General features: G+C 39.5%; 3 protein-coding genes across 3 annotated transcripts; 1 reads left to right on the top strand and 2 right to left on the bottom strand.

Annotated features, from left to right (window-relative positions):
* Positions 1-13,556: 13,556 nt before the first annotated feature.
* On the bottom strand, positions 13,557-17,305 carry LOC148013411 (putative F-box protein PP2-B12). Its single transcript, XM_087668063.1, has 2 exons — positions 16,916-17,305; positions 13,557-15,182 (listed from the first exon to the last, which is right to left on the bottom strand). The coding sequence occupies exons 1-2, from the start codon at positions 17,303-17,305 to the stop codon at positions 14,727-14,729; spliced, it is 846 nt and encodes a 281-aa protein (XP_087524189.1). The 3' UTR covers positions 13,557-14,726.
* A 43,418-nt stretch (positions 17,306-60,723) lies between these two features.
* On the bottom strand, positions 60,724-119,598 carry QQT1 (P-loop containing nucleoside triphosphate hydrolases superfamily protein). The gene is made up of 9 exons (XM_087668441.1): positions 119,219-119,598; positions 119,003-119,127; positions 108,717-108,791; positions 62,796-62,899; positions 62,535-62,691; positions 62,313-62,400; positions 62,172-62,244; positions 61,958-62,088; positions 60,724-61,239 (listed from the first exon to the last, which is right to left on the bottom strand). Exons 1-9 carry the CDS (start codon positions 119,308-119,310, stop codon positions 61,200-61,202), a joined length of 885 nt encoding a protein of 294 aa, XP_087524567.1. The 5' UTR covers positions 119,311-119,598; the 3' UTR covers positions 60,724-61,199.
* LOC148013410 (uncharacterized) lies at positions 96,609-97,190 on the top strand. Its single transcript, XM_087668665.1, has one exon. The coding sequence runs from the start codon at positions 96,609-96,611 to the stop codon at positions 97,188-97,190; it is 582 nt and encodes a 193-aa protein (XP_087524791.1).
* Positions 119,599-144,179: the final 24,581 nt, after the last annotated feature.

Genomic DNA, 144,179 nt, shown 5'->3' with positions numbered 1-144,179 from the left:
TCGGGAACTACCTCTACCAATCAAGCAATGATAGCCAAACTTAAGTTAGTTGGCCAGGCTCGATTATGGTGGAAGCAATGGTGCAAAGATGAAGGTGTTTCTGAAGCCGCTGTTACTTGGGTTCAGCTGAAAGATGCTGTACGCAGACGATACCTTCCGCCAACCTACCAGACTTTGAAGATGAATGAATTCTTCAGGCTAAAGCAACTAGAATTAACTTTGGAAGCTTACTACTCAAAGTTTGTAACCCTACTAAAATACGCACCACCTATGGATATTGCGCAGCAAGTATCCAAGTTTTGCCATGGCCTAAACACTCCTCTAAACCACCGTCTTGAAGCAATGCGTCCAACAGACTTGCAAGACGCATTACTCCGAGCGAATCCAATCGTCCAAGAATTTAAATCGGAAAATTGTAGTAAAGATGACTCTCGAGATCTAGATAAGAGATGCCATACATGTGGAGAGATAGGGCACATCCGTAGGAGATGTCCCTACCGTCAATGTTTCCATTGCAATGAGCTAGGACATGTCCAAGTAGACTGCCCTGACTTAAGTCCAAAAGATACGGAGTCTCCAAGAAAACGAAGTTACACAAGTGCAGTCTTCGGATATATAGAGGAATCAGATGAAGACAAAAGCTTAGAACCTACTACACCACTTCAGGATTTTTAGAAATCCTAGAAATTTTGTCGACATGAAATACTACTTGTATTGGAATAAACTTTACTCTTGTAACTACAGTTAACTTGAGTAATATGAGTTGCATCTATTTTGAGCCTAGAACTTGCAAATGATTAGAGATACTCTGGCAAGGAATGATAGTCATAATGTGCAATGAATTTCTCTTAAGTCATTTCTTCTCAACTAATATAGATTGGGTCTTACCAGAATGTCGAAGCTTGGAAGTACTCTTTAGTATTACAAGCAAAGCCAATTGTCCATGGAGCTCAGTCCCGAACGAAGGGCAGGACAATCTGGAAATGTAGTTTCCAAGATAAAGGACCACTCCAATCTGCTAAAAGAATCCTAGAACACTTTGGTCTAAAGAAGAAAATCTTACTAAGGACAACCAAAAATCTTGTGACCACAAGTGATAAAGCTCCGCGCTGTTTCTATTGCAGGGAGTTAGGTCATTTCAAAAGGGAATGTCCAAAGCACCCTAAACACCGATGCTCTGAGTGCCACAACATTGGACATAACTATATCAATTGTCCCAATGGAACTCGAAGAGAACTTGAGCTTACAAGAAATAAGCCGTACAAGCTCCAATGATCTAGAATATATCAAGTGCTTAGGAAAAACCTAGAAGATATCCATGAGATGTAACTACAATAAATTTTCTATTGTAACCAAGACTCAAATATATCAAATACCATAGGTTGTTTTTTTCAAAAGACCGTATGTTTGTGACAAATCAGAGTAGTGCAACAGAAGCATGGTGTTCCATAACCCACATATTCCAATATGATACCCCCTGTTTCTCTCGAGATGAGGACATCTCGATTTCTCTAAGGGGAGGAGGATGTAATATCTCCGCACAATAAAAGTTAGTTGGTTGGTTCGTAAGTTAGTTAGTCAATTAATAAGTTAGTAAGATTACTAACTAAAGACTAACTAAGGTAAAAACTAACTAACATTAATTATTGATAATTTTTATTTAATTTAAAATATTTTATTTAGAAAAATCAAGAGTCGTAAATTCGATATTTTTCTCGAATTGGCAAAGACCGTAGCTACCCTTCACGTAAATTACAAGGTGAACGAGACTTATGAGTTATATTAATCATTAAGTTCATGTGTATAGTTTAGAAGGTCCAAAAACATTAGAATTTGGACAAAACTAGTATATTTTAGATATTTTAGATATTATCCTAAAAGAAAAAGATATGGAGATTTTTAGAACTGGATGTCATTTAAAAAGAAAAGACAAGTGATATTTTAGTTAGTTTGAAGATTTTATAAAATGAAAAATAAAGAAAAGTGACTGGCAAAATCGCGCGCGCCGCGATCGCAGTTTACAGGCAGTAGACAGCACTTCGAACAGAGAAACGAAGAAAGAGTGAACTGAGAGCTTTCTAACCAAGTGTCTTGGGGTTTTACCCCCCTTTCGGAGCCAATGGAACCATCAGATTTATGATCTGAGCATCAGATCACTGATCTTTCCAAGATCCCCCTCCACAAAGAGCTCCACTCCTCAACCACAAGCCCTCTTCTCTAATTCACTATAAATATGAGGCATGGGAGAGGCATAAGAAGCATAAGGAGACACCGAGAGGCTGCAAGAGAGAGGTAGAGAGAAGGATACCCCTCCAAGAGATTGTGAGGAAAAGCTTGAAAGAGAGCTTGAGAGAGAGAGAGAGAGAGAGAGAGAGAAGAGAGTCACCCCGAGAGGCTGCAAGGAAGAGAATTAGCTCAATTCCCTCTATCTCGGTCCTCGACTTAACCATCTTCTCTTATGATCTCCCATCTTGAATCTATTCTACCTTCTTAATCTCTTGAGTCTATTTGCGGACGATGGCCTCCAAGCAAAGAATGTCGCGTGTGGATGACAATCCTGCAACCAGCAAAAAGGCTTCGGGCAAAGGCATCACCGTCAATCCAACTGCGGTTCCGGTCGTAAGTAATGTATTTTCAAATTGATTGATGCTTGCTTTGATTCTCGTATGAGATACGTTAGGCCCATACTATTGCACGAGTATAGGTAATGGGAAAGGATAAATTTCATCTCGCCTACTCGAAAGATGGAGTTTGTGAAATGCATATATCAAGGGTAGATAATTGCACCTAGTTACATATGACTTATTTGCTAGTAGAGCAATTACAAGGAAGAATCAGTCAAGCATTGTGAATGGCATAGTCATCAAAAGAACGACATTAAAAGATTGGGCATACAAGTGCTAGATTAAAGTATAGTCAAGGGTTATAACTAGCATGATTGCTAAAAGAATATGACGTTAAGAATCATGAATAGAGAAGTACTAGTTTAAAGTTTAGATACTTCAAAAGTACTTAGCCTAAGAGCCTAGGAGTCTAATTACTTGAGATCATCTCACACTTATCTTATCAAGTATTTACATGTTATGCCTATGACATGTTTGATATATGAGGATAAATTTCTATTTGCCTCATGACTTGACTAAGAGCTAGTACAAGAAATTGATCATAAGGGTTAAAGCTAGGATGTCTTGAGATCCGTTGGATAAGGATGACTTTTGCCAATCCAAATTCAGGGTTGGGTTATCAATCAAGGTAAGTGACCTATAGAACTTACATCATGAATAGTGTTTGAACCCTTAACATATGCCCTAGCCGAAGGAAGGAAGTGTTAAGAACATGTTTGCATGGTATTGCTCTTAGATCCCAAGGGAGAGAGCAAATATACGATGGAAATGTTATATCGTCCATTCTTGCATTGTTTGGAAAGAATGCAATTGGTTTTGTTGATTGATCGAACAACATCCTAAATGTTTTCACATTCAATTGGTTGTTAGTTATTGTTTGGATGATTATTCCAAGTGCTTGTGATTTATGGTAAATGCATGGCAAGGGTCTGTGATGACAAAGTCGCCATGGGATTAAAGGAATGTTTTCTTGGAAAATGATATTAGGTTGATTGCCTTGTTTGTGCTTGATTCTTAAAGGATTTAATTAAGGAAGGATATATTGTACGGGTGGATCACCTCCATGGTCGCACCGCGTATTAACCCGAAAGGGCACTGCTCGATTCACCGGCCGAAGGTCGAGTGGTGAAAAGGCCAACCACGGGTATGATGTTTCGCTCCTAGACAGCTTGTGGGTCAGTTGGAGCTCTGGACACCCCTTGCTAGGTCAAGAATGGAGTTGAAGACCTCCGTGGCCCCCAATATCTGGGCATGTTGGGAGATCCTATTCTAGATAAAGGATTGAGTTTGTGGTGCCATGTGAATTGGACCAGTTACTTCTGCATGGCAGAAGGGATACTTCTGTTGGACAGAAGCGAAACATAATTTCTCCTGTATGGGCGGGAGACAAAGATTAACTTGAAAATAAGTTAAGGAACTTGTTTGATCTTGTTTGTCAATAGATTGCTTTGCTCTGTTTTCGTGTCTGTGCTATAATTTACGCAAACGAACCGTGTTCCCTAAAAGGCTTAATTAATGAAGCTGATTTTAAGTGTCACACATAAATGTGGTAGGACCTAATTAGAAAACTAAAGCTATTAAGGGAAGCGGGTGGGCGGAATCCCCGACGGGTCCGTCCTACGGCAGGGTGGTCCCAGAGAACTGGGAGGCTTCTCATAAGTTTTTATCGTCATTCGACCTTTAGGTATTGATAGGTTAGAACCCGATTCGTGCTGTTTTAGGGGACCGGAATGGGACTATGCCCTATGGGCAGAGAGGTTGAGCAGCGCATTCCTCTCGTTTCCCATTCTCTTTGAACCAAGTGCGGCATGGGTCTGCTTCGGATTGGGTATCTCTGCGTAAAGTAGGATGTCCAAAACCCGGTGCTAGAATGCTAATAGGAGACCTTGACAACTAGGAACCCGAATTTCAGGTCGATCCTAGTGGGTTCGGTCGTGAACGTTCCGTTGCGAGGCGGATTCGGGAAACCCTAGGCGACAAAACTCGGAACATTCCTTGGGAGTGCCGGGCAGCGACGCTTAGATTTGTTTCTCGATAGACCGCTAAAAGAGTGCCTGGAACGCCGATGGGCGGGCACCTCACAAATTGGAACCCATGATTCATGGACTCTAAAATAGTGTTTTGTTTTGTTCTTATACCAATTGGTTCATACTTAGATTCTAACTTAATGTGGAGATGATAGAGAGCTCTTTTACCATTGTTATAAAGATCATTTGATGATTAATCCATAGCTAAGGATGTGATCTGCAACTTTGAGTAGGAATACTATGTGAATTCGAAAAAGAAGAAGAATGAGAAAGTAACTAGTAAGGAGAAAAAAAAAAGAATAAGAGAATAAGAATGGAGGGAGATAACCCAATGTCAAAAAAATTTCAATTTAATATTCACTTTCACTTCTATCAAGAGAAGATAGGATCTTTATTAACTCAATGATTATTATTTTTATGGTAGCCTACATTTCTAGGTTTGATGCAAGCCATAAGGATATTATGATAATGACCTTTTAACAATTTTAGATATGTTTATTTATCAAAATATAAACTTTTTAAAAAACCCCAAGATTATTCTTATTTTCTAAAATATTTTCTCTCCCTAAGATCTCTTACAAGGCATTTTCAAGACCTCATATCTCCCCTAGTGGTTGCAATTCATACTAAAATGTTGTTATGTATACTAAACACAAAGGTTGGTTGCAAACATTGAAATTTGGCACAAACTTATTGGTCATGCAAATGTGCAAAGACTAAAATTAATGTCATCTAAAGGGCTGGTTTAATTGCAATTTTGAGTTGGATTACATCAAACTTATAAAGCATGTAAATTTAGGAAGCAAGTAAGATAACCTTTTCGCATGATAAAGATGTGAATAAGAATATACTTGATATTGTGCATACATATGTTGCAGGTTTATGTGAAATGTATCTCTTGGTGGCAATAAGAATTTCATTACTTTTATTGATAATTTCTCTAAAAAGTTGTGGGTATAAATCTAGAAGAAAAGAATGAAGTGTTTGAGTATTTCAAAATTTTCAATGTTATTTTTGAAATAAAAAATAGACTTAAATGTATATTTGGGATCAAATGGAAGAGAAAAATACCTCTCTAATGAGTTTACTTAATTTTTTAAAGGTCTCATAGAATAAAGCAATAGTTTACATATAGATCTATCCCACAATAAAATGGGATTGCAAAAAGAAACAATGTGTGTTATAGAAGTTTCATGACCATTGATGGTTGGAAAGAATGTGTCAAAGTATTTTTGCTATGAGACTCTACGTGTTTTTTTCCATAATGAATAGAACTCTCACAGCTACAATTCATGGTTTGACTCATGAAGAATGTTTTATGAGTAAGAAGCCCGATGTGTCACACTTAAAAGTGTTTGTTTATATTGTGTATGTTTATGTGTATAATGAGTTGCATAAGAACTTTGATCCAAAGACTAAAAAATGTATCTTTATTGGATGCTCTATAGAGCAAAAACGGTAGCGTTGTTATAGTCGTGTCACACTCCTGAGTTTAGAGTGAGGATATTACTTTTTATAAGATTAACATTTGATATGCATCTATTAGAGATACATTTGATTGATTATGCTCATGATCATGATAGTCATGTGAAGACAAAAAAGTTGGATTCATGGAACTATAATGTACCAAAGATATTATCTAGTAGTAGATTTGTAGGTATGGGAGACTAAGGGGTAGCCCCTCATTTTTATGTGCATCTAGTAGTGTTGCAAATAATGACAAAGGGGAGAAGAAAGTGTCAAATAATAATGATGCATCTACTAGTCATTCAATTCTTGATCAAGAGTCTAGTGGGTCAAAGAGTGGGGATGATGAGCTTAGCATTCCTTGAGTCAAAACACCAAGTGTACAAAGAGCAAATGATAATATAAAGGCTGCATTAAGTGATCCAATGATATATAAGTCTAGGAGGGTGAGACACTTGTTAAAAGATTTGGTTTTGAGGATTATGTAGCTCACCATTATATCCTTATATGGTAAAGGTGGTTGAGGATGTTAAGCCCACTTGTATTGAGGAGGACGTTGGTCATGCTCATTTGGATGCATCAATGGATGAGGAGATGGTTGCATTAGAGACCAATCAAACTTGAGATCTAGTATCATTTTCTAAGGTCAAGAAAGCTATTGGTTATAACTGGGTCTATAAATTACACATAATGCAAATGGTTCTATTAGTAGAGGTATAAGGCCAAGATGGTTGTGAAAAGCTATGTTCAAACACATGGCATAGACTATGAAGAGACATTTAGTCAAGTTTCTAGGATGGCAATTGTCAATCATGTGATTACTTTGGCAATTTCCAAAGGTTAGAGTTTGTTGTGGATTGTTGTAAGAATGCATTTTCCCATGGTGACTCACAAAAAGTATATTTGGAGCAACCAATATGTGATGAGGATTTTAAGCATCCCACATATGTGTGAAGGTTAAAGAAGGCACTCTATGGGCTAAGGCAAGTACCTAGAGTATGGTATGGTAAGATGGAAGAGTATCTTATTGACATTGGCTTGTATTTTTTAATGCTAATAACTCACTTTATGTGAAAAAGGGAGATGCGGGTTTGGTTGTTATTGTCATCTACATGGATGACTTGATTATTTCAGGTAATAGTAACAATGGGATTGTAATATCAAAGGGACTTTTGGATCAGAAGTTTGAGATGAAGAATTTGGGTGAGATAAGGTATTTTCTTGGTATTGAAGTGATTATAAGTACTGATGATATGTGGTTGTCCCAAAGAGAATATTTATTGGATATGTTATCCAGGTATGGTATGACTTTGTGTAAACCTCTTTCAATGGAGCAAAATGTAAAGTTGGGTGTTAATATTGGGAATGAGATAGATGTCTCTACTATATTTAAGTACTTATGAAGCCTCATTTTGATGCAATTAGATACATATTGAGGTATATGAAATCCACCTTACATTATGGACATTTTTATGAGGTCAGTTATGTAAGGATGTATAGGTATTTGGATACACAAATGAAAATTGGGATAATAGTATGTCAAAAATAAGATCTACTAGTAGATTCATACTTTTACTTCGTAGTGTATCAATTACTTGGAAAGGGGGAGGGGGGGGGGGGGGGGGGGGGGCTACATTTGCTTTATCAAGTACAAAGGCTAAGTGCAAAGATGCTACTATGGCAAGTATGGCCACAAAATTTATTTGTTGATTTAGATGTGTAGGTAGATGGTCTAGTTGTGATTCATTGTGACAATATAAGCAATATATAGTTGGCTAGGAACCATGTGTTCCATATCGAGACAAATCACATTGAGGTGCATTACCATTTTTTGAGAGAAAAGATACTTGCATGTGAGATCAAATTAGTGCATGTCAACTCACAAGACCACATAGGTGACATTTTCACAAAAGCATTATATGTAGAGAAGCTTCAAAGATTTCAAAGATTACTAGGAGTTGTAGAGATGCAATTGAGCTTGAGAAGGCGTGTTGAGATGGCAAGCTCAATACGTGTGAACATTGATTATTTCCTTCTTAGCTAGATGGTTCCACATGTCTATAATTAGAAATGGTCATTATGATTCTCACATTGCAACTAACTCATCATTTATATTATATTTTTTCAATTACATCTATCTATAGTTTGCATTGTTATAGTGCGAGTTAATTAGTATAGTCAATTATGCAATGTTTGACTTAGTAGACTACTTTCCTTTATGTTATATCTTATCTATACTTTCTTACAGTGTATAATATGTAGAATAAGATAGAAAAACTAGCAAGAAAACGTTTTGGCCTCCATCTCTATTCTTGTGTTCTTGAGTGAGCTCCTCCTTGCATGTATTATATGTGTTTGGTGTAATAGTTTGAGCAACTCCCTTGCTATGCAATTCATGACAAACTATAGATTAGATTGGATGAAGAAAAAGACACTCACCAAGAGTGCCTGTGAAAATCAACTCAATAACTTCAAGAACTCAAGGCTTAATTAGAGGATGGAAACAAAATATGTGAAGAAATAAAGACCAAAATGCAAGGCATTGAGGCAATGCAAAGGCAAAATGAAGAAGCAAGAGCCTGATTTGCAGAGCTAACAATTTAAGCAAAACAAGAAAGACCAAAGTTAGTGCTTTAATAAGGGAACTTGAAGAAGCTCATCATGCACAATTAGAATTAAAGGCAACATTTACAAGATTGCAAACTATGATAGAGACAAGCCTTAGAAGAGCAGCTATGAACGTCGAAGAAGGGGCTAAAAGAGCACATGAGGAGATTCTTACAAAGATAGTGACTTAGTAAGTTCACTTCACAAAGAGGGTCAGATCAAGGAGCAAGTGGTTATATACAAGGGTGTGATCTCCTTGCAGCAAGAAATGTACTAGAATGCCATAACGATCACGCCAATAACCAAGTCTAGTAATGTGGAGGAGTTAAAGGCTCAACCTGCCCCTGCCCTTTCCAACACTGGTTTAGTGTAGCACGACTTTGGTAGGGAGTTCAAGTCTTTAAATTATGAGCCCACCAAAGAAAGAGTGGTGGATCATCTCCATCTCATGGGCTATAGAGTTTTGGAACCAAGAGAGATGGGACTTTGATTGCTTACACCTTGCCTAGTGAAACCCAATTGCCATTAGCAGAGGATGCACAACACTACCACACTACCAAGAACAACAGAGATGTGAGATTATAGCAGTGTTTGATTTCAATGTCTATCAAGAGCCAAGGTTTAGAAAAGTTTTACCCATGAACACTACATAGGTACTCATCATGGCAAGGGAAAACATAGCAAAGAAGTGGCCTAATCAATAGGACTCGAATACATTCTATGAAGCTTGAAAACTTGAAGGGAATAGAAAGACGTGTCTTGGAATGAAGCCTTAAGAAGCATAGAAACTACAACTAGCATAGATGACTCTAGTTTGCATTTTGCTCACTTCCCTATGAGTGGGTTGATTTACTCTACTATCTATATCCAAGAAGGCACAACAAAGAATATGATCCCCTACTTCACAAAAGTTACAACTTTCCAAAAGTTTCTAATGTATAAGCTATGATACCAAAGAAGCTCTATCTATTCCAACCAAGGGATCTCAAGTTGTCCTTCGATAGCCTTGTCAATAAATTTAGCTGACTGCATAGACCCATCTTTTATCACTACATATAATTAACTTTGATTACTAGTTAAGTTACTACAATAGCCACCTACTCCATATGAAGATGGTCTAAAACCATTATTTATTTACATGAATGCTAGGATAGGTTGTATTCTCCACTATATAACCTTAGGGCACATCAAGGGTCCTAGGATGGCTCAATCGACCTGTCATCCTAAGCTTAGAACTACTACACTACCAATTCTACACCAATTGGGACCTTAAGTGTGGGAAACACTCTATACTTTCTTAGAGTCGATCCCCCAGTCATACCTGCATGAGTACGTTTGTCACTTGAAGATTAATGCAGTCACATCTCCAAGAAGAACACATTTAGTTGCAAGTACTTTTGAAGTCCAATCAAGACTAACCCTTCAACATCAATGTCCTACATACCCTTCACTTCTTTTCTCCATTCTTCTTCGACAACACCACACAACAACACCATCCTCTACAAGCAGGGTCACCAACTACAACTTCAACCACCACATACTAGAGTACCAAAAGCAATCTCTAACTTCATCATCAAAGACAATTGCCACTCAATTAACCAAATTTCTATCATCCAAGCATTCTACATCTATGGTGTAAGCTTCAACGTGCTACCTTATTATGGTGAGTGCTAGGCAATTGGCACTCATCTAAGAGGGGGGTAATGTTAATCATAAAATACAAAGGAAAAAGTCAAGGAGGAAAATATAAAGCCAAAACAAAAGTTGAATTCAAAGTGCCAAAATTTAGTTTCAAAATGAGGATTATTTTTTCATGCTTCATCATATTACTTTAGGTGCTTGTGAGTCAAGCTCACTCCCATGTAGGTCGTAATACTACTTGAGGATAGATTAGACAACCCACAATGGATGTGATGATTGTGGGAGTGTAACCCTATTCTCTCTTTTCTAAGACTTGATTTAATTAACCTAAGTTGTAAGCATTAATTAAAAGAGAACCAATTGTGATTCACAAGAGTAGATAGGGGCCCAACTTGGCTAAATACCCTAACTCTATTGGAGCAAAAACCTTACCCCAACCCTAGTACAAAATGGAAACCCTAACCCTGATGTATAAAAGGAAAAAAGTGAATGGGGCACCCTATCCTTCTATATGCAATCTTTGAGATACTATCACCATCGCCTGAATGATTAGATTGATTATTGTCACCCATCTTTTGCAAGCATTACTTGAGAGAGAGAGATTTTGTGTGTGTGTGTGTGTGTGTGTGTGTGTGTGACTAGGGAAAGTGAAGTTCATACCCATCTCTTGCTTCCCTTATATCCTTTCCCTCTAGTTTCCATAATGTGTTGGGTAAGAGGTCCAATTTGGAGTTCTGTGAGAGTGGAGGGACCCAACAAGACAAAGCTCTTCTACTAATTCCTCTTCTCTATCTTCCTCTCAATGGTGGACACGCTCGATGTGGATGCAAATGAGTTGAGGCATTTGCTTGTGAAGCATATCGCTTAGATTGTGGGACCAACTACAAGCCTTCAAGCTTTCGAGCTAGGTAAGTAGGTGAGTTTACTACACCTCTAAGCCATTCTTGTGCTTTTTGCTCTTGGAATAGAAAGAAAGGATACTTGGTTGGTCTGGTATGAAAGTATGAGCCAACAAGGTGAGAGAGTTGAGCTGTAGTAATCGAAGCTCTTGAAAAAATAAGAGTTCTATTCAATGTGCCATCGTTGAGCATTGATGCCAACAACATAAACATTACCCTTTTAGGGTTTTGTAGTCTTGTTATACATAGGAGAATATTATTTTCATAAGGTTATTTGGGACCTTTATACAAAATATACTCAATTGAATATGAGATAAAGTGGTTGTCTCATTGTGAGCATTATAGGAGCATGTTTTTGTTGAATATCAAGATTTGTAAGAGTTGAAGCAAGAGAGCTTTACAAATTTCAAAGGTGATAGGATACTCTACTAGTGTAAATAACAATAATATATATTAATGACCTTAATACATGCCCTTATCCCACTTTCTAAGCTACACCTAATCAATCAACTACCCATCTCTAATGCTGCTACTACTTCCCAAACACAAGCTTTCTTTTGTTAATTAGACAAGAGGCACACACACGCATGTGCGTGCGTGCGTGCGTGTGCGTGTGTCCCTATTTTTAATGCTCTTCTATAAAAAGAAGAATGCACCATTCAAACCCACACAACAAAGAAACATTTATTACCAAATACTAGTCATAAAAATGCCCCCTATAGTGCACCATCAACTAAGCATGAACATGAAGGCATTACTAACAAAGGGGTGCATTTGCAAAATTGGAGATATATTGCACCTCAAATCCTATCCCAATCCTCCCAACTCCAATAAGATGTGTCTTACAAGGTAGTCAAATCATGGCCAATTGAGGTGGGAGATTGAAGGCATGCCCCAACAATAAAAAACATTTTGCATACCAAAAACAAATGATTCAACAAAGGCATCTTATTTGAACTCCTAGGTTTTTGCAAGCTTAGAATGATGTGCTTAAGTTGTAATAACTTTACATATGCTTGGCAAAACACTTCCCCAACAATGCAAGTGTATAATGCAAATAATGGTGCAATGGAAAGTGCAACAATTACAAGAAGCACATCTCAAAAATGCTTGTCCCAAAGAAGCAAATGTATATTCAAACTTGTAAAACATCTATGTCACTTTATGAAATTATGTATTGCTTTGGATTATTTTCATCTCCCTAATTTTCAACATATTGCTAAGCTATCCACCACATTCATCTTCTGTAGAAAGCAAACTTGAGAAGAACATGTGTGAAGCCTTTGTATTTTATTGTATCCTTAGTTCCAGCACGTCACTTAACAATTAATTGAACTCATCCACCGTAGCAAGCCTACTTAGGAAAACCAACAAACTTCTCAATGACAATATTCTCACACTGAACATTTTGCTTTTGAGATTTTGATTGGAACATATCCACGGATTACTATCCCACCTCAACAAATTGATCCATCTCAAATTAAGAGAACATCTTGAGGCTCATGCACATTAGGTTTCCACTTCTTTACAAATTTCCAGCATTACTTCTGGTTTGTAAGGCCTTTGTTGCTGTCATAGTTAAAGTCGTACAAGGAAAAGCATCAATGTCTACTAACAAAAGGGTCCAATGAGAGTAAGATATAACTTCATGTAAAAAAACTAAAAAAAGAAACTTGTAGATACTCTAATGTCAAATATGAGGTCCCTCCTTAAATTTTGCGACATGCAAAAGGAATCTATTTCATCATTTGGAACATTATTTCATTGGCTCACATTACCAAATCCAATCCTTGTTACACCAAGGAAACTTGTAAACTAATTTGGAATTGGGAGTCATACCTATGAAGCACTATCTAACATACATAAACATATTTTTATTTATTACTTCAATGACATCAAGATTCAATCACCAAATGTCTTGCTTGGAAGTCTTTCGGAAACATTTCAGCACTACAAAGTATTAGAGCTTTCAATGATGAAAGCACCTTGTTTGGTTGTACACTTTATTAAAGTAGGGATTTTGGTAGACCATTGGTAAATTCTCCACCGTTGCACCAACTAATTATGTGCAAAAGGACCAGCCCTACAAAGTATTCAAGCTTTCAATGATCAAACCACTAATTATATGGACAAATGCATTATTAAAGTAGAGATTTTGGTAGACCATTGGTAAATTCTCCACCCTTGCACCTACTAATTTTGTGCAGAAGGACCAGCCCTATCAGGCAAGTAATGCTGATAACTAAAAAGAATTGCATTTCATTGAATATAACAGCACACGATAAACAGACCACCTACTCCAGAGGTATGCCATCTTAATGACAGTCCTATATACTACTACAATCAAGTTTGGTTTCTTATCACAAGAATCCACTACTTTTCTTTCAACTCCCTCTTTAAAGCAACCCATGGTACCTGAGGAATTGGTAGCTTACAAGGCTCCATTACAAAAATTGAGGCTTTCCTAATAGTTTATTTTGTATCTAGAATCTTTACACCTCATATTTGTATATTCAATGGAATGACCAAAAACCTTCCTCTCAAGGAGTGAAATTGGAAGACTATCATGGGGTTGAGACATGCCAAACAGATAGAAATTTTACTTTTATCTCATCATTTTCTCACATTGTAGTAGATGCTGAAAGCAAACATTTATAGTGACTTGAGAGTTAATTTGTGTCATTTAATGTACACTCTACATTTACATCATTTTTGGCTCTCAACCATATGATCACCACCAGTAAACGCCAGTTCTTTCACATGCCAATTTCATCATCCACACAAGGAATGCCCATGCCAATTGCCAAGCATGTACAGCTTTTCAATTGCCAATCCCCATGAACAGCCACAACATGCGAACATGTCACAGCTGTACCCAGATTACACTGCAGTCACTGTACACGTTGAAATAGTTGCCAACAAGAAGGCGACCAATCTGTCCAACACACTTGGGAATAAACCCCAACCCTTCATCCATGGAGGTTGCCCCTTCCCTGGTGGCTGCAAACACAGTATTGTGAGCAATCCCTGGATACAGACACCTCTGTAGTTTGCAAATATTTTTATCCATGGGGGTTGCCCCCTTCCACTGTGGCTGGCAAGCATAGTAAAACCAGTAGCTGCTATAGACACCTCCACAATGCACACAAATACCGAGGTGCAAACTGTCGAGGTATGGCAGCTGAACAATAACTGCCCATTGCTTTTCCACAAGCAATGAAACTTGAATGTTGTGGAGTCCAAGCCTTGACACACTGGTTACTTTCAGCAATTACTGACCTGGGCCTTTGTATAGCGAGGAACCTTGCAAACACGCGTCCGCATACATAGAAATACTTTCTCAATCCATAGTTACAGTTATAGCAGCAAAAGCTTGAAATGGACATATATATAAAGCGTCATGCCTTTCCCCCTCCACTAAACAGGGGACTACCATGATCAATTATTCATTCACGAGAAAATTAAAAGACACCAGGCCGACCTCGTACACTCTCCAAACTTCTATCAGGCTGGTTACTGCAAATCATGTCTTGACAATCTGAAGGCCTCAGAATCAGGCAATCAATAAAGAGCCCCCCTTTCCAGAAGGAGCAATCAATTTCTTGGATTCCAAATACCATATTCAGCTCACAAACCTTCCCACCTCTCCCCTGAAGTTCTATCTGGCCCACCTCAAATTCAAACCATTTCTCAAACCCATTGCCTGGAAGCTGGCTTAAATTCAGCTCCTTTTCCAAAGCAAAACCTGAATATGAGAGAAAAAACCTGAGAGGCCTCTTCCAGTTGAGAAAATGAACTTGCCCACCTTGTGGATTCACAACCTTGAGACGCCAACAGACTGAATATGTGCCGGGTGGCAAGGTGATCTTCCATCTCCCAGTCACTTCAAGCCAACACACTGCTATCAAGTGTGCAACCTGAAACATCAAGTATTGCTCTTTGGAATCAATATACAAAAGATACATAGAAGGCTAAGGCAGTACTCCTCAAACGAGTCAAACTTACAAGGAAACCACAATTCTTGAGAGGAGCTTTGGTCCCATATACCAGCAAACGACCAGTACACATAAGAGTGGATGAAATGAAGGTGAATTGGCTTCAGCTTCAATTTGAGCTAATGGGAAAATGGGGATGGATCAAGAACTCAACACGGAACTTCAAATCGACAAAAGAAATAAGAATCATCATACCCAAAATCAAATCCAATAAAGCCATGACCACTTGAGATGTCACTATATGGAACTTAAAACTGAACATATGACACAACAAGCTTAAAATAGTTCCCCTTTAATATCTTGTCATATGGACTCCAAGATTTCCACTCAGGAATCACTATCAATCCAAGATTTCGCTGATATCTCAATAACAAATGCCAAAAAATGTGAGTGCAAGGAACATTCATCAGGGTTAATGGTGCATCAGCATGTCCTCTCTCCATCCTCTCCTGCATTTCTCTGGCCAGGGGCATGTAAGGTGAACACAGCAGAAGGGTTTGCTAAGATCAGATTGGCCTTCGGCAAATCAAAGTTAAGATTTGAGAAAGAATTTTCCTCCTCCTAGCCCTATTTGCTACCCACTCCTTTGAGATTAGGCTCCTGCTCCTTCACCGTGGATGACACCATCAATCTCACTTATTGTCACAATGTCCTTTGGACCTGTAGTTCTTATCAAGCAACAAAGAGCTTAGGTAATCAAACAAAGGATTAAGAGTCATGCTTGAGCCCTCACCCCCAACCATGTCATAGTCCAGAAAATACTTATTGAGAACCAAACCATGCAACTAGGAAGAAGTGAGAGCTGCCACCAATGTGAGCAATTGATTGTGCAGACCTTGGCTACCATGAGGACAAACCTGATATGAATATTCACAGCCAGCCCTTCATTCCTCCTTGTCCTCCTCCTCTTCTTGCACTAGCAGCTACAGCACATCTATACACTTTCATACTCCAGCTATTCTAGCCATTCTAACCATCTCTACTTCACCATCACCTACACTTTAAACGCCGTGCTAGGTCACATTGGATACAACCAATGTAAGTGCATTCTATCTAACATTCTTTGTACACAATTACTTTCTTTTGCAGCTTCCAGCCGACACATTTATGTAGCATTTTCCTGCATGTCCATGACATATGTAAGCTCCACAAAACCTTGAGAATGCTGAAGGTTTCAAGCTGATAAATCGGTGGCAAGCTTCCACCACCCCTCTCCCCAACCCAAAAAAGAAGACACTACGAGAAATAGACAAGAGGCACACTGCCTTGTAAGACTTTGTCAGCCCTACAGCCAGCCTCCATAACAATGTCTCTATTTCATTCCTCATCGACCTTCAAAATTCGAGAAGCAAATGTCATTAGCAATTGTCAAAAGCTTGAACCGGGTGTTCAGCATGCCAAGAGCATGTAAGGCTGTTTATGACATGGAAGAATTGCAAGAAGGTTTTCCATGCAGATTGTTCCAAAATTCTGTAAGCTGCAGCTGATTAGGGCACAAATGATTTGCACGATAATTTGCATTGAATAACGCGGACACATCCCATCAAAACAATCATCTCGATAGTCGAACCACCACAAATTACAATGGGGAAAAATTTGGTTTGGCACAGAGCACACAATGAACATGCAGCTAATATCAGATTAAGAACCTGTACCTTGAAAAAACAGGAGCTTTTGGAGGGTTCCCACTGCCAGAAGCGGGTATCGTCTCCCCAAGCAATCCCCATGGCGGCAGCAGACAGAATTCGACAGACACCGCCGGTTTTGCGCAACAGCCAGTATCGCTGCTTGCCATGGTCAAGACGGATGCTGTCCTGCGAGAGGATGCAGTAGGCAGCCCGCGCGCTCTGTTCCGCCAGTGGCAGCAACGCCAGGCCCTGGCAGATGTCCCTGTAGTCGGAAGGCAGCAGGTTCTGCCATGCGATATTGGACCTTGCTGCAGAGGCGAAGGCTCTGCACACGCACGCGAGCCTGCATGTGTCCGCGGGGGAGGTCCATGACAGTATTAACGCAAGACAGTCCTCCGACAAATTCAACACACTCATGGGTTCCTAATCCTGCCCCCCACACGCACACCCACCCAGCCACACCCTCTCTCTCTCTCTCTCTCTCTCTCTCTCTCTCTATTACAGCCCTTCACCTAAGTGTTGCTGCATGGGACTCAAGTTACTCTCTCTCTCTCTATCTCTCTCTCAATTAGGGAGGCTACATAATCCGGCCAAAACTCTCCATGGTTAAAATGCACCTACCTATCACCAATCAAAGACGAGGGCGCATTGTGGCATGCAAGAGCATTGCCCTTTGAGAGAGAGAGAGAGAGAAGGGGAGAGTCTTTATTTTCTTTAATTTTCTAACTAGGTTGACACATTCAACTAAGTAGAGGAATATGAAGTTTCATATACAATTCTTGCATGTTTGTTATGTAGCAGTTTTACTGATTGTGTTTAGACATGTGACATGTTTTAAAGTGAAGTACGTTTGTAAATAAGATTTAGTGTTGTTTAAATACATAGAGAATCTCGAAAGGAGTATATATGCTTATATAGTTTGAGTCACTAATCATGAGTTTGAACATTCACTTTTTTTTGCTATGTTAAATGAGGTTTCTTCTCTTCAAAATACTTTTTGCATCTTGCTAGGTGTCTATATAGGTTGTTGTACCCTGTCATGGTTGCATTTTTCTTACGAATGGTGGCATGCTCAAAATTTCTAGATTTGTCTATGCTATCAACTATTGCTTCTATGTTAACCTCAAAGTTATCCTTGAACAATTGGAATGTTTCTATGACTTTCTTCATTTTCTTGACGGGAGTTCTTTCGTATTGTTGGACTCTTTTCTTTTTTTGGTTGTCTATCCTACGTACTCCTTGTTGTTCTTTTTACATCTTATGTTGTAGATGAAGTACTTGCTTTTGTGTCTGTGCATTGATGCTTTTGGATTAGCTCGTGGGTTTTGGTTGTAGATGGTGCCGTATGATATGGAAGTACTTGAGCTAGTGGCAGGACTTGTAGTGGTTGAGGCTGGAAGTTTAGCACTAGCAGAATTTTGGTTTCTTCTCGGTTTGCTTCTGTCTGCATTTTTGCGAATGAGGAAAGTTGATATTATTAGTTTAGTTTGTTTTTAAATATTTGAGAAGAAGTCGTGTTTGAGAACTTGCCTATTACATAGATTATGTTGATAAATGAATCGGACTTGGAACTGTATTTCTAGTGGTGTAGACCTCTTTGCCCAATAGGTATGTGACCTTCTTGATTCTTATTATAGGATTGTCACAACCGTAATTGTAGTGGTTCTTTTTCATGTAATCTTCTAGTATGTCCTTGCCTTGTTTTTCCATGACTTCTACCAAATTGGTTGAGCAAGATGTTAAATCCATAGTGCAGCAACTCCATTTGTTCTTGTATCCAGAAGCGCTTGGGCCGTGCTTGTTCGTAGTGGATTATCAACCGAGTCTTCTTACTCAAGTTTGAGCCAATTGAGTATGTCTTTGAGAAGTCTTGCATGTTAAGTGCATATGAGTTAGCGTTGTTGTTTCAAGTAAAAATGAAGCTTGTGAAGTTTATAGGAGGTTGTATACTAGTAGTTGCAATCTTGTCATCTGATGCAAGACGCAGTTCATTGTCAAAATTTTGAGTGGATGTGGCCATCAGTTTTTGGAGGTTGTTGTATATTGCGAAGCTGTTGACATATGCTAATGGCTTTTGCCAGTTATGTTTTCCATTCTCATCTAGTTTGTCATTACATATGTGCGATTCTATGTATTTGTAGGACAATTCTTGATCTAGCACTGGGTGTTTCTGTGGTTTTGAATGTATAGTTGGAACATCTGCATGCATAGGTCAATGTGGATAGGTGAAGTAATATACTTGTATTTTCATACATACTAGGTATCATTTGGATTGTACGAACCTCATCTGGAGTCATCTTTGCCTTACGAGTGACGTGTATCTGTAAAGGAGAAAATGAGAAAAGTATTGTAGTATGTTAATAAATGTATTAGTAGGACGATAAAATTCAAAAAACACATTAATATATTAACAACATTTGAAAGAAGGTTTAGAAGATTGCTTTATTACTTGCTACAAGAAGCATATGAGATTGTTGTGTGATGGAATGTGCTATGTTTAATCTTCTTAACCTTCTTTCAAACAACGTTTGAAAGAAATTCGTTGTTTGAAACAAGGTTTAGAAGATTGCTTTATTAGTTGCTACAAGAAGCGTATGAGATTGTTGTGTGATGGAATGTGTTGTGTTTAATCTTTGTTTGTTTTTTGTTGAGCTATGTTGTTTCTCTACTTGAGTCATGGTGTTAGGAAAGGTGTCAAAGCAAAGACATATGGATCTAGAAGGCCGATGATATGTAAATTTCTTCTTTTGGTTACATGAGAGAGCATTACGTATAGCAGTCCAAGTGCGAACACACTTCTTATGTATAGAAGTGTTTTTTGGTCGAATGTGGCTCCTTACGATTTGTGACCAATGATCGTGTATGCGAGTGTTAATGAGAACATGGATTTATAGTACCACTTGCTATTCAATACTTTGTGTTGGTACTTACTGTGCCACAAGGTGAATCGTTGGTTCGTTGAGTGGATCGTGACTTGGATTCTTGATATCATTTTGTCGTTTGATGTGTCAATATGATTGATCTTACACATCGCACAGTTTGTTGCACCTATGGTAAGGTCAATATTCTTAGTTATCATTGTAATCACTCCAACTGCTATCTCCTCTATCTCGTGGAAGTTGTTGTCATGTACCCAAGTTTGCAATGTTGGCTTGTTGTTTAAGTTCATCTGAACTTTAACAATGTGGATCTATTCGACTGCATAGTATTTGTGTAGAATTTGCTTGTTGTAGCTGTGAACATCTTCCTTGTGTGTGCATATGATTGTTGTTTTTTGGCCAAGAAATCTAGGACATTCTTCTAATCAATCATGCCACTAATGTAAGCATTCATGTATCTCTTGCTTTGTTGGACAACGATGCCTAATCACTTATAGAAACCATAGGAATGTGAGGTCGTGTGTGCATGTTTTGGATAGTATATTGCTTTCCATGTGCCCAGTATGATGAGCAGGTGATGTGATATTGTTTGCAGAACTTGGTTTGATGGTTGCATATATGTGGTAACTGTGCAAGTTCACCAAATAGTATCACAATCTTCTTACTGAATAGACTCAGCGGCAAGCCTTGGAAAACACTAACTATCTGGTATACTATTATATCAAAAGTTTTTCTTGTTAACATGGACATCTCATCCATGATGATTGCATCAATTTCTCTTATTACAATGTAGCATTTGTCCGTCTCTTGCAACTATACAAGATATTGATATGCACGTATTGGTATCTTGAACTGATATTGGATTGTGGTGGATAGGTTGCATAGTCTGGTTGTAATTGTTCATATGCTTACTATAGCAGTACAATCTTATTCCTAGTAATGAGGTTGTAGCTATAGTAACGCATAAGGAAGCTATATTCCACTTCCTGGTGTGCCATTGAAGATGTGTAGGCTGTATGTCGCATCGATGTGGTGGTTGTAGATGGCTTATTGCTCTATTGTTAAAGTACTGTCAGGAATTGTTCAGAACTCTTTTGTGAGTTGTAACATCTTTATCCATATTGATGCAATGCTACTTTCACAGTCTCAGAAGCTGCTAGAGGTATTGTTAATGTTGTTGGGTTGTCTTTTTGAGGTGAGCAAGTTTCTTTACGTGTAGTCTATGATGAATGTTTTGAGGTCTTTCTCATTGGCCATGAGACCATGGAGTTGGCACTCAATGTAGTATGATTATGCTGAGTTCTCGGTGCTTATTACTTCACTCTTTGACCTAAAGCTTGTTCGTTTTCAGTAATGTGTTAAAGAATAAACCTTCAAATTGGTGGCCTAGCTAAAAATTGGTGAATTGTACCAACCTCATATGCTATTTGTGCAGAGGAACTATTGATGTACTCAACAGAATCACTTCATGTGACTATCGGTGTAATGTGTCCACATGTTCCCTTCAGGACACGTCTTAGTAGTCCATCAGAAAGGAGGTCTAGAAAGCTTCGCCCGGCACTCCCATAAACTGTCACGGGGTTTGCGATCTAGGACTTTCCGCGTCTGCCACATAGCGGAAGTATTCTAGCCGTTCCCACTTAGGACCGACCTAAATCAGGGTTTCCACTAATGGTCATTTCCTAAACGGCAACTAGCGTCGAACCCCGAGCGAACTACTTTACACAGAAACGCCAGGGCCAAAGTGGATTCACGCTGCACTTGGTTCAAGGAGAATGGGAAACGAGAGGGATGCAAGGCTCGACCTCTCTGCCATAAGGTATAGTCCCATTTCGTTCCCCTAAAACAGCGTAAACCGGGATTATTATAACCTAGACTCTAGGTTAGTGCCCTTGCTATTCATTTCCTTTGAGAAGATTTCATTGATGTCCATTATGATTGAGAAAAGTTCCTGGCCAATTGAGACCACCCATCCGTAGGACGGACCCATGGCCACATCCACCGCACTTTCCTCAAGTTGTTTTAGTTGTTTAATTACCTACCATATTTAGTTGGAAAGGCATCAAGCAACTTCCTTAATTAGCATGTTAGACACTGGTTCCTTCACATAATCTGAGCACTTGACATAGAAAAACCGTGTCAAACAAGTTCCTTTTCAACGGGTTATCATATTTATATTTTGGAATACATTCATAAAGTCCAGCCCGCAGGCTTATCCATAATCCGCCCGAAGGCTATCCAGCAATCCACAAGGATTACTAATCCAAGATTCCACTTGTAGACTAGTATGCGGGCCTCGAGATCCAATCCCGAGTCACGTTGGCCTCTTGTGCAGGGCTCGAAAGGCGAGGGATTTACTGCCAGAGTCCCCCCTAGCACCCAACCGTCCTCCTCTCCAAGTAGTGCCCAACGGAGAGACCTCACGTGGCGGGTTCGGTCCACGTTCCCGGCGCGGCTAACAACCCCCCATGGTTAGGGTTAGACAGACAGTCGGCAGTAACTAAGGCTGCCTCTCCCTTCAGGCCTTCAACCTGAAGCATTAGATATCTTTTCATCCTTTAGTTCCTTGAGCAAACAAAGCAAACAATGCTCTCTAAACTGTTACAAGCACAATCATTTCCAGTGGTCCTTATTTGGCCAACTGCTAAGGAGTGAATCCTTCTCTCCGGATGCATCCAGCATTTGATCCGGGATCAATTGCGACTTGGCAAGATCCCCAAGGGTTTGTTTGTTAACCCTTATGTCCTTGGGTTAGGGCCGTACCGTATTAACCCAACTTAACCAATACCTTAGGTTTTATGTATAGTAAATCATGGTGACCATGTCACTCCAAATTATTAACTTGGTCCTTTGCTTCCAAGCAAATACCTAATTCCCTTATCTTGGCAACTTTTCCCAAGAAAGGTGATATAACAGGATGACTATTCATCCTCTTACAAGTTAAACTTGCGCAAGAATTTGCCAATCTCATTCTGAGGAATTGGCCATTCTCTTGTGATCGAACCACAAGTTCATGCGACGTTGCAACTTGTTGCACAAGTGTCGCATCTATTCCATGGGATTATTTCACCCATCGAATGGCGTCTTTTGGTCACAGAATCATGATTAGATAAGAAACAGGGTTTAGGGTGTCTTCATATCCAATCCATTCCCAATTGCACTAGGCCGACATCGTTCGATCCTAGGGTTCCAACTCAATCCGAGTTTCATCTTTTTAATGAGTGATCGTTAGGGTAGAAACCCTAGATCGTTTCTTGCAAGTACGTCCTATTGTCCTTACATTCCGTGAATGTGGGCAGGACTTTGGGGTATGAGAGTTTCGACTTGGCAATAAGTGTGACTAGGTCAAGTCCTTAATGTGCTAAACCCTAGTTAGCACTTGGAGTATATTGTATCAATTTAACCATCCTAAGCGAATCCTTTGCGGTTTAGGTGTTTTGGGTAATCCAATTTCCTTGTCTTACAACAGGGACGAACTATTCCTAAAGATATTGTCTTGATCAAAGAGAGAAAAAACTAGTTGCATTACATCATAATTCATGTAAGCACGCGATTCATTTCCTCTAGATTCGCAATCCCTAACTTTTCTTGTTAAAACCAAGCACATGTTAAAATTCGCATAACTTCCATTGATCCTACTAGGACATGCATTCACGATTCATGCTACTAAGCTTTTAAGGTTTTATGTTAAAATGAACCATGCAACCTTTCCCTAACTACATTTCTGAATGAAATATTCATATGCTGAATTAGCATTACGCAACCTTTCCTAACTACTACACAGTTAAATAAGATTTATGCCAATTGAAGCTAGAGTTAACCTACTTCATGTAGCCCCTAGAATCTTTCAATGCCTTGCAATTTCCTATGGTTGATAACTACTTTTTTTAATGAATCATTACGAAGAAGATTTGTCTAAAAATTGCGACATGCGACTTAATCTTTCCATGCATAATCAAAGGTGTACTACAATAATTTCGACTTTGTAATGATAGTTATTAGTTGATCTAGATTCCTTACCTTGCAATGCACAAAAGCAACTTACTAAAAATGCATAGACATCTTATGTTCTTTTTCATTCATTCCATTGGAAAATACAAATGACCAATATCCAATCATGAGTTACTTCTTTTAAAAATAGCCAATGTAATTCATTCGCATCAAACTAGGTGGATTTGACAAGCATAAGTGCATCCTAATTCCATGAATTAACCATGCATAATTGCAATACCTCGACATAAATCAAAAATAGGAAGAAAACCTGGACTTGTCGGTTCGGTGAAATATCCACATGAATATTAGGAGATGATCCTCCTGCGGTTGCGCCTTGTGACTTTTTAGGGGCCATCGTGAATTAGACCTCTGGTTTGCCTTCGTGGATTTCGAACTTCTTGCCTTGGCTCGCAGTCTTATGATCTTGGCCGTCTCCCTCGTACGCGCAAATCCCTTTGAGGTACGGCTCCTTGACAGAAGTACTGACTTGCGGAATTTGGCTTTGGAAGGCCTTAGGGTTCAGAGCTTGGGCCTTCTTTCTTTCGGAAAAGAGGGATTTTGTGAAGGGATCTTGTGAAGGCCTTGCGGAAACGGAGGCCTCTGAACTTCTTCTTCTTCTCCTAAAAATCTCGGGGGAAAAAGGGGTAGGAACGGACTTATGTGGAATCCAGTGGGGAGGGGGTCTAAGGAAGCCCCTCTTCTTTTCCACAAAGACCCGAGGGTAAGGATGGGCTTATTGGGAAACTAATGGGAAGGCCTTATAGGCTTCCTCTTTGAAGCTCGGAGGGGGGGAGGGGGGTAGGCGGGGGTAAAGATGTTTGGTGGGAAGGGGGTTTTAAATCCTGGGGGTAATATGGGCTTATGGAGATCCAATGGGAAGGGGGGCTTAGAGAAGCCCCCTTGAAGCTTCTAAGAAGCTTCAAACAACTACGTGGCGGCGTGGAGATAGAGGACTTGGGAGGCTTGATGGCGGCCGTGAGCTCCACAACAGCAGGCGGCGGCGTTCTGAACTGGCGGCTTGAGCAGGCGGCAACTTCCACTCTCTCTCCACGATGGCCTCCTGTAGCGACGCAGCCTCTCCCTTCCTCTTACACCTCCATTACTCCCCCCCAAAGGGGGGTTTTTATAATATGGGGGAGAGCGGACCTCCCCCCCACATGGTACCTTGCATGGCCCTTTCCCCCCACCTCCTCATGTTGCCCTTACTAGCCCATCCCCTTCCCTCAGCCACGCATCGGCTGGGGAAGGTAAATAAAAAAATTTGAAATTTATCTCAACATTATCCTCTTAACCTCCTCCCAAGAGGCAGTTCACATGCGGTTTTGAACCTTGGTCACAGTTTACCAATGCGAAGTACTCCATTTCTCGCGTACGGTTATAGATCAACTGCCGACACTGGTGATAATATTTTCACGAGTTTACGGTGTGCGGGAGGTTGGTCTAGTAATATTTTTATTCAAATGGGAATATTACATTCTCTCCCCCTTGGAGGAATCGAGATGTCCTCATCTCGAGATGAATTGGGGATATTGTTGGTTGAGAGTGCTTTCATCCATCCAAGTGGCATCCTCCTCGGGATAATCTTTCCACTGGACGAGGCATTCTCTAAAGGTTCTGGATCTCAGTTGTCTCTCCCTAACATCTAAGATCTTGTCAGGCTGTAGCTCAAGGACTCCTTGGCTAGGCATTACAACTTGTTGGTCATCAAGTACATGGCTAGGATTAGGTACATACTTCTTCAGTAGACTGATATGGAATACATTATGAACCTTTAGGTTCTCAAGGAGTTGCAATCTATAAGCATTGGGTCCTAGGCACTTGAGGATCTTGTATGGTCCACAATACCTTGGACTTAGCTTCTTGCAATCTCCTGAGGATAGAGAACTCTTCTTTGGCCGTACGTGAATGAAGACCATGTCTCCTTCCTCAAAGATTCTATCTTGACGCTTCAAATCCGCGTATGCCTTTTGTCTATCCTTGGCGGCTTGGATGTCCTGTCTTATTGACTTTACTTGGTCATCCATCTCTTCCAGCATCTGCCTTGAAGCTTCAACCCTCAAGGTTGGATCTGAGAAGTTTAGGGGACTTCAATAGTAATGCCCATACAATGCTTGAAAAGGGGTCATCTGAATGCTTTGCTGGTAAGAAGCATTGTAAGCAAACTCAACAAAAGCAAATATTGAATCCACCTTTTTGGTTCACGACAGCAGTGTGCCCTTAGCATATCCTTGATGACTTGATTGACTCGTTCCATTTGGCCATCAGTTTGGGGATGGTAGGCTGTACTAAAACAGAGTTGAGTCCGAATGGCTTTGAAGATAACTCTCTAGAAGTGTGACGTGAAGAGAGAATCACGATCACTAATGATTCTTCTGGGTAACCCATATAGCTTGAATATCTCCTTGATAAATAACCTTGCAATGTCTGAGGCTTTATAGTTTGTCTTAACTAGAATAAGGTGTGCAACCTTAGTAAGCATGTCAACCACAACCATGATGGAATTGTATCCTCCTTGAACTTGGGGTAGGCCAACAACAAAGTCCATACTGATGAATTCCCATTTCATTTGGGGAATGTCAAGTGGTTGCAATTGTCTTGGCATTTTGACATGTTTGGCCTTAATACGCTGACAAGACAAACACTCGGTGACATATTTGATGACATCACCTTTAAGCCTCTCCCAATAGTAGCTCTTCCTAACTGCATTGAGAGTCTTGGCATAGCTAGGATGTCCTGAGAAAGGGGAATCATGAGCTTGCCACAGTATCTTCTGCTTAAGTGACTAGCTTCTTGGTATACATAATCTCGTTCTATAGTAGACAACTCCACTATTGATAGAGAATTCATGATACTTAGCCTGTAGCTTCTGGTCCTGTTCCTTGATAGGGATCTCCCTTAGCATCTTTTGATAGGCTGGATCATAGCATGCTTCTTCTCTAGCTAGCTCAAGTATTGGGTTGTTTGGCATGGATACCTTTGTGGCTAAAGATCTAGCTGTTGATGGATTTTGCAGGATTAGAGAATTCAGGAATGGCTTGCAACTGAGTGCATCGGTAACTACATTCTCCTTCCCAAGTTGGTATTTGATTTCAAAATCATATTCCTCCAGTACTTCAATCCACCGATGTTGCCTCATGTTGAGCTCATTCTAGGTAAAGATCCACTTGAGACTTTTATGATCCGTCACTAGAGTCAACTTGTTACCCAACAGGTAGTGTCTCCAAAGCTTTAGAGCATGGATGACAACTAACAATTCTAGATCATGGGTAGCGTAATTGTTCTCATGGCTCTTCAATTTCCTTGAAGAGTATGCTACATGATGACCTTCTTGCATGAGCACACATCCTAAGGCAAGCGTGCTAGCATCAGTTACAACTTCGAACTCCTTACTGAGGTCCGAAAGTTTCAGTGTAGGTGCTGATACCAAACTTTGATTTAATCTATCAAAGCTAGATTGTTCGGCAGCTGACCATGCAATGGATGTTTCCTTCTTCAGTAAATTTGTCAGAGGTGCTGCAATCAAAGCATAGTTTTTTATGAAGACCCTATACCATCCTGTCAATCTAAGAAAAATATGTATTTCTTTGCTGGAATTAGCCATTCTAGAACATCTCTGACTTTGGCCTGATCCATCAAGATTCCTTCCGCTGATACGATAAATCCCAGATATTCAATCTGACGTTTGAAGAATGCACACTTCTTCATCTTAGCATAGAGCTTGTGTGCCCTCATTGTCTCAAGGACAATGTGAAGTTGGGGTTCATGATCTTCTTCCTATTTAGAATAGACTAATGTGTCATCGAAGAAGACAAGTACGAAGTCATCAAGATATGGCCTAAAGATATCCTGCATTAACCTGTTGAAGGTGGCAGGCGCATTCGTGAGCCCGAATGACATAACTAGGAACTCAAAGTGTCCATATCTTGTGTTGAAGGCACTCTTTGGGATATCTTCTTCCTTGATCCTTATCTGCTAGTAACCAAACCTAAGATCAATCTTGGAGAAGATCTTCACACCTTGAAGATGATAAAGAAGCTCATCTATTCTAGGAATAGGATACTTGTTCTTAATAGTTGATTGATTCAACCCTCTATAATCAATACACAGTCGAAGTGTTCCATCTTTCTTTTTCTAGAACAGTAATGGAGCTCCCCATGGTGAACTGCTAGGACAGATGTAGCCATGATCTAGCAGTTGGTTGAGTTGCTCCTTCAGCTCAATTGTTTCTAGGATGGACATCTTATAAGGTTTCTTTGCAATTGGCACAACTCCTGGCACTAGCTTAATCTCATGATCCACTTCTCTTTGAGGCGGGAGTTCTGTCAGCTCTTTAGGAAATACATCCACATACTCCTTTAACCATGAAGGTTCTTCACTAGACTCTTGCTTCTGATCTAACTTATTGAGCTTAATCAAGTAGACAAGTAGTCCCTTTCTAACTCCCTTTATAATCCGAGATGCTTTGGCGAATTGAATTTTCGGCTTTCCAGCCTCACCTTGAGTTGTGACCAATCCCCCTCCAGAGTTTCGAAAGGAAATTTGGCCCTTTCCATAATGAATGTGGGCATCATTAGGTTTAAGCCAATCCATTCCGAGTAGGCACTCGTGGATACCTAGGTTCATGACTCTGAATTTGACCGAAGTCGTCTTTCCTCCCAGGAAGAAGTCCACCTTAGCAGTTTTCCTGGTACAAGTGATCTCACAACCATTTGCTAATTCCACAAGCAAGGTAGGTGCTTCTACTATGGCTATTCCTAATCTTCTTGCACAAGCTGGTGAGATAAAGGAATGTGTACTGCCACAATCAATCAAGGTTTTGAAACCTTTACCTTGAGAGTCCGATGGTGTTTGAATCACTGAAAAGTGGCGATTCGGGCCTTTCTTGTGAAGGGCAGCATGGACTGTCGCCCTTTCAAACTCTGCTTCCATGGTCGGATCTTCTTCTTCGCACATTTCCCTGTTGGCAACATAGGCGGTTCTTCCTCTGCCTCGGGTGGCGGCTCCCTTGCCACGGCCAGTTCCTTGGAAAGGTGCTTGATGATGTCCTCCGCCAAGCTTGGGACATTGCCTTTTGAAATGACTGGGCTCGTTGTAGTGGAAACAATAGAGATTTCGGCCATTGCTTTGGGTAGGGACAAAGCTGTTGACATTATTAGTCCTTGCTTTCTTTCTTTGTCCCCGGTTTTGACCTTGAACTCTCTTCACTTGGGGCCTATATGCTCCTCTATTCTGGTCATTATAAGACCAAGTTTTGTTGCTCCTTGGCCTAGCCTGCACCTCCTGAATTATGGGCACAACTCGAATGAGTGTGTCCTGTAGATCTGTTGGGCGTATAGATTCGAGACGTGTATTCACTAGTGGGTTTAAACCAGCATAAAATTTCAACACCTGCTCTGTCATGTCCATATGTGGCACATACCTCAAAAGTGAGACAAATTTTGAGTAGTATGCGTCAAGAGTGAGACCCAGTTGTTTCAGCTCGTAGAATTCATTCATTTTCTGCGTGCGATACGCAGGTGGTAAGTATCTTCCTTGCATAGCTTTCTTCAGCTTTTCCCAAGTAACGAATACTTCCGATATCCCTTGATCTCTGCACCATTGCTTCCACTAAAGCATGGATTCGTCGGTGAGCTTCAGCTTGGCGAGCATAGCTTGGTTGGCAAGTGTAGTACCGGCTGCTTCAAAGTAATCTTCCATGGACTCTATCCAAATCTCAGCATCCGCTTGGACAGTCCTACCTTTCCTGTCAAATTCTGGCGGCTTGATCTGCTTAAGAAGAAACTTCTTCTCCTGGATCATGGCCGTACTTGATGTAGGGGACTAACTAGGAATCTGTACATGGGGTTGTTCCTGGATAGAGGATTCTTAACGTTATAACTCGCTAATCATTATGATTTATATTTCATACCCAATTCAGCTATCAACCAAGAACCTAGCCACTTAACTTTTTATTTATTCTCATAGACAAGATAGACATTGATAAAAAGAAGTCTTATTCCATTTATGTGGGCCTAGCCCTTTCGGAGTACAATATTTCTTGGGACGGTAAAGCAATTGTTACATTAGTTCTGGGAGAATAATGTCGTGTTACATTTAGCTATGGGAACCGGATAATAGTATGGTTTCGGGTCATGGATCTTCAAGAATCGGTAAGTCATCGAAAGATTAGGATATCCTTTCCTTTGGAACCCATTCTTCTCATAGCGTCCCAACACCTTGATCTTGTCAGCGGGGATTACACGGGTCACTTCCTCGTATACATATGAGTTCAGCTCAACCCTCCGACCTTCGATATGTAAAGTTGAGTTTACGTGAGACTCCACAAAAATGAACAGCTTCACAATCTTTAGGCCTTCTAACCAGTTGATCCTCTTTAGGTTGGTTCGAAAGTATGCAAACCGGTGGGCAGCTATGTAGTAAAATCCTGAGTCCCCCATCCATCTTCGTTCCACGTACAAAGGCGATGGATTATAAATACGGTCTAGGATGTTCATCATATCAATCCTTTGTCAATATTCCAGGGAATGCATCGCGGTCATAAACATGACTTGGAACACTAAGAACCCGTTCCATGCTTCATAATTCTACAAGACAATATCGAAAGTAAGGAAATGTTCTCAACAACAACATTTGCTTTACTTCTTCTTATTAAGATTTCTTAAAAACAAATCCTTCGTTGGTTCGCTCTGATACCAACTGTAATGTGTCCACCCGTTCCCTTCAGGACACATCTTAGCAGTCTAGTGGAAAGGAGGTCTAGAAAGCTCCGCCCAGCACTCCCGTGGAATGTCACAGGGTTTGCGATCTAGGACTTTCCACGTCTGCCACGTAGCGGAAGTATTCTGGCCATTCCCACTTAGGACCGACCTGAATCAGGGTTTCCACTAATGGTCATTTCCTAAACGGCAACTAGTGTCGAACCCCAAGTGAACTACTTTATGCAGAAATGCCAAGGCCGAAGCGGATTCATGCTGCACTTGCTTCAAGGAGAATAGAAAACGAGAGGAATGCAAGGCTCAACCTCTCTGCCATAAGGCATAGTCCCATTCCGTTTCCCTAAAACAGCATAAATCGGTATTATTATAACCTGGACTCTAGGTCAGTGCCCTTGCTATTCATTTCCTTTGAGAATATTTCCTTGCTCTCCATTATGATTGAGAAAAGTTCCCGGCCAACGGGGACCACCCATCCGTAGGACGGACCCATGGCCACATCCACCACACTTTCCTCAAGTTGTTTTAGTTGTTTAATTACCTATCACATTTAGTTGGACAAGCATCAAGCAACTTTCTTAATTAGCCCGTTAGACACTGGTTCCTTCACATAATCTTAGCAGCAGCAGCTGACATAGAAAAATAGTGTCAAACAAGTTCATTTTGAACGGGTTATCATATTTATCTTTTGGAATACATTCATAAAGTCCAGCTCGCAGCTTATCCATAATCCACCCGATGGCTATCCAGCAATCCACAGGGATTACTAATCCAATATTCCTCCCGTAGACTAGTATGCGGGCCTCAAGATCCAATCCGGAGTCACGTTGGCCTCTTGTGCAGGGCCCGGAAGGCAAGGATTTACCGCTAGAGCCCCTTTGGCACCCAAGCGTCCTCCTGCTCTAAGTAGTGCCCAACAGACAAACCTCACACGACGGGTTCGGTCCACGTTATCGACATGACTAACAACCCCCTTGGTTAGAGTCAAGTAGACAGTCGGGGGTAACTGAGACTGCCTCTCCCTTCAGGATTTCAACTTGAAGCATTAGATATCTTTTCATCCTTTAGTTCCTTGAGCAAACAAAGCAAACAGTGCTCTCTAAACTGTTACAAGCACAATCATTTCCAGTGATCATTATTTGGCCAACTGCTAAGGAGTGAATCCTTCTCTCCGAATGCATCCAGCATTCGATCCGGGATCAATTGCGACTCGGAAAGATCCCCAAGGGTTTGTTTGTTAACCCTTATGTCCTTGGGGTAGGGCCGTATACTATTAACCCAACTTAACCAATACCTTAGGTTTTATTAACAGTAAATCATGGCGACCATGTTGCTCCAAATTATTAACTTGGTCCTTTACTTCCAAGCAAATACCCAATTCCCTTATCTTGGCAACTTTTCCCAAGAAAGGTGATATAACATGATGACTACTCATCCTCTTTCAAGTTAAACTTGTGCAAGAATCTGCCAATCTCATTCCGAGGAATTGGCCATTCTCTTGTGATCGAACCACAAGTTCATGCGACATTGCAACTTGTTGCACAAGTGTCATATCTAATCAATGGGATTATTTCACCCATTGAACGACATCTTCTGGTCACGGAATCATGACTAGATAAGAAACAGGGTTTAGGGTGTCTTCATATCCAATCCATTCCCAATTGCATTAGGCCGACAGTCCTAGGGTTCCAACTCAATCCGAGTTTCATCTTTTTAACGAGTGATCGTTAGGGTAGAAACCCTAGATCGTTTCTTGCAAGTATGTCCTATTGTCCTTACATTCCGTGAATGTGGGCAGGACTTTGGGGTATGAGAGTTTCGACTTGGCAATAAGTGCGACTAGGTCAAGTCCTTAATGTGCTAAACCCTAGTTAGCACTTGGAGTATATTGTATCGATTTAACCATCCTAAGTGAATCCTTTGCAGTTTAGGTATTTTGGGTAATCCAATTTACTTATCTTACAACAAGGACGAACTATTCCTAAAGATATTGTCTTGATCAAAGAGGGAAAAAAACTAGTTGCATTACGTCATAATTCACGTAAGCACACGATTCATTTCCTCTAGATTCGCAATTCCTAACTTTTCTTGTTAAAACCAAGCACATGTTAAAATTCACATAACTTCCATTGATCCTACTAGGACATGCATTCACGATTCATGCTACTAAGCTTTTAAGGTTTTATGTTAAAATGAACCATGTAGCCTTTCCCTAACTACATTTCTGAATGAAATATTCGTACGCTAAATGAGCATTACGCAACCTTTCCTAACTACTACGCAGTTAAATGAGATTTATGCCAATTGAAGCTAGAGTTAACCTACTTCATGCAGCCCCTAGAATCTTTCAATGCCTTGCAATTTCCTATGGTTGATAACTACTTTTTTTAATGAATCATTACGAAGAAGATTTGTCTAAAAATTGCGACATGCGACTTAATCTTTCCATGCATAATCAAAGGTGCAGTACAATAATTTCGACTTTGTAATGATAGTCATTAGTTAATCTAGATTCGTTACTTTGCAATGCACAAAAGCAACTTGCTAAAAATGCATAGACATCTTATGTTCTTTTTCATTCATTCCATTGGAAAATAGAAATGACCAATCTCCAATCGTGAGTTACTTCTTTTAAAAATAGCTAATGTAATTCATTCACATCAAACTAGGTGGATTTGACAAGCATAAGTGCATCCTAATTCCATGAATTTACTTCGACGTAAATAAAAAATAGGAAGAAAACCTGGACTTGTGGGTTCGGTGAAATATCCACATGAATATTAGGAGATAATCCTCCTACGGTTGTGCTTTGTGACTTTTTAGGGGCCATCGTGAATTCGACCTCTGGTTTGCCTTCATGGATTTCGAACTTCTTGCCTTGGCTTGCAGTCTTATGATCTTGGTCGTCTCCCTTGTACGTGCAAATCCCTTTGAGGTACGGCTCCTTGAGAAAAGTACTGACTTGCGGAATTTGGCTTTGGAAGGCCTTAGGGTTCGGAGCTTGGGCCTTCTTTCTTTCAGAAAAGAGGGATTTTGTGAAGGGATCTTGTGAAGGCCTTGCGAAAGCGGAGGCCTTTGAACTTCTTCTTCTCCTAAAAATCCGGAGGGAAAAAGGGGTAGGAATGGACTTATGTGGAATCCGGTAGGGAGGGGGTCTAAGGAAGCCCCTCTTCTTTTACAAAAAGACCCGGGGGTAAGGATGGGCTTATTGGGGAACTAATGGGAAGGCCTTATAGGCTTCCTCTTCGAAGCTCGGGGGGGTAAAGATGTTTGGTGGGAAGGGGGTTTTAAATCATGGGGGTAATATGGGCTTATGGAGATCCAATGGGAAGGGGGGCTTAGAGAAGCCCCCTTAGAAGCTTCTAAGAAGATTCTAAGAAGCTTCAAGCAGCTACATGGTGGCGTGGAGATAGAGGACTTGGGAGGCGTGATGGCGGCCGTGAGCTCCACGACAGCAGGCGACGGCGTTCTGAATTGCCGACTTGAGCAGACGGCGACTTCCACTCTCTCTCCACAACGGCCTCCTACAGCGATGTAGCCTCTCCCTTCCTCTTACACCTCCATTACTCAAGGAGTTCACCTGGGGTTTTGAACCTTGGTCCCGATTTACCAATGCAGAGTACTCCATTTCTCGCGTACAGTTATAGATCAACTGCCGTCACTGGTGATAATCTTTCACGAGTTTATGGTGCACGGGAGGTTGTCTAGTAATATTTTTATTCAAATGGGAATATTACAATCGGGATATGCATGCAATTTAACGTTGTTTCGGTGGGTGACACTAGCTTGCACAATATTGCGGCGAAAGTTACCTTTTGCTTATTTGAGTCCAAGTTTTGCAGTCCCATTCTCTTGGCATCTTTCTTATATATGGATGTTTAACTTTCCAACCGGCTTCGCCTTCATTGCTTACTTGAGCAGGTAGTTACTCGTTGAATATTCATGTGTGCTCCCTAGAGGAGTAGTAGTATTGGGTGATATGGCATAACATTTCGGTGCTCATCTCCAAGATGGTAGTAGATGTATTGTTGAGTTTTAGGGTCTATTGTCGGTTCGGATCGTCACGTGAGACACACAAAAATCCATACTTGCACTTATCGTGGCCATTACTTTTGCTTATGTAGCAAGCACAATGGCACCTATAAATTTGATTTGCCATGATGAGGGCTCTTAGTTTTCTTGTTGAACTGCATTGATCATTGTTGGATGGAATGTACACGCATATCTCGTTCGTTATATTTGCAATCTTTGCCTCATGTAACCATAAGATCACATGTGTATGTAAGGAGCCCCTATGTTGGATCTCATACCTAATGACATGGTCCTAGGCACAACCAATGCAAGCAGCTCTGCTAAGAATGTATTAGTTGAAGAAAAGGTGGAACTTGGTGTGGAAGAGGACGGCGCACTCGATGGAGTAGTATTTCCATGAGAATTCAAGATTGAACTCCTTTGTAGTGCATTCTAACTTGTTGATCTTGAACCACCTTGTACTGGTGACCTCATCGTAGTGAACGTAAGGAAGAAATGAGGCATGCCCCATATGTTGACCATTGTGATAAGGTCCTTCAAGTTATGCCAATGCCAAGATGGGGATCCCAATATTGAAGCATGAGTATTGTAGCGGTGGATGTGCTTGATGACCTCCTCATTGGAATTGTTCTTATTTGCTCGCCTATAGTTATCATGTCCCTTTGTAGGCAAGTTGTGCTTGTGATGTTCGTAATCAAGATAGCTTATTCTAGCTAGTATAGAATTAGGATGTAAGGCATGTGTAAGGTGTACACAATGAACAAGGTTGATGCCTGCAACTTGATGGATTCCTACTAAGATAGATATCGCCATTGTAGGCACCATAGCCAAGTAGGAATAGGAATGAAAACATTGCATTTTCCAAGGTGATATCTAGGCAAGGCGAGCTGCTTGCAGGCAAGCTACTCGTCTTAAACATTGTTATTATTTCAAAACGGTTATTATTTCATAGTATGATACATGTGAACTCGTGTTGAATGGCTCTTTGGAATGCCTGTGTCGTCGGCTTGGCTTAACTATATTGTTGAGCAAACTATAACCTCTTTCATTCTCGTGTTCTGCTTAGAGCATTGGTTCAAATGGAGAGCTTTCACGATGGAGATCTACAATCCTTTCGATGGATTGTGTGTCGAGGATGCAAAGCCTTGTCCTTGGATGTGGATGTTTTGCTATAGCCATGTACTTCTGGATCAATGGATTATGTAGCATGTTGAAAGCAAGCACATCCATAATATTAGATGTAGTCAAGTTAATTGTAGTAGATGGCTGTGAAAGTGATTCATCATTCCAAGATATTAGAGGGTTGTTGAGAATTGATTGATGGTCCAAGGTTCCATTCTTCTCGCAATTATTATTGTCATTTTGGAGATCAAGATGGATGGATCAATGATGCTCAAGAGTTGAAGTTGTAATGGCTTTGCATTGAGAATTTGTTTTGTGTAGTCTAATAATAGTGAAATTGTGTATTTGTTTCTGTCTTTATTCGCAAGACATGGCCAGCATTTTGTTATCATCATGTTGAATCTATGTTGTTGGCATGCAAGGATGAGAATAATGCTTGAAAAAGTCATTTTTACTTGTATTTCTTTTGTAGATGCATCGTTCTTTTGTGAGATGACAACATGATGTTGCATTGTGACTATACCACAGGATGCGCACATTATTAGTGTTCCAATTATGCTTTCACATTCTGTTGCCCAAGATGATTCGAATTTCTCTATGTTGTACCAACTTGCAGCAAAGGGTTTTAATTATGTTTTTCTACAAGCCATAGTTTTCCTTTTACTAGAATTCTTGAAGGACACCCTGTGACTTTGTTTTTGCATAGTGTCTACTGATACTGATGTGAGAACAATACATTTTTATCATTCAACTACTCTAAACTTGTTCATGAAAATAACATGCTATACTTCATAATTACACATTTTTAAAAAAATAAAAAAGCTACTTTATCTCTTTTACATGTGAGAATGATGCTTTTTAATTCTTTTTCCTTAATAGTAATTCAAATAAATAAATAAAATAAATAAAAATTAACAATACTTTAAAAATAAATGAAATAAAAAACATGCTATATAACATGTCAAAGAGTTGGCATAAGTCTCTTTATATTTAAATAATTATGGGAAAAGGTACCATTCTCCCATCCATTCAAAATATGCCATTTGTTCAAAAGAAATACAGTTTTGTTTTTTTTAGTATGCTCGAAAGATTGTTATGCTTTCATTTTTTCCATACGTTCAAAAGATCATTCTCTTTTCCTTTTGTTTCAGTATTAATTAACTATTAACTACTACAAATACTACTACTGATACTACATAAGTCTAAGTAATTAACTAATAGCAAATAATTCTAACTAATATAAGTACTACAACTAATAATTAACTAGTAACTGCTACAAATACTATTAATACTACTAATAAGTCTAACTAATTAACTACTACTAATACTACTAATAAGTGTAACTAGTGAAATAAAAATGATAGAATTTGAACCTTTTGCTACATAACATTACTAAATACTATGTTTATTAATTGACTTAAACTAATATTTATTAATTAATAACTAAGTATTGTTACTAATTTCTATGTTTATTAATTAACATGAACTAACATAATGTTAACTAATTAGTATGTTTATTGCATTGATGCTACTATCAATAAATTGGATATCGATGGGACACTATAAATGATGAGACAAATGATGGAATCAACGAGATGGGAATTGGCAACATCTGTTAGATATGATCAATGCCCCACCCTCATTAGGTGCTACCAATGATCCATGGTGCTCAAAGTTGTAAGGCCCCCATTATGAGGAGAAGCCAAATGTGAGCCTGGACATTGGTTGAGTCCTGACTTGTATATCAGATGAGGTCTATGTGACCGGATGGCAAAAAGGTGACTGTTGTGGGTCTAATCTTTGGGTTAGACGGAGTGGGTAAGCTCTTCACCTATCTTCTATCTAGATCGCCATCTAAGCTTCACACAGTGAAAGCGCACGGGTGGACAGAGCCATCTTTGTATCAGTTGTTTGGAGTTAAAGAATTTACTGATTCTCCTCTTATTTGTTGTGTACTCTCTATCTCTTTCTCAGATTCTGTTCGCTGCACCGTGTAATATTTTGCAACATCAACATAACATACATCAACAAGACGCGTTCACTAACTTGGATGGAGAGTTTATGCATGATGGACAATAGCATATAGAGAAAAGCACCACGGAGCACATGGAACAACACCTTGTGAGATCCTAAAGGATATTGTGTAAGCAAGAAAGAAACTTTTCAATAAACCAATGAGCAATGCATATTTGACAAGTGCCCTCCATGAAGAAGGTCACCATCCGTGGAGCACATCACATGGAGAAGGCCGCCATAGAGCATGGAAAAAAGCAGGATGGCCAAAAACGAGTTGGAGCACATCACATGGAGAAGGCCGCCATAGAGCATGGAAAGAAGCAGGATGGCCTATTAAAATAAAAAGGATAGAAATTAAACCTTTTGCCATGTAACATTACTCATTACTATGTTTATTAGTTGACCTGAACTAACATTTATTAATTAATAACTAAGTAATGTTACTAATTTCTATGTTTATTAATAGGCATGAACTAACATTATGTTAACTAATTAGTATGTTTATTACAAATTTGACGTTAGTACATTTATTACATTGACGTGATCAATTCATTGGATATCAACGATACATTGTGAAATGACGAGATGAATGATGAAATCGACAAGACGAGTAAAGACAACATCAACGTAATGTACATCGACGAGACCTATTCACTAACCTAGATGGAGAGTTGATGTGTGATGGATAGTAGCACATGGAGTAAAGTGCCACGTGAAAGGTAAGAAGGATCGAAGCTTGTTGAGGAATAGACAAATGATGTATGCTCCAAGAAGAGCTATCTTGAATCCCATATGCATAGTGAGGAGAGTGGAACAACTCAAAGTCTATAAAGCATTGTACTTGACTATGAAATGAATGCAATTTCATGATGCTTTGTACTTTCAATTAAGTGTAGTGTCATTGTCAATCTTACACAAGATTGTGTTTATGAGTCCAAGCTAATCTATCTTGAAACCTAATTCACTTGTGTAACAATTTATCTCTACTTGTTCATGTCATTATGAGTTTGGTCTCCATCTTTCAACCACCATAGCTTGTGTCATGCTCTAGATTTGCAACTTGTAACATGGTATCAAAGCCCAATCAGGCATGGCACTAATTTTCCAACTTCATTTCACTCTTACCTAGCTCAACTTGAGCTTAGGTCAACTTAGGACAAGTCTGGAACCCCAGTCCCTACTTCTTCTTCTCAATGCCCTACTTGGCAACCATAGCCAAATTGCACCTACCTTCAGTTGAGCATTCAGATCTCACCATATAGACTGTGTCAGCTCTTGCTTCCTTCACCAAAGTTACTCTTAGCTTAAGGTGCTCCCTGCTATCACATTAGACGATGACATTACCATCTACAGAAGGCGGCATTGCATGATCTTTAGAAACGGTGCAGACTGCAACATCGTGACAATTTGTACAGCTGTGCTCACAATATATAGCGCAATTCTCGTGGCCATCATAGGGCTTTTGTAGCCCATGAGATAAGATTCATTGCCATGTAAAAATGTTTAAGAATGATCAAGTGTGCAGTCCACATAGAGCAAAAAACTAGGCTACTGCAGAAACCCTAGAACTGGAAGCCATAGCCATTTTCATCAAGCTCATAGATCTCTTCTCTCTCAAGTCACTCAAGTGTTTGATAGTCTAATCTAAGTTTTCAACCAGTTCCCAACATTTTAAATCAGTAAGAAGGGGAGAAATCAAGCACAACAAACTACAAACAAAGTATCTCTTGATAATATTCTTCACTGCCAATGCTTGTGTTTGTTGACACATCAAATCAGCTCAATTTGGCTAGTTCTGAAAGTCCTTGGTACTGATTTACTACTATACCTTTAGGTCAGTCCTTGCTAAACGTCAAGGCAATACTCTTGAATTTCAGATTAACATCTTGAAATTGCTTCCATTGCTTAGTGGTTCATCTACAAAAGCCTTGTTAATCAAATTTCATGTAAGCATCTTTACAAAAGGATAGACACGGCCTGAGTATTCTTGTGGTAAGACCTCCTTTTAAAAAAAAGACTGAGCTTGAGCAGATAGCTAAATTCAATGGTGAAGGATTTCATGCCTGGAAGGAGAAGACCATGTATCACTTGATGTGAAAGGACTTGTTGGACCTGTTTAAAGATGATGCAGATAGCAAGGGGGAAGATGATGAAGATGGGTTCATTGAAGAAGACCAGCTCAAAACCAAAGAATGGAAGAAATGAATAACAAGGCACTAGGCATCATTGCCTGGGGACTAAGTGATGATGTACTACATCATATATATGGCATTAGAAATGCTAGAACCGCTTGGGAGGAACTTGATAGAATGTTTGGTACCCAAGCAAAGAACTCAAAGATAAAACTACTCATGTAGTTTTATAAACTAGATATCAAAGACAGTGCTTCTGTGACCACGCACATTAACAAGTTCAAGAGCCTAAAAATCCAAATTGCAACTCTTAAGAAAAATATTGATGAAGATGAAGCAATAGCCGTATTACTTGCAAGTGTAAACAAGGATCCATGTGAAAACCTTGTGTCCACTCTAAGTAATGTTCCAAGTCTCTCACTTAAAGATATTGAGCACTCACTACTTGATGGAGAAAGAAAATTTAAAAGTAAGATGTAAAAGAGACCAGCTCAAGGGAAAACCTCTTATACACTAGAGGAGCTACTCGACCCAAGGGAAGAGGTCGAGGATTCAATATCGACAACAAGAGTCGGATGACATGTCAGTATTGTGGTAAAACTGGCCATATTGTCAGTGAATGCTTCCACAAGAAAAGAGCACAGCAGATGCCAAATGACCATCACCAAAGTCAATTTATGAATGAAGAAGAAGAAAAAGATACTTCCGCTACCATCAACAACTCTGACAGGTTGTTCTAAGGAATTTGTTCCCGTAGTGGATCTTTATGTTTCCCTTAGTGGATTTGATTTGTAAAACCCTTGCCAAAGATGTAAATTCTCAAGCTTTAACTTGACTAGGTTGCCTATGAGGTAGTCTTCCGGGCCATGTTATCATGTAGGGGGGGCAAAAGCCAGCAAGTGTAGGGACTCATCATTTGAGCGGGAGTGTTGAGAAATAGACAAATGATGTATGCTCCAAGAAGAGCTATCGTGAATCCCATATGCATAGTGAGGAGAGTGGAACAACTAAAATTCTATAAAGCATTGTACTTTACTATGAAATGAATACAATACCATGATACTTTGTACTTTCAGTTAAGTATAGTGTCATTGTTGATCTTACACAAGATTGTGTTTATGAGTCCAAGCTAATCTATCTTGAAACCTAATTCACTTGTGTAACAGTTTGTCTCTACTTGTTCATGTCATTATGAGTTTGGTCTCCATCTTTCAACCACCATAGCTTGTGTCATGCTCTAGATCTGTACCTTGTAACAAAGCTTGCTTGGAAGAGCAATGGTAGGAGAGCAAGAGCAAGAAAGACAAAAAGACCAAAAGGGAACTCTAATAGTCACAATGTGTGACCGGGCCTTCCTTTATTCAAATTGTCACTAAAAGAATAAAGAATAAAGTGATAGTGACGGGCGCCCACCACTTGTAGTGTGCAGTGGCAGGTAGTACTATTAGTGTAGTAATACACAGGCAGCTATACGCAGAGGCGCCTTTACCCGCAACAACCTCCCACTTAAAGGAAAATCTGCCCCAGTGAGGAGTGAAAAAGAAAAAAAAAGACAGTACAATGCACACATGTATAATAGGATGAGGAAAAATGTCATCTCATCCAACACCCCTCAATCTCCTGAGGAAGGCAAAGCGCTCGATAGTGAGGCTTTTCGCGAGCAGATTGGCAGGATTTTCATCAATGGAGATCTTAACAAGGTCAATAGACTTGTCCTCCATGACCCCACATATGAAGTGATACCTCACCTCAATGTGTTTCATCTTCTCATGGAAGACCCGATTCTTGGCTAGCTGAATAGCACTCATAGAATTCGAATGCAGCGTAGATATAGAATCAATCCCAAGGTCATGAACCAAAAGGCCCAACCATGTGGCCTCCTTGCAAGCCTCAATGGCTACAATATACTCGGACTCAATGGTAGAGAGAGCCATACACTTTTGAACCCTAGTCATACAAGACAACACCTCCAACATAGGTGAATACATAGCTAGAAGTGGACTTCCTACTATCTGCATGTCTTACATAATCGGAGCCTGTGTACCTCACAACTCCTATATCCTGGCTACCATAGCAAGTACATATATCAGCTGTGCCTTTCAGATATCTCATGATACCTTTCATGGCATCCCAATGTTTCTTGCCAGGTGTAGCCATATAGCGTGCCATAACACCAACTGTAAAGGCAATGTCTGGTCGAGTGGCTATCATGGCATACATCAAACTACCCACAGTTGATGCATAAGGGATCTTGGCCATCTCGGCCCTCATCTGCTTGTGGACAATCGACTTGTGAAACCTTCACATAAGAAGGTAATGGATAGCCAATAGGCCTCACGTCCTACATGCGGAAACGATCAAGGACTTTATGAATGTACTCCCTTTATGAGAGGTAGAGTAGTCCCTAATGCCTATCGCGCTTAATGCGCATACCGAGAATGTGAGAGGCTTGTCCCAAATCCTTCATCTCAAAGCTCTTCTTCAGCTAAGATTTAAGAGCATCTAGCTCATCATGAGCTTTTCTTGCTATGAGTGTATCATCCACATAAAGTACCAAAATAAGCAATGAGCCATCACAGGCTATTTTCGTGTAAAGACACGGATCCATAGCACTCCTATTATAGCCCTGTGACTTCATAAAGGCATCAAACTTATGATACCACTCCCTAGGTGCATGCTTCAAGGCATAAATAATTTTCTTCAACTTGCACACTAGGTGCTCCCTCCCAGGTTCTGCAAAGCCCTTGGGCTGCTCCACGTAAATCTCATCATGCAAATACCCATGCAAGAATACAATCTTGACATCCATCTAATACATGTCCAAGTCAAGCTGCACAACTAAGGCCAAAACCAAGCATAGGGTGGTTATCTTGACACAAGAGAAAAGACTTCATCAAAGTAAACTCCATGCTCCTGTTTAAAACCGTTAGCAACAAGTCTTGCCTTATAAGTCGGGTTGGGGTGTCCAGGGGTAATTTTCAGCTTCTACACCCATTTGCATGGCAAAGCCTTCTTGCCGTTAGGAAATGCAACCAAATCCCAAGTCACATTCTTATGCAGGGAGTCCATCTCAGACTGCATAGCCCTCTCCCATGAGTGACTGTCACCCCTGTGCATAGCCTCATCATAGGTGAGAGCCTCTCCTACATCTGTAACCAAGACATAATGCATTGAGAGCTCAAATCGATCAGGTGGACATCTAGCTCCAGTAGACCATCTCATTGCAGGCTCTGCTACATGTCTAGTATCCTGTCCAACACCCTGGCCATGTGTACCAACTGCTATTGCAGGCCAACCATTTGGATGTGCAGGCTGTAATGGAGCACGGGGCTCCTCTTGGAATATAACCTTGTGTATCTCGACCACCTTCTCAGGCTGCCTATGCATCTTATCTTCATGGAAGACTACATCATGGTTGCAGATGACTTTCCACGCCTACGGATCCTAGAGGCAGTAACACATTTCACCTGCATCTCCATAGCCAAGGAAAATGCATTTGACATTATTAGGATCCAGCTCACTACGCTTGTCCTTGGGCACATGGCAGAATGTCTCACATCCAAAGACACATAGATGTGCATAAGATGGAGGTTTCCCAGTCCATATCTCCTCTGCAACTTGGAAATCCAAACCACTAGAAGGTGATCTATTTATGATATGCATATCTATACTGACTGGCTCACCCCAAAAGCTTTGTGGTAGGCCCGCATGGCTAAGTATACCGCATACACACTCCTAGATGGTTCTATTCATTTACTCAACTAAACCATTCTTAGGTGGGGTATAGGGGGGTCAATTGGCGCTTAATACCCCTCTTGTCACATAGTTGCTCAAAGGCACATGACACATATTCTCCCCCATTGTCAATCTTAAGCCATTTCAGCATATGTCTAGTTTGGTTCTCAACCAATGCAAGCCATCTCTAAAACATAGCCAAGACATTTGACTTAAGCTTAACAGGGTAAGCCCAAACTTTATGCAAAAAATCGTCAATGAACGTCACAAAATACTTTGCATCACCCATAAACTGATAGGGCATGGGCCCACAAACATTCGAATGTACCAATGCCAGGGGTTCACTCATGCGTGTCCTACCAGACTTTTTATGCTTATTCCTAGTCTATCTACCATAAAGATAATGCTCACATGAATCAAAACATGCATAGTCAAGGGGGGGCGGTAAGTATTGCAAAACCAGAAAGCATTTTCATTCCCTCAAGGACATGTAGCCCAAATGAGCATGCCAAAGAGATACATGTGGGATGGAAATGACTGACAAAACATGGTCAATAGAGGACCCATCAATTATAAGAGGATAGAGGTTGCTAGCCTTGGCACCTCTAGCAAGCACAAGTCTGCCACGTGTGATCTTCCCCAAATGAAACATGAAACCCATCATCATCAAGCTACCATGCAGACATAAGACTGCGTATAAGCATAGGTACATGATGTACATCCTGTAACAGAAAAGTACTGCTAGTAGAGAACTGCAACCGTACATCCCCAATGCCAACAATAGCAAGTGACTTGTCATCGCCCAAGCAAACTGAACTAGAGACAATGCGGTAGGAATGGAACCACTCACACGGCATGGTGTAATATGAAATGAAGCACCAGAATCCAAAAGCCGACACTATGCATACATAGATTGAACCTTGGCCAATGGCATAGCATCACAAGAACTAGCTGCAAGTATGTAGTCCCCATCAGAGTCATTAGTTTGCATGACATTTATCTCCTCGATTTTTATACTGGATTTCACAAGCATAATGCTACGATCAAAGGACTTTTCTTGTACTTTATCTTTCCCCTTCTCTTTGCGCTTCTCATTACGCAACTCATGACACTATGGACATATATGACCCTTCTTGCCGCAATGATGACATGTCACATTAGCATTTCTCCCATAAGACTTTCTATATGACTTACCACGTGACTTAGACCTAGACTTCTGTGAGTCTTTGCCACGTCCAAAACCATGGTCATTCTTTCCATTACCATCTTTGCCTCTAACAGTGAAAGCATGCGACACAAGAGAGACATCCAGGTTCTTACGGTTAATCTCTTCTTGCAAAAGAGCACTCTCTACATTAGGCAAGTTCAGAATAGTGGCATGAGCACATAAGGCAGTGTGGAATACATCCCATGACTCACTCAGAGTCCCAAGCAAAAACAATGGAGTAACCTCATCATTAAAGGTAATGCCGTGCGAAGTCAAGTTCTTAAGAATAGCATGGAACTGGCTCAAATGAGCAGACATTATCATATTCTCCTTCATACACAGGTCCATAAGCTGCTTCAACCAATATATTTGACTTGCTAGACTTTTATTTTCATAGAGGTTCTTAATATTATCCCAAAGCTGGCAAGCACTCTGTGCTTCCTCAACCACATTGTAATGCACATGTTCAATGAGAAACAAGATGAGGTTGGACTTGCATAACTCATCAAGCTCATCCCATTCGTCATCAGTCATAGTTTCAGATTGCTCGCCATGCATCCTTAGTGGCTTTATCTGCGATTTTTGCATCAATACCTACCAAACTTGGCTCTTCCAATAGGCATAATTTGTACCATCAAGCTTAGTGATGTTGAAGATAGCACTATCAATGGAAGAAGATACCATATTGTAGTCCAAAATGGTGCAGACAGTTCAAAATTACTTGTTGTTTTCTGCTGTAAACAGCCAAAATACCACCAAAACCAAAGCAAAATGACCACGAACTGATAGCTAATGATGTTGTCCACCAAGTACAATCCAAAGTACATAAAATCAGGATGATTCAGCATGAAAATTTCACATCAATCGATGGATCAGCCCTAATTTCATCTTCACTAACAATGTACCCCAAGTATTCCACCTCCGTCTGCATGAAAGAACATTTTGTCTCCTTGGCAAAGAGTCTATGATGCCTCAATACATCAAACATCTACCTCATGTGCCAAAGGTGATCCTTCAATGATCTACTATAGATGAGGATGTCATCAAAGAAGACCAACACAAATCTGAAAAGAAAGGGCTGAAGTATTTTGTTCATTAATCTCTAAAAGGTGGCCGGTGCATTAGTTAACCCGAAAGGCATGACCAAGAAATGATAAAGCCCCCGATTAGTCTGAAATGTTGTTTTGACCTCATCCCCTGCCCTCATGCAGATCTGGTGATAGCCTGACCTCAAATCTATCTTCGTAAAGTACTTAGCCCCCTTGAGTTCATCCAGCAAGTCATCTATGCATGGAATGGGGTACTTGTTCTTCACGGTGATCTTATTAAGATCCATGTAGTCTATGCATATCCTGAAAGATCCATCCTTCTTTTTGACCAATAACATAGGGGAAGCATATGGTGAAGAACTGGGCTCAATGAATTCCATGTCCAGTAATTCTTTGACTTGTTTGGCAACTTCTTCTCTTTCACACCTAGACAATCTATAAGGTGGCTTGTTCACAGGCTTTGATTGAGGCTCCAGATCTATAGGTGGAAAGATAACCCAAAACTAAGCTCCTTACAATCTACAACCAAACCTAAGCTAAAAACATAGATCCAATTACAAGGTAGCTTCTCAAAGCATATTGTTGACATTAAGATTAAATGCATCCTTGTTGTTGCGGATCCTACGAAAAAGAACCATATCTATGGGCTTAATAGTGATACGTCGGGCATGAATGGCTAGAAGTTGACAATCACTCATTAGATCAATCAAGTAACTTTAAGCTGCTTATTAGAGAGCAAGCAAGGCTTGGCTTGACCATCGCCCCAAACTCCTTTCTTGGTTCCTTGAAAAGAACTTGTGATGATGCCCTAACTGCAGATCTTTCAATATTTCTCACACTAACCTAGAGAATGGTACCTTAGGAATAATCAAGTCGTCACTCTTCTGGAATTTCCTTATCTCACGTAGCGCAGCTATGCCTAGTCTCCATCTTCGCTTCTTATGTGTTGGAGGACGTGTATTACCAGATGGAGCAATAGTGGGAGGTGGAGCAATTGGAGCATGTGGACCACCATTTCTGGACAATGGCAAACCATCATTATTGACCACACTAGGGCCACCATTGTTGGACACAGTAGTACCACCATTATTAGCTACAGTAGAGCCACCATTGTTAGCCACAAGGGGACCTTTGTGACTCATGTCACTCATAGTATGCTCACTAGATTTGGAAGAGTGTTGAGCTCTTGCTCTTGTAGGCACCTTCTTGATAGGAAGCTTGGAACGTGCCATGGTTGTGATGATGAAGGATAGAAAGGTGGAGGGTAGAGTGAAGAGTAATGGGAAAAAATCAAAGGAGAGACTTGACTTAAGTACAAAATTTTTAAACTTATTGTGGTGTAATGAACTTTAAAATTATCATTTCATTTCATTTTTCCACCCCATCCTTATCTCTCTCTCTCTCCTACCACCCTCATGCCCCTCTCTGTTTAGGCCAGTGAATGTTCCAAGGTTTGGAATTTTCATATCTTTGTCTTAGGATTTCAAAATTAACTTTTCATCATTAAAAAACATAGTTTGAAATCGACTTTAAAAAACATAGTGACAAACCTTCGAAATTTTAAACAAATTTTGTAAGACATCTCATTTTAAAGCTAGGAGTATTAATGTGTCATATCCTTAGTACTTGTGCTCTCTCATGGACTCTAAATGCATCAAAAGTATTATATTTATCTAGGTCTCCATTTCTTTCCATCTCTCTCTTGGGTTGCCAACCATTCTGCCTGGCATTGTCTAGTTGTGTTGTTTTCATATCTTGCTTTTCTCACTTCATATATTGCCTTACTTATAAATTCTGCTTGAGAGGTTTTGTACTTCTTTTATTTTTTCTCGTATCATATCTCTAATCTCCTATACCACCATTGTAATAATTGTCTCATAGAATTGGAATCATTGATGCCACCTCTATGATCAGTTGCCTTTTGAAAAGCACAGCGAGCTTGCCAATGAGATCGTTCCATGCCTTAAGTTGATCATACAGCCAAACTTCCTTGATCTGCAAAGTATGGACCATGTGCTTCAAGTATATGATGCACAAGAAGAGAGATTAGAAACACAAACTAATTCGACATGATGATATTTATTTGTAATGGTGACAATACTGACCATGTAGTGTGTTATAATGTTTATAGTCCATGCCTCCACCATGGACTTATGAAATTTAGCAATTGTCTCTTTAAATGTATTGGCATCACCATCCCTAAACCTGAACTTTTGTAAGAGAGTTGATAATCTATCTAGGTGTATCCACACTTCTACCTTTGCAATCCTTGTTCATCCCCCATTGCTCCAATTTGGAACATCAAGGTGCAACTTTTTCCATGCTTCATACCTCTTTGGTTGTTTTACAAGTATATTGCCTTCCTCATCTCGATGTGGAGATATAAACTTCCTAGCCTTGGGAGATCCGTCAAAGCATGGTTTACAAGGGATATTTTCACTCTTTCCCAATTTTTTCTCATCCTTTTTTATTTCTACTTGGCCCCCATGCAATCCAACTTCAGAGAGGACTTGTTCTACCTTCTTGCATGTAGCATTAGCTTCTGGCACAGGCTACATCTTGTATGCAAAGCATATATATTGATATACTAGCTTCTCAATTATTCTAACCAAACAATGCAATGTGCAAAAGTGAACCCTTGTTAGTGGTATTTCCAAAATAGGGCGCCAGTTTGGATCCATTGGAATTAGCATTCCATTTCTCATGACTTTTTGATCACGTGTTGGAGCACCTTATTGTCCTACCTTGGCAAGCCATTCTTTCTTTCCATCTTTCCCTTTCTTCCTAGTTTGCATGTAGTTTGAAAAACCAAACATACACTTCAATGTTTTTAAATCACCTGCGATATGTCATTCAACTTGATAGTCCCCAAACCCCTCGGTGTGTAAAATTGCTCCATTATTTTGCTGTTGAATAACACTGGATATATTAGTGAGGTTAAAAAAACTTTAAGTACTTCATGGTCCTTCTTTGGTACTTCAAATGCTACAAGCCACCATATTTCATTCTCTGATTGTACACTAAAGTATAAAGGATGGTTCTCATTGATGTTGGGATCCAATGCTCGTTTCGTAAGTATTATACTCACACATTCGAGTTTTTGCCCCTTAATAATCTCACTCTCATCAAGTTTGAGAACAAACTTAAGCTTGCCTCTACATTCTTTCATAGACAAATTGTAGAACTTGGCCATAACAATTTGAACCCTACATATATCCAATACAAAGTTGGATGCATTCAATTCAAATGCAACTTCTTTGAAACCATACTTCAATATGTGTCTATTTTCTAGATGTGTTGGCTCACCAGTTAGTTCTAAAACTTTCTCATTTAGTTGTTTTCGAGCCTTCTTCACGTGAAATGGTTTTGGTAGAGACATTACTCGCTTAGTTTTTAAACTAGATCTCAAATCAAGATATTATCAAATTTGTATGGATTTAGCCTTATGTATTTAAGACCACATTTTGGATATTATGAATTTATTATTATGCCCTTTGGTCTGACTAATGTACCAACTACATTCGCACGGATGATAATTAAAATTTTTCTAGATTACCAAGGTTTTGTGATTGTTTTCTTTGATGACATACTTATTTTCCGTAAGTCAGAAGTAGAACATAAGAAACATCTTCATATTGTATTTGATTTACTATATAAAAATCACTTGTATGCCAAACTTGATAAGAGTTTATTCTTTCAAAATCAAATCAAATATTTGGGATACATTAGGAAAAAAATAAACTCAAAATTGGGCCTTTTAGTCTCTTGAATATGTCATTATCACACCACACATTATCATCACACTTACACAAACCACACATTTATTCAATGACTGTTTATTTATAGGGATAAAGAAAAATGTCTTATATTCATCAAGAAGAATATATATAATGATTAATAATGATAACAAATACAAAGAGCCGAGAGCCAATAAGAACTCTCATTTGTTTCTACTTTTTTCATCAACGAAGAGGAGGGCCAACTTTCAATAAAAATAGAAGTTCCTTCTTTGCCTAAAAAATGATACACTTTTCCTTCTGCTCTTCCTCCAAGAGAAGAAGATCTGACACTTTTGCAAGCTCACCTAATGTAGCAAGCACATACATTGCTCAACCACATGCTTAGTCAAACAAGTAGAGAAGCTTTGATCGCTTCACTAGCACCACCTTCTCCAAGCTAGATGTTGGAGGTGTTGCTCAGAAAGGTGAGCTTGAATTTTCCTGATTATTTTCTCTCCTCATGGTGGTGAGCACTTATTGTGGAAGACCTCCAAGTCAGAAACAAGGTTGCTAATGTACTCCTTTAAATCTAAATCCTTTGATCGACCCACATGCAAAGATCATCCTTGCCTCAATGAAAACCTATCTATATACAGTATATCATGAATGATACGATCAAATTGAACAACATGATTAGTAATTGACCTAGAGTTATCAGATGGCGAAGAAACTTGATTGTAGGGTGCATCGGGTCCTTGAAGTCCATCAATGAGATCTTGGCAAAACATAATGCATGAAGTTGCCCTATCCAAAGCCACTTTTGGACAGGTCATTTGCATGTCTTATATTTTGCCAAGATTTCATCGATGGACTCCAAGAACCTGATGCACCCTATGGTCAAGTTTGGTCACATAAAAATGTATGATAGTTAGATATCTTACATTTTCGAGATAATCCTGTATCTTTGTTTCCTCGTATGTCAATGAGGCGCCACTTTCGGCAAAGAGATCCACAAACTCCTTGGTAGGAAGCTAGGCCCTTGGTCCGAACAGATTGCGTTGTAGTGCTTCAAGCTCAGCATCCGACACAAGGTAATCTTATTCAACCAAGGTCATCTACTTATGTGTTGCTATGATGACACTCACTATATCTAAGCTTATGTGTTGTTATGATGGCACTCACTATATCTAATCTTATGCCATCACATCTTTCAACCTCTGCCATCATTGGATGCACATCAAAATAATCATAATCAATGAGATTTTCCATCGAATCCCTAACTAGGATGGAGAAAAAATCTTCTTCCTTCATTTCTAAGTATTGCAACACATTTGATAGAAGCAAGTACTGCACACTATCTACTTCAATGGGCATCAAGGAGACAAAGTTGGGTTTATCGACTTGTGGCTCTTTTGAAGAGGATGGCACAGTGAGAGCCAACCCTTGCTCCATCTCCACTTGACATTCCTCTTGAATATTTATTGGCTCTTTAATCAACTTTTCTCCCATATATGTGATAGAAATAACCTATTTGTATATTCATCGCTCTCATCTTATATGGGTGTATCCAATGCAAGGAGATAAGTTGCCAACACACAATCACGCTCCATGAGCTCCAAAAGTGTTATAGCTAGTGCATTGCCCGTGGAAATAGTGCATACTCTATGTGAAGGATCCACATGGGTCAACCACCTATTGACCACTTTTTAGTGGTTCTTCCTCCTGCTTGAAATACCATGAGCTATTCTAGAGGCAACCAAGTCATATTGAATCCCTCAATGGAGTATGTGTAGGTGGCAATGGTGGTCACAAGGTCTTCCAAGACCGCGGGGGGAGGGGGGGGGGGGGGGATCCATCATGAGAGCAAGCATTTGAGATTGTTCTTTGAGAAGACCTCAAAGATCTCATCACCCTTGCTAGCAAAGAGAGTCTCATGGTTCCATGCATTAAAGTGTTTATGAACATCCATCACAACAAGGAGGAGGGATATGGTGGATGTAAAGAGATGAAGAGAGAATGAGTGAAATGAAATGATGAAATGAGAACTAAAGTAGTCCCATCTTAACATTCCTAATGTTGTAAGCATTAAATGATTTTTTGCATGAGATGTTTAGTTATGGTTTTACTTAACATATTTATAAAGTTCACATGTATATGTAAACATGTCAATGAGGCAATTGCACGTTGTATTAGTTATGATCTAGAAGGAGCACCCCCCTTCCCCCTTGTTACATAGATGTGCATGTATCAATGAGACAATTGCACATTGTATCAGTTATGATCTAGAAGGAGCACCCCCTCCCCCTTATTACATAGGTGTGCGCATGTATATCAGATGTCAACAAAAGGATGTTATACATGTTAAAAATTTTCATTGTAAATGCAAGAATACACACGCACTCTATCAATTAACATGGAAAGATATGCATCTTCTTCCCAACCCTGGATGGATGCTTGGATGTATGTGTCTTATCTCAATTAAAAGGTATATGTGTTCAAAAAAATCAAGGTTAGGGTAGATGTTTCTCTTCCCTCGTATGCAGTTGGACGCACATGCATCTTATCTCAAAATTTAAAGTGCATGTCCACATACACATGTTCAAATAGTTTTGAATATAATTACATAAAAATATGATAATTTAAAAATAATAAAATTTTAAAATATTACAAGTGTATGATTTTGCAAAGCGATAATATTTCATTAGCCAAAAAAATATGAAAGTTTACAAGTGTTGGATATTACAACTTGTAGAGTTGGAATTTTAAAAAGATTCTAAATTTCTAAAATATGTGGAGCCACGCAATTTCCACTAGGAATAGTACCCTCAGCTAGACTTTGAAACTTCCTACCATCTAATTTAAAATAGAAGCTAGTAGGTGGATTCTCCATTAACATTGTGATTTCCTGGCGCATTAAACTTAAGGACTAATCATCCCCATCTACAACACTTGGGACTTGCGACTCTCATAGATGACAATAACATCCACAACTATATTTTCACATGTGCCTTGATCAAGGCACAACCATTCACCCTTAAGCATCCTCCGGCTATGATACTTAAATGCTAGGCATAAAGTCTATGGTGCGACAAAGTAGCTACAATTGAGAAGGAAAGTTAGCTAATCAATCCCAAAGTAAGAAAATAGTCAGTGAAGAGAGTAAAAGGTTACCTAAAAGCCATGTCCATTGTTGTGACTTAACACTCTCCTATGTCAGGACTGTGAGTGATTTTCAACGTCCAAGTTTTATCTAGAATCCTTGCTATATAATCCTCCCATACACTTGTTACTATGTACATGCTTTTGATATGTCTCAAACCCTCACATTCCTTAAACATATGTGCCAAAATTACAATTGGTATGAACCAATCTAGATGTATATTCTTTGGGCCAATACTTGGCTTCATAGAGTTCAATATGTCTACCAAAATTTTTATGCTACACATGTTCAAAATATCACTATTACACAATGTCTATTCTATGCTATTGAAATTTGGTGAGTATATAGACTCAAGGGTTCCATATTCTCAACCCCCCTTGGGCAATATGTGCTTGGAGTCATAGAATAATATAAAGTTCTGTGAGTTGCTTCATTATATGCCCCTCACCTCAAAGAGTAGTCTACTAATTTCAAGGTGATAACACCTAAAAGAGCATGTGAAACTCTCAACATTTGGCCACTCGTAGTAATCCAAAGGGTATACTTCTATAAATATGAGACAATTAGTTACATATGTCATGAAATTTCTCATTCTCAATGTGCTACGAAGACTTGCTATTTGAAATGTCTCATTAAACAGTTACAGTGGGTGCAATATGTATTTGTTTTTGCATGAATACATGTACCAACACCTTTGTTACAAGGTGGGAGTCAACCTTTCTTTGTTTGAGAGCTAAAATGTTACCCTTGCAAGGCTTTGATATATCTACAATTGTAGGTGCTTTCACCCTAAAAGCTCCCTTCATACTTGGACGCACATGTTCCCAGATGAGCAAATATATGTATCCATGCTCCAATTCTCTTCTTCATCTTCCTTGTTGAATGCTTGTTCTTTGCTCAAGCATTATAACCTAGGTAACAGATGTAAAGATGTGTTAAACCATAAACAATAAGCATCCTAGGTCCCAACCAGTAATCACCAATATGCCGTACAAATCAACATGGCATTAAGATATTTTTATATTTTAGACACAAATTGATATTGAAACATATATAGGTATGTACATCGACACAAAGTACAGATTCAATTTCAAAAAATCACTTTAATCATACCATTGAAATAGAATAGAAAGAGTAGTACGAGAATATTCAAGGAATTTTTCAAAATAAAATTACATTTTAATGAATAGGAGTCTAATCTAACTCAATACATTGTATAAAAACCTAAGTATTAAAGAGTAGTCGATACAAGGATGGCAACCACATGACATGCAAATTTGAATAAGCACATTGGATTGACATCTGAGATATTCTATGACTTTGCATATTGTGCGTTATATGGATGATATGATACAAGAGTTTCATGGATCATAGCTAATTGGCATGGAGATCCAAATGGACACATAGGACCGACAAATTGGAGGATTTTTAAACCTCAACTTTCAACAGATCCATATCACCTAGCACAAAGGAATCACTCAACAACAACAAAATAGTCCATCGAGATATTTGTGCTTCACCTAAACCTTGCACAATACCTACATGTCACAATAACATAGCACTTCAATAAAAACCAAAATAACTAATTATTCATGAGTTCTTGCAGTATAAAAGAGAGAATTTGCCTATAAGGTAGAATATTCATGCTACTCTATTGATTGCAATAACGTGAATAGATTTGAAACTTATAATTATCAAAATCTATTAAAATGATAAGCATGAAAAAACTATGGCTAAATTTTTCACTTGATGAATCCCTTTTAACAAAAATATATAGATAGTTGCATAAATAAAAGTAACACAAAATTGGGTGAATTTACCTATAAGCTAAAGATAAGATTGAATTGTTGTTAATCAAAACCTAGAGCTACAAAATCTCTACTCTACCTTGTGTTAAGTGCTTCAACAACAATTGATCCGAAAGTTAGAACAAGTATCAAACTCTACTGTAAAGATAGTACAATAGGGGAAAAAAAACACACATACACACACACACAGTATGTGTGTGTGTGTGTGTGTGTGTGTGTGTGTGTGTGGTGCAAGGGGGGGAGGGGGGGAACACACACACACACATGAGCACTTATGTAAACTCATCCAAAATTATGTTTGTAAAAAAAACAAAAACAAGGGTTAAAACCAACATTATCTTGTATTGAAAAGATAGCACCAAAGAAGAAGAAAAAAAAAAAAACACACACACACACACACACACACAAGTCAACACCTTCACCTCTTGCTCCAAATAAACTCTGCCAAGAAAACAACAACAATTAGAACCAACATAAAGGTCTATTGAAAACATGATAGAAAAAAGAAACAACACATAGAGAGATGAGCACGTGTGCCTCTTGCCCAAAACAATCTCTACAACAAAGCAACAATAATACTATGAAACAATATCGAACCCTATAAAAAAACCAACAAACAAGAGAAAATACAAAGAGAGATGGACACTTGTGTTTTGCCTAAATTCTTGAGTTACAAGGAGAAGAAAGTGAAGAGGTAACCTCAAACCCTAATTACTCTCACCAAAGAGCGTCAATGGAGATAAAAATTCACCAAAATGGAGAAGAGAGGGAAAGGAGTCACTTGATAACTTTTGGATCAAATTGATTTCATGAGAGGAAAAAAAAAGGAAATTGACCCAAAAATATAAGAAATGAGAGAAACTCAAATTTTGTGTACTATTCATTTTTTCTTTTTTAAATCCCCTATTACCCCTTTTTTAATCAAAACCTAAGATTTGGAGAGAGAGAAATCACCCTTTATGGATGTCAACATTTAGCCTTACTATTGGGTAATCCAAAAAGCACATATCTTAAAACTATATTTTTTAAAGTGTCGATTTTTTAGTCCAATTTTTTTCTAATACATACTTTCTGCCGAAGATATCACTATTGACCTTAAGAAAATTCAAACCATCAAAGATTGGCCTACTTCTAAGAGTGCATGAAGTTCAGTCTTTTCTTAAATTAGTAAGTTTTTACTGAAATTTTATTCAAAATTTTATTGATTACTTTGACTTTAACTGTGTTGTTTGTGTAAAAATATTTTTTTTATGGGGCTCTAGTCAACAAAAATATTTTGATACTCTAAAATATATTTTGATCCATGCACCTGTTCTTCAATTGCCACATTTCTCCCAACCTTTTTTCTTGTAGTAGTCATTGGTGTCAGTGGTTCAAGCATGGGTAAAGTCTTAATGTAGAAGGATCATTTATACCTAGATATTTAGAAACATTATGTCATGGGAGTTGAAGTTCTCATTGAAACAAACTAACAAGTCAACAAACATTTATCAAGCCAATCACTTATTTTTTATTGTCATATTAAATGGGCTTCTGTCATTCAAAACTTGGTTATGTTAATGTGGTTGTTGATGCATTAAGTTATAGGCCTACAGAAAACATGGTATGTCTGGTTTTGATAAAAGTAAAATATGTATCTGAATTATATTTTCAATGTTGAAATTCAAACTTTTGATGAGATGATTTCTACTTATGCTTAGTAAAGATTTCAAAATACTAACACCATTGTGTTTTATAATTATACTTATGTCAATGAATTTTTGTATTCTCAATTAAATTTGTGTTATTTTATGTTTTAAGAATATTACTATAATTAAAATAATGCACTTGCTTATATGGGACATATAAGAATTCAATCTTCTATAAGCACATGCAAATAATATTTATATTGACATGTAATGAAGTATGATCTTGCAAAATTTGTATCTAAATACATTATGTCTCAATACATTATATGTCATCATGGAAAACCTTATGCCATTGCCTATACATAGTGGACCATGGAATAAATTTCTATGGATTTTATTACTAGTTTGCCCACAACTTTCACACAACATGACATGATTTGAATTATTGTAGATAGAATCAATAAATAGGCTTATTTTCTTCCTTGTAAAAAGACTACTGCTAAACTTTTTATTAATACTATATTTTCTCATTACGAGTTTCCTAGGATAATACTTTCTAATCTTGATGATTAATTTTGCAATCATTTTTGGGTAGCATTGTTTTAAATTTAGATTCTAAGATGGATTTCACCTCAGCTTTTCACCTTGAAAGCTTTAGACTAAAGCAACCAATAGTACCAATCCTATACCATTAATAGACTAAAAATTTGGGATCAATGCTTTCCTATCTTTCAATTTGCCTATAATAACACTATATTTTGGCATTGGTAGAGCACCTTTTGAAGTTGTTTGTGGAAAGAAACCACCTATCACCATGACCACAATTGATACTATTTTCAATTGCTAATACTTTAGCTAGTGACCATAGAAAAATTTTAAAAGTGATTGAAAAGATTAAATAATCGCAATTGATATATGCAACCCAAGCTTTATAAGATTATGCATTTTGTATTATTTATAATGAGGAAGAATGCCTAGTCTAAATATATTCTCATTAAGCAATCATTGATTGGATATTTCTCCTCTTAGCATATTCATATTTCTTTCCACATTAGTTTGTTAAAAACCTTTTAAGGGAACTCCACCTCTTATTCATGTTGTAGATTATCCTCCATTATTAAAAGAATATACAAAAATTCTAATATCTAAAGTAATTTTTAACCATGATATGATCACAATTAGAACCCAATATCAGTATCATAAGGATCTAGTAAAGTATGAAAATCGTTTTATGGAGGAATCTTAGTGGATTCAAAATTCAGTACTAACTCCAACTCATGACTATCTAATAAATGCCTACCACTCGATCACATTAATGTCCCATAGATACAAATTTTCCACATGAGATAATATTTCATGAAAAATCCATAGAATCTTATTTACGTATGAAGGTGTAGATTCATCACATGAGACAACATTAGCATGTGGCTAACTCCCCAAGTGGTTTTGTTTGTTTTATCAACTAGAGATAATTACTTTTTAACTCCCATAAGATATTATGAAATTACGGTATTTTATTAAAATTCACTTTATGAAAGTAAGATGATTTTGGCTTTATTTATTTATATGTGGATTTTGTATATTTTTTCTACATGATCCATGACGTGTTATGCATAGCGCTATGTATAACATTGGTCGAATTTTGTCTGGTAGATGGAATAATAGTAATGTGCTTTGTGTTGTGGTGAGCAAATTATTAAATGAAATTATGTGAAATAAATATTTTGTGAAAGCACATATTGATGCATACAAATTTATTAGAGTGCCTCATGTCATGAAATTATTGTATTTTTTTGTGCCTCGATGCGCAAGGAAATTATAGGTTCTCATGGGCAATCGATTCTTTGGACAATTATTTTGTTAGGTCTAGAAGGCTTAATAACCTTAGATTTAGGTTTATTTTATTGAGTTAGAAATATTGCACCAAAAGCATGTTGTTCATGCATGAAAAGCAATGGCCCAAAAAGAATATGCTTTTTATTGTTATATTTTAGCATAAAATTTTAATAAACTTATAAATACGTGTATAGAGGATGTGCTTACCCATGCATGGGTGGAGATTGTACCCAATCTAATGCCATGCATGTTTTTCTCAATTCTCTTCTTTTTTGCAAATCGTGTTTTTTCAAATTTCTATCAATTTTTTGTTATTGTAGAATAAAGGCTAGCAAACAAATGGAGCTTTGACATAAACAAGTGTGTATTATCGATAATGTTTAACTTTAATACAAGATCAATAGTAGATTGAACGAACTTGTGCACACTTACACAATGAAATTAGATAGGTGTGTCTCACCACATTTATTGGTGGCAATGTCTAAATCCTTACAAGATAGCTTTCAATGCTTAGAATTACAGTGTCTCACTTACACCAAGATACAATGCTTTTGATATCAACAAAAATGCCTAAATCATTACCTCTTCAATGTATATAACTCTAATACAAAATGGATCATGGATTAAACTTTCTTCCTTGCACTTACACAATGAGATTGGATGGCTAGTTCTAAATACTTACAAAATAGTTTTCATTGTGTGTAATGAAAGCACTACCACAAACCAAGAGGCATTCCCATGAATGATTGAGCTTGATATCAATAAGTAAGTGCAAAGCAAGCTTTAACACCACAACCAAGAACATAAAAGTTGAGCAAAGAAATTTGAAAAAAATGGCACTCTTAAATTAGTGTATGATAAGGGATCCTAAATCTTATAGTATCGAGATAACAATGTTGCCCCTAGACTACACTAAGGCGATTGTGATAATCTTTTTGAGCTAGAATTTCTCATTTGCAAATGAACTACATTGAGGTATAATAGTATCTCAAATGGTTTGTTGGAATTCATAACCATCGAGAAGCAAGTGTGTAGGACCTCTAGGACAATGAAACTTTCACCACAAGGAATGTCCAACAGAAAAGCAATATCAAGGAGCTATTGTAGTGAAAAGAAGCCTCTTGAAATAGGTTTTCTTTTGAGTTTTAAAGACCTTGCAAATGATCTGTTACATAGTGTACACCTACTCATTTAAGAGGGGTCTGTAATTTATGACTTCTTTAAAACTCTTCTTGCTTGGAGTGTTTCAACATTTCCCTTAACGCCAATAATATCTAAGATATTTTTACTCCACATAACTCTCTTAAGGTTTAGTTCAATGTGAACTTGAGAATTCTTGGATTGAATATTACCAAGTGAGAACTAACGTGATCTTTGCTCATTAGATGAAAATCTACTTTAAGGGATCAAAAGATTACTCATGGATCCTTTGTCATGAATTATTTTCTATTCTCTAATAAGAGGCATAAAAAAGTATCTACAATACAAGGATGTTCATGGTTGACGTCAATGAATTTTCACATTTTTTCTTTGATTTGTGTTTCTACATGAGAATAACAATTACATTATTATATGCAATTAAATCTAATTATATAATATATTCAAATGCAAGTTTACAAGGGCCCACTTTTGTAGAGAATGAATTTATGTATTTAAAATTGCATTAATGCACAACTAATTTCTAATATCCTAATTTAAATTTATCATCACTTGTTCATCAAATATGTAAGGCCAATAAGAACAAAAAAAGGACACTGCTCTAAGAATCAATTCCTCTATTTATTTGGGAATCTATGGAAGTTGAGTGAATTTTATCAAGATGAGAATTTTATCTATGTGACTACTAAATTACAAAATTAGAATTCCAATAAAAATAAGAGGAATTAAGAAGACTCCAAGCTTTCGTTTTCCACATTAAAGTATCACTAGTAATATATTACTTTTCCATGTTTACATACTAAAACTTCTCTAATTTGCCTTTGCGACAATCCTTGAATAAGCAATTGAAGAGAATAACAAAAGAGTAGCAAATTTTATAAGTTTAAGCTTATCAATGGTAGAAGCACAACAAATGCAAAAAACACTATGATTATATAAATACAAGTATCTACAATCCTTGAAAAGAACATCACATATTTAGCAACACCAATGTTGGATAAATATACAATTGTGAAAGTCTAGTAGTGTCATTACATACAAATATACATATGCCTTGCCAACACTTTAATATTGACAAAGCAAAACATGTGAAACAAAACTATACAATACAAGTGATCAAAACCAATTTATATCACATTGCTACTTTAGCATGCTTCTACATGGCACTACCATATTATCTTGTATTTACATACTTTTCATTCCTATGATTGTGTTATTTTATTGTAAAACATATTTTCATTTAAACAGGCCTAAGCAATCTAGATCTATTTGGATTTTTCATATTTATGTACTATTGGTATACTAGTTCCTTGGTCATTATGAACAAGTGAAGCAAGGTCTTATAATGGCGATTTGCAAGGATCCTCTTCACCATTTGAAAACCTTAATACGATCGCAACCTAGCCCATAGAGACCATAGAGTTGAACCAAGATTATCCTCACGGGTATCAAAAAATGGACCAATCAAATCTCTCACTCATGTTGTTCAACTATCTTTGCCCAAAACCCCAATCTCTATTAATATAAAATACAATTGGAGAAACTGGTAAAGCTTGCAGCAATTCAAATCCAAAGCATCCAAACTACAAAACGATGAAACACTCTCCTAAAACTAGGTCACATTCTGATTAAATGGCTTCCTTCCATGAAACACCAAGCTGAAGTGAGATAGACTTTAGACAAGTTCTGGTAGCATCAAAAACAGATGCAAAAACAATGAAACCTACTCTTGGAACTAGGTCATTCTGATTAAACAGCTTTCCTCCATAAAACACCAAGTTTGAAGTGAGATGTACTTACAACACGTTTTTGCAGCATCAAAAAAAGACACAAAGCCTAATGCATTTTCCTCTGTACAAAGGCCAAAACCTGGTAATATAGCCAAATGTAACTATCCACCCACCCCATATTGCCTAAAAAAGGGCTGGAAGGCATAGACCTTTAGCAATTAATTTTTCCTTTTTTTGGGGGGGGAGGAAACAAAGAGAGATCCTCTTTAGGCATCATTATTACAAATTTGCTCCTGCTACAGAATTTACTCTCTGCCCAAAAGATTTGTACATATCAAATGTACAATCGTGTCATTTCTTAAAATCAGCAAAGTGAAGGCTCCTGCTCCTTTCGCTAAGTGTCGTCCATATATTTCTCCTGAACAGCAGCTGTTGTAATACTTGTCAAGGTACACAAGCTCTACTGTAAAACGAAATCCACACATGCACATCTACACAACTGCAAGTTCACTCACTATGCATTGTAAGACCTAGTGGATCCGAGTCATTTGAAGGGTGCTCATGCAGCTGTTAAAAAGATGACGTTGCACTTCACATCTACATCCACTTTATGATATTGAAAAACATCCTAGAGCTATATGTACCATGAGATCTGGAAGCTCTATATGCTACTACCAGAGTATAGTCACTGGTTCGCAAAATATCAAATCTCATGCCGAACTGCAGAGTCTATTCCATAATGATCCTCCATGGTAATATCCACTTTGAGTCACTAGTATGCTCGGGCAACTGCTAAATGAAACAAAAATTCAACCTACTTTTCTACGTCTCCTTAGTCCTGCTGAACAAGTGGTATAAGAAAAAGAAGCCTCTTACATAGTCCTGCTGAACAAGTGATATAAGAAAAGAAGCCTCTTACATCCCACCATGAAGTTGGAATGTCAAGTTTTGCCAGGGCATATCAGCACAACATTATTTCTACAGAATGGCATTCTCTCTACCAATCAGGCAATTATTTAAAACAGGCAATGGGAGCATCACTTAAGATAATACAGAAGCAAAGATATACCTCATTACACATGCATGGACAGAAATCAAATTTGCAGAATACCATGCATGCACAAATGCCAAAAATACAATCAAAATGGATATCTGTAGTAGTCCCAGTCCAGGTCCCTGGCAGCCAGCTTCATAAACTCGTTTATGTTACCTTCAATTCCAGAAAAGACATAGCCGTTGCATTTATCAATAAGCTTCACTATGTTTGCCACACTTTCCTTGTCCTGCTCAGAAGAATCAATAACTATAAGCAAAAGTATCTGAGATTCAACTACCACATGTTGAGAATTTAAAGAATGTTGCATGCCTGTATATTGAGTGTTGTAAAGTTCACCAGGGAGAAGTCCTCCACAAGCTCACAGAGATCCTTGGTAAGCTTCCTGAATCAACCACGAAGTGTCACACCCCTCCCACATTCACAAAAGTGTTGAGATACACAGCAAAATACCTGTACTTGGCCGAACGTGGATCTTGGTTGAGGCCAAACTGCAGGTAGGAGAGATCTTGCACATCAGTGTAAAAGTCCAGATTGAAAGCTGTGTATGAATAATTAAGCAAAGATCACTGATCAGACTTAGACTTATTGCCCTACAAATGCATTTTAGAATTCAAAATGTACCAGGCCAGTTAATTTGCACTTACTCCCCTAAATACTACAAGAAGCACTAACCTAGCTTGCCATAGCTTTCAATAAGATCAATTTTTGATAACACGTTAATATGAGGAAGCTCCAAATGTAGCATTGTTGATAAGGAAAGCAGCAGTGCGCTGAGATACTTCCCAGGATCACTACAAAGGTGAGCATCCACCAAGTGCACTGCAGCTAACTGCAGTGGGGGAAAGCTTCATGTTAATGTTTACTAACAGTAAAGATACACTGCATACAACAGGACAATATTGTAGCTAAGAATAATAACACGAAAATACTCACTTGATAATCCCACTTGTTGGTCATCTCAGATACAATATTCTTGGCATTGGAATGCAAGGTAAAAAGCTCCACTTGCCCAGGGAAATCAAAGAGTATATAATGATCTGCAGCACGAGATTTTAGTTGTGTGATCAACCAGTGGACAAGCACTTCAAAGCAATGAAAATTAAACCCCATGATGAACACTTTCGCATTATGACTTGTCTTACTATACTGCAATTTTGAGCATTATCAGTATGACATGCTTTCGAGTTGTAGCACCAGTCAAATATAAGCGATGCTTTTAGAGGCTTATATTCCCCATATCGCTATTTCAACATAAGCATATAAATGAGAAATTGAAACTCCCATAGGATTCATCTTTCAAGCTTTGCATCTGTTGAGGAATACGCTGATATGTGTTCTGCTTAGGCTAGTCTTTATTAGGTCCCAATGAGATTTCTTTGCTAAAATTCCCTTTTTTTGTCCCCTACTACCTATTTGGATCTTCATTAGTCTCTTCAGCCATCCATCTCATATTTTGTAGTTCAAAATGGCTGACAATCCATGCATTCCTTCAAAATTAAGATATCGGAAGGGAAATTATGAGAAACCAGCCTGCCTTCATGGATAGGGTGGTAAAACTTGATCGATCACTTAATTACAGCAATTACCAGCACCGGAATTTCCATAAGGCATCACATTCACAACATCGGCCATTGTTGTCTAACCATGCCATATGCTCCAAAACTTGCTGAATAAAACTTCCAGCCAACATTAACATCAGATAAAACTGAAAAACAGTCCAAAACTATTGCTAGAAACCCATGGGATGCATCCATAACTCATGTTTCTCAATTGTTCTAACTATACAACCATAATAAAGCTAACATGCTGCTGTCCACAGAACTAATGCAAAACTAGTCATAAACTGCTACAAATGTGGTCTCAAGCTCATCACAAACTGAGTGAAAAATTTGATCAAAAACTTATGCAAAACTAATCCAAAAGTGACCATAATCTAATCTCTAGCTGACCGAAAATTGGGCTCAAACTGATCAGAAATTGATCCCAAACTGAATGCAAAAGTAGTCTCAAAGCCATGGTAACGACCATACTCATCTACATATATCTCACAGTGACTAGTACACTAAATAGTGACCTCATGTCAAACATACTGTCAGCATAGTACCTTGTATGTATGTTGAATACATCCAAGATCCACTACATACAAGAGTTGTCCATAATTGGCAAACTGAAAGTGCTACCTCCCCCTTGAGCATCAGGCACTGCTCTGGACCCCTACTCTATTGAACCTAACTGAGCTGATCTAAAGTCGGCTCTCTAACTAAAAGGCATCTAGGTAAAGTTGCAATGGCTAAGGATGGTCTACCAAGTCATCCTATTTCATCCATTTTGCGTCCATTGGTGAATAGTTCTAAAACTTCACCAAATATCTCCTAGAAACTTTACCTCTAACCTTTCTTTCCTTATGTGCCAAATCTACTCGAGTACCAAGATCTCATCCAACTCCTCAACCTCAAGTTAAATTTCAGCAAATACATCCTCTAGCACATCACCATGAAAAGACATTAATAAATTGACATGAAAGGCATCGTGTCCACCAATGTGGAGATAATTTCAACCGATACATCACATCGTTGATCTTCTCCAACACTTGGAAGGGCCCACAATATCTCATACTCAACTTCAGATACCTCTCTCTTCCTTTCATCTTTTTCAACCTTGCCTTTTCAAAACACAGCAATACATAATCACCATCTACAAACTGCAAAGCATGTCTATGGCAATCAACTGTCTTCTTTTGCGTTTCTTGAGATCTTTGAAGTACATACATTATCTTTGCATAGTTTGCATCCAAGTTTTCCACATAGCGATCAACCTCAAAGATCTTACCATTAGTGTGCAAGATAGGTGGTACCTTCTTGCCACCCTCAACCACCTCAAATGGACCTTTCCCAATGGAACTATGCATCGTATTGTTGTATGTAGACTCAATCAATGGCAAATATCTCATTGTGTCTTATGGTCTAAAACATAGCATCTCAAAAGATCCAACACTGAAAAATTAGCCTCTTAGGACTAACCATATATCTACAAATGGAAGGATAATGAGAAATTCAATGTGGTACCCATATTCTCAAACAACCCCTTCCAAAATAAATTGGTCATCCGAGGATCTATATCACTAACAATCAACTCCAGCATCTTACCATGATACTCAAAGATGTCTTGCAAGAACAAATGTGCCATATGATCAGCCTTTATCTTCCTCCTTACCGAAATGTAATGGCCTTGTTTGCTAAACTTGCAAATGATAGTCCATATCCCATCATTTCTTGTATATATCCCAGGAAGCTCAAAGATAAAATCCAGAGCAATGCTCAACCAAGGCATGTCTGGAATAAGTAAGGGCTGTAGCAAACCCAACATCTTTTGCCTATCATATTTGACCTTCTGACATACGATGCAGGTCCTAACAAATTACTCTATATCATGCCTTAAAGCTCGTTAATAAAAGAAATGTTCCACTGCCTTAATTGTGGCATCAATACCTCTATGCTCCACATACAGAGGACCATGACTTTCAGTGATCACTCTATACCTCAATTGCTTTGTGATATACAGTCATCTATACATCATCAAAAACCCATCTTATAGCACAAAGTGGTCATGCCTCTCGCCATTACAAAGCTAATCATAAACATTAGCAAAATTCGAATCAACAACATATTGCTCCTTCGTGGCATCCAACTCAGTGTGATAAACAATAATAACAGCTAAAATCTAAGGCGTATGTAATAGTGCATCCACCACAACATGCTTTTTATGTTTAATGTATACAATCTGAAAATAAAACATAGAGAGAAAATTTGCCCATCTCATATGTTTATCTGACAACTTTGTCTACATTAGAAAGTACCTCAATGTCTAAAGATCTGTCTGCACTGTAAAATCCGCCACTAACAAGTAATGTTTCCACGTAAACAATGCATGAATTACAACCAAGAGCTCTTTCTCATAGACCTATAAATTTCTCTCTGCATCGTAGAGAAGATGACTCTCATAAGCCAAAACTCCGCCATCCTGGCATTAAAACAATCCCAATGTTGTTTCCATATGCATCACACTAAACTACAAATGACTTTTCCTTAGATGACGCAATACAAGCATGAGATCTGAAGTCGTATTTTTCTTTAACTTTTCAAATGCTGAAATTTTCATTACTATCCATTTAAATGACACATTTTTCTTCTGCAAAGCATACAATGAAGATGCAATTTCGGCAAAACCCATACATAATTTCCATAGTAAAAACATAGATCCAAGAAGCTGTGGATCTCATGTACATTTTTGAAAGGTAGCTACTATGAATGTATTACCTCAACCTTTGCACAATCCATATAAATACCATCAGCCAATACAATGGGCTCCAAAAAGTGAATTTCATACAAAAAGAATTCACTTTTCTTGTCATTAATTACCAACCTATGCTTGCACCAGCTCATTGAACACAATGTCCAAATGCTTTCTATGCTCTACCTCATTCTTTGAGTATAAAATTATATCATGAAAGAAAATGTCCACAAATCCTCTATGTGGCCTAAAAGTGCGATCCATCATTTGATTAAAAGTGATAGAAGCATTCATAAATCCAAAAGGTATGACAAGAAACTCGTACAATCCAAATGATATCCTGAAATATATCTTAGGCACATCCTCCGATCTAATGTGTATCTAATGATATCCACTTTTCAAATCTATACAGCTAAATATAGCTACCTCTTGCCATCTATCCATAACATCCGATTCGAGGGATCAAAAACTGATTCCTTATCGTGATTTTTTTCAAAGCACGATAGTCAATGCATATATGCCATAAACCGTTATTTTTCTAGATCAAAAGCATTGGAAAGCAAAAAGAAGATGAGTTGGGCTGCATCAGCCCTTTTTCTAATAGCTCATGTACCTAACTCATAATCTCCTATTGGGCTACACACTCTGTAGGGTGAGTTATTAGATGGCCTACTTGCAAGGATAAAAACTATGCCATGATCTTCAAGCCATTCAAGCGGTAGGTGCCCTAGAAGTGACTAAGAGAAGCAATCAATATACATTTTCAATGAAACATAATTCTTCTCTAACTTTGACATGTTCCCAAATCCCAGCAGGGATAGATTCATGTTTCAACTTTACATCAAGTGTATGGGTCTTGTCCTTATGCCGAATAGTGATTATCTTTGCATATGAATCAATCACTGCATGCATATAGTGGCAGCATGGCATACCAAGCAAAACCAATGAGTGGTGTGACAAGCTCTGAATGGTCTTTGCATACTATTCCAACTTCCCCCATGGATCCCATCTCATCCTCTTTGATGCCTAGACAAGTTGCCATGTCTATAGAGATAAAGTTGGCTCGTGCACCATTATCAAAGAATATCAATGCATGTTGATCTCTAAGTTTGCTCCATGTTCTACATAACTCAATAGCATTATCATTGCACTAATCACTAACAACATCAAACACCAATCCATTGATATTTGGGCTTCTTTCCCTTGGAGTCTCCCTGATTTTTTAAACTCCCAACTTGCTACCTATTGGAACAATCCTTTGCAATGTGACCTTCACGCTCACAAATGAAACATTTATTTACAACCATGAATTCCCTACATTGTACCAACAATTTTCATTCCTTTCTTTTCTATTTTAGCCTCTTTTGAGACTGATTTTCAAATTTGCCCCTTTTCTTAATCTTAAACAACTTTTTATTCGGTTTCTCCCCACTCTCTTGAAAGTCTTAATCATTCCCATGCAACAAAGCATCAACTGTAACAACAATCTGTATGAGCTAAGGCATACTAGACACTATGAGTTTTATACATAAATATTTGACTCCTTTAGGCAGCCCACAGACACTTTCCACTTGCTCATGAAGTGATATTGGACGATAAGAAGTGACAGGCAGCTATGCATCCCAAAACTTCTTATTGTACAACTCTAAATTTTCACATTTCTTTGCATCAAGCTTATTCCAAGCTATCATGATGTCCACCTCAAAAGTACTTGTTAACAAATTCAATACAAACATTTGCTTCAATTATACCCATGTTGACGATGCTCTAACTTACATCAAGAGTGTGGACCACTACAATGCATTCCCCTTCAAGAAAGTGAATGGTTTCCGAATCTTAGAGGATTCAGTGAAGTTTCCCCCTAAATAGGCTATATCAAACTGTTGAATGAAAGTCAAAGCTTTCAGCCTATCTTGTGCACCACTGAAGGACTCAAACTCCACTCCTTTTTCACCCTCATCAGTCTTTTGCTGCCCCTTTCGGAGTCAAGTTGTCACACATTGACTGCTGCAAAAAGAGTGCATTTGTTGTACTTACATCATGACCAACTTCAAAAGAAACACTTACATGACCAACACTCATTCCTTGAGCCCCATAGGCATTCAAAGGTACAAATGCATTACCAAATATGCCACTTTGCACCTTGGACATCAAATCACTACTACCATACATAAAATTATGCACATTTCCAACCATACCCAAACACATTGGGCCTTGCACACCATGCACTAAATGTTGCATATCATAGGGAGTTGTGCCATACATTCCCATATGTCCAAACATTGCATAAAAAATAGTGCCTCATCTGATTCAACAAAGAGATTTGCTACTATCCTCGTCTGATTCTTAAATTGATCATTAAATTCCTCTTCCTCTTACCGATTTGCACACCTTGCCTTGTAGGTACCAATTGTTTCTCTTCATTGGCTTCTTTGGATGCTTTACATGCACCTTGCTATCCCAAACGTGTATAGAAGATGACTTCTTCTTCTTGCCCTTGCTATCTTTCTTAGGAGCATTCAAAATTTGAACAAACTGAGGATCCTTTGCCAATTCAACAAAGAGATTTGCTACTATCCTCATCTGATTCTTTAATTGATCATTGAATTTCTCTTTCTCTTACTGATTTGCACACCTTGCCCTATAGGTACCAACTGTTTCTCTTCGTTGGCTTCTTTGGATACTTCACATGAAGGATTTGGCACTATCTTTGGGACACACACCTTGCTGTCCCAAACATGTAAAAGATGACTTCTTCTTCTTGCCCTTGCTGTCCTTCTTAGGAGCATTCAAAAATCAAACAAACTGAGGATCTTTTGCCGATTCAATAAAGAGATTTACTACTATCCTCATCCGATTCTTGAATTGATCATTGAATTCCTCTTCTCTTACTGGTCATCAACCTCATTCTACCTTGAAGGCTTGCATCTTGACCAATAGCAACATTTTCAGCTTGTTGTCCATCATGTGAGCCTTGTCCAAGACTAGGCGTTGCATTTCCTTCTTCCCCATGTGAATGTCCATATTGAGAGGCATCATCATTGCTTGATTCCATCTCAGTGTATGACAACATATTGCTGTAATTTTTTAGCTAAGCACAAAAACCAGCACTAGCGCAAAACTTTGGCTTGCAATTAGATACTTGGGCCCACCAAATCAAAGGATTGAGTGGTATCTCGGCAATAAAACCGTAAAACCAACCTTCCTTCTCGAATAGGGTGGTAAAACCTAATCAAGCACTTCATTATAACAATTAACAAAAGAACATAAATTGAAATGCATAGTTTGCCTTAAGAATCTTTGACATTAGACACCCTATTGGCCCCAAAATTGATGCCCCTTGCAATATTTCTTTAATTTAGATTTCTAATGGATTGAGTACAAGTTGAGATTTCACAATCTCCTTTACCAATCCAAAAGCCCCTTGCTGTACAAACAATCAACAAAAGCAATTTGTGTCAATTGCCCCTTGATTTTCACCCACGACTTGCTATAATGGAATCACCAACTGGCCAAATACTGCCCCAACTCACAATGGATGAGCTAGCATCTGAAATCCTTGACAATTCCTTGAATTTCAATGTTGATTTCAGTGTAAGATGCCCTTGACAAATGGCACGGGTCCCAAGTTGGTTGCTAAATCCTAATTTTCGCGAAAATTTAGAGTTTACAACGAAATACACCTTGTCTACCAAATCTAGCTAAGATCTACTCCAAATGGCTGAGAAACACTAGGATTTTTTAAGAGAGTGTAAGAGAAGACTATAGAGAGAGATTCCAAGATTTCTTTGCGGAGAAGCCTCAACAATGGCTACTGCATTGCCTAGATCAGCCCAAAGGGTATCGCCTCCTTCCTCTCACTTCCTGGCTGCTATCCTCTAACTCCAATGGTTAAAATCGGACCAAGAACTAATCAGCAACTTCCTTACTCTCTCTCACACAACGAAACGCCTCTCCACCAAACCCCAAAACGTTTTTCCAACTTGCATGGATATTTTTGCCAAGTGGCAACCTTCTAGTCCCATTTTTCACTAATTTTCAACCATTAAATTAATTTTTAAAATTAATTTCATCCCTTCTAACATTGCCCAAAATTAAATGTGCCTATCCACAATTGAATTGGCTATGCCATTTGTAACTTTGAGTGATCCCCAATCTTAATTGACTCCTAGACTAACATTAATTAATTAATTAATGCCTAGTCTCTAATGTCACCCCTGATACTTAATGGTCAATTAATTGTCCTAGGATCAAAATGATACCAATTGACATCCAAAACCTAATAGGCATAACTTGTCACAACTTTTTCCTTTTACATCCACTAACTCCTTGAGGTCCTTGGCTTGTTATCATGAAATAACTATCACGTGCATCACGTGCTTAAAGCATTTCACAAATTTCACACCCCTGTGATATTATGCTTAGATTAACCCGAGATCTAAACTTGGACTTGGGTGTGTTTCAAATACGTCCATGCAGGATGTATGCATGAGGGATGCGTGTGTGCTAAAGTGGAATAATTTCATTTGCTGCCACAAAGCAAAATAATGACTACAAGAACAACTTCTTTGACAGCACATCGCTTGCAAAAACAGGTCCAAATTATGAGTTTTGAACTCGAGGCCCTCAATTAAAAGGGTAACATGTTGACAACTACACTATCTCATATTTATTGGGAAAAAAGTAAACATTTATAAATAGATACAAAGAGCTGCAAAGTGTGAAAAGCAAATTGACGGACATGTCCTCTTTCAGACTTTTATATCTCGAGAAGTTTACAAACATGGCTTCTGTGCCTCTTCTGTAAGCTCACATACATATGGTTTAGAAATTATTACTGACATATTCATCCAAAAATTTTGGATAAATAATTGGATATTCTCAGCTCAATGGAAGGAACTTATCCATAAATTTGGTTCCATAATTTTCCCAAGTCTTTGGAGCTTGGCCTGCCCATCACAATTCCTAAACCAGCTCAATGCAATCCCATGTCTTTGTAGCTTAGCCTGCCAATTACAAGTTTATAAACCAGCTCCATGCAATCATGTGTAAGTGGTTAATAACCACTTGCATCTTTGAATCTTCAGTGAACTATTTCTCACAAAAAGCTCAAACTGTCTAATAAAAACAAGAGTCCTAATGACATGCATATCTCCATCATAGTAAAGAAACTTTGCTAGTTTTTTCTCCTAATCTTGAACCATTCAAACCATTCAGAACACAAACTGTAGTAGTAGATGAAGGCCTTGGAATCCCACCTAGACTCAAAGATCATATCCCATGGATGCTAGTCCTATTAGAGCTCAAGCAAAAACTTGGGCTCAATTTATTCAACCATTTTTCCCTTTCTTCTCTTTCATATGGCACCCAACACTTCGTTGAGTCTAGGATGATATACATAGTTGATGACACTCAAAGAAGCATAAAAACAAGGCACAAAAGAATCCAAGCATGCATCATATTTTGTCAAGAGAATAATACTACATTGTTACAAAATCACCAAAAAGAGATAGAGATATGAGGGGGCCACATCCACATCCATATCTATAATAAATGAATGGTATACACAAAAGTGTTATGTGCATGCATTTGTGAAGGGTAGAAATACTCAAAATTAAAGGCCAAAGGTCTTATAATATCAAATGTATCAAAGTCAAAGAAATAATAAAAATACGAAGGGGTATGCTTTTTGGGGAAGAGGTGGGGTGGAGTACACGAGTGGTTATGTGCCTCTTTCCCTTCCCTCTCTTGTCCAATTGCATATTCCCTTTTTGGTGGTGCAAAATTTTGTTCTCTCTCCTCTCTCCTCTGTCTTTTGTGCAAAAATTCCTCTTTTCCCTTTTGTTCTTGTATAATGGTTGAAGCTATGGATGAAGATGATGAAGATAACGAATCGGTTCATTATTAAGTGGAAGATTTATGGTTTCTTTTCAATTTTGAGATTAATGGCTCAGCCATGTGCATAGATTTTGCACGCTTCTACCTTGGTTTCATATTCATTTTCTGCCATGGGAGGGTTGCTGTCATTTTGGTGCGCAGCCGAGGAACGAAGCTGATCTCAAGTCTTGATTGAGACTATTCATGGTACATGCTCCTAAAGCGAGAAGGTCAAAAGGATGCATTTTCAAGAGGTTGCAATTTGGTAAAGAAGAAAATGACGGTGGAGAAAGAAGACGTCGTGGGAAGATTTTTTTTATTCTCCTCCTTGGGCATATGTTTCATTTCATCTCGATCTACAACATGTCCCTATTCCTCTTCCTTATCCTCACAAAAACAATCCAAGGAGGAATTGCATGTACAGAGGATATGCATTGCAAAAAGATGTTAGAGAGAAAGAGAAGAACCACAAGATCTATGGTGGTGATGTATTTGTTTAGTGTTGAGAATTCAGGATGGAGCAGTATCCACTTTTGGCGATCCAAAAAAAGAGGACAACAAGATCCCGTATCTGTGCTAGCACTTCTGGTTTCACAGGGGAAGAAGCCCTAGAGCATAATGGAAAAGAGAATAGGAGAAACACAAAACTTTATGCCCGCCCCTCCTCCTGGAACATCTCACATCCCTCTCGTACTACTAAAACCAGTGCCCTACTAGAGCATGTCAAACCCACCCCCATCCTAAATGCAAATGACATCCAGAATCCTCAGTCGCAGTGAGAATAAGAAAGGGTGAAGTGCATCGTGTTTCTATGCAAGCTTTGAGAATAGGTGTTCACTCGCATGACATAGCCAGAGGTTCCACGCTGGATGCTTGACAAATGACTGCAATCCAACACCATGTGCCCTCATTGTGAGGCACGACTCGATCTCTGTCAATGGCAGCGTGTAGTCCACAAGCAATTTGTTGATATTGACAAAGAAGATGTCAAGAAGAAGACGAAGAGAAAGAAAGAGACGCTACGAAGGAAAAGAAGAGAAGGGTGAACTACCTTCCCCAAACCTTCCAATGGCTCTTCCTCCCAGCACGCATGCACCATGATTAAAGTGGAAGCAAAAGAAGGGGCGGAAGAAGAAGAATCAGAGTGAGAAAGAGAGAGAGATGGATCGATATCAGTGCGTTGAGAAGCCGCGCCCCTTGGGATGCCTATACTGGAGAATGAGATCCGCATCACCACACCGCCATTTCCTACAAGGCAGAAGCACGAAAAATAATAATTGAGGAAGCAGACGGCACTCTCGATCGCTCATAGAGAGAGAGAGAGAGAGAGAGAGGGAGAGAGAACATCAGCCTCCCTTTCAAGCGGTAATTACTACATATGATGGAAGAAAGAAAACTGCGATTTCCTAGTGTATTGTGGAAGATCTACTCAAAGCATATAATCCCATTGCAGCACAACAACAGAGGCAGTAGCAACATATTTAGAAATGGATTTATCTACTTTACAATGGGGGAGTACCTTGGGCACGCACCAATTCTTCCATAGGTCTGTGTGTGGTAGTGATGCAGAGAGAAGGCAGATATTCGTGGCCACCCCCGCCGAGCAGCACAAGACCAAGGAGAAGAAGGGCCAGTCTGCCTTCATGGTCAACTTTCTAATGGGCGTGGGCGGGGTGTCAGCCGCCATCTCCAAGACAGCTCCCGCACCCATCGAGCGCGTGAAGCTACTCATACAGAACCAGGACGAGATGATCAAGTCGGGCCGCCTGAGCGAGCCATACAGGAGCATCAACGACTGCTTCGCCCGGACCATTAGAGAAGAAGGGACATCGTCATTATGGAGGGGCAACCTAGTCGATATGGTGCATTACTTCTCCAATTAGGCATTTCAATGACAAGAAGAAGCACCACACAGACACAGGGACATACGAACAGAAAGAGAGAGAAGGGGGGCACAAGGCATAGGCAGAGGTAGGGGTTGTTGAAAAAAAGGATGAGGTAGGGCTTGTTGAAGAGGAGGATGAGCAAGGCAACCAAAACGACCTCCTCTTCCTCATTGTCCAAAAGAATCCACTCTTCTTTCATTGCCCAACTTTCTCGAATGCCTCTTACTTTAACCCAAGATTTGGATTCTGCACCCCTTCTGTTAGCGATCAGGTCCTGGCCGGCCGTACAGGCGTCACGTGGCAGCCTGGTCGGACTGACCAGTCGGACAGCCACGTGGCAGTCTGACCTGTACTAGTCAGTCGGCTACAGACCTGCTTTTTTTGGGCGCATATTTTCTGGCTATTTATAGCCGATGTTCAGCACAGTCTTCTACACTTCTGTTTGTAGATTACAAGCTGGAGATCGTGCAGACTGCAGCGTACTTCAAGGTGAACAGCAGGTTGCATCGTCGAGGTGGAGACACGCAATCGCACGCACTGCGCCCGTGTACATATCTGCATATCTTTGTATACATCACACTTTATACAGCAGATCTTCATCTTCCACTATCTCTCTCTCTCTCTCTCTCTCTCTCTCTCTCTCTCTCTCTCTCTCTCTCTCTCTCTCTCTCTCTCTCTCTCTCTCTCTCTTCTCTCTGTGTTCACTCTCTCTCTCAGTCTTGGTCCCACGCTTCCGCATCGCTGCACTCTGACATGGTATCAGAGCAGTGAAGAAGGGCTGACTGAGTGAAGAACCTGTCTGAAGAGGAGATTCCATCGCGACACAAGGCTGCGTTTCCAGCGTTCGAGGGCGAGCAGGAGGGCTGCGCATTGGAACAAGGCTGAAGCGAGCGTGGGCGCGCGGGAAAGGAGTCCAGTTGGTGGACTTGCTGCTGTTTACTGCTGTTTGAAGAGAAAGAAGGCTGAGTTTTCAGCTTTCAAGTGCAGGTTTTACTTTTCCATCGCCTCCGGCGGGTGAAGAAGGTTCGGGACGCGGAAGAAAGAGCCCTAGCAAGCTGCGTTTTCACAGTCAGAGGGGGCTGCTTTTGCGTTTGTGAAGGCATTACAGGTGAAGATGTCTACAGAGATTGACTTGGAGTTCCAGACAATCATGGATCGGAAGGTGCCTGTCTTACCGGCTCTTCCCGCAGATCAAAAGCTCGATGGCGACAATTACCGCATCTAGCGTGTAATGATGTTGGCTATCCTTGAGTCTTACGATTTAGCGGAGCTTGTACAGGAGAAAATCGACCAGCCCTCGGTGAGAGATGAGTCTAAACTCTCTTCCGATGCTCGTGCGGAGTTGGCCAAGGCTCAGTCTCATTGGGACAAACTAAATGCCCGGATTCGTTCTTTTCTTTTTCTGTCTTGTACTACAGCTCTGATAGCCCACATTGAGCACTTGACGGTGGCTCGGGAGATATGGCTGGAGCTTGACCAGATGTATAATCGAATGACCCTTATGAAGAGGGTTTCTTTGGAGGTGCAGATGCGGACCTTATTCGTGAACAAGTCTTCTTCGTTGCGGGAGCACATCAACAAGCTTAGACAGCTTCAGATGCAGGTTCCGAATGCGGGGAAGCCGATTTCCTCCGAAGACATGGCGATCACACTCTTATCCCAGTTGCCGCCACGATTCGATGCTTTTTACTCCGCCCTTATTGCTTCAGGGCGTGAGTCTAAATTGACGTCTTCTACCGCTCTCCCTACTCTTCTTCTTACCTCTCAGACACAGTCAGAGCTATGCCATGCTCGGTTTGGTCACCTCAACTATGATTATCTTCGGAGGGCGTCACGTGGACAGCTTGTTCGAGGGTTGTCGGACATAGTGGTGAGCCAGCAGCCATGCATCTCCTGCATTCGTGGGAAACAACACAGGGATGCGATTCCCAACAAAGCTTCGCGGCGGTCTACTTCCTTGATGGAGCTTGTATCTACGAATCTTTGTGGCCCTATGTGGAATGAGTCCTTGAAAGGGAGCTCGTACTTCATATTGATCGTAGATGACTATAGCAGGATGACTTGGGCCTATTTCTTGGCGTTGAAGTCGGAGGCTTTCTCCCACTTCAAGGATTGGCTTCTCTTTGAGGAGAACAGGTCGGGCCAGCGATTGAAGACCTTGCAATCTGACAAGGGTGGTGAATTTGTTTTTAATGAGTTTGCTCGTTTTTGTGCAGATAAAGGCATTCACCAAGAGTTTGCTAATACCAACACTCCTCAAGAAAATGGCATTCTTGAACGGAAGAACCGAAGTGTGATCGAGATGGCGCGCACCAAGATGGAGCACCGACACACACCTCCGTTTCTGTGGGCCGAGACTGTGGCTACTGCAGTCCACATCCTTAACCAATCCTCCATTTCGGCCATTGATGGGATGACACCTTTTGAGGCTTACTTTGGGACTAAGCCTGATGTTTCTTATTTCAGGGTTTTTGGATGTGATGCTTATGTTCACATTCCCAAGACTCATCGTGATAAATTTGAAGCGGCTTCCCGCAGACAGGTGTTTGTTGGCTACAGCTCTCAGTCCCAAGGCTATCGTTTGTATGATCCCATCAAGCGAGATGTGTACTTCAGTCGAGATGTACGGTTCATGGAGGTTTCAGCCATAGCAGCAGGTGAGGAGCATCCCGTTCTTGGAGATCCAAGGGAGAGTTGAGCTCCCAAGACAGTTCCTTTGGAGCCCGCGCCTTTTGATTCCGATTCTGTTTCCGATACAGAGTCTACTGTTCCACCGGTCACCCCCGAGGAATTACCACCGGTGGATATCCCAGAGTCTTCAGCTGATGGAGACCGACGAGGAGAGGTCTGGCCTCCTTCTCGTTGGGCCTGTAACACACTCCGTGATTCAGGGATCGAAGGGGTCCCTGAGGAGTGGGTACCGCAGGATGGTCCGCAGCGGTCAAGGAGACACCAGGCACATTCTACGGAGCTGGTTTGCTCTAACTATTGTTTGATGACCCGTGTTATGCAGGATCGAGAGCCCACCTCCATGAAGAAGGCTTTACAGTCCGCACCATGGAAGAAAGCTATGGAAGCTGAGTTGGAGGCTATTGAGCGGAATGGCACTTGGTATCTCGTGCCTCGCCCCTCGAATAAGAAGGTGATTGGTGTCAAATGGGTCTTCAAGACTAAGTATCTTAGCGATGGTTCTTTGCACAGCGCCCAAGGATTGATTGTCATGATACTTTTGCCCCCACTGCTCGTATGGCGACTATTCGAGCTGTTCTTGCCTTGGCTGGCCATAGAAAATGGCCTGTCTACCAGTTGGATGTGAAGTCGGCCTTCCTTAATGGTGATTTGAAGGAGGAGATCTATGTAGAGCAGCCTCCTGGCTTTGGATCTTCAGATAGGCAAGTCTACAAGTTGAAGAAGGCCTTGTATGGCCTCAAGCAGGCTCCGCGTGCATGGAACGAGAAGATTGATTCGTTCCTTCAATCACAATTGGGATATCGACATTCCAAGGCCGATCCGCAGCTTTATGTAAACACTTCCGAGGTTGGTTGTGTGCTTTTTGTGTTGTATGTTGACGATTTGATTATCACAGGTGATCATGCACAGAAGGTCAAAGAGACGAAGGCAGCTTTACATCAGACGTTCGAGATGACGGACTTGGATCTACTCCACTTCTTCTTGGGCCATGAGATTTATCAGTCTCAGAGGGGGATTTTCATCTCTCAGCAGAGATATGTACAGGAGCTCTTGGTTTCTTTTGCGATGGAGGATTGTCGGACCATTTCTACTCCTATGGATCCGAACTGGAAATCCACTTCACATTCAACTTCTCCCGTCGCGGATGCTTCCCGCTATCATCAGTTGATTGGCTCATTGATTTGGCTCCTCAACACTCGTGTTGATCTTTGTTTTGCTATTGGTCTCTTGGCAGGGTTCATGACTGAACCTCAGACGGTACATTGGCAAGCTGCCCAGAGGATACTTCGGTATTTGAGGGGGACATCTGACTTCGGGATTCATTATCCAACAGGCACAGGTGGTTCAAATCTTGTACTTGCAGGTTGGAGCGACTCGGATTGGGCTGGCGATGTGGACCACAGGCGGTCTACTACAAGCTACTGTTTTACCTTGGATGCAGGTGTAATCTCATGGAGTAGCAAGAAGCAGCCCACGATAGCCCTTTCGTCTACTGAGGCGGAGTATCGGGCCGCGTCTTCCACCACCTGTGAGGTTGTGTGGCTTCGGAGATTGTTGGAGGAGCTTGGCTGCCCCCAGACTCGTCCTCCTTTGCTGCAATGCGACAATGAGAGTTGCATTGCCTTGGCACGGAATCCTGTTTTCCATGCCCGGACGAAGCACATAGAGATCCAATACCACTTCATCCGGAAGAAGCTTCTAGATGAGACCATAGCTGTGGAGTATTGCAAGACGGAGGACAATCTTGCAGATTTATTTACGAAGGCGCTTCCCCAGGCTCTACTTCGGAGACATGCCAGATCCCTCAGGCTTCTACCCTGTCCAGGCTCTGAGAGGGGGTGTTAGCGATCAGGTCCTGGCCGACCGTACAAGCGCCACGTGGCAGCCTGGTCGGACAGCCACGTGGCAGTCCGACCTGTACTGGTCAGTCGGCTGCATTTAATGCAGCCGACCTACTTTTTTTGGGCGCATATTTTCTGGCTATTTATGTAGCCGATGTTCAACACAGTCTTCTACACTTCTATTTGCAGATTACAGACTGGAGATCGTACAGACTATAGTGTACATCGAGGTGAACAGCAGGTTGCATCGTCGAGGTGGAGACACACAGTCCCACGCATTGCGCCCGTGTACATATCTGCATATCTTTGTATACAGCATACTTTATACAGCAGATCTTCATCTTCCACTGTCTCTTTCTCTCTCTCTTCTCTCTGCGTTCACTCTCTCTCTCAATCTTGGTCCCTCACTTCCGCATCTCTGCACTCTGACACCTTCGTCCTCTAGTTGCAAAACCACTCACAAGTTTGAACTTAAGGTTATCATAATTTTAAGACAAACTCAACTTAAAAAATTAAATAAAAACTTCATGTGACACTCGTTCCCACACCTACTACAATCCTCTTTTTATTACACCAGTGAATTGAAAACCCTAGTCCTAGTTTTATTTTAACCTTTAACTTTAAAAACAAAAATTCACATAAGTGATCATTCCCATGCTCTACTTTTACTTGTCTCACATAGTCAAAGCTTTGTGTGGCTAACCTTAGCCTTGCCTCCTCCTTAACAAACCTCCCATGGGCCTCATATATTTACCCTCACCATTTTGCCAACACAGCTTCACCCCTCTTTCCCTTCTTGATCTTTATGTCCACATAGCCAACCCTCAATGCCCTTTTAAAGAACAAATAATGTCACAAATTTAAATTGAGGCATAACCCTATCAAAGAAACAAAAAGCTAAAAACATCAAACCTAAGCACATCCTCTAAAATTCCAAAATGCATCCTTGTGATACCTATCACTAGCAATCACAATGCAAAGCCTTTTCCAAGGGGATAACTAGCTAAAACAATTTTATCATCGTAGCTAAAAATGCAAACAAAATGTCAAGTGTGTTTGGAGCTACATGATGGGATCATCTTTCTTTTCCTATTGAACTGAGGAGTTGTGCTTATGATCCCTTATTGAAGATTGAACCCTATCCTTGAACAAGTATACAAACTTTTCAGTGTGGAAGTATTTGAAGCAGGAGTTCCCTTACTCTGGTGGTCGTGGATTTGGAGTCCCATACCCTACCATGGCTAGGCCTCATCCTTGTGATCAAAGTTGTTTTACTAACAATTTTGAAAGTTGTTTATGTTAGACAGTGCTTCTTCTTTGACAAAGTTCGCAAGGACGCTTTACATTTCAGTGTGGGAGGAATATGATGACATCCAAAGAAGCATAAAAACAAGGCACAAAAGAATCCAAGCATGCATCATATTTTCATGTTTTGTCAAGAGAATAATACTACATTGTTACAAAATCACCAAAAAGAGATAGAGATATGAGGGGGCCACATCCACATCCACATCTATAATAAATAAATGGTATACACAAAAGTGTTATGTGCATGCATTTGTGAAGGGTAAAAATACTCAAAATTAAAGGCCAAAAGTCTTATAATATCAAATGTATCAAAGTCAAAGAAATAATAAAAATACGAAGAGGTATGCTTTTTGGGAAAGAGGTGGGGTGGAGTGCACGAGTGGTTATGTGCCTCTTTCTCTTCCCTCTCTTGTCCAATTGCATATTCCCTTTTTGGTGGCGCAAAAATTTGTTCTCTCTCCTCTCTCCTTTATCTTTTGTACAAAAATTCCTCTTTTCCCTTTTGTTCTTGTATAATGGTTGAAGCTATGGATGAAGATGATGAAGATAACGAATCGGTTCATTATTAAGTGAAAGATTTATGGTTTCTTTTCAGTTTTGAGATTAATGGCTCAACCATGTGCATAGATTTTGCGCGCTTCTACCTTGGTTTCATGTTCATTTTCTGCCGTGGGAGGGTTTCTGTCAATAGTCGAATCTAAAAAGAAACTAAGTCTAGTTGAATGCATCCTAGAATTCTATAACAATACAATCATGATATGTAATTACTAGTGAGTAATCTATCACTAGCTCCATCCAATGGGTATCACAAGGTATAATACATCATACATTGAGCAAGGAGGAAGGCCTCCCATATCTACTCCACCTTTAGTCTCTACCATCTCTCCTCCATGCTTCCACAATGTCATGCTAGGATCTTATCAATAAGTACCTAATAGAACTGTTAGCATGTCTATGTTAGTCATGTCAACCTGGTTGTGAGCTCCTATCAAAGTCTGACAAAGACATAGGAGCTTTGGCAATTTAGGTGCATTTTCTTTATTTGTCAACTTCTTGTGTGCATTCCTGGGCCAGTTTCTACTTTTCATGTTATGCTGCCTACACCACCAAACATTATCATTGTCATCTAGGATTTTTCCAAGGTCCCCCCTATTTTTTCTGGCATTTTTTCTCTTCAATGAACAGCATTTATTGCTAGTCAACCAACAATTATGAACCCTATAGGAACAAGTCGGCTAGTTTTTTTATGTTTTGGCTATTTATAACTATATCCCCCCACTTAGCAGACACACATACTCTTGGTCACAAGGTTGTAAATTTGAACGTGATAGTGAAGTTATACAAAGATAGAAGTAAAGGCTCTTTGCAACTAATACAAGAAACAACTTAATTTTTCTCTTTCTTATTTCTCTTGCCTATAGTTTCTTTTATCTCTCATTTGTCAAATCATATTCTCTAGACCCCAATGGTTTTAGACCTAACACTTTATCCCTCTCCTCCCTCCCCCCTTAAGACAATGCACCCAACCAATTTAGTATTTTTAGATAGGTTGTATTATCGCATTGGTGATACATATAAAACAAATTCCTTAATCATTTTCTCTATTGTCCCATTACATGGGCCTTTGAATGTTCATTTAATCATACCATAAGAAATCAATCGACCAAAATATTTAAACTAACTATCTCATTGATTAATGATCAAGAAAGAACTTAAATGGGTTGCAGTTCTTTATTTCACTATTCCCATTCTTTACCAAGCTTTTTTTCCTTCTTTCTACGATTAGGGTTGTCTGCACATACTAATCAATCCATCCCCATTGTATCAGCATTCTTCTTCAATCAATGCAATATTCTTTCTTCGTCTTCTACTCTCTCTCTCTCTCTCTCTCTCTCTCTCTCTCTCTCTCTCTCTCTCTCTCTCTCCATGTGCTTCTCTTTGTGTTTGTGTTTCTCTTTTGTTGCATACTCTCACATATGTTAGTCATGTCAATCTGTCATCTCTTGGTTGGGAGCAGCTCCTATCAATGTCTGATGGAGACATAGGAGATCTAGCAATTTAGGTGTATTTTCTTTATTTGTCATCTTCATGTGTGCATTCCTAGGCCGATTTCTGCTTTCCACAGTCTGCCTACACCTATCAAGCATTGTCATTGTCATCTAGGATTTTTCTAGGGTTTCCCATATTTTTTCTAGCATTTTTTCTCTTCAGTGGCCAACATCCTCCACTTGGCAAACACACATACTCTTCAATCTTCCATTTGCAAGAGCACTCTCTGACACTCCAACTCTCTGTGCTTAGTGCTGCCATCATCATCAGCCTAATCTAGTGTCCTCACTAACACTTTGGGCACCATGCAAGGACTAATCAATCCATCCCCATTGTATTGGCATTCTCCTTCGATCAGTGCAGTATTCTTCCTTCCTACTCTCTCTCTCTCTCTCTCTCTCTCTCTGTGTTCATGTTTCTCCGTTACACACTCTCACAAGGTCACACCAACATGCATCCAAGTAGTCCAAGACCAGACCTCCTTCCCTAGATGAATGGTAATTCCCTAATCACAACTTAGTTATAGCAACAATATTTATTACAAAACTAGAAAACCCAAATTGACTCACAATCTTGGACAAAGAATACCCTGTTGGCCCCAAAACTTATGTCCCTTTTGGTATTTCTTGAACTTAATTAAAAAAGAAGTGGATGTACAATGAGATTTTCCCAATCCCTTTTGATATTCCAACTCTCCTTGCTATCCAAAATAACCAACAAGTCTTCAATTTGATTTCCCCCTTGATTCGGGGGATCAATTAGACTTCACCCACTTTGATGGAGATGAAAAATGCCCCAAATTCATTGATTTCTTGGTCCCTCCACGTGAATTTGATTGAAAAACAACTTCAGCCCTATTAAATCCAAGTCTTGGAGCTTCCAATTTCTAGCACACTCCTTGAGGCTGCTACTAATAAACCCTGATTTCTATTGTATATTAAGGTTTACGACAGAGAAATCTGAAATTTCTCAGTCTTTGGTGATCTCAATGCTGTAATCTTCGAAGCAAGACTGTAGAAAAGCTGAGAGATTAAAGAGAATGCTGGGGAGAGAGAAAATTCATACTTTCTTCACAAATAATAGAAAAAAATCAATCATTTTTTTATGCTATCCTATCTCAACAGCATGTACATGTTGTCGCCTGTTACAGATTGGTCTTCTCTTGCCCTTGGTTGCCTCAGAAGGTCCTCCAATGGCTATAGATTTGGCCAGCAACATCTTTTCTCTCTCTCTCTCTCTCTCTCTCTCTCTCTCTCTCTCTCTCAAGCTAAATGCACTAAAATGCCTATCTCCAACCTCTAAAGACGTTTTTCAATCTTGCATGAGCATTTTTTACAAGCGGCAACCTTCCCAAATGGTTTTTTCAACAAAATCCATAATTAAATATTAATTTTCAGTCTTTAAATACTGAAGATTAATCGAATAACTATTTCAATGCCCAAAAAAATAATCTCACTCGCCAATAATTAAATTGCTAGGTAATGTCTATTTCGAAGTGTCTCTATGTTATCTTTGACCATCAAATTGGCATTAGGTAGCATTAAACACTACTTCTCTTGTGTCACCAACTGACACTTATGGCCAAATGAATGACCTAGGTCAACAATTGGCACCATATACTACGAAGTACCTATGCAACATAACCTATAGCAACTTTTGCCTTTGACATCCTGTGATTTCCTGAAGTCCCAAGCTCGTAAATTTAATCTAACCCCAATTATACCTTACATGTGCAACGTTTACTTAACCATGTGATTAAAAATTAATCTACGTGTTAAGTGAGGTTTCAAAAATACATGTCCTCATGACACTAGGTCTCTTGGCTATCCTAATACCTAAGCCTCTCTATATTATGAGTCGCTTAGAACTCTGTGAAGTGGATGATATAAAAGAAGGGCATCCCCACCTACATATGTTTGGATACTAGCAAGGCTTACTCAAGCTCATATTCACTTTTCCACTGAACATTCTTACTCTAACTCTCTTATATCTAAAGCTTGCCTACCTTCAGTAGTGGAAACTCTTAATCTAACATTAAAGCTCCTAAAGCATCTTCACTGAAGTAGAGGTATGCATATCCTATGATCTACACAGTCACCATCAGTCTTGAAGCACTGCAGCCTGCTTTCTTCATCCTCCAACATTTGTTTTGTTGGTTCAAAGGGCTGTCAGCTGAGATGATCATTATCTCACTCATCTACTATTCATAGAGCTGCTTTCTAGAAGCTGCCTTTTAGTTTTTGTTGCCCAAAGTCTACATTGACATCCATCTGCCTGGAGGACTGCATTTCCCTCCCTCAACTGCTGTCTATGACATCATCACCACCAATTGACTGCTGCCACCAATATGTTTTGGGATCCATCACAAGTACAACACACTGACACTATTCACCTTTGCCTTGGTCCTTCACGGATAGAGGTTCAAGGCCCACTCATTGTATCATACATATTCTTTGTTAGAAAACTAGGCAATAGCAGGGCAGCAAGCTGAGATGCAAAGCACAGCTATGATGATGGCAGCTTCTGGAATCAAAGGATAAGGCTGGAGAACAAACACAGCTATGAAGAAGGCTGGTAATGGAAATGTATCTGTTCCTAGTGGCTGAGATGGCAGGTGGCAGCACATTGAAATGGACAACAGGATGACACCCGAAGAATGGGAGACGATGATAATGATGACAACAATGATGATAAGAGAGAGGACAAAAAAATCAGTGATGAGTTTGTGAGAGTGCACACTGGAAGAAGATCAAGAACACAGACAGAGAAAGGAAGAGAGACACAAAGAGATTGCAAAGAAGAAACAAATCTGAAATGATTAGAAAATGAATGTTGGATACAAGGCTGCATCATACGTCCCCTACACACTGCTGATCTATAGCAATGAGGGTGCCAAAATGAGGCAGAAGATGATTGAAATGGCACATGATTATGAGAGAACGGAGGTAAGCCTGGCAGTGACCAGCCCTGATCATGGGCAGCACTCTAAAAAGCCTGCACCTAGAAAACTGGCGAACTGCTGCATCTAGAGGCAAAAATGCTGGCTGACCTGCATTAAATACAAAGGCAGCTGACCTGCTAAAGCCACGTGGCAAATTCTGCAATGTAGCTATGAATTGAGACAGCCACAAACAGAGACATGGAATGCTAACACCCCTCTCAAAGGCTTTGTAAAGATACGCACTACACCACCCTCCAACTTGGAATCCAAGATATGCTCTCAAACATACTGGTATTGAACTTTAATGTGCGGAGTTCTTTGCGAGAGCAATAACGCACTGATTGTCATCCCAATGAACAGTTGGGCTTGCATGTGTTAGGAATGGAGCAGCAATGGAAGTGTAAACATATGCCGTAATAAACTGCTGAAACACAAGACAAGAGAAAGGGAAAGAAAGAACACTAAAGAACACAATACATATGAGAACTCAAATGTATGCTCGGGAAATGGAATCCATATATCCAGCACGAGAGAGTCACACACAACAGTGAGACACTGGCTGCGTGAGCATCGGCACTAGTTCCTCTCTCCACCCAGTCTCCACACGCAAATGAGTCACTCTGAGTGAGGAGGAGGAGCTTGAATATATAGGACAAAAATATGTCCTCAATATGATCAGGTTGGTGCCACCATTTAATGCCTGTCGGCCAGCAATAAATGCTAAATATGACCAAAATGAAGACCATAAAAAATGCCTAAAATATCCTAAATAATGTGCCCAACCTCTGCATACACAAACTCACACATGAGCTGACATATCTACTAACACCCTCTCTTAGATCATGGGTGATCTGATACAATACAATGGTACAATGAGAATGAAGCATAAACCATACAACGGAGAACCAAGTAGAACCATGGATACCCAAGCAGTGGGTGATCAAGCCACCACCAAGGTGCCTTAGAGAGAACCCAATGTCGATGTCGATCGTACCAACTCCTGAAAATAAAGAAGATCATAGCATATCTATGTGTTTGTCCCAATGTCTCTTAGTAGCATACATGACCAGCCTGTCAAAAATGCCTCTAGAATATACACGACCATGGATTCCCCGCAGACCGCCAAAGTGTCCCCTCATGTGAGCTCATGACTAGGAACCAATCCCGCTCTCTGTCAAAGAAACAGCCCATCATGAACTTGGATGTCAATCCTAGCTCCAAGATTTGAACCGGCCAAACTTCAATCAATGCATCTGGGAAGTCCCTCTCTATATCCTGTGCATTTGTATAGATGTATAGATGAGGCACACCTGCCCCATCTCACCACCTTCTCACACTCCCTCTTTGGCATTGGAGAGTCATGAGGAATGCCATCATCACCATCACTAGAAAGCAGCTGAGGAAGGGGCCATCAATCCCTTCCCCCGATCCGTAGAAGCTTGTCATTTCCACGCCTTGGACTTCTCCTTGGTCGGAGGATCGAGTTTGAGTCTAAGGCAAATGATGACTCGTCGAAGAGGTCCACATCCCGCTTCATCTTCTTCTCCTTCTTCTTCTTGGAAGCCACAAACTCTTTGCAGTCCTTCCATAAATGACCTTCCTTCTCACAATGGTAACACTTGGTCTTCGACTTCTTCTTCGAACCCCTATTTAAAGCTGTAAGAGCCTCACTAGAACCGGACAAAAGCCTCCCCTATAACCGCAATGATACCTCATGCTCAAATAGCATCAAGGTCATATGTGTAAAACTACCAGGAGTTGATGATGTTTGCGTCCTCAAAGCATTCACCACTCCATCAAATACCGGAGGGAGTTTAGAGAGTACAAGTCCCGATAAGATGAGCCTCTGGAAGGACAGACTGCATTTGCCGAAGCTAGTCTTGGATTTGGGTCAAATGTAGTAGAAAAGTTTGGATAGTATCTTTGGCCTCGAATGGAATTTGCTAGAGCTGCCCATAAAGAGTAGCTGTCCTCATAGTGGAAAATGCCGCGTACATCAGCTACAACGTCATTGATACCTCAGAAGATGTTCTACATGAGGTAACCGCTGGGAGGACCTCTTTGGAAATACATCGAAGTAAGGCCAAGTAGGCACAAGCATCGTCCAAATCCCATGTAAGCACCGCTTCCTCATGGCTATCTTCATCAAAATCAATTGGCACAAAAGAGGGCCGCTGAGGACGTTCAATAGCTCCACAAACCATATACCATAACTGCTTCTGTATAAACCAAGCATTCATCACAGCACTCCATGTAAGATAATCAGGGCCATGTAACTTATCATTAGTGGATGTGTACGGAGGACTCGTCTGTAGAGAATGTAGAAGAAAAGTGGAGAAAAGAAGGTATTTGTAGAGGGAACACAACCAAACCACAAGCACAAACTGTAGAAAATGAGCGCTCACATACAGTATTCACCAAACTCTGACCAAAACAAGAAATTTGCTGCAAAAAGTCAAAAAATCAGCCAGAAACCGCTTGAAACACCAAAAAACATCCTATTAATGCAATCTCCCAACCAAGAGAAGAGGCAAAAACACCAAAACGCAAGCTAGAACTGACATGCAAGTAGTAGAGGGGTTAACGTAGGCTATACGGATGTTGATATCAGTAAAAATGCAAGAAAAACAAGTCATCTAGTTGGAGCAACAATCACCTAATCAATATTGGTGAAAACGGTCCTGAAATCAACAAAGAAAACACGACAGTAGCATAGAACCTAGAATCTGATACCATATCAGAAGTGGAGCAGCAATGGAAACGTAAACATATGTTGTAATAAACTACTGAAACACAAGACAAAAGAGAAAGGGAAAGAAAGAACATTGAAAAACACAATACAGATGAGAACTCAAATGTATGCTCGCAAAATGGAATCCATATATCCAACACGAGACAGTCGCATACAACAATGAGTCACTGGCTGTGTGGGCACCGACACTAGCTCCTCTCTCCACAAAGTCTCCACACGTGTGATGGCAGATAAGTGACTGAGTGAGGAGGAGCCTAAATATATAGGACAAAAATATGCCCTCAATATGTCAAGTCGGCCAACATTTAATGCTGGTTGGCCAGCAATAAATGCTAAATATGACCAAAGTAAAAACCATTAAAAATGCCTAAAATATCCTAAACAATGTGTCCAACCTTTGCATACACAAACTCACACATGAGCTGACATATCTGCTAACAGCACGTGGGGATCCAATATCCGTGAGCATAGAACACAATGCCCAATGCATGGTCTACCAATGAAAGAGCAACAATAGGCTGCTCCAAGAAACTACATTGAATCCAAGGGAAAAGGTATATCTAGTAGTGGAATGAGGACTATCAACATTGCTAGCCCAATCAAAGTTCCTCCAACCTGCAAGGAAGGCCCCCTCTCAATACAAGATACTGTAGAATTGAGGCCTCAATAGATACTACAACATGTGAAGAGCAGCTCAACAATGAGGCTCAAGGGAAGTCTTCATGAAAGAAGAAAAAAAAGCTACCACATAAGGAATGTTAGGCCAACTATAGATGAGCCAAATAAATGGCCCAACAAGGCTCTACTTAAGGATAGGATCTGCCAGAGTGTCGCTCGCAACAATAAGAAGTTTGAACTTAAGGCACATGGGACAACAAATAGGCTTACAAGAAGCCATGCGAAACTTTGCAGATGTACTTGTGGTGAGAAATAAAAATGCCCCGAGGTAATTGATAGACCTCAAGAGTCAAGACCAAGAAAGAAGTGGATGTGAGCAAGTCGGCCATATCAAACTCCTAGCTAAATATAACCCATATACACTCCACCTCCTGTGAATGACTATTTGTCAAAATCAGATCATCCACATAAAGATGATAAGCACACGATCTTGATCCACCGATCGATAGTAGAGGTTGTGGTCATGATCCGATCGCTTGAAACCATGATCGAGAAAGAAGCAAGCTCTAAGAGCTCGCTTTGAGAGTCTTACACAAGCAACGTATAATCCTCCTTGCTAAGCACACTAAGCCATCGAGGCTGATCCTATCACAAGGACATGTTTCTTTCACAACGTGGGACCCAAGATTCCGAATCTCAATTGATGGCAAAGGTAAAAGTTGTAAAAGTTATGCCTAACAAGTATTAGGTAGTATTTCGTATTAGATTTGGGCCTAAACCAATTTATTAATCACATATGTCAATGTGGTGACATTAGAGATTAGGCATTAATTAATTAATTAATACTAATCTAAGGGTCAAAAAACTGCTCAAGGATACTTGGAAGACAAATTGACCTAGCCAATTTAATTATTGGCTAGTGAAATTATTTTTTGAGCCACTAGAATAATTATTAAATTAATTTTCAAAATTAATCTTTTAAAATTTAATTTAATAAGCTGGATAATGCTTGAAAATGGGAGTAGAAAGCTACCACTTGGCAAAACTTGCCCATAAAAGTGGAAAAAACGATTGTGGGAGCAAATGGAAGTCTATTCCAACCATTGTGAGAGAGAAGGAAGCTATTAGAGAGCAAGGAGATGCTACTAATGTGATTTTGCATCCACCAAGGACTATTCCTATAGCAGGTGACAGCTATCTAGAGCCATTAACAAGCAAGCCACAATAGGAGAAAGCCCATCAAGGCCTGTTGGCGCCATCATCAATTGATTGGCACGAGCAATTCTAGTGCTCCCAAGCTACAAGCGACTGCTTTTCTTGCTGGTCAAAATAGACAACATGCAAATTTGAGAGTTTCTCTACAAGAAACTCTAAATTTTCTCTCTAGCATTCTCTCACCTCATTTAGTCAATTCTCAGAAGATCTTAGCTTATCTAAACCATTTGAAGCACATCTAAATCAGATTTGGTGGAAATAGTAGAGGGAATTCTGCTATAAACTCTAAATTTCTACAAAAACTAGGGTTTACCAATCACCTTGGGACTTGTGTCATTAGTAGAAGGCATCGTACATTGAATTAAGCACTTTGAATTTGTGAAATTATCAAGGAATTCAAATGCCAATCCATCCATTGTGAACTTGGGGCGAAATTTGGCCAATTGGAATCCAATTAAAGCAAGTCTTGGGTGAAATTCAAAGGGCAATTGATCCATTTTATATGTTGATTGCATCTACAAGGGGCTTTTGGATCAGCCAAGGAGATTATTGAATCTCAACTTGTACACAATTCATTAGTCAATAAAGTTATAGAAATACCAAAGGAAGCGCCACTTTTAGGGCCAACAAGGTGTCTATTGTTCAAGAATTTTAAGGTAAATTGTGCATTTTTAATTTATGTTTATTTACTAATTGTTGTAAAAATTACCACCCTATCCGGGAAGGAAGGCTGGTTTCAAGGTTCCACCATAAGGATCCCATCAACTCCTTGAAATTGGTGGGTCCAAAGGCACCTAATTGAATATCAAAGGCATTGCTCTAGTGCTGAAATTGTACTCAGCTAAGCATTACAACAATAATGTCTTTAGATAGTGAGATGGGATCAAGGAGGGATGATGGCTCTCAATCTGAAAATTCACCAAGTGTTAGGGAAAATGCAATGCCTGATCTAGGACAAGACACGCAATATCGGCAGCAAACTGAGAACGAGGGAATTGGACAAGACGATGGTCATTTTAGGTCTCTTGAGGATGATGACCAACAAGAGGAAAAGAAATTTGATGACCAATTTAAAGATCAGCTAAGGACAGTAGCTGAAATGTTTATGCAATTGGCAAGTGATCCTCAATTCATGCGCTTTTTGAACCCCTTAGTGTCACAAGACTATGACAACTAGTACCTTTTTGTTGATTTCTTTATTACATATTTTATTTGGTTTTTCTTTTTGGAATGATCCCTCTTGAAATCTAAATGCCTGAGTTGCATGGCCAGTATGAAACAGACAAGAATGTCTAGTGAGTCAAGACTGGACAGTTAAGGTCAAGTACAAGTCTGGAAGAGACTGATGGCACTGTAGATTGACAAGCCTGGAAGAGACTTGTGAAAGTGTATATGGACAAGTGTGTTGAAGAACTAGCCTAGAAGAGACTAGTTCAAAGTGAAGATGGACAAATCTTCAAAAGATTAGTCCATGTGGGGTCATTAGTGGAAATTCACTTTCAGTTGAGCTACATTACAAATTTGGATGTAGCCATAGTCTGCAAAGATGGTCAGAAGACTAGTGGGGATGCAATGGAAGCAACTCCTAAAATTTAGGGAGTTACTATTTTTGGACCTCAGAATCTGTTCACGTCATTATCTTCGTTTTTGTAGGAGGATTAATCCTCTGGTCTGTGCCGAGGTCAAATTTTGAACAGAGGATGGAGAATTATAGACCGGAAGGCTAGAACGGGAAACACCTTCCAGTGCTGCCATTTGGCACAAAGTTGTGCACTTACCTCTTTAAAGAGGGCTGGCATGCAGTTTTTTCAGTCTTGAAGAGCTCATTTGAAGAGGAGGAACAGTGGCTGATGCAAAATTGGTTTTGGAGAGCTTGCCTACCTTGTCTATGATGCACAAAGGGTTGAGCTTGCTCCTTTCTCTCTCTCTCTCTCCCCTGACAGTCATGGATATGCCTCAGCTGAGGGCCTTTCTTCTGATGTATGTACAGTTGTGTGGGAATATGCTGTTTTTGCATGAGGCAAGAGCCTTTTTTCTTCAGGAACAGGAGCAGTTGTTTGCAGTTCCCAGCAGGGATAGGTGAGGATGTTAACTTCACCAAGCAAGTGTCTGAAACAGCACTAAACCAGAACTGATTCTGGACTGTTCAGAGGTTATTTCAGAGCCCAATTGATGTCAAAATCAAGGGGCACTTGGCCCAGATGATGCAGGACAGTGCAGGGAACAGTATGAACTGAAAATAGGTTTCAGAACAGGTCTGAACCAGTAATTACAGTGGGCTGAATAGTGCAGGGAACAGTATGAATTGAAAACAGGTTTCAGAACAGGTCTGAACCAGTAATTACAGCAAGCTGAAATGGTCAGTTCTGCTCTCCAACCAGAAGTTTCAGACTTGGGCAGAGTTTCCCCTCCTGGTCAACTTGTTTCGGGACAGTAATTGTATTGTTATGCTGCCAAATTTCACCCAGAATAGGTGAAAGACAGCCCATTGTACTTTCTCTTTTTAAAAATAAAGAAATACTGCAAGGGACGCCTAACTTAGGGCCCAACAAGGTGTCTGTGTTGCATCAGGAGCATTCCAGCTTCCTGCATGTCTTCTTGATTCTATGTCTTTAAGTTTAGGTAAAGTGGGCGACTGTGAATTGGGTGAAAGCATTTATATATTTTGGTTGTACACTACCGCCCTTTTCAGTGTGAACAGGCCGGTTTCATGGTTCCATTGCCGGGATCGAATCACTTTTTCCCTAAAGAGTGAGCCAAGGTTTGTTCGGGTGTAAGACACAGAATTGTGCATTATGGCTGATAGAAAGGAAGACACAAGAGAGGAAGTGTCTTCATCACAGGAGATCCCTGTTGTTCATGAGGTGGGAGAGTCTTCTAGACCTCCACAGTTTGTTACTCCTCCTGCTATGGTTGAGCCACAAGTTCTTACGGCTTCTTCTATGGATGAAGACACTTTCAAGACTCAGTTAGTTGCTGCTGCGAGTATGTTTACTCAAGTGATGCAAAATCCAAGGTTTTTGGCATTTTTGCAGCCTTCCCTTCCTTTACAGCAAGTTAGGAAATCTGCAAAGATTTTGGATCTAGTAGAGGTCCAGGATAAGGATAAGCATGCTGCAGATTCATTGGAAACACCAAGGCAGCTTGCAAAGTCAATGGAGACTCCAAGATTGGTTCAGACTATCCAGGAGCAGGTGGCGGAAACGCTAGTTACACAGGCAGTGCTAGTTCAGCTCGCCACTTTACAATGGCCAAATGTTGGTTTAAATGGATAGGGAAACAGTTTTCAGGCTTTACCACACGTTTTCCCACCAACCTCTGTATATTTTGGGTGCTTTGGAGGTGGATCTGTATTTCAAAGTATGGCTGGTTATGCGCCTGGAAATCAGATTTATGTACCAGGAATAGTGTTTGGGGGTACACAGGGTTTTATGCCAAACCGGTTGTATGGCAATATAGGCATGCAGCCTGGATTTCAGGGTGTTCACGGCAGTTTTGGCATGCCACAGGGCACTTTTGGTATGGCTAGTTATCAAAATTAGCAAGCAAGTATTGAGTCTACAAGCCCTGTAGTCAGTGATCCGGCAATTCCCATGCCACCTATTAGTGTTCCTATGTTGCAGGCATATCCTACGGACCCTTTGATAGCTCATGAGAAGCCAAAGCCATACAAGGAAGGTGGTGCAGGCGTGCGGTTTGATATCTTTCGAGGGTTTGAAGATAGGACTAAGGCACTCTCTTTCTTACAACAGTTTGATGCAGCATTTGCAAGAGGGAACTTTACGGAGCCTTCTAAGGTCCGGAAAGCTGCCACTTTTCTTAAGGACAATGCTAGTCAGTGGTGGAGTACACTGTTGATGCAAGGACAGGCTCCTACCACTTGGACTTACTTCAAGCAAGTATTTGCTTCTGCTTGGTTGACCAATGAATTTGAGATCGATGTTATATCAACTTGGCACAATTTGGATGCATCTGCAGGGATCTCTAAGACTATAACAAGAAGTTTTAAGAGGCTTTACTCCCAGTCACTTCTTACAGGGTTGTGCCATTGACTGAGCAGAGGTCACCACTTTGACTCAGTTAATTAAGAATGCTACCACACGAAATGCATTATTGTTGGGACAGTCAAGTGGTTTTGGGGGCAGCATTAAACAAGACAAATCTGAAAATTTTTCAGCAAAGAAGCCATTTGGTAAACATGTTTCTCAGATTTCTCAAAGCACAGGTAAATCTTGGCAGTTCAAGAAGAAGCCAGCCAAGTCCTTTGGACAGCAATCAAAGGACCAGAAGAAACCTTTTGTGCACAAGTCTCTTGAAGAGAGAAAGGCTTTAATGGCTGAGAGGAAGTGCTTTATCTGTGAGCAGACTCGTCATATTGCGTCTAATTGTCCGGACAAGAATAAGAGATCAGCTGATGATGATAAAGAGGACAGGAAAGGAAAGAAGCACAAACCTTCAGCAGGTTTAGTGCCAGATATGCTGGGAGACAAACCACACTCGGATGCTAATGAGCTTTGCAGAGCTTGGGGTAAAGTTAGGGATCAACGTGTACTTATTTTCTTTGATCCTGGAGCTAAGGCAAACTTTATCTCACCAGAGTTGGCTTCTACTTTGGGCATTAGAGCAGATGAGATGGGCTACACAGCAGAGGCAGGGTTGGCATGTCCTGGGCACTCAGAGTCTGTGACACCCATTCTTGGAAAGCTGCGTCTTCATGTACAGTCTTATGTTGATGCAGAAGAATTTTATATCATGCCACTTGAAGGCTATGATGTCTTGTTGGAAATGCCATGGATGTTCAGAAAGCATGGTGTGTTGGATGCCTTTAACAAGACACTGACTTTGGAACATAGGGGAAAAACTCATGTGCTTGTTGTGAAGTTTTAAGGAGAGTCTGTACCTGTTGTATCAGCTTCTGCCATTACATCTGTAATAAATAATCATCTTTCTGCGTACTTGATTTTTGCACGTGATGTCAAGGATAATGATGAGTCAAATTTTTCTATGTTAGATAGAGACAGATCTGCTTTCTTGTCTCAGTTCAGTGATCGTTTTTCTGACTCATACCGTCACAGTTGCCACCAAAGAGGTCTGAAGATCATGCGATAGATTCGGTGCCAGGTAGTAGCCCACCAAATAGACCTCCGTATAGGGTTAGTGCAGCCCAACAGAAAGAGATATTGAGCCAGGTGAATGAGCTGTTAGAAAAGGGGCTGATTCAGCCAAGTTCATCTCCCTTTTGCTCACAAATGCTCTTAGTGCAGAAGAAGGATGGCTCTTGGCGCATGTGCATAGATTATCGAGCGCTGAACAAGAGTACCATCAAGAACAGGTTCCCCATTCCAAGAATTGACGACATCCTTGACCGTTTGGAAGGAGCGTCAATTTTCAGCAGGATAGATTTGAAGAGTAGATACCATCAAATCAGGATTAAGCAAGAGGATGTGCATAAGACTGCATTTAGGACCACGTTTGGTCTCTATGAATTCTTGGTAATGCCATTTGGACTTACTAATGCTCCTACTACGTTTAATCGAATGATGGACAGGATTTTTCGTCCATACAAGCAGTTTGTTGGTACATTCTTTGATGACATGATTGTCTTTTCAAAGAATGAACAGGAGCATAGAGAACACTTGAAAGCAGTCTTTGATGAGCTTTGCAGTAATAGGTTGCTTATCAATGCCAAGAAGAGTGAGTTCTTCTTGGAAGAAATCCAGTTTTTGGGTCACATAGTGTCAAAGGATGGTGTTCGAATGGATCCTGCTAAGGTTGAAGAAATTAGAACATGGCCAGATTTGAAGACTGTCCATGATGTTAGAAGCTTCTTGGGTTTGTGTTCTTACTACAGGAGCAGAGATTGCTTCACCTTTACATGCTTTACAGAAAAAAGGAATCCCTTTCCAGTGGACACAGAAAGAGATTTCAGCTTTTAATCTTCTTAAAGAAACGATGACTTCTAGACCAGTGATCATTCTGCCAGATCTTAGGAAGTCATTTGTTGTCCAGTGTGATGCCTGTGGCAATAGCATTGATGCAGTGTTAATGCAAGATGGCCGAGTAGTGGCTTATGAAAGCAAAATCTTGCGAGGGCCAGAGAAGACTATGCGTGTCTATGAGAAAGAATTGCTGGCCGTGATTCATGCGCTTTCTAGTTGGAAACACTACCTACTTGGGGCAAATTTTGTTGTCCAAACAGATCATCAGACATTGCGTTATTTCTTAACTCAGACTAAGCTATCAGAAAAGCATATGCATTGGGCAAACTTTTTGTCAATGTTCCATTTTCAGATTGTGCATGTGGAAGGCAAAAAGAATGTTGTGGCTGATACTTTGTCAAGGAAGCCACAAATTTCAGCTGTGTCAATTCCTTATCATCATGAGCTTGATGATATGAAGGAACAGTATGCTGATGATGAAGATTTTGCAAGGATCTTTGATCAGCTTGTCAATGGACAACATCATGAGCATTATCTTCTCAAGGATGGTTTCATGTTGATGCATGGTAAACTATGTGTGACTATGCCATTGAGATGGAAAGTTATAACAGAGAGTCATTCTCCACCGTATGCAGGGCATCGTGGTATTGATGCAACAGTTAAAGCAATAGAGGCATTCTTTTATTGGCCTACTTTGAGAAGAGATGCGGATGCTTTTGTGCGGCAGTGTTTGATTTGCCAGAAGGTCAAGTTTGACAGGCAAAAAGCACCAAGGCTTCTATAGCCATTGCCTGTTCCAGATAAACCATGGGAAAGCATAGCTATGGATTTTACCTTTGATAATCCAAGGACACAGACAAGAAATGATGGGATATGGACTATTATTTGCAGGTTTAGCAAACAAGCTCATTTCATTCCTGTCAGGAAGAAGATAAAACCAGATCAGATGGCACGTTTGTTTATGTGCAATGTCTTCAAGTATCATGGTATGCCACAGTCTATTGTCAGTGACCGTGATCCACGGATGACAAGTCTATTCTGGAGAGGCATATTTGAAAACATGGACACAACACTTAAGTTCTCATCGTCATTTCATCCACAAACTGATGGACAATCAGAAGAGGCAAATTCTACTATCTTGGATATGCTTAAGTGCTATGTGTCAGAGCACAAGTCAATGTGGGAGCAATATTTGCCTTTGGTCGAGTATGCATACAATAATACTGTGCATTCGTCAACAGGCAAAGCCCCTTTTGAAATTGTTGAAGGTGGTAAAAAGGTTCCTCCCATTTTGCATCCAAAGGATAAGATCTTTCAAGCAGATCAGTATGTGCAAAGTATGGGTGAAATGTATCAGAAAATTAAGCATGCCCTTGAAAGGACTCAGGCAAAGCAAAAGAAAGCTATTGATCATCACCGTCGTGAATTGATATTTTCACTTGGTGATTGGATGCTATTGCGGTTTGAAAAGGCACGCTTAAAGAAGCGGAAAGGCAAGGAAAGTCTTTTCACTAAGCTTAGTATGCGATACTATGGGCCTTTTCAAGTAACAGAGAAGATTAGTGATGTCAGCTATAGGCTGAAATTGCCTGACAATTGGAAGATTCATAATGCTTTCCATGTAAGTCTTCTTAGACCCTATGTGGGTGATGTGCCAGAAGATATGCCAGCTGAGGAACAGCCCGAAGTTGAGGAACTTGATGAAATTCTTGTTCCAGAACAGGTACTCGCACACAAGGAAAGAAAAGTGAAAGGCAAGGTTGCTAGAAGGTATTTGGTTAAGTTCAAGAACTATCCAGCTATAGATGCTAAGTGGATGGATGAAGGTGAACTTGCAGAGTCACCTAATGTGTTGGAACTTTATCTTGAAGCATTTCGCTTGCAACCTACCTTGACCCCTTGTATCTGTAAGCTGAAATAGATTGTCAAAGTGACAATTGCTCAAGAAAGAAATTATGTACAGAAACAGATTTTGTACAGGTTAACACTTATTATGTCCATATGGTTTTCTCAGTGCTAAAGAAGTAAGTATTGCTTGCAAGAATACAGTTTTTACTTCTATTGAATTGAATACATGTTGTAACAATGGTTACTCGATTAGGCATGTATTCTGTGAATTGACTCGGTGGGGATATCATTTTGATGTACCAACCACTAGATCTCTAGTCAGGGTGATGTGGAGTCATCAAATGAGAATCTGCCACTATGGGGATATCATTGTGGTGTACCGGCCACTATACCTGGAAACAGTGATGTAGAGTCACATGATGATAGTCTGTCATGTTTCACAGTTAGAACATACATGTGTTAACAGTGTGTTCAGTTCACAATGTTGACTGATAGCATGTATGTGTTGTACATGTGCTACCAAGTGTAAGTTCACTGGGTTAGCTGGAAGCATGTATAACATTCATGCAAATGAGGACGTTTGCGATTTCGAGAGGGAGATATATCACAAGACTGTGACAACTAGTACCTTCTTGTTGATTTCTTTATTACATATTTTATTTGGTTTTTCTTTTTGGAATGATCCCTCTTGAAATCTAAATGCCTGAGTTGCATGGCCAGTATGTGAAATAGACAAGAATGTCTAGTGAGTCAAGACTGGACAGTTAAGGTACAGTACAAGTCTGGAAGAGACTGATGGCACTGTAGATTGACAAGCCTGGAAGAGACTTGTGAAAGTGTATATGGACAAGTGTGTTGAAAAACTAGCCTAGAAGAGACTAATTCAAAGTGAAGATGGACAAATCTTCAAGAGGTTAGTCCATCTGGGGTCATCAGTGGAAATTCACTTTCAGTTGAGCTACATTATAAATTTGGATGTAGCCATAGTCTGCAAAGATGGTCAGAAGACTAGTGGGGATGCAATGGAAGCAACTCCTAAAATTTAGGGAGTTACTATTTTTGGACCTCAGAATCTGTTCGCGTCATTATCTTCGTTTTTGTACGAGGATTAATCCTCTAGTCTGTGCCAAGGTCAAATTTTGAACTGAGGATGAATAATTTTGGACCGGAAGGCTAGAACGGGAAACACCTTCCAGTGCTGCCATTTGGCACAAAGTTGTGCACTTACCTCTTTAAAGAGGGCTGGCGTGCAATTTTTTGGATCTTGAAGGGCTCATTTGAAGAGGAGGAACAATGGCTGATGCAAAATTGGTTTTGGAGAGCTTGCCTACCTTGTCTATGATGCACAGAGGGTTGAGCTTGCTCCTTTCTCTCTCTCTCTCTCTCTCTCTCTCTCTCTCTCTCTCTCTCTCTCTCTCTCTCTCCCCCCTGACAGTCATGGATATGCCTCAACTGAGGGCCTTTCTTCTGATGTATGTATAGTTGTGTGGGAATATGTTGTTTTTCCACGAGACAAGAGCCTTTTTTCTTCAGGAACAGGAGCAGTTGTTTGCAATTCCCAATAGGGATAGGTGAGGGTGTTAACCTCACCAAGCAAGTGTCTGAAACAGCACTAAACCAGAACTGATTCTGGACTGTTCAGAGGTTATTTCAGAGCCCAATTGATGTCAAAATCAAGGGGCACTTGGCCCAGATGATACAGGACAGTGCAGGGAACAGTATGAACTGAAAACAGGTTTCAAAACAGGTCTGAACCAGTAATTACAATGGGCTGAATAGTGCAGGGAACAGTATGAACTGAAAACAAGTTTCAGAACAGGTCTGAACCAGTAATTACAGCAGGCTGAAATGGCTGAAAACAAGTTTCAAAACAGGTCTGAACCAATAATTACAGCAGGCTGAAATGGTCAGTTCTGCTCTCCAACTAGAAGTTTCAGACTTGGGTAGAGTTTCCCCTCCTGGTCAACTTGTTTCGGGACAGTAATTGTATTATTATGCTGCCAAATTTCACCCAGAATAGGTGAAAGACAGCCCATTGTACTTTCTCTTTTTAAAAATAAAGAAATACCGCAAGGGGCACCTAACTTAGGGGCCAACAGGGTGTTTATGTTGCATCAAGAGCATTCCAGCTTCCTGCATGTCTTCTTGATTCTGTGTCTTTAAGTTCAAGTAAAGTGGGCGACTGCGAATTGGGTGAAAGCATTTATATATTTTGGTTGTACACTACCACCCTTTTTGGTGAATAGGCCGGTTTCACTTAGAGGAAAAATCGTCTTCATAAGCTTCAGAACAGCAAGATGCACCAAAGGAAGAGCCAATACAATAGCATAATGTTCCAAATGTAGATAGTGAGTATAAGCAAATGATGCCAATGGGGCAATTGATGCATCTGCAAGGCCAACTTAGAAGTGCCAATCCAATGTTTTTTGGACAACACGGCATGCATGCAATGATAGGGCAACCAAGGTACTTTGGTGATGGCACTAGTTTCCATGCTATGGTGGGTCAAGGACCACATATAAATATGTATAGCACAACTCCTTATGACATGTAGCAACCAATGCATAGTGTGCAAGGCCTAATGTATCTGGGTATGGTTGGTAATATGCATAACCCCATGTATAGCAATTTTGGCATGATGCTAGGATACAAAGTGGCAAGTTTGGCAATGCATATATGTAGCCCACTTGTTTTGGGACTCATGGTATTAATGGTGGACCTTGGTCATGTAAATGCTTCGTATAGTGCTAGTCATGAGGAAAATGTAGCTAGTTATGCCTCCACGAAGAAAATGCAGCTATTAATGCATGCAATGTATAGAAAAATGTATCTTAATATAGCTGATAGTATGCAAATTCCCATGCATAGTCACATTGCAATGGTTCAAAGTATGAAAACAATAATGTTTCTGAATGCATTTGATGCTCCTAGCATATGAGGTCTACATAAGGGACTAGTCAACTCGATGCAAGGTTTCATGCTAGTTAAGATAGAATTGCAGCAACGTGAAAGGTTCAAGGATCTGTGTGCTCTAAAGAGATAAAGGCCTAGAATCAAATAGAGGATTTGAGGCAAGTAAGGTTAGAGATAAAGTTTCCAGGTACACCTTGGTGAAGTTTCAGCATTGTTTCACCTATGAAAGAATGCAACTAGATGGAGGAGAGAGATTGATAGATTATCCCCAGTGATGCACTTTACCTTAATTTATTTCAATTAGAGCCAATTTCGGATCGGGCTCTTTCAAGTTCAGCAAAGCATAAAAGGTCTAGAGTATTGAATGATACTCAAGGGGGAGGTTGCACCTCCACTCCCCTAGTGATGGACAACCTGGTTATGTAGTGAATCTCATATAAACTTGGCTTGCATCTAGGATATTGTGCACTAATAGTATTTCTACCATTGGGATCACTATTAAGTATACTAGTCATTGTGAGTTGGTATGCAAATGTGTATGATTTGCACCCAGGCTCTAAAACTATACATTTGCAAGGTTATTGACATGTATGAAATACATGGAATGTATATTTGGATGTAATGTATATTTGCAAGGCATATATGGGATATATGAATCGCATGCAATATACATTTGCAAGTGATGCAAGAAAAGTACAATTGCATAAGTTAAATGTGGTTTGCAATTGATGTATGTCTTACATGAGTATCATGTAGTACATCCTTATGATGAGGCACTAGTTATGATAGGTTTATACATTACAATGCTTTGGTGGTTAAAAACAATGTTGGGCTTAGCGTGTGGATACATCCTTTATGATTCTAACCGTGGCTATGATTCATATGTATGGATTATAACTGGTTTAAGTGATTGAAATCTCAAACATGTAAAGGACATGAGTATGAAGCAATAGGTACACATGTTTGACTACGATGCTAGCATGTATTACCAGCAGTGGCAATACATACTTTGGCACATTGCAGTGCAATCGAGACGGATTGCAAGAATTTCAAAAGAATAGTCTATCATGAGGATGTGAAATTTTATTGCTTTGCTTAATATTTGATTAAAAGTTAATCAAATGTGCTAATGTGACTTACACATGTGAGGTACAAATCAATTATTTCACAATGTGGAACCCAAGACCCCGAGATCTCAATTGATGCCAAAGGCAAAAGTTGTAAAAGTTATGCCTAACAAGTACTAGATGAATCTGGTGTTAAATTTAGGCCTAGACCAATTTATTAGTCACATATGTTAATGTGGTGACATTAGAGACTAGGCATTAATTAATTAATTAATTAATTAATACCAATCTAAAGATCAATAACTACTTAAGGATACTTGGAAGACAAATTGACCTAGCTAATTCAATTATTGACTGGTGAAATTATTTTTCTAGCTACTAGAATAATTATTGAAGTAATTTTAAAATAAATCTCTTGAAAATTAATTTAATAAGCTGGATAATGATGAAAAATAGGATTAGAAAGCTGCCACTTGACAAAACTTGTCCATAAAAGTGAAAAAAACGTTTTTGGGGACAATGGAAGTCTATTCCAATCATTGTGAGAGAGAAGGAGGCTATTAAAGAGCAAGGAGATATTGATGATGTGATTTGCAACCACCAAGGACTATTCCTACAACAAGTAACAGCATATTATAGTAGGCGATAGCCATCTGGAGCTATCAACAAGCACGCTACATCTAGAGAAGGCCCATTAAGGACTGGCAACATCATCAACTGGCTTGCGACAACAATTCTCGTACTCCCAAGCTGCAAGTGACTACTTTTCTTACTGGTTGAAACACATAGCAAACATATTGGAGGTTTCCCCATCGGGAGAAATCTCTAAATTTTCTCTCTCTAGCATTCTCTCACCTCCTTTAGTCAACTCTCAAAAAATCTCAACTTATCTCAACCATTTGAAGCAAATCTCAACAAATTTAGTGGACAGCAGAGGAAATTCTACTGTAGACCCTAAATTTTTGAAAAAATTAGGATATAGCAACCATCTAAAGATCCATGCCATCAATAGAAGGCATCATACATTGAGTTCAGCACCTGAAACTTGTGGGATTATTAGGAAATTCAAATGTCACCCATCCATTGTGAATTTGGGATAGCATTTGGCTAGTTGGAGTCCAATTAAAGCAAGTCCTAGGTAAAATTCAAGGGGCAATTGGCCTATGTTGTGTGCTGAATGCATCTACAAGAAGGGGCTTTTGTATCAACCAAGGAGATTGTTGAATCTTAGCTTGTACCCAATCCATTAGTCAATAAAGCCAAAAGGGATACCAATTTTGGGACCAACAAGGTGTCTACTATCCAATAATTTTAAGGTAAACGGTGTATTTTCAATTTATGTTTATTTACTGATTGTTGTAATTAAGTGCTTGATTAGAAATTACCACCCTATCCGAGAAGGAAGGCTGGTTTGAAATCCACACAAATACATTTCAGTTGTGCCGTAAACTAGGCATCAACATCCTCTTTTTGTTACCAATCTACAACATAAGGAGGCCTTGAGGAATCCGCCTCATGATCAAATCTAACATTTTCAGTATGCTGCCCATCTTGGGTGCCCATACCAAGATCAAGCATTGCATATATAATGCCTTATGATCCTTCAAATCATGATACATCACCATGACTTGAACCCTCACCACTTGACTATGAGTTTGATGATGACATGCTTGCTGAATTTCACACTATTGATCACACATTCAGCAAATTGCGAAACATTTCACCCTTGAAACATTGTGTTTCACCCCAAAACATTGGGCAAGTCCTAGCGAAAGCTAAGTGAAACGGTTGAATAATATATATACAATAGTTTTCTTTATAAATAATCAGTTGCAAATTATATATTTATACGAGGTGAATCCTTTCATGTCAACAAATGATGTCTATCCTACATTTAGAGTGTCTAAAAACTCTCGCAATAGCAAGAAAAAATGATTTTTTTTCAAATTTAAAAATGTGGTTTCAGTCAGCCATTTCACTCAAGGTATTTCACGTTTCACTAAAACATTTCAAGAGTTTCACTTTTCAATGCCAACGAAACACGTTTCATGGTTATCATGCCTAGTGCCCACCTACTCGAAGGAGTTGATGCATCCCAACAATGAAACCATGAAACCAACCTTCCTTCTCCAATAGGGTGGTAATTAACTTCACTAATCAACAATTAAAGAAAGCATCAAAACTTACAAGAGAACACTTACACACAAGCCAATCAAAATGTGGATGAGTGATTCCCATCAAATTGCTATAATTCCTTGAATTACAATAGCTATTGTGATCATCAGACTTCAAATTTGCAACCATGGTTCCCAAGATGACTGAGAAACCCTACACTCAATAGAAACTTGCAAGCATGCTTCCCAAGATGACTGAGAAACCCTACACTCAATAGAAACTAGTTTTTGACAACACCACTATCCACTTCAAATTTGTTGAGAATGGCTGAAATTTTGACTGAGGAGAGACAACATCTGCAATAGAGAGAAAATGATCAATCCACAGTTACCAAGAAACCCCTTTCATAAGGTTAAAAAACTCATTTCTATCAAAAATAATAGGTATGCTCTTATACAATATCAAAAATAACAAGTATGCTCTGATAGTATGTCAAAATAAGCAACAATGCAGAGAGACTGTAGGGTTTGCGAGGAGTAACATAAAGTGTGTACAACAAACACTGAGAGAGGAGAGACTCAAAAAAACAAGAATACAATGATGATGCACTGAATCATGCTATGAGAAGAAAAGTTGATATAGTGGAGCCTAAGCTCAGAATATAATTACACTATCTTGTCTAAATCAGGCGACAACACCTGTGGGAAATCTACATAGTGAAGGGAGCGAAACGCAATCCTCTGCTTTCAGTGGACTATCAAAGCAATCACTGTAAGGTGAAAGCTATCGAGGGAGCGAATTACATTCCTCTGATGCCATCCAAGATGTGAAAGATGATCACCAACTGTCGAGGAAGCAAACCGCAGTCCTCTAATGCCAAGGAGTGACCTCGGCAACAGAACAGAAATCCTAGAGTGTTGGAGCTATCCAATGCAAGAAGAGCAGTCCAAATGTTGATATCAACAGGATAATGATGACGGCAAATAATGAAAGATGAGCTAGGTTGCAAAAACGTATGTCCCAGCAGTCTCTGTGACAAATGAGTGACCCCAAGGGATGGAGGAGAGGCCAAGCTACAAGAATGCAAATCCCAACAACCCTTGTGATAGAGGAGTGATAAAATTACTAGCATTCGGTAATGTAGAGTACCATCAAAGGCTAGGATGCTAATGCCAAGCTGAAGATGATGATGCTAGACAAATAGAAGGCCTCCAGAGTGAAAAATGCATGTAAAGGTGGAGTCTAAAGGAGAAGGGTGCTGACACCAAGCAAAGGATGGTGACGCCAAGTAAAGGATGCTCCAAACGCAAGGTCTGATGTTAAAACAAGGTAGCTGAAGCAAAAGAGAAAGAGTGAAGGCAACCAAGAGCCACGAACCACAATGTCCTCCTGAAAGGGTGTAAGGGTATGAAAGGAGCTAATGAGAGAAGGGAAGGGTGTCTAATGATGGAGGAAAAGGGGTGAAACATGACTAAAGAGTAGTGGGGTAGTGGAATGAATGAAGTGACTGTCTATTTATACGCATAAGCTATCTAGGATGGCACACCACTATATGGGCGCCCACTAAAAAAGCAGCTAAAATGTGGACATTAGCACTTTTTGATGTTGTCAATGCAAAACCCTACATGAAGTGTGTAAACTCAAAAAGTGGTTTCTCAACAATTTCATACTTCGGCGTTTCATAAACATATGAAACACCTATTTTAAACTTTCATGAATGCCATATCCAAAATATCTTGGCACTTTTATAATCATTATTTATCATGGATTTATTCAAACACGTTAACATGGATATTGGCATTGATTGCCAAAGTTTTATTTTGAGTTGTTATCCATGATAATTGCATCTATTGATGGCTCCTTTTACAACTAAAGTTGATGTTGGGCATGGATAGTTGACTATGATGCATACAAATATTGATGCTATGTTGAATGCTCATTTGCATTGTATAGAATAATGAAAAGTCAAATTTGTGTTTTCTACATTACATGAGTCATATAGTGTATGTATATAAAACTTTAATACATTTTTTCATATCAAATGAAACCCATTTCTAGCATTTCACGAAACTCATATGAAACATATAAAACCCATTTCATACCTCTTGTTTCAAAAACCCTTGGCAACTATGGATCAGTCTGACACCAAAACCTAGCCCAAACATCAGTCACGAGGCTGCAAATCAAGTCATCTGCTGTTTTGCAGAACTAGGAAGATGTCATTTGCCCCAAGCAACTGTCATCTTCAACCTGGGAGTGCCTTGATGTTGTCACATGCTTCAGAGGGCCTCTTGATGGTTATCAATGCCTTAGATCAGATTATTCTTAGCTGGAAACAGCCTGTGCAGCAGTCACCTGTAATACAGCTGCCCCCACACTATCTCAGACAGTACCCGTGTCAGCCCAAACAGGCTTGCATGGTAGGCGATCTCTCCTCAAGGCGATCTCTCCTCTTGATAAGTCGCAGCCCTTCCAATGCAAGACTCAGCCTCTAAACTTAATTTTCAGCAATTAAAATTTGCAGAAATTAATAATCCTCTTATCCCTTGTCATAACATAACAACAAAAGAATTTGTATCCTTTCTACTATTTTGCATATTTAATTATTTATTAAATTTATTTCCATTGCGCTTGATATAAAGAAAGGTGCATTACAACTAGCCACCACTGATGAGTGGCTATAGGTTACGGTGGACCCACGCAATGGGTTAAGGAAAAGATAATGCACGCTTCCACCTATATAACTTGATTGAGTGCCAATATTCAAGCTTAGGCTCGCACACAGAAAGAATTAATAGCCACTAATGATTGGTTATAGGTTATGGTGGACCCACACAATGGGTTAAAGAAAAGATAATGCACACTTCCACCTATATAACTTGATTGGGCACCTGTATTCAGGTTTAGGCTCGCACACAAAAAGGATTAATGCCTTGAAATGTGGGCTAGATCTACTAGAATATGCAATTACAATCAACAAGATGACATAATCATGAAATGTTTGTAGAATTGATGGTCACTAATATCTAGTTATAGGTTACGGTGGACCCCCACAATGGGTTAAAGAAAAGATAATGCATATTTCCACCTATATAACTCGATTGGGCACTTGTATTTAAGATTTGGCTCGCAGACAAAAAGGACTAATGCCTTAAAGTGTGGGCTAGATCTATTAGAATATGCAATTATAATCAACAAGATAACATAATCATGAAATGTTTGTACAATGTGCATATATAAGCTAAAAGCTTAAAATGCACATTTCTTTGCATAGAAAACTCATATTAAGATTTTAGCATTGCTTTTATAATGTACTCACAAAGAGCTTTCACGTGACACCCATATTGGGAAAATATCTAAATTTTAAAAGCCTCAAATTGGTCTAAAAATACTAGTCCTAAAATATAGAAATAGCATTTTTAAAATAGCAAATTTGGTGTTTTAGCAATGCTTGCTATATTTCGTTATTTCTATTCTTAACAATACTCAACCCAAAAAGAAAAGCCATAGAGAAGATATAAACATCAGGACACTTATTACACAAGCTTCCAAGTATTCTACCACTTGTCACATCTCATAACATATAACAAAACCTTTGTCTTGTACTACTTCACTTTTTCTTCAGGAGTCATCCCATGAACTGCAGCTGTGGGAGTTCTGTTCGTAATGTAAACAAGAGTATGGACAGCCTCAGACTCAAAAAATGTTTGGGTATATTCTTTTCAGCCATTAATGCCCGTGTAACTTCTGCAATATGTCTGTTTTTTCTTTCTGCAACACCATTTTTCTGTGGGGTATACCTACAAGTAAATTGCCTCTTTATCCCATGAGTCCTCAAGAAGCCACTGAACTCATTAGAGAGGTACTCTCCCCCTCCATCTGATCTCAAGCACTTTACTTTTAAGTATGTTTCTATTTCGACAAGTGCCTTAAAAGATTTGAAGTGCTCAAACACATCACTTTTTTCCTTCATGAAGTATACCCATAACTTCCTTGAACAGTCATCAATAAATGTGACAAAGTATTCGCTTTCCTTTTGCACTATCTCTCTCATTTCTCCTATAAAGAGACATCATTTTTCCTCATTCTACATTAGTTTCTTGGTTATAAACTCAAATGAAGATAGCCTAAAGTTGACCCCATCTATCTTCATCATCAAATACCTCCATATTCTCTCTTCTTTCACTATTATTTTACAAGATAACAAACTTGTAAATTCATTACAATACGTCCTTCTTAATCTCTTCTTTCATTTCAAAAACAAGAAAGCCATATCAATGTATTATTACTGATCTCAACAAGGCTAATTTTCCCTCTTTCTACTATCATCTTGTAAAAAATCAATTGTTTTTATTGCATAGTAAGTGATGCATGTGTATATGTACATATTTACATGATCTTGTGAGAGTGAAAACTACTACTACTCATTGTCAAGTTGATTTTAATTGAGCTTTTTCCTGAAGAAGTTGGGTTGAGCTGAAATACATTTTTTAGAAAGAGGGTTGCTCATCTTCAACCCTTAATCTTATCTCCATTACTTACACATTTTCATGGTTATAGTTTTCTAAATAGTTGTTATATTCAACAAGTATTTATTTTCTCCATTTCTTGAAATATTAAGTCTCAAAAACAAACAAAAAATATAATTGTTGCTGAACTCAGTGTGCCCATGCTGTATACAGCCAGCACAAGTGCAGTTGTACACTCCCTGAACAGCCAAGTCACCAATCAGATCCATTAAGCTGAAACTTCTGAAAACTCAAATCTTGAACCATGAACCCAACCCTGTCTAGTACTTGCAATGTTAGCACTCCCTAGCGAACTCAAAGAAGGAAAGACCACAATCCACAATGTTCACAAAGTGGGAAAGGGTCACCTTAAATAGACCTGTGGCCCGTCCTGACAACAACCTGGCCAACAACATTGTAGCTGATTGGTTTGCAGCAGACCAGTCAAATACCAGGTTGTCTTAACTGGCTGTCCTGGCAGCCAGGAGGCTGCCACCCCATGGGAGGGTGCCATGTCATCAGGTACCACCTGCCACATAGCATTGCTGCCACATGAGCAGCCTGTCTTGTTGCTGTGTCTGCTGCATCTGGAGGAGGATCTGGTAAAACACTGTTTATAGGAAAAGAGAAATCAGAGAACCAACCCTTACTTTTTGGTAAGGCTAGGAGTTGTTTTTTGTCTAACATGGATATCTGTGGTTATGAACTACCTAGGGGTTCAGATATTCAATACAGGCTTTTCAACTAAGATCTTCATGCAAAATGGTCTGCTCAATGAGTGTTCTTACAGATGACATTAGGACTTAACAGATTAACAACTCTTGAATCTTTTTCACTTCATTCATACAACTAGAAAGAAGACAATATCACTCAAAATAGACTACGAAGTTATGGATGATACGAAAAATATAGACTTTGATACAGAACATAAAGACTTCACAAGCTCACTCCCAACACGAAAGAATACCTAAGAGAAAATAACGTTTATGATTGCACCTTTCTCAAATGGCTCCAATTTAGCCTTCAACCAATCTATGTTCTTCTCCAAATAATCCATGCAAAAGACAAGGCCTGTGTCAATGAACAAAATCTCAATGTAAGGTCACAAAAACGTGGCAAAACATCTAGTAGAGGTCAAAATGACCTATGAGATCAAAATGATGAGTACAGCTGATTTATGGTATGTTTCATCATGGACAAACACACATGCACACACACAACTAAAAATACATTAGCTTCAGTAAAACAGGCCCAAAACTTGATTAATTAATGGATTGAACCCTTCTTTTGAAAAGAAATGTGTTCTTAGAGAGTGTCTGTGTTTCATAAGCACAAACCCAAATTCGGAGGACCCAAACTTTCCATAAATAGCCATGCTGCCTTCCACTCAACTATGATCTTGTTTTTGCAGCTTGCATGTGCTAGAGCTTTGCTATCCACACCCCGTACGCAGATGATATCTCAATCAAAGTTGTCCACCATTGTCTTCTACCAACGAGCACCTGCTTCTCAGCCATCCATTGCAGATTTGGACTATTTCCAGCCATCTCCACCCAGCTGGTCATCCAGGTGGCTGTTGTCTACATCCTTGAGTTTGCGTTTATCGCTGTGCCCTGCCCGAAACTCTGCACTTTGCCCAAATCTGTTGTCGCCTGCAACTAGTGACCTCCCTACAATTTGCATTTTTCTTCATCTTCCACCCAGCCTGATGTCAACCTCCTAGGGCTGCATTTTGCTTTTTCCAACCATCCCCAGCTGCCACATCATCATTCTCCACTGCATTTGCAGTTTTTTGCCTAGTCTGTCTCATTGATGCGGCATCATACTACTGCATTTGCTGCTGCGAGACACATTCGGAGGCTGCCTTGATGTGTTCTAGGATCCAGTACGACACACTCTCCAACTCATACTCTATGTCTCCTGTCCTCTAGACATGGGAGTTCGAGAGTCAATATTCATCACTGCATAGTGTGTTTGCTACATTGACCATTGTATTTTATTCAATATTCATTCATTATAATTCATTGTGTTCATTGTCTTTGCATTACCCTAACCCTAACTATGTTTCTTTATTGGTCTATGCATTTGTCGTGTGATTGTTTTTGTGTTCTCTGTGGTAAAGCATTTTTTAACACTATATTAGAGCTAGGTACTCACTAAAGAAACCTAGGCCCTTGATCAGAAAGCTCACCTCAAAAGCAAGAACAACAAAAGGGAAGATGGCATCGAATGCTTCCACATCTACTCAATTCCCAAAGGATCCTATGTTGAGAACTGAGCCGGAATGGCATCCACTACCAACTCCACAAGGTTTCAACGCAGACAAAGATCCTTCTAACTACAATGGAGACACCCATCATTATTCCATCACATAGATGAGGAGTTGCAACTGATCTTGGCTTGTAGAGCCAAGAAGTCTAAAGAGCTTAGAAAACAAGCCTTTAAACAAAAGCTACGCAAAGAAGATATACTTTATTCTCGTCAAATGTTATGCATAAATCTAATGATGTTACTATTAGCCTGCCTATTTTAGTCATGTCCGTATAGACAAAACCACTTTTCCAATTCACACACTATTTAGAATTTCGCATTGACAGCCGAAAAAATAGCTAGTGTCTATGGCCGCTTTTTCAATGGGCGTCCACACAGTGGTGCGCCACCCTAGAAAGCTTATGCCTATAAATAGACAATCACTTCATTCATTCTAACACCACCACCTTACCACTCTTCAATCATTCTTCACCCCTCTTCCTCCGTCATCAAATACCCTTCACTTCTCTCACCAGCCCCTTCCACTACTCTCACACCCCTTCAAGAGAACATTGCAATTCATGGCTCGTGGCTGCCTTCACCCTTCTTCTGCTTCAAGTGCCTTGTTCCATCACTAGGCCTTGCGTTTTGAGCATCTTCCACCTAGTGTCACCATCATCTCCTTGGCATCAGCGCCCTTTTCCTTCAGACTCCACCTTCACCTAACTTTTTCAATGTGGAGATCTTGTCCTTACCTAGCATCATCATCTCCAGCTTGGCATCAACATCCTAGCCTCTGGCGACAATCTACATCATCGAGCGTCAGTGATTTCATCACTCGTCTATCATAGGGACTATCAAAACCTGCATTTTTGCAACATGGCTTCTCCTCCATCACCTGGCATCACTCATTTACCACAAGGGCTACTAGGATCTGCATTTCTACATCCTAGCTCCTCCTCCATCACTTGACGTTACTTGTCAGAGGCTACTGGGACTTGCGTTTTTGCAATCTAACTCGTCTTCCATCATCTAGCGTCATCATTATCCACCTACCATCAGCATCTAGAATGCTCTCCTATGTTTGACAGCTCTAACACTGGGATTTGCATTTTGCTACCCAAATCACTCCCAACATCAAAGGACCGCAGTTCACTCCCTCGACAGTTGGTGATCATCTTCCACATCTCCAATGGCATCAAAGGACTGCGGTCCGCTCCCTCGACAATTGTATTTCACCTTCTAGTGATTACTTTGATAGCCCACTGCCCAGAGGACTGCATTTCACTCCCTTCACTAAGCAAATTCCAACAGCTCTATCACCTAAAACAAGACAATGCAATTATCTTCTGAGCTTCGCAATCGCCAAATCAACTTTTCTTCTCATAGCATGATTCAGTGCAATATCACCGTGTTCTTGTGTTTCTAAGTTTCTCTTCTCTCTCAATGTTTGTCGTATACACTCAGTGTTACTCCTCGCAAACCCTACTGTCTCTCTACATTGTCCCTTATTTTAACATTGTATAAGGATATACCTATTATTTTTTATAATCAATCCATCATCTCCTACTTATGAGCTCCTGCCAAAGTTTAATGGAGACAATGGAAGATCTAGCATTCTAGAGTGCATTTCTTCTATTTTAGGCACATTTATTGTGCATTTCCATGGTCTGTCAGTTGGTTGACATCTCTTGCCACTATCTTTTTGATCTACGATTGCCTGGAAGAGATTGTCATCATTTTTCATTTTTTTTCTAAGCAGTCGAACTACATTTATTGCAATTGTACCTTTATCTGCTGTAGTCGGCTAGATTTAGAACATACTCCTATATGCAATCGACCAAGTTTTGGTGGAGGTAGCTATATATAGCATACCTCCAACACTTAGCAAATCACTATTTTGCAAATTCAACACACTGTCTCTTAGACACTCTTTGATATTGGTGCTACCATCATCTCAACCTGATTTCATGCCCTCACTCACACCTTGGGCTACGTGCAAGGATTGATTTGTTAGCCAATCATTTCCTGGACAGTCAATGCCACGTCAACACAATACGGCAAAGAAGGTGCCATGTCATCATTGCCATGTCAGCAGTGCAATTGGACTGCACAATCGGTTAGATTTCTGCTGCAATCGGTCAGATTTTTGCTGTCGGCTGCATTTAATGCAGCCAACCTGATGCTGTTTTTTTATTATTTCTTGGCTATTTATAGCCGGTTCCTGTGGCACACTTTATTATTCACTCTTCATGATTTCAAATTCTGATCTTGAAGATCTGTTGGCTTAGACACAGACTATGCTCGGGCTGACGGAGATCGAGGTCATCAAGTCGGAGACATACGCAAATATTTTCCTCTACCCCCTTGTGTATTTCTGCACTCTTATACAGCATATTGCACCGCAGATTTTCTACGTTTACACTGTCTCCTTTTCTCTCTTTGTCTCTTCTCTCTATGTTCACTCTCTCTCAATCTTTGTCCTATGCTTCCGCATCGTTGCACTGTAACATGGTATCAGAGCGATGAAGATGGACTGACTGAGGGCTGAACCTATCTGAAGAGGAGATTTCAGCGCAACACAAGGCTACGTTTCCAGGTTTCGAGGGTGAGCAGAAGGGCTGTGCATCGGATCAAGGCTAAAGCGAGCGTGGGTGTGCGGGAAAGGAGTCTAATCAATGAATTTGCTGCAGGTTGTTACTGTTCGAAGGGGAGAAAGGCTGCGTTTAAGACCTTCCATTGCAGATTTTACATTTTCATCACCTACGGTGGGTGAAGAAGGTTTGGGCAACGGAGGAATCAGTCCTAGAAGGCTGCGTTTTCACAATCAAAAGGGGCTGCTTTTGCGTTTGTGCAAGTATTGCATGTTAACATGTCTACAGAGACTGATTTGGAGTTCCAAGAGATTATGGACAAGAAGGTGCATGTCCTACCGGCTCTTCCAACGAATCAAAAGCTTGATGGTGACAATTACCGCATCTAGCGGGTGATGATGTTCGCCATTTTAGAGTCTTATGATTTGGCGGAACTGGTGATGGAGGAGATTAACACGCTCTCAGTGAGGGATGAGTCCAAACTCTCTTCCAATGCTCGTGCGGAGTTGACCAAGACCCAATCTCATTGGGACAAACTGAATGTCAGGATTCAATCTTTTCTGTTTCTGTCTTGCACCACCGCCATGATAGCTCACATCAAGCAATTGATGGTGGCTCATGAGATATGGTTGGAGCTTGACCAGATGTACAACCGGATGACCCTGATGAAGAGGATTTCTTTGGAGGTGTAGATGCGGACTTTGTCCATGAATAAGTCTTCTTCGCTTCGGAAACACATCAACAAGCTTTAGCAACTTCAAATGTAGGTTCAAAATGCGGGGAAGCCTATTTCCTCTGAATACATAGCGATCACTTTACTATCCTAGTTGCCGCCACGATTCGGTACTTTTTATTATGCTCTTATTGCTTCAGGGCGGGAGTCGACTCTTCAGTGGGAAGCGTTGGTTCCTATGGTCTTGGACCAAAAGAAACAATTGAAGGGACAGAATGCTTCCAAATCGAAGGCATTGGTTGGTCAAGCCTCTCACAAGAAGGGGAAGAACCAAAAGAAAAAGGAGGATAACAAATCCTAGAAGGACAAGGAGAAAAAATCATCTTGCCATATTTGTGGCAAGACCGGTCACTAGAAAAAGAATTGCCCCGACAAAGACAAGAAGGATACCAATAAAAAGGACATGAAGAACTCTGGAGCGGTGGCTACACCCTCATCAGCTACTTTTCTACACTTAGCAATCATTGAGAACTCTACACCGACAACTTCTGAAGCTGCGATGATAGCTCCCCAAGCTCGAGAGTGGATTGTGGACAGTGGTGCCTCACGGCACACGACTCCTTCCGTTGGTGTTGCCCATTTGTGACCTTCGCGTGGGCAAATTCTCATTGGAGACAACCCTTTTGTGTCTTGCTGTGCGGGGAGAGATGCAACTTATTCCGAATGGACGTGGTGGTACCTACACCTCTCAGATGTTGCATGTGCCAAGATTAGGGCATCATTTACTTTCAGTTCATAAAATTTGTGCTCTTGGCCTCTTGGAGGAGTTTGACAGTGATACTGTTCGAGTCCTTAATCGTGGATCGAGGAAGGTTCTCTCTGTAGGGTATGAGGAGAATGAAGTCTACGAATTGAAGTCTTCTTCAGCTCTTACTTCTCTTCTTCTTACTTCTCAAACACAGTCCGAGCTATGGCATGCTCGGTTTGGCCACTTGAACTACGAGTACCTTCGGAAGGCGTCACGAGGGTCCTTTGTTTGAGGCTTGCCGGACATAGTGGCAAGCCATCAACCATATGTCTCATGCATTCGTGGGAAACAACATCGAGATGCGATTCCCAACAAAGCTTCTAGGCAGTCTACTTCACCCATGAAGCTTGTATCTACGAATCTTTGCGGCCCGATGAGGACTAAGTCCCTGAAGGGAGCTTGTACTTCATGTTGATCGTAGATAACTACACCAAGATGACTTAGGCCTATTTCTTGACTTTGAAGTCGGAGGCTTTCTCTCATTTCAAGGATTGGCTTCTCTTTGAGGAGAACCGTTCTGGCCGGCCACTGAAGACCTTGAGTTCAGACAAGGGAGGTGAATTTATGTCTAATGAGTTTGCTCGTTTTTGTGTAGATAGGAACATTCACGAAGAGTTTGCTAACACCCACAATCCCCAAGAGAATGGCATTTTGGAGCGAAAAAACCGAAGTGTAATCGAGATGGCACGCACCATAATGGAGCACCGACAGACACCTCAGTTTCAGTGGGCCAAGGCAATGGCTACCGTAGTTCAAATCCTTAATCGATCTCCCACTTCGGCCGTTGACAGGATGACATCTTTTAAGGCTTACTTCGAGATTAAGCCTAATGTCTCTTATTTCAGGATCTTTGGGTGTGACGCTTATGTGCACATTTCGAAGACGCAGCGTAATAAGTTCGAGGCGACTTCCTGACGACAGGTTTTTGTTGGCTATAGCTCCCAATCCCAAGGTTATCGTTTGTTTGATCCCGTTAAGCGGGATGTCTACACGAGTCGAGATGTGCGGTTCGTGGAAGTACCGGCCACAGAGGGGGGTGAGGAGCACCCCGTTCTTGGAGATCCAAGGGAGAGTTGGGCTCCCAAGACAGTTTCTTTGGAGCCAGAGCCTCTTGATGGAGATTCTTCTTCGGATTTAAAGTCTTCTCTTCCACTGGTCACCCCCGAGGAGCTTCCGCCGGTAGATGTTTCCGACTCTTCTGCAAATCGAGAGCAACGGGGCAAGGTTCATCCTCCTCCTCGTTGGGCCCGTGACACCCTCCGAGATTCAAGGATCAAGGGGATCCCTAAGGAGTGGAAACCACAAGATGGACCGCAGATGTCACGAAAGAACTAGGTCCATTTTTCGGAGCTTGTTTGCTCCAACTATTGTTTGTTGGCATGTGTTATGCAGGATCGAGAGCCCACTTCAATAAAGGAGGCTTTGCAGTCTGATCATTGGCAGAAGGCCATGGAAGCCGAGTTGGAGGCTATTGAGAGGAATGGCACTTGGTCTCTTATGCCTCCTCCCTCTCACAAAAAGGTGATTGGTGTCAAGTGGGTCTTCGAGACCAAGTACCTTAGCGATGGTTCTTTGGACAAGCACAAGGCTCCCCTTGTTGCTAAAGGTTTTGCTCAACGCCCAGGCATTGATTTCCATGATACTTTTGCCCCCGCTACTCGTATGGCGACTATTCGAGCTGTTCTTGCCTTGGCTGGCCATAGGAGATGGCCTGTTTATCAATTGGATGTGAAGTCGGCTTTTCTGAATGGTAACTTGCAAGAGATCTATGTTGAGCAACCTCCTAGCTTTGGATCCTAGGATGGAAAAGTTTACAGGTTGAAGAAGGCCTTGTATGGCCTCAAGCAAGCTCCGCGTACATGAAACGAAAAGATTGACTCGTTTCTTCAGCCGAAGTTGGGATATCGGCACTCCAAGGCTGATCCACAGCTTAATGTGCACACTTCCGAGGTTGGTCGTGTGTTATTTGTATTGTATGTTGATGATTTGATTTTGACAGGGGATCATGCACAGAAGATCCGAGCGACCAAGACAGCTTTATATCAAGCATTCGAGATGACGGATTTGGGGCTTCTTCATTTCTTCTTGGGTCACGAGATTTATCAGTCTTAGAGGGGGATTTTCATCTCTCAACAGAGGTACATTCGAGAGCTCTTGGTGACTTTTTAGATGGGGACTTGTCGGTCCATTACTACTCCTATGGATCCGAATTGGAAGGCCACTTTACACTCATATTTCTCCCGTGATGGATGCTTCACGCTACCGTCAGTTGATTGAATCCTTGATTTGGCTTCTAAACACTCGTGTTGATCTTTGTTTTGTTGTGGGCCTTTTGGCAGAGTTCATAACGGAACCCAAACAAGTGCATTGGCAGGCTACCTTGAGGATTCTTTGGTATTTAAGGGGGACCTCTAACTTAGGGATTTCTTATCCCGCAATCCAATCTGGTTCTTGCAAGTTGGAGTGACTCGGATTGGGCTGGAGATATAGACCACCGACGGTCTACTACAGGCTATTGTTTTATCTTGGGTACAGGTGTTATCTCTTGGAGTAGCAAGAAGCAGTCCACGGTAGCCCTTTCTTCTACTGAGACAGAGTATCGGACTGCATCTTCCACCACATGTGAGGTTGTGTGGCTTCGAAGATTGTTGGAAGAGCTTGGCTGCCCCCAGACTTGTCCTACTCTTCTGGGGTGCGACAATGAGAGTTGCATTGCCTTGGTACGGAATCCAGTATTCCATGCCCGGACGAAGCACGTTGAGATCCAATATCACTTCATTCAAGAGAGACTTCTGGATGGCTTTTCTTTAGCAACATTCTAGATTCCTCAGTCTTTTCACCCGTCCAGGATCTGAGAGGAGATGTTAGCCAGTCATTTCTTAGACAATCAATGCCACGTCAACATAGTACGGCAGAGGAGGTGCCACGCCAATAGTACAGTCGGACTCCATAGTCGATCAGATTTTTATTGTCGACTGCATTTAATACAGCCGACCTGATGCTGTTTTTTTTTTTATTTCTTGGCTATTTATAGCCAATTCTTGTGGCACACTTTATTATTCACTCTTCAATGATTTCAAATTCTGATCTTAAAGATCTGTTGGCTGAGATAGACTGTGCTCGAGCTAACGGTGATCGAGGTTATCAAGTCAAAGACATACACAGATATTTTTCTCTGCCCCCTTGTGCATTTCTACACTCTTATACAACATATTACACCACAGATTTTCTGTGTTTACACCATCTCCTTTTCTCTCTCTCTCTCTCTCTTCTCTCCGTGTTCACTCTCAATTTTTATCCTATGCTTCCACATCGCCGCACTCTAACATGATCAACCCTCATCATTGTATTTAGCATTCATCTCCTATCAATGCAATATTTCTTCCTTCATCTTATGCTTTCTCTCTCTCTTTCTCTCTCTGTGTTTCTATTCCTTCTTACATTGCGCACTCTCATAGTTACAAGGTCGTCATGACCTCCATTAGGCATGGGCTCTCCTCTTGAAGAAAGAGATCTAGAGTATATCCCCTACTTTCAAACTACCTCTCCTACTTTGATGAAAGATATACAATTTTTTACTTTTGTCCCTTCTTCTTTTGTCTCACCGACTTTGCAACATTGTGGTAAAGATCAAGATAAAGCTAGAGTGCCATATGTTGATCATGGTAAAAGTCTCATTGAAGATCCACTCATGTATGTTAATACGATAAGGGGTGATTATAAGAAAAAGATCAATAACACTTCTTCTTCCTTTCCTTCTTTTAATTTTGATTCTCAAAGTCAAAAAGAGTGGTATTTCTTTTTCATTAGGATTTTTCTTCAACTATTTTTGCTAATACATCCTATTCTCCTCCCTATCCATACTATCAAACACTTGACAATTCTTCATCCTCGTCGACCAACTGACAAGACTCATTTTAGCAGGTCTAACTATACCGCTTGGTTGGATTTGATGAGGCATATTCTTGACTCGCAAAACTTGTGGGCTCTTGTTCAAGGGCTAGAACCCCAACCAAACCCACGACTTGTTCCACTAGAGGTTGTCTACTCATGGAAGGCCAAAAGTGTCTCTACTAATCAAAAACACCCTTGTGATATATACATGACAATGTGCTACTTTTCCCCAACAAATTCACCATATGCACCCCAAGGAAGAGAGTCACCATATTCACCATTATTTGAGGATATTATGCATTATTCCTGTATTGGACATGTCCTATTTGCTAGGGACTTCAATGCTGGCACAACACATAGACAAGTTCCCTACTTTGAGAGCAAGGAACACATGTATAGAGAGAGCACCAAAGGAGATGGGGCTCAGCCACACATCATAGGACATAGCTCGGTAAAGCATTCAGCATAAATTATCTATCTAGAAAAGACTATATAATGAAAGAAAATCATGATCTTTAAGTTTAGCACAAGCATGCCAAAAACCCCAAACTAGCACACATGTTCAAGCTCAAACCATTGTGAGCTGAACCTGAGTCAATATCCAAAGGAAGTAGAATGAAGGCATTTGCCACTACAAATAAGGAGCTGTTTACTTGCAATAGAGCATCTACTGCATATTGATAGAAAATTCTTTGGTGTTGAGCTGCACATGCATATAAGCATGCACACGTGCTCACATAGCAAAAGACAAGCAAAATGATTCGAGCATGTTGAGAAGTCAAAACGCACACATGTATGTACATGTGCAAATATAACAACTTGCAAAATGCTTTCACAGAAACCCCTTCGGGAAAAGGTAAGGACTCCATGAATTTATCTCACCGAAACATTAACTGTGATGTTCTTGGCTTTTTCAAAGAAACCTGAAACGGAACTAAAGCTCTAAGTGAACCGCCATTGATAGCCATCACAGATGATAACCCCACAAAAAGGTCGACACCTAAAAATCAACTTGGCATGATCATTTGTACTTGGATATAACAGTTGAGGCAATCCAAATTACCACCATTGGGGCCTAGCCCATGCTCTTGCATAACATCCTCTAGCTTGATAAGCTCCTCAATATTAACCGCGCATTCATACGGCAGAATGTCGTTCGCAGGGTCGAGATTCACCACTGCAACCTTCCTATAACACAAGCAAGCTATTCAGGCAAATGCCCTCAAACGAGGCTGAAAGCTAATACTACAATGAAACAAGGAAAAAAGACTGACTGAACCTGCCAACGAGTTGCAGAAATTGAGACATTCCATTGCAGTAAGTGGTCTTCCCTGAGCCGGGAGGACCAATAACAACTTGCCCGAAGACCATTTCAACTCTGAGAGAGAGAGAGAGAGAGAGTGTGTGTGTGTGTGTGCGCGCGCGCGTGTGCAGAGGCGAGCTGGATGGTGCCGACCAAAGAACTAACTCTGCGTGTATTATGTCAGAAATCCCAATTTTGAACTGATCGCATAGCAGCAGCCATCCATGATGCTACGCGAAGAAACGCATATGACGGGGCCACGACATACCCTTCCTTGTTGCACGATTATTCATGTCGAGCTTTCAGAGTGGGTTCTTCAGAGTCCGTTTTCTTCTTATGATGGATTTTTTGGTCCCGCCCTTGTACAGGACGACCATAGTCTTCAGGTGCAAATTTCAAATTTAATGAATAAAATAGCTCCCATCGAGACGTGGCCATTTAAACATACCTTCCAAATTGGTGATTTGGATTTTGAGAGACTATAATATTTCTTTCCTCTTATTTTCTTGCCTTTGACTTCTCTCTACTCTCTCCCTCCCTCTCTATCTATATCTCTCTCCATCAAAATAGAAGGAGAGACACGTTGTTAATTCTCTCTCCCTCATGCAATACAGAAGTGTGTGTCTGTGTGAGTGTGTGTGACAACAGAGTTAGGGACATTGTTAAACCTTTCCTTCTCTTTAAACAATAGACTTATCGGTCCTCCTTCTTAGAGTGTCACTTGCAGGCCTTCCCACTCAGCTCCTTGTCATACCCGCCAAGATGTGAGAGAGATTAATACCTGTTATAGTTATTGAGATGTGTGTGTGTGTGTGTGGATAATGCAATTTGATCAATTATACAATCAAAAGATTATGCAAGTAAAAGAACTAAGAACTTATAAATTAAATACAAACTTAATACAAATTGATTGATATTTCTTTTACACTATGTTTTTTAGTGATTTAAAACAAATTATACAGGTATGTTGCTTATCGTGATTTCTATGTTAAAATTTTGACTTTTATTTAAAAATATGTTATTAAATCTTGTTTGATAGTAAATCTAATAAAGGGGATTCGTAGACAACCAATGGATTTTAATGCACCTCAAACGTTATCACCTTAATCAACCAAGAATTTTAACATTGATATGTTAGACAATCATTGAATGCAAATGAGGCCACCCCCTTCTTATTAAATCTTCTATCTCCTCCCCCTTGTGAATAGGGTGCGCTTCAGGCAACCTCCTCTCCCCCCACTCCATCTACTAATGCGCCCACCTAACGACCTTGAAAGGCCATGCACACACACACACTCTCTCTCTCTCTCTCTCTCTCTCTCTCTCTCTCATGTAAGACTAAAAAAAAAGCAAAAAAAATATTTTATTTCTCTTAAATTGAGAATTTAATTAACTAATTAATCAATAGTTATTAATAATTAAGTAACTAAAAATTTAATTAAGCATTAATAAATTAGTTAATTTCTAATTTTTAAAGTTAACTAATTAACGAGTTAATTACTATTTGATAGTAATTAAGTAACTAATTAGTTAATTAACTTATTAATTAAATAATTAAACATAGAAAATAACTTATTAAGTAAAAAATTATTGAGTTAAAAAATAAGTGAATAAAATTAACTATTAAGTAAAACAACAAATTAACCATTAAGAATTTAATTAATTATTAACCAAATTTACTTACCAATCAATCTATTAATTAATTAAGTAACTAATAAAAATTAAGTAATAGCTTTTTTTAACAACTAATTAATTAATTAATTTTTAGATTTAATTATTAACAAGTAATTAATCAATTAAACAACTAATTAACTAATAAATTAATAATTAGTTAATAATTAATTATCTAATTAAAAACCAAGTAAGTTATTAAGTAATCATTTAACCAATTAGAAAATTAATTATTAATTAATAAATCATATTATATTTTATATTCGTTACTTAGTTAAATAACTAATTACTTAAAATTAATAATTAATTACTTAGCTAGTAAAATTATATATTGATCGATTAGTTGAAATTAATAAGTAATTGCTTAAAACTTAATAACTACGAACAATAAAATTTAGTAAAAACCAATGACTAGTTACTAAAATTAATTAAAATTTATTTAAATTAATAACTAATAAATAATAATTGATTTTTATTAATTATTTATAAATTACTTAAATAACCTTAAATAGTTATAAAATAGTTTTTAACAACCAATAAATATATTTTATTCAAGTAGTAATGGTTAATGGTAATATTATGTATTTATTTCATTTAAAAATACTAAATTAATTAATGGTTAATGGTAGTTTATTAAATCTTCTATCTCCTCCCCCTTTTGTATTTATGTATTTATTTCATTTATTACTCTATTAATTTATTAATTAATTTTTTATTAATTTAATATAAATTAAATAATATTTAACAAGATGGTATCTGTTAGTTTGTTAATTAGATATTTAGTGTATCAATCAAATTATATAAATTAAATTATTAATTAATTTCTTAATTGATAATAGTTGACTTGTTTATAATTCATGTATATTAACTAGCTTATTGATTAATTAGTTATTATAGTAATCAATTAGTATGAAGTGAACCGCCGGTATATTAATATTACTTAACTTGTTTATTAATTTATATATTGCTATTAATCATTTCATATAAATCAATGTATTGTAATGGTGTAAGAGAGGGGGATTTAATAATGGGAAAATACTAGCTACATTAGCTGGTATATAAGGTGTTGGGGATTTGATTTTTGGCATCAAATTATAATACAAGTCTCCTTTCATCTTCATCTCTCTCTCTCTCTCTCTCTCTCTCTCTCTCTCTCTCTCTCTCTCTCTCTCTCAGCTTTCGTGGCTTCTTTTTCTCTTTCTGTCTTTCTCTCTCCTCATCACGGTCTTTCTCTCTCTTCTGGACTCTCTCTCTCTCTCTCTCTCTCTCTCTCTCTCTCTCAAGTGGTATCAAAGCTCTAGTTCTAATCCATTTAGTTACCTTATATGCTTAGTTACCATCCTTTTCTGTTTAAAAATCCAAGAAGCTTCAGGTACACAGGGACAAGCACTAAAATGGAGGAGCACTGAAAGGCCAGAGGTCAAAAACTAGGAGGACAGCAGTCAAGAGCATTAATGAAGTCCTTAGACCAAGTTTGGAGGCTGGAAGATTGGATTTGGTAGCTCGTGGGTAATTTTGGGCCAAATTTGAAGGTAAAAATCTCTAAAAACACTGGTCACACAGGAGTTAGAAAGAGTTTAATCTTGGTTACTTTTCACATGGGTCCTTCTCTCTCCTCATTCTCAAGCTCTTGCCAACTCCCATGGAGGAGAAACACTATGGATCCTCTCTACCTCAACCCCAGTTATCTTCACCACTCCTCCAGAGCTTCACAGGGAACCTAACCATCGTTTCAAGCTGTCCAAAGACTGGTTTGACCCTCCCTTTCTCCCCAGGCAGCAGCTCGTAAATTTTGGCGCAGATTTAGGGACTACAACCTGATTAGACCAAGGTCATCTCTGCAGCTTCTTCTCCATCTTGGCTTGCTTCTACAACTTCTAGTAGGCGTCCTTGACAAGGATAAAGCCTCCTTCTCATCTCCTTGGACTTCCTTCAACCTCTGAAACCCTAACAGGTGCAGGCCATGGACAGCCATGGATTCTTCTTCAAAACACACTGATTCTTGAGGGCCTTGCCTCTCTTGGTGCCAAGAACTTGTGTCTACAAGAATCTTTGAAGAAGCAAGCATCAAGAAGCCCGTACTTGAAGATGGAGGTAAGAATGCAAGCTGGACATTTGGGGCAACCATGGCCATAGACCACGACCTTCAATTTCTTCAAGTTCTCTTCAAGATTGGGTCCCGAGGCTTCAAGATTGGACTCCTTGCCATCAATGGAGCTTGCTACCCAATTGGAAGAGCTTTGGAGCACGTGAAGGCATTATGGGGTGAGATTTTGGGGCATTCTTCTTCTATTACCTTCAAGGCATGCTGAGAACTACTGAAGTTCAACCCTTCATTCTCCCATTGAAGAATCAAGCTTGAAGGCTTAATTCTTGGCTAAAGTTATCATCATGGAACTAATGGGAGCATTAGAGAGCAATCATAGGACATTGGCCATTGATTCTCACCCTGTCTTCACCAATCAAAGAGGTAATTGACTCTTGAACTCTCTTCTAATTCCATCCTCTTGCTGAGCCTAAAAGCCTATTGTTGGAAGAGATTCAAGTAGTCAATCGTGCATTTTCTTCAAGATTTCAATGCTTACATGCTGCTAATTTAATTTCAGTCCTCTCTTAGGCTTCCTTGCATTCAGAATTATCCATTCTATGCTGAAAATTCTCACTAATGTTTACTAATTGCCTCACCCTAACCTCTTGACTTGTGATGATTGTTTGAGCACAAATTAATCTCTGAAATCCATTGTAAATGAGGTGAGTTAGCAATGAGTCACTGCTCGGTAAGCCCTCTCCTTATTCCCAACTCAATTCCATGCACTTCATGAAAAGAATTACTTCCAAGCCACCATGCATAGCATGCTGATTACTTAATTAATAAATGTATGCCATATATACTCTGGGTGAGGAAAAAGCTCAATGCCAGGTGAGGTAGCAAGACAAAAGAGGGGTAACCCCCCCTTGCCATCAAAGACCTTGAAGGGGTGCACAACCCAGCCCGGGGGGAACTTCGTCTACCTCCCGGTGATCTAGAGCCCGAAGTTGCTTGCAAGTGCAAGTATCCACTTAAAGAACCGAGATATTGACTTGGCACTGATGTATGGATGTATTATTGGCTGCAAATGTATGGAAATTTCTATTGAGGATGTATTTGTAGACATGAGAATACATATGCAATCAATGGTAGTGAATACAATGCTTGGGATGTATGGGAGATGCCTATGCATGGGAAAATTATGCTAAGAGATGTTTATGACATGCTCAATTTTGGAATACGAGTACAAGTAGTGAATTTGGATGGTTGGGCAATGTATTATGCCATGTGGGATGACCCTTCCGTCATGCATTGACAAGTTGATTCCTTGCAATCCCTTTCTTGACCCCCGCAAGGTGCTGTAAGCAATCTACTTGCATTTACAGAAGTGTACCTACTCCCGGGAACTGAGATGCAGGTCTTGCAGCATGCCCACAGGTCCTATTAAGGAGTTTGATCAAATTTGGAGCTCTAGTTGGACCCCACAAGATACTTACAGGTCAAAATAGGTCTCCTACAGGTGTAGAAAGGGTGTTGGACTGCACAGTACAGTAGTACTTTTCTTATTACTGAATTTTCTATATAAAACCTGGGAGCACATATGCTCAGTTCGAAGAGGGCATCCTTGGCTTCGACTTGAACAAAACCATGGCAGGGAATAAGGGAAAAACTAAGGCAAATGATGACCTTCAACAACAAATAAGGAATGCACGCACCCCGAGGACTGAAACTAACCTTGAGGTGGAAGATGAAGATTATTCTCATGACGTGAGGAGCCTCAGCACGCTCACTACCACCCTAAATTCGCATGAGACAAGGCATGCTGAGAGGCATAGAGAATTAATGGAAGGCATTGGTCAAATGAAGACCACTATGGACACCCTTGTTGCCCAGCTCACTGTGGATGGAATTTCAAATGAAAGGGAAGGAACACGAGGATAGATCGGGTATGCATGCTGAACGAGTGACAAGCCCATCAGTGAATGCAGCAAATATGAACTCCCAAGGCATTTTGGGGAGAGTGGGCATCCCTAACAGTACTTTTGAACAGGGAGAGCCTTCACATAGACAAGAGGAGCCCATGAACAATGCAATGAGGGGCAATTTCAGTCATCACAAGGGCCCATGCCATCTATGCGAGTTCAGTCATCTTTTGGCAGAAATTTCTCTAACAATGGTTCATTTTTGGGTAGCCACATGGATCAGCCTCAGTTTAGATATATGGGACAGCTACCTAATCATGAAAGAGAGCTGAGAGACAATATTATTTTCTCAAAATTCAATGGTCAGTCATCATCTCCAACTGAACTCGAAGAGTGGCTCTCCAAGCTTGAAGATTATTTTCACATCTTACCTCGTAGTGATGACCAAAAAGATCCATTTTGCAACAATCCACTTGGAAGGATTTGCACATACATGGTGGAGGTACATTAAAAGAGAAAATCAGCAAGTGAACTCATGGGAAGTATTCAAGGCACTCACGGTACAACTATTTGTCTCGCCGGTGGAGAAAGAAAAGCTTGCCCGCCAATGGTATGGCCTTGAACAATGTGGTCTTGCTGTCAGAGAATACACAAATCAGTTCCTCAGCCTTACCATGTATGTTGAGCCTATTAGTGATAATGCCAAGTTACACAAGTATGTGTATGGGCTGGATCCCCAACTCTCGGATGATGTTTTAGCTCAAAACCCATCAGATTTGTTCAAAGCTATTGAATTGGCTAAGATATACTCTCGCAAGTATCACCGAGATGCTTCATTTCAGCATGGACAGTAAAGAGGGGCATCTCAGCCAATGTTTGGGCAGCAAAGAGGACATATGCAGTCATATTTTGGACAGCAATGAGGTGCTGTAAGGCCAGCGCAATTTGGGGCAAGTTATGGTGGTGGTAACATGCCATTCAACACTCCAAAATCCCCACAAACCCCACTTTTAATGCCTCAAGTCCACAAGGTAATTTAAAGAGCAACAAATAGCCCAAGAAGGGATAATAGGCAAGGGGACAATAGAAATAAAAATGCTTCAACCTTTGGTAGTCCAAAGTCCATTCTGATGGATTTGTATAAAGAAAGAAAAGAAAAAGGGCTTTGTTTCAAGTGTGGTGAGAAGTATACCGCTGATCATGCCTCAAAATGTGCTTTTAGAAATGCTAAGGCACGGGTTCACAGCATGTTGGTATTTGAGGACTCAGAGGAGGACCCTGAGGATGCACATGCTTTTATGATGATTGCTGAAACACGTGATGTTGATGAAGAGTTTGGTCAAGAAGAGTTCTTTGACCCTGCTAACTCTTTTCCTTTTGACCTCGGTGGCCATGTATCACGAGGTATGGGTAGAAAAATTGAACCACATGCTGAAATACATGATGCCACTGCTCATATCATATCTATGGATGCTTGGACAGGATCCAGAAGCCCTAATACATTGCGTATTAAGGGCCAAATTCATGGGAAGTATGTGTTTATACTCGTAGACAGTGGTAGCACTCATAGTTTCATTAATAGAGCAGTCATGGACAGGCTAAAGTGTTTTCCCACTGATTTACAACAGCCATTGAAGGTGCAAGTTGCCAATGGGGATGAAGAAATTAGCACGCAAGTATGCCTTGCTGTTCATATTCAGCTTGCTAAAATTTTGGACAGCAATTGGATTTAATTGCATTGGAAATAGGGCCTATAGATGTTGTCTTGGGTTGTGATTGACTGAAAAATTTGGGCACTATAGCCATGGAATTATCCTTGCTGTATATGGAGTTTGTCAGTGCGGGATAGCTCATTCACTTGCAAGGAATTCAAAATGATAGTGAATTTCAACTTATTACCAACAAACAACTCAAGAAAGAGTTCAAGAAACGGTCCCAAATCTTTGTATTGCAATTAAATAAAGAAAATTCAGATCGCTCCACTAAAACAGTAAAGAATTCAGCATTAAGAACTCTTTTAGAAGAGTACAAGGACCTCTTCCAAGTACCTACAACACTACCCCCTAATAGGGCTGTACTTGGTGCGATATACTATCTACCGTGTATTTCATGGTTTCGTAATGCCAAATCTGATATTTGATATTCTATTTTGCCATGATTTGCATTGTGCGTATTTTCAAGTTTCTAATTTTCAAAGTAGTTTTGTTGAGGATAAATTCAACGCGCAATCACGCAGACATCGGTGATCAGTTGTACATGGGCCGATGCACTATATCTTTACTATATTTATCAGTTTGGCAATACTATATCCAATATGCGATATTCCAATTCGACCCATGACTTATTTTTTGTGAATTTTTAAGTTTTTAATATTTCACATAGTTTGGTTGACAACACATTTAATATGCAATTGTTCATACTCGGTGGTGAGTTTTTTTGTTATTTAGTGAAGTATAATCCAGAATGCATTTTCAAAAAATGATTAAATCGTCAATTTTACAAATCGAAATCTCGTGAAACTTCACCCACATGCCTGGCATCATAAAACCTCATGGATATTAAAAAATTGGCCCCATCAAAAGCCTCTAGGACACCTGTCTAGAGGCTAGTGTCTGGGGCACCCTGAATGTGGGGATTTAGGGTCCCAGACGCCAACCTCCGGATAGGTGTCCTACAGACTTCTGATGAGGCCAATTTTTTTTAAGGTAGTTGATGTGTTGTAGAGGAGTCTGCATGTAAAATTTCATGTCAATTGGATCACTCGTCATTATTTTCCAAAGCTTGGATACATAAATTCGAGTTTTGCTATAAGTTTAAAGTTTCACCCCATTTTACACATTTCACTTTTGAGTTTTGAGTTTTCTCTCCTAGAAGATATGGCACACACCAAGCAAGCGGCCCGGAGACACCCCCCTAGAAATCCCATGCACATGCCACCTCCCCTAGCTCCACCACAACCACCACGTCATCGCAAGCGTCGATGGAGGCCAGGCACATTGGCTCTTTGTGAGATCCGCCATTACCAGAAGACCATGCACCTCTTGATATCAAAGGATCCATTCCAAAAGCTAGTGCGGGAGATTATGAATGGCATACTGATTAAGACCAACAGGAGATACTTCCCAGATGGATCACGCTTACAACAACTCAATCGTTGGACTTCCCAAGTCCTTCTTGCACTACAGGAAGTTGCTGAAGCTTACCTCATCGACTTGTTCAGAGACTCGGTCTATGCAGCAGTGCATGCAAGGAGAGTCACCGTCATTGTTAGGGATTTGCAACAGATAGTGAGGTTCTTTTGACAATGGAAAGATAGTCCTCATGGATATTAACAACGATAGGGGTGTACTACTAAAACATATATGGAATGTAGCTTCCAAATAGATTTTGTAAAACCCTAGTTGTAATGGATCCCATGTAAAATGTTATGAATATGTATACAGATTTTTTGGCGTGTCTTATTTTTATTTATTCACTTGTTATTTGTTTTATTTATGTATTTGAGTTATTGTTACATGTGTTTGAACGAATACATGTTGTGCACGAACTCGATAAAGCACTACGTATTAAATTTAGGGTACAAATCGTGTTGAGTATAAATTGGATAAATAAATGTAACATTCAAGTAAAAAACAATAATAAATTATGTGTATGACAACTACATTGCACGCAAATCCAGCAAATATCAATTTTCATTACTTCAAGAGCAGATTACAAAGTGCAATACATTGGTGATAAGATATCATTTGGCAATAAGTACATCTACTCTCTCATAGGCTTCTTCGAGCTACACTCCCCATGGTCATAGGCTATTCTTGATCATAGGCAGCAACACATTTTTCCCTAGTAGTTCCTGCCTAATGACATTGGGGACTTGAACACAAGCAATGATGCCACGGGCCACTATGGAAAAAAGTGGCCTAGACCTAGTACTAGAGAATAAGTAGAGGAGCTTCGAACGTCCCCAAGCAACACTCCTTTCTCCAAGCTAGAGTTCGTCGGGATGGCCATGAAGGGCCCGACCTTTATTAGTGCCCTCAACTTCAGGAAATTCTTAGCGAAATCCGGAGAGCATGTCTTATGAAATACAATAATGTCGCTCACAAGCTGGCCGATATACTCCTTCAATGGTGAGTCCTGTACCCTTCCTTAGCTACTAGATCAGTCACCTTATCTAGATGAAAATTCATCTATATAGATAATGTCCTGCATCACACGAGTTGCAGACTCACTGTGTCACACTCACTATGCATGGAGTGTGCTAAAGATATATACATAAGATTCACATGAAAATTTACCAGTAGCGCCTTTAGGGCATCAGGAGCATGGAGATAAATTTTGACAGGATCTGCCCCCAGAGCAGCCGTGGCTGGAGGCTCGTGTTTGGGGGACTTAAATTTGCAGGCCCGATCTTGGCAAAATTTTATCTCCATGCTCCCGATGCCTTCGAGGCCCTACTGGTAAATTTTCTGTGAATCCGATGACATTAATCCGTTAACATTACCTTCTCTGCATCATCTATCTGCTACTATAATGGAGCATCCAAATATGCTCCAATTGGGCCACCCTCATCTCTCTCTTGGGAAGATATTATACAGTTAGGTCGAGGTCCAAAAATTCTTTCTTGCAATCGCTCGAACTCCTCATCTGTGCTAGGGCATCTTGTATATCAAAATCTATAAAATCATCAGGTGCATCACGCACCATGATGCAATATAGTTATTCTTCTCTTAGTTCCAAAATTTCTAATACGTCTTGCATGAGTAGATATTCCACCCCCTCGATGATGATAGCATGGAGAGAAGCGAGGGGTGGCTCATTGCTTGTCGGTGTCTCATCGAGGCAAGGAGATGGGTGCACAATGGCTAAGCTTTATGCTGCCTCTACGCTTGGATCAAGTGCGATCTCTTTGAGCTCTCTCTTGAAATACTCTAGTTGTGGTTGAGAGGGTGTGTCGATCTCTTTGTCATTGTTCTCTTGCACCTTAGTGCACAAAACGTATATGGCAAATGCTGCATCCCACTCGATGAGATCCATCGTGGCGTGGTCCTGGGATGAGGTGGGCACTACTTTGGCGCGCAGAAATGTTGCCCCACATGAATGAGGGCTTGATTAATCACCTTTGCATGGCTCAATCCAACACGTAAACTATATAAGAAATCTATGGGGACCCATCTAAGAGTAGAGTTCGAATAGAGCAGGTGAGAGGGTTTGCCATATCACAAAACGATGCCACTATAATAGAGCTAGGGTCTATGGTAGAAAGCGAGCTCTCTAGACTCAAGGTCATGCAAAACCTAGGGTATATTTGGTCTCCTATGTGTGCATCGTGTGTGGAGCTAATCCAGGCGGCGGCTCAAGCGAGAATGGTAGCCATGGCACACAAAGAGAGAAGGAAGGAGAGCACAAGTGTAGAGAAGTAGAGAATGAAAGTGAAAATGAGTTTGGAGTTATAGCTTTTATGTATCTAGGGTTTTAAATAAAGATTCTTTTTTAACCCTAAAGTTTCAAATTAAAACTTTTACCTTAGTTTATTTATTTCAATACTTTAAAGTCACCGTTAAAATTACTCATACAGACAAACATTTCGTTCTACATTATTATATCCTCAAATATACTTGGATTGTTGAGTATATTCAAGTCCAACTAGAGAAAATATAGAAAATTTTAAAGAAAAGAAACCTAAAAGACCTTCAAAATCTCTTGGATCCAATTTAATATTTAAATTTAAGAAATGAGTAGAAGAGATGAGCTATAATATATCATTATGCAAAGACAATATTGCATAGATTATAGACCTCTAGCAGCCTACAATTTAATTATGATTTTAACCAGCACGATTGACTAATTACTGTATGTATTAATTGCACGCTTAGATCACAGTAAACTAAGATTATCTAAATTTAAAGTACTCAATTTTTTTAAAAAAAGTTGATATTTCTTCTTTATAAAAAAAATTACAAGGATTCCACTATCTCAAGGATATGTGGAGAAGCACATTGTTTACATATCATGAATTGCTCACTACAAATCCAGACTTTTCTATTATCTAACTTGAAATAAAAGTTGCAGAGGGGCTCATTGGACGTTAATTGGATTTCTTGTCTTGGAAAAAAAAAGGGCCAATGACTCTCTGCGCTAACCACAAAAGGATTATGACCATTCCACAAGATAACCACATCTATGAGAGCTGTATGTGTCTCATCTCAAGTATCTTGATCCAAGTTGATCCACTCCCCTCGCAAAAGTTGCTATCTTCTATATTGAAAGTGAACGCATAGAATTTGTCTAGCAATAAAATACCTGTAATAAAAATAAAAATAATGATAAGTAAATGCAATTAACACAACAATTGATCTAAGCAAGACCTATGTTAATTAAATCAAGGCATTCAAAGTAGTAAAAAAGATTTACCTGAATGTGAGATCAGATTGGTTGACCCTGCACTCAATCGTCTCATCAAAATCTGTTCTTTTAACTTGCCAAGACTCACCCAATAGTAGCTGACTCATCCATTCCTCGGATGGACACTTGCATTGATAAGTAATCTTTGTTTTCTTCAGAATGTCACATGAACCAAACAAATATGCAAACAATGAGAATGGAATAAACCAACTAAGGTGCACATCTTTGAAGCCTGTGGTGGGTTTCATAGCACTATTGATGTTAGATTTTATCTTGGACTTACATGCTCCTGACAACTCCAAGCTACCAATCAACCATTCACCACCACTAGATAGTGGTAGCAATGGGACATGCTGCAATCTCTGGCTTTCTACTACATGCAATGAATTATAAAAAAAGATATTTTAAGTTGCAAGTTGACTTGCATAGTTATTATCATAGATCAAAGAACCTATGTCTTCATGCCAAATGTGTATCTTGCCGCTCAAACATTCCACATTCTACCATTCATGCAAAGTTGATGGATATAGAGCTCTCAGTAAAACAAGATTGAATTAGAACACTACAAAGATTTTTAAAAATAACTCTAATGCAAAAGAATAAACAGTGATAAAATTTAAAAGCTTACCATTTTGTTTATAATTTGCAATGTAGTTCTTGTTGTGTATAGAGATTTGTTTGTGCGTATAAACATGTTGGATCCACACTTCAATTATTGTACTTGTTCCATTCAACACTTTTTTGAACTCTAAAATTCTACCTTTTCAATGTTTGCTAGGGTTTGCAACATCTTGACGCTTGACCTTCAGGAAAGAAGAAGCGGGGAAAGAGATGATAAATTTGAGTTCTGCCTAAGAAAGAGGGGAAAACTCAAAAGGGGAGAAATGAAAAGTCAAACATAAAAAAATAGAAAAATAAAAATTCGAGTCACAAACTTCTAGGAAGTGTCATCATTGTATTCCCCACATTTTTTCTTATTTTATTATTGAGCAAAAGTTTTGGGCCAAGATATGGCTAGAAGATTCATGTTACATGAATCTGGAATCTCAGCTCTCTCATTGGTTAGGTCTATATTTGTTTATTCACTCCTTAAGGGGCAAAAAAGAGAGTCCATATTTCTCCTAATGTTCACAAAATATTTATTTAGCATAACTTCATCTAATAATTTTCTCACCACAATACAAAGTACATTAGAATTCTTCTATCTATCTACTAGGTATAATGCGATCAATGTCACACATAGTGCTACATATAACAAGTCATGGATCATACAACAATTAGACGAAATCTACAAAAAATAAGTAAAGAAAAAAACATCTTATTTTTATAGCGAGTTCAAATAAGATACCATAGCACCATTATTCATGTAGATATTGAAAGCATTTTATCATGGTTTGAGAGAAGTACTACCATTATAAGCATTGAATCTATCTTGTAAGGGTCTAGCCATTGCCACCAATAAAAGGTCTATCTCATTACATGTGTGCACAAGTAACTTCAATCTAGTATCCTCCTTTCATTAGAGTTATAAAGCATTGGTCGCACTCACTCATTAAAACCAAGTTCAATAATTTATGTTTATGTTAAAGCATTGTATGTGGGTTCTCGTAAGGGCCTAGACATTTCCACTAAAGAGCATTGCTAGACCAATCTAATCTCATTGTAAGTATGAAAAAGCAATTTTAATCCATAAACCAACTCATCCTTACTACCCATGCAAAAAAGTGCAATGGTGATATACACTCCACACATGGTCAACACAAATGACCTCCCTTCTCATACATAAAAGACTTTAGAATATAGTCATCAAAGGAGCATTGCATATCTTTTCTACTACTCAATAAGAAGGAGCTAAAAGAACATAAAACTACTACCCCCATTCCACATTGATATGTTTTCTTCTTAAGACCCAAAAAAGGGAGTGTATCAAAGGTAAACTTGAGTAGATGCATCTTGTTTTTCCTAAGGGTTGAACAACATCTTCAACAAAGAGCACATCCTTTCCACCAACAATGATGTAGCAAAATTATCAAGTCTTGTATCTATACTCTCATTGACATATTCATAACAAAATTTCTGTCCTTATCATCTTGTTTTGTGTGTTTTTTAAAAAGGTCTTCTGAGATCATAATCCAAGAAAATCCTTGGCTTAGTATGTACATAGTGTAATAATATATTTGAACGAAATAAAACAACGAGAAGTTGACACTTTCACCATGGATTTTGGCATCTCCAAACGAGTCGTTTCATTTTTCTATGAAGTGTAAGACACTATACATTATTACGCTCAATGCCTCTGTTTTACCATAAAGCACTACAAGGGAATGGGGCAATAGCGACGACCATTTGTGACACAAAAAAGTGGTGTCACTATATGCGTCACTAATTCTAATAGCGACGCACATAACGATGCGAATAGCGATGCAAATAGCGACCCTAATAGCCATGCTGGTCTGAGAAAAAAAGTCTCAAAAACTTGAGCGTGACATTTACTGAGAAAACATTTGTGAGAAAGAATGAAAGAGAGAGCGAGAGAGGTTAAAGCTTTGAGAGGGAGAGGGAGAGAGAGAGAGGGGGAGCTCATCACTACCATCATCGGCACCACCATTATACATGAAGAAGAAAGAGAAGTGTGCAAGGGAAAATGAAGGGAAGGTGTGAAGAGAATGTACAAAGGGTTTCATCTTCAGGCCTTTGAGGTTAGTACATTGCCTCTTCTTGCTTTATTTTTGTGTTCTCTTCTTTTCTTTTTTTGTTTTTCTTTGCAAAGAGATGCATGGAAAGATAGGGAGGAAGGGAGAGAGGGAGAAGAAGGAAGGGAGAGGAAGAGAGAAAGAGGGAGAGAAAAAGGAGAAAGTAAACAAAGAGAAAGAGGAAGAGAGAAATGAGAGATGAAGGGAGGGAGAGAGGAGGACGAGTGAGAGAACAATGAGAGAGAGAGAGAGAGAGAGAGAGAGAGAGAGAGAGAGAGAGAGAGAGAGAGAGAGAGAGAGAGAGAGAGAGAGAAACAAAGAGATGAAACAAAGAAAGGAAAATAGAGAGAGAAAGAGGGGGAGAGAAATAGAGAGAGGGAGAGGGAAGGAAGAGAGGAGGAGGAGGTAGAAAAGAAGGGTGAGATAAAAAGAGAAAGGAGAGTGAAAAGGAGAGAGAGAGAGAGAGAATAGAGAGCAAGAGAGAGGGAGAGAGAATTAGGAAAACAATGAGAGAATGATAGAGAAGGTTAAGAAAGAAAAGTAAAGGGAGAGGCGAGAGAGAGAGATAATGAGAGGTGGGGTGACATTTCTTTCAATATCTTTGTTTTTAAATATTTTTATTTTATATCTTTGATTGTCTTTGCAATGAGATGTGTTGAGTGTGAGAGTGGGGAGGGAAGGAGGGAGAGAAATAGAGAGAAGAAGGGAGGGGAAGGAAGATAGTCTTGTGGAGAAATAAAAAAGGGAAGAGAGAGGGGCTTCATAAAAAAGTGTCGAAACCTGAGCATGGCATTTTACAGGTTTGTAAACGAGAGAGAGAGAGAGAGAGAGAGAGAGAGAGAGAGAGAGAGAGATCGCCACCATCACCGCCATCCATGAAGAGGGAGGAGACAAGTGTAAAGGAGAAGGAAGGAACTTGACAAAAGAGAAGAAAAAGGAGGGAAGTATGCAGGGATTATTCTTCAAGCTTTGGGGTAAGTGCATTATCTCTTCTCTCTTTGTTTTTCTCTTTTCTTTACTCCTCTATTTCTTTTTGTTGATGAAGAGATGTATAGAGAGAAGAAGTGAGAGAGATCAATGCAAGAAGGGAGATTGAGAGAGAGAAAGAGAGAGGTAGTTGCTACTGCCAATCCACCACAAAAAGAGAGGGGAGAATTGCAAAGAAGAAGGAGGGAACCTGTGAAGGAGAAGAAGAAGAAGAATGAGAAAAATGCGAAAGGATTCTTCTTCAAGCTTTGAGGTAAGTGCATTCTCTCTTCTCTCTTTGTTTTTCTCTTTTCTTTACTTCTCTCTTTTTTTTTGTTGATGAAGAGATGTATAGAGAGAAGAAGGGAGAGAGATCAACGAAAGAGAGAGAGAGAGAGAGAGAGAGAGAGAGAGAGAGAGAGAGAGAGAGAGAGAGAGAGAGAGAGAGAGAGAGAGAGAGAGATTGTTGCTGTCAGTGCCATTGCCACTGCATCCACTAAAAGAGAGGGGACAACTACAAAGGAGGGAACTCGTGAAGGAGAAGAAGAAGAAGGAGAGAAACACGAAAGGATTCTTCTTCAAGCTTTGAGGTAAGTGCATTCTCTCTTCTCTCTTTTGTTGAGAAACATAGATCTTGAACACAATTTAGCTATGGAGGCTTGAACTCATAAGCAAGAGACATGAAGGCTAATGACTAGACACTGACTTTCACTTAAGCGAATTAGGTTCCAAGATAGATTAGCTTAGACTCATAAATACAATCTTGAGTGGATAGGAACACAGACTTTAAGTACAAAGTACAATAGTATTACATGAAAAGTGAACCAAGTACATGTCTTTATAGCTTTCCAACTTCTCCACTCTCGTCACTGTGCTTATGAGATACAAGTCTCCTCATCATGTAGCATACATCATTTGACCTATTTTCCAACACGCCCCTCAAATGATGAATTCCTACACTTGCTGGCTTTTGCCCCCCCTACATGATAACATGGCCCGGGAGACTAGCTCATGGGCAGCCTCGTCAAGTCAAACTTGAAATTTTACATTTTTTGGTAGGGGTTTTTTCAATACAAATCCACTAAGGGAAATAAAATATCCACTATGGGAAAAGATACAAAAAATTTATTTAGAATAATCTGTCAAAGTTTTTGATGGTGGTAGAAGCATATTCTTCTTCTTCTTCTTCATGCATAAACTGGCTTTGGTGGTGATCTTCTTGCACTTGTTGCACTCTCTTCTTGTGGAAACATTCACTGGCTACATGGCCAGTCTTGCCACAATAATGACAAATAATTCGGTCCTTGCTCTGCTGTTGGTGGTGAATCCTCGACCATGTCCTTTTGCTACATAACCTTGGTGTACAAAAGGTTATTCCTTGAGCTGGTTTCTTTTACATCCTTGCTTTTAAATTTTCTCCCTCCACATTAAGCAGTGAGTGCTCAATGTCTTTGTGTGAGAGACTGGGAACATTACTGTGTTGAAACAAGGTTCTCATATGGTTCATGATTAACACTGGCAAGTAGCACTGCTTTTGCCTCATCCTCATCAATGTTCTTTTTAAGAGTTGCTAGTTGAGTTTTAAGGCTCTTGAACTTATTGATGTGTACACTCATAGATGAATTGTTTTTAACATTCAACTTATAAAATTGCATGAGTAATTTTACCTTTGAGTTCTTTGCTTGGGTGCCAAAGATCCTATCAAGCTCTTCCCATGCCTTCTTTGCATCCTTGATACTCGAAATATGATGTTATACATCATCGGATCGACCCTAGGAAACAATACCTAGAGCTTTGTTGTTCATCTTCCTCCATGTCTTTGTTTTAAGCTGGTCTTCTGCAGCATCTTCCTCTTTAGCATCTTCTTTCTTGTCATTTGCATCATCTTCCTCATAGAGATCCCAGAGTCTTTCCTCATGAGATGGTACATGGTTTTCTCCTTCCATGCATGAAAGCCTTCACCATTAAACTTTGCTATCTGCTCCAATTCAGTAATCTTCGAAGGAGGTCTTACCACGAGAACACTCAGGCAGTGTCTAAACTTTTACAAAGAAATTGAGTCTTACAAATGGATTTGATCAATAGGGCTTTAAATCATTACAAGTGCTAAGAATGAGTTTTTAAGTAGCTGAGGTAAAATCAGTGAATAGCATGTTCATGAGTGAGCTAAATACACAAGTGCCAAGAGACACTGATTGAGTATCAAGAGATAGTATTGATGTTGAATCTCCTTGTTAAGCTAGATGTTGCTCAATGATCTCCTCCCCTTACTGATTTGGAGTGTTGTGGATTGAGCTAGAACTCAGATTAGAGTGGCAACAACTTGCATTAGTTGGGGGAAGTGAGAGATTGAAGTGTAAGATGAGCTTGGACTACACAAGCTATGGCTGCCTTGTATTAGGGTTTCTATACCCGACTGTTGTTTTCTCTATAGCAGCACGTACACGCAGTCAACTGACAAAAGATTTGATGGAGAGAAGGCTCATATACCAGATTTTAAAAGCCTTAAGGTGGTAGGATTGATTTCAACGATATCTATACTGACGATGCGTACAACCATGACATGTGCAACCTGAGACAATGAGGTACAATTTCCTCAATGCCAACCATCAAAGTGACCAATGTTAGGGATTTTCATGACAAGAGGCTACGCATTGAGGTCCTTGAGATATGCCTAGAAGAGACCCTGAAGAGATGATGCTTATCTAGTATACATAGGTAGAATATATGGGTGCAGCCTTAGCGGCATGCGAAGCAGTTTGGCTTGTAAAACTGCTACATGATTTGGGTATTTAGTTAGATAGCAAAGTCACATTGCATTGTGACAATCTCAGTAATGTGATGCTGGCTAGCAACCCCACCTATCATGCTAGATCCAAACACATAGAGATTCATTACTATTTCGTCATGGAAATGGTACTTGCAGGATAGATTGATATACTTTATGTGAAGATAGAAGACTGGGTAGCAGATATCTTTACCAAATCACTTGGTAGAGAGAATTTCGTTCATTTTAGGGAGCTACTTGGAATACAGCAACTAGTTTGAGCTCAAGAAATGGAGTTTGAGAAGGGGGAGGATGAGCTTGATTCTTTTGATACTGAAACACCTTCATCCATTGATATTGAGGATGAGGCCAAGAAAGAAGAGATAGAAGATGACTTATACAAGAATATTTAGTACATATAGCTAGGCAGCCTTGCCACCTAATTTTTTTCCCCTCTGTAACCATCGCTATTTGCATCAGAAATTTACTCTGCAACTGTCGCTATTTTCGTTGCTATTTCCGTCGCTATTAGCGTTTCTATTTGCGTCACTAATTTGGTTTGTGCAAAGAGTAAAACCTTTAGCCATAGACAAAAACAATCTACATCTATGGAAAATTTGACAACATGTCTTGCCTACTAATAAGATATAACAATGCATCATATTTCAAGTGTTCAAAATATGAATGCCACAACTTCACATCATTGATAAGACATGTAGTAGCGACACATGTATTATGTGCGACCATCTCATAAGCATCCATCTCACAAAGGACACAACATAAGGTTCTTTGTGCAACTATTATCTCACCATTGCCTCTTGTACTGCACATCTATTATCCACAAACATTAGTTTGATCAAGCCTTATTATGGCAAAAATTGATACATGTTCCTTTTGATGCATGATACATAAAACACTAAGAGAGAGTAAGCCTATAACTATTGGAACTATTGGTGTAATAAGGTACACATTTCACCACTAGCGTGAACATGATATGGGTTAGGCACAATAAGTAGAACCTTTCTAGAATACATTTTCAAAGTACAAGAAACCTCCCGATTAGAAGATAATATGCTTACTACCATCACTATCAAAATACCAAATATCGGAATAAAAGCTTACCATATACGAGACATGCATATAATGATCATATCTGCATGTAGTGGTAAATGTACATTCAATCACTCACCACAATATAATAAATCACCCAAAGGAAAGAATTCATTGTGGGGGTTGCAATATACACCCAAAAAGAATGTGTTAAAGAGACCAAAATGTGTTGTAAACATGCATTTTCTTACAAGAAACATTGCAAAGGCACTACCTGCATATCACACCTCTATTAGATTAATGCACCTAAAAGGGCAGAGGAGATGGAACAATGGTTTAGATAACAATTATTGAAACAATGACAAGAAGTCAAAGAAAGAACACAAGCAACTATGGAGGAGCAATAGAGAAGCATGGGAGAAGTTGAAAACTCCCATCAAAGATAACCAAAAATTGACATGAAGATAAGTGGACCAATCCTAAAGTGGACAAGTGTAGGGTGTCTAAAGGAGCAAGGACCTCCTAAGGAGGGAAACTATATGAGTGGTTCTAAAAGTGTTGACAAATCACTACCATATTATATGCTACAACAATAGGTGCAAATTTGGAACAAGAGTACATGGAAGAAGACTTACAAATCTCTTTATAGAGTATACTAACTTTTGACCTTGATAGCTTGATTTGGATCCCTATTAGAGGCACTTAGAATCCTTGAAGTTGGCCTCTAACATTGTGCGGCCTCTAATGTGTTGTGCATAGACAATGAGCAGACCTATGGAAAACCAAGTGCATAGCTAGTGGCAATACCATAGCCTCATGACTCAAGCTCAAAACTTTCACTTCGTGCTCATTCATATACCATGCATTGGTACTTATGGGAGTTGCAATATCTTAAACAATAAGTTTGATCATCACTTTACGTTCATGTTAACAATACAAAAAGTTGGAAGAGAGACTTATTTGAAAAATGATCAATTATTTGCCAATACACATATAACTTTTTGTGAGGGCTGAGGTGATTTTGAAAAGGCTTGAGGTGAAGCATTGAAAGTCATATATCTTAGGCTAGATCTTAGTAAAGTCAAGTCCTTTTAAGGTTTTCAATGATCACTCAATTAATTTGAAGCATCTCGTTCTATGGAGGTATCATCCTAGAGCAAGCATCACATTAGTTCATAACTCTTAGATGTTAGTTAAACTAAATCAATGTCTCATTTGAGAGCACGGGCTTAGAAACAATAGTACTAAAGTTGATATGTAGTATCAATTTTCACCTCTTAAGTTTCTCAAATTGTGTAGATATGCATGGACTTATCTATTAATCATTTGCACTTGGTTATGTGCTCTACTTGAATTCTATACATGAAGACTTGATTTCCAAGTCGATGCACACGGTCCCATAACTTCAATTTAGAAGTCTCTAAGTATGCATTGAAGAAAAGGATTTTTGCACATATACGTGATCTCCTACATTCTCTTCATTATATTAGTGAACATGTATTGGTCGCCGGAGAGAGAGAGAGAGAGAGAGAGAGAGAGAGAGAGAGAGAGAGAGAGAGAGAGAGAGAGAGAGAGAGAGAGAGAGAGAGAGAGAGAGAGAGAGAGAGAGAGAGAGAGAGAGAGAGAGAGAGAGAGAGAGAGAGAGAGAGAGAGAGAGAGAGAGAGAGAGAGAGAGAGAGAGATGAGCAAAAGTTAAGATACTTGCAAGTTGCACATTTGAATCTGGTTTGGGATCACTTGGAGGTTCAGAAATTATTTGGAGCTTCGGAGATCTACCGAAGCTACAACTAAAATTATATAATTAGTAAGTATTAGTATACATGCCTCAAATTTTTTGATTCTAATGTATTGTGATATACAAAGTTTAGCAATTATTGAATAAATATTACGTAAGTCGCTTGGACAAAAAATATTCAATGGCAGATCATTAAGTGTTATTTTATTGGTCCCTTTCATTTTAAATATTTTGTGAGGTAGTTGTTCCATGAGACTGCCTCGCTCAGTGGTTTCTCTACCCAAAACCACACACTAATGTTGGAAGCTTTACCCTTTCCAAGATGTGGCTTTCCAAATTTGCTAAATCTGGGACATTGTCAATCCTTGCGGGCACTTTTTTAATGTGTTTTTTTAATAAAATGGAGGGGGGCCTTTTCATGTGAACTTATTGGGAAACTAAAAACCTAAAACTCCCCTCCAAGATTGTGTCCCATAAGACATCGTCACAGGAACATGCCCTATCTATTTTACTCAAAATGTGTTTTTTTCTTGCAAAGTTCTTTCTTATAGTGCATCTCTTGTCTTTGGGGAGGGACTTTAATTGGTTGGTCATAAGGCCCTTTTGTCATTTCAATATTTTCAATTTCATTTTGTCCCACTATCATTGCTAGCTTTACCCACAATTATTGCTTCTTGTGTGTACTTCCTTCTTAAGTTTCCATCCCTTACAAAGACTACAAAATAACTAGCGTAATCTAGCAAAAGTATATAGTCAATCCACTTAATTGTAGATTAAACATATGACCTAATTTCAAAAGTGTTCATAGAATGTTTAAATAAGAAATGCTAGAAATAAACTTCAAGAAGGATATAAATGCATTTAAAGCTACATATTGAAATTAGGTTTCACATATGCCACATCAAAAAAGCAAAAATGTGCCATCTACAGACAAAGCAAAAGACTACTTGAAGTAGCTATTTACTCTCTCTAGAGAGGGCCATCAATGACAATTTAGAGCAATAAAGAGCTTCTTTATAGGCCACCAATGAAAAGAATAATAGTAATCTATAGTAGTAAATAAACCATCTACAATGTCCAACATCAATTGGGAGCCTTATTGCTATAAATGTTGAGCTATAACTACAAGTGGATATTCAACCTCAATTAAGAGCTTGTTAAGAAAAAATCGTCACTAGTTTTGAATGCAAAAAGTAAAACAATTAAGAGTCTAAGACCTTGAAGAACGTTGTTCAAGCAAGATTAAGTGTTGACAATTGAGAAATATGAGAGTATAAGACACGACATGACCTATGAGGACACTTAATAAAAATTCAGTTAAAACATGTATAAAAAAAGGATGATAGCTAGCTATTTTTGACTTGGGACTTTGAAGCTAGAAGGCAATTAAATCTAGGGGATGAAAATAGTCAAGGTTATGAGGAAAGATCCCAACACTTTTTGAATGATCGATTATTATATCTTGAATATCTAATAAGATAAAGGTACATGAAACACTGACAAAACAAGGAAAAGGCAAGGCAAATGAACTCATGTTCCTCACCATGATTCTATATAAAGAATCCACAATGCAAACTAGAACTCTTAGAGTAACCATAAGTGTAAGTAGGTTTACAACTAAATACAAAGATAAGTGTAATAGTGCATGGAAAGCATTAAATCATGAGGGGCAGCCAATGCCTTTTACCATGCTTGCAGATGTCAACTGCCAAGTAAAAGCTAATGCAAGTAAACTAGAAAAACAATTGTTGAATAACTCATTGAAATGAGCTTAATCTAGGATATCAAGTAGACAACTCACGCCTAGTTTTTTCAACTATTTTGTGTTGACACCTTAATGTTTAACCTCAAATAGCATCTCATACATGGTATTTACGATGCCACCTTGATGCATGGCATCAACTCTAATATGACATATCCTAAATAGGGTTTTCATATGCCAAGAAGTACAATGTGTTCAATAAGCACCACTTCAAAGTTCAACATCAAGCTTATCCTATTCTCATGCAAAAAATTGCAACCTCCTTTTTGAAGTAATGTGAACTTTTTATGTGAAGTGTACTAAGAACATCACTTAAACATGTAGTAGCCTTGATTTTGAAAATAATCTCTAATATCATTGGTGGCATGCTTAAGGTCTTATTTTTAATTGGTATCTTAATTTAGAGCATTGATTAACATATAAAATGGCTTTTTTGACATCCCAATATGAGTCATTTCATCAACATGCCTATGCTTGGTATATCAATTGTACCATTGTATGGTTATAAGCTTAAGCTCAATGTTCAATATGTGTATTCAATGAAAGGTAGTTGTCTAGTGTAAGCCTTAGTGCTTAGGTGCTAAAACTCTAGCCCATGAAGATTTACCTCCTAATATTGCTATATATGTTGGATTTCATACATGTCTAATATTGATTCTCACATCAAGCACTAGTGGTGAGTTGGCAATAGCATTGAATGGGAGGGTGAGCAAAAGTGTGCAACACATAGAACAACATGACATGTCATAGACATGAGAGAGAGAGAGGGGATAAATTTGGGGAGGGATATATATACATGGAGAGAGAGAGAGAGAGAGAGAGAGAGAGAGAGAGAGAGAGAGAGAGAGAGAGAGAGGTGTGTGTGTGTGTGTGTGTGTGTGTGTGAAGCACATAATTGGTGGTAAAGCTCTCAACCCCTATTAGCATCAGAAAAGCAACCAACAAATGTCAATGAAAAAATGCCAAGGTTTGTATCTTAGAGAATGTTATGACCTTAAGTTGTCTCACCACTACCAAAATGCGTTTGCATGAGAAATTTGAGAGAGAGAGAGAGAGAGATGTGAAAGTGGGAGAGAGAAAAGTAGAGAGAAATCATAGAAATTCGTAGAGAGATAAAAAGGGAGAGTTGGAAGGTAGAGGAGAGAAAAAGGAAAACAAAGAGAAAGCAAATAGTGAAAAGTTGACACAAGTACCATTGCCACAAAAGCGAGGTTTTCCCACATTAGAGTTTTAGATTCTAGCATTCTCTCTCTCTCTCTCTCTCTCTCTACTTAGAGAATGCTAATCCCTTAAATTGTCCCATCACTACCAAAACATGTATTGCATGAGAAACTTTGGAGAGAGAGTTGAAAGATAGGTAACATCACAAGGTTACAAGGATAAGCAAGAAGTGGCAATGTGAGGTGGGCAAGACAAGCAAGGAAGGATTAGAGTGCCAAGAGGTCATGAAATGTAGCGAAGCAATCAAGGGACATGTGGAAGCCACATGGGCAATGTGAACGTGGTGGAAATTATGGAAGCATGGGCTAGAAATTCTAGCGTGAGGATTGGATGGGGGAGGCGAGCAACACAATAGTATTGGTGGACATGGTGGGAGGGACAGTGGCATAATGGCAAGCCATGAAGATGGATGTGTTAGTCCTATTCTTGCCACCTCTCTCCCTCTCTCTTAACACATTCACTCTCTACTACAAAGAAATCTCTCCCAAGGCTGCCCACAATTGTCCATTGCCTTGCAACTAGAGAGAGAGAGAGGTAGGAGAAAAAAAAGAGACATCAAAGAAAATGGGGGGAGAGAGTGTATGTGAGTGAGATAAATATATATATACATGAATATAATGGAGAGAGAAAGAGATCAAAGTCTAAAAAAAGTCGAAGACATGTGAAAAGAAAAATGGAGAAAAAAGGAGTGCCGAGAAAAAGAGAGAAAAGAAGGA

Source organism: Lygodium microphyllum, chromosome 26, assembly GCF_053477565.2.
Source record: "Lygodium microphyllum isolate KBCC chromosome 26, Lygodium_microphyllum_v1.1.10, whole genome shotgun sequence".
NCBI lineage: Eukaryota > Viridiplantae > Streptophyta > Polypodiopsida > Schizaeales > Lygodiaceae > Lygodium > Lygodium microphyllum.
Note: the sequence above shows the minus strand (reverse complement) of the source record. Positions and strands in the feature narration are given on the sequence as shown.

Excerpts from the sequence above, each read along its gene's own strand:
- LOC148013410 (XM_087668665.1), top strand. The coding sequence starts at position 96,609 with ATGGGTGAAATGTATCAGAAAATTAAGCATGCCCTTGAAAGGACTCAG.
- LOC148013411 (XM_087668063.1), bottom strand. The coding sequence starts at position 17,305 with ATGAGTGTGTTGAATTTGTCGGAGGACTGTCTTGCGTTAATACTGTCA. Across the intron at positions 15,183-16,915 it reads AAAGCTCCTGTTTTTTCAAG|GTTGCACACTTGATAGCAGT; the intron begins GTACAGGTTCTT and ends TTGATGTTTCAG.
- QQT1 (XM_087668441.1), bottom strand. The coding sequence starts at position 119,310 with ATGGTCTTCGGGCAAGTTGTTATTGGTCCTCCCGGCTCAGGGAAGACC. Across the intron at positions 62,245-62,312 it reads CCACGTTCGGCCAAGTACAG|GAAGCTTACCAAGGATCTCT; the intron begins GTATTTTGCTGT and ends TGGTTGATTCAG. Across the intron at positions 62,089-62,171 it reads TTACAACACTCAATATACAG|GACAAGGAAAGTGTGGCAAA; the intron begins GCATGCAACATT and ends TCTTCTGAGCAG.